Genomic DNA, 121,896 nt, shown 5'->3' on the forward strand with positions numbered 1-121,896 from the left:
ATGGGTCTCTTTCAGCGTGCTCATTAGAATCCATTAGAAACAAAGTAGAGCCAGATAAATAACCAACACCTGTTTGCTGTTTGCCGTTTGCCATTTGCCGTTTGCCATTCGGTTAGCTGCTGCATTGTCCGTGTGGCATGCAACGCTTGGTGGCATATTCTCTGGCCACGAACCGCGCTTTGTGGCAGGCGGCTACGTGAGATAACTGCAGCGGATGTTTCTATTAGTCCAGCCGGCGCTGTAAATGTGGCAGAACACGCGTTATTTATGCGTCGCGCTGCGATGTCTAATTTATGTTGCAGCTTGGCTGCAATTTGTGGCTGGGTTATTATAACAATTATGAGTAGCTCCGCAATATGCTAATAACTGGAGTCGACGATTGGCATTAAAGCCGGGCTAAATTAGTTGGAGACACGGAAGACAGATAGAGGCGAGAGGACTCGCATGGCTTATTTAACTTAAACGCAAGTTAAACAAGCAGCACACAGTCGGCAAAGTCGACGGCAAAGTAAACGATTAAAATATGCACAACACGAGTAAACATATTTTCAAGAAGTAAATATCCTTGAGGAACAGCAGCAGGAGCTGGAGCAGAGGCGGCAACCGAAACTCAGGAGCGCATGAAATGTATTTAAAATATGCCAAGTGGCAGACGTTTTGACGCACCCATCGGAGTTGGATTTGGTCTGAGTCTGGGTCTGTTTCTGCACGTAGCTACAGCGACGACAGCAGCAGCCAAAGGCGAAGCCGAAGACGTTGCACGTGGGCACAAAAGGCGCAAGGTAAATAAATATTGTAGCACAAAATGCGACCAGGAAACAGGACGAAGACGTAGCAGTGAAGCCGAAGACGCTGCTCCTGCCAGCTGAGTTGAAAGGCAACCGTACTGTTGGCACGCCCCTTGCCCCACGTCCCGCCTGCACGCGCACACTCAAGTTAAGATACTTACAAGGATTAAAGAGTCACTCAAGTTAAATGCATTGAAAATGAAGTAAAAGAAGCGTAAAAATTGTACCGAAAGTTGAACAAGTCCTAGTTGGAATGGCACAGCCGAGAGTTGGACGGAGGTGTGTGTGTGTGTGTGTAGGTGTATGTGTGGGTGTTTGCTTTTGCCTCTGTTACTTTTAATTTTACTCGCAGTTTATTTAATTTTGTGCTTTTTATTCCAGCAACGTCTGCTCGCTGCTGTGGCTCAATATAAAGTGGCAGTTGTTGATTTAGCGGTATTTAAATTGAAGCAACTTAGTTGGATTACGTACAAGCTGCTTGCGGCTAACCAGATGAAGAGATGCCACTCAATCTTGATAGCCCCACATATACCCAGCAGTGCGCGAGAATGACTAAAGCTGACTTGAGAGGTAGTTGGATTGAGTAAGCATTTCATAGGCATTCAAGATCCAGAGATGTATATAGATATGAAGATACTGATTCAAATATATATATATAAACACAAAATTGTTAGTCTTACACTGACTGATCATAGCTAGCATGGAAATAGACTGAGAATTAGATTGAACTGCATTGAGTAAACTTTTGGTTTTGAAATTTATGCTCTATGGAATCAAAGCTGTCTCGTTGCATAGGAATATTTATGAATCTAATTTTCATTTCTCATTTAAAGCGGAACAGACTCATAGGAATAAACTCTTGCTTTCTCTAATACTAATAATATCTCTGATATTAGAAGTGTTGCGTTATGGAAAAGCTAAGTCTAAGTCTGGGTCTTTCAGATGCTTGCTCTCTGTGTCACACCTTAAAAGCCCAACATTTAATAAGCTAAGCATCTTGCCTTTAACTTGCTATTGAACATCTCTTTTACACATACGTTAAGCACAATCTATTTAAATTATTTGAGTCTAAACAAAGCACCTGCCCAGCTAAAACAGGTAACTCTGCCATGAAGAGATAAAGCACGTGACTTTCAGGTCGTCAGATATTTTTAAACTTTTTATGGCGGTTCCCTTTAGCGCTTAAGTAGTCGCAATTAAATATGGCCCTTTCCTATTGCCAATGCCATTGTTGTGTCTGTAGCTGTTGTTGTTGCTGCTGCTGTTGATAAAGGATAGCACAGTGTTTACATACACACACACAGAGAGAGAGGCACACACACTCCCACTCGACTGCCACACCGTTGCACTCGCTGTTGCAACATTTTCACAGTATGTAATGCAAATTGCGGCCGATGCGGTAATTGCCGCTCATTATGGTCAGGCAAATGTGCCGATGGGCAGCAGGAGTATCGGCTGGCAATGCCAATGCCATTGCCAATGCCAATGTAGCCTGCTGATAAGACAAATGCATGCCGCTGTTGCCCGGCCGAAATCGCCAGGCCACGCCCACCTAGCGCACTTTGCCAGCCCTTTTAATGCAATTTTTACATGGGCCCCCAGAGCGAACGTATTCCAATTGCAATGCGAGTGCCACTTGGAGTCAGAGCCGGAGCTGGAGCCGCAGCCGGAGCCGCGCCATCACATAAGTCACTTTAATGGGCTTTCAATGAGGTGTGCCAAAAAAAGGAGGCAGAGAGGCGTGGCTATGGAGGCGGCTGAATATTACACACAACATTACGCAAATGCATTAATGGCATTTTAATGTTGAGGTATTTTACAGAGCTCGGTCTGGCGCTGGAGTCCGAGCCAGGTACCGGGCCAAGGGCCCAATGCCAATGGCATTTCAACAATGCAAATTAAAAGCGAAAACTATAAACGAGCAATGCAAAATATACAAATAAAAAACTTTAAATTACTAAAAACAGTTGACAAAACTTTAAACCACCAACCGCCAGCCAGTGGATGGGCGGGTGGTTGCAAAAAGGTAGCAGCAAATGTGGTGACAAGTCAACGTGCCACTTGGTGGGTTAGACGTTGTTAAGAGCGGGGGTATTCCAGTGTCAAGTCTGACAACAGCCGGCTACACACACACACGCACACCCAAGTGAATTTTCACACAAAATTCAAAGTGAAAATGATAAATTATTTTCGGGGCGCATTCAGAGGCAACCAAAAGGCAACGCCGCAAGAATTTTGCTTGCCAAGCTGAAAGTTAAGAAAGCAGTTGGGCCAAGGGATTATGGAACTATACACATACCTCTACACACACATAGTGTGTGTGTCTCGAGTGAAAGTACAAAATTTTAAATCGTTTTTCGTGAGATTTATTGTGGCTCTGGTTAACCGCGCCCCCGCCCCACCACTCAGCCCATCCATTGCCAAATTTATGCGCCTGCGTTAGTCATCTCACAGTTCGCATCTCGCAGGCATTTCAACAATTTACACCTCAGAAATATTTATGTCGCCAGGCCAGGCATGGCTTAAAGGTCCGGCGGGCCACGCATCAAACTTAATTTGCTGGAAAATTTTAGCAATTAAACAAACGTTTGCCACCGAGCGCATAACACACTCGGACTTCAGCACATATGGACAAGGACATGGACATGGAAATTAATTTGGACACGTCAAGGGCCGGGGGCGCCAGGGCGATTCGATATGAACTTTGACACCTCATGCAACAATTTTGCGGTTGACAATGAGCCCGAATAGCTCCGAGCCAAAAAAAAAAACCAAAAAAGAAGGGAGCAGAACCCAGCTCAGCTGGCTTACACACGTTTACACCTAGCCAGAGCTGGGCTGTTTGTCTCCTGCTATTTTTTAGTCTTTCACATTTAATGAGCCCAGACCGATGTCGGCATCAACATTATTATTTCAAATAAAAGCGCATTATGCCGGGATTATCAACTGGACTTTGGCCAAAGCACACACAAAATGGAAAAAAAGGTGGAAAATGCGAAAACTTAATTTTCAGCTGGTATGCCATGTATGCCGCATTTCGGACAGGGGACACACGACACGGGATACTTGACCACTCCAGCCCAGCTCAGTGCCGTCCCTTCCTCTTAACCCCAGCCAAGGGAAACCCGCTCAAGGGTTGCTTAATGAATGTGGCATCCTTCTGCAGCTGGAACCCTTATGTGGACATGTCCGACGACCGCCTTGCAATTAAATGTGAAATGTTGAAAATAATTTGCATTACGTATGCGCCCCGTCTAACGGCTTATCTCATGCAATTAAGGTAGTTGCCAAAAGTTGACGCTTTATTTGCCGGCATTTGCATAGAGTTTTTGGGAAATTTAATTAGTGCATGGATTTAATTATGTCATCCCTGGACGCAGTTCACTCTAGCAAGAGGCTGGCCTGCTGCTCTCCTCGCTGCTGCTCGCCTCTGCTCCTGCTGTCACCTAGTTCGTCCGCCCAATTGTTCAATAAGTCAATGCATTTTCATTTGCATTTCGCTGCCAATTTGTTGCTGTTCGAACTTTATTACGCATCCACGCATTCGCAGTGCCGCCAAGGACAAAGGACTCAAACGCCATCTGCACTCAATTTACCTGCATTGTTCGCCAGCCAAGTCCTTTTTTACTTTTTCCATATATATTTTTACACTTGAGATTTTTGGGTTTTTGTGTTATTTTAAATGCAAAAGCGTCGCTGACAATAAGCGGAAATGAATTATGTTTGCGTGGGGTGGAAGGGAGACTCCAGTGATGCTGCTGCTGCTGCTGCTGGTGCTGATGCTGATGCTGATGCTGATGCTACTGCTGCTGGTGCTGGTGCTAATGGAGGCAGCACTCTGAACCCACCGCTGAGGTAGTGCAACTGCCTGTGGCGGTGCCGCTGCCGCTGCCGGTGCCCACTTTGTGCATTGTGCGAGTGCATTTCGCGTTCAGTTTATTGTGTGTTGGCCACGCAGCAGACAAATAAATCAATGACAGCCCGACTTTATTGTTTTGGTCACAAAAATATTGCTTTTATATTATTAAATAGCGCTTCTTCGCCTGCGCACGGCCTATGCCGTCGATCGTGCCGCCCTGATATGTAATAAAAACAAATACCTATAGGGACTGCCACCAGTAGCTGGAGTAGGCCTGGCGTGAAGCAAGTGCCACGTCCACTGGCTTATACCTATACAAACATATGCACATACATAAATATATATATATATATATATTAAATGTGCTGCGGTCTCTATTGACAAATTTTTGAATGATGCATTGCTCGTTGCGGTGGAAGTGCAATAAAAACGCGTTAATTGTTGTTGCTGCTGCTGGCCAGGACTGAGATTGCAGCGCGGTAGCGAGGGTCTGCAGAAACCATAAATTGTTTGGATTAGCATACATCATATATATACATATATATATATAAATATATTCATATAAATGGTATACAGAAGAGAATTAATCATGCTTGGCGAAGTGAATGATTGACAGACTTTGTTGAATACATTGATTGACTCCGTTTAAAACTGATTGATTCAATGATTGCTTGACTAACAATCAATTGCCTAAATAAGCCTGATTGACTGGTTGTATGATTGATTGATTGAGATGGAGACTGACCAACTAAATATGTGATTGACTGATTGTCAGATTAAGTGACTGCCACTGACTGATTCACACATTGATTGACTGACTTTAAAACAGTCTTATAGATTGATTGACTGATTAGTTCACAAACAATCCGATTGACACTGTTTGATTGACTGACATGCAGAGCGGATTGACAAATAATCAGGTAAGGCAACTGCCACTGACTTATTCACTCATTGATTGACTGACTGAACTAAAGGCGAACACTATTTGACTCTTGAATGACTGATTGAATGAATGCTTAAATCAGTTCCTAACTAACTATTGAAAGAATTGATGGCTGATTGATGGATTGATTGACTGATTAACTGATTAATCGACTAAATGATTGGCTGACTAAACGATACATTCACTGGCTTATTAAGTGATTGACTGATGACTGACTTCAGATTGACATGATTGACTGTTTAACTGATTGACTGATTGACTGCCTTACGAAATAATACTTAGACGAATGAACGTTTCGTTAATTGGCATAAGTCTGATTTGAATCAGAATAAGTGAATGACTGACTGATTGATTGATTGATTGACAGACTATGGACTGACTCTCAGACTTATTATCTAATTCACAAATTATTCAAATTGTCTTTTAATAGCATTTACTGATTGATTACTTAAGGAATGGCTGATTGAGTGACTGAGGTCTGGACTAAGGCAGAAATTAATTAATAATCTATATGACCTAATTCTGATTTGCTAAAAGAGACCAAAGAATCGTTAAATATCATTCTAATCGAACTCTAATACAAGTAATTGAACTGCAAATAAAAAGAGCGAGATATTGAGCTTTAATTTACTAAATATAGTTTGATATTTGATTAAGTTTCAATGCAAGAACAAGAACTTTAGCTGCTTTTTAAGACACCTTCAGTTGCTCGGCTGCGGAAATGGCAACATCTCGGCAGAAGTTGAAGCCCAAAGTCATAGCAGAGACGAAGAGGAAGAGGCGCACAAAGCCCTGAAACTAGTTGGCACAAGTTTATGGCTAAACAAATTCGAGAGCCCGAAAACTGAAACTCAATTTTTGCACAACAATGCGCCCATAATTACTGTGGATAGTCAACAGGCAAACGAAATCGAATCAAATCAGAAACTTTAAATCTTCGGGGCTAAGTCGGACAGCAGCTGCAACTAAACAGTGCTCGGCCCCCACTTAATCGTCTCGTTGGCGGACACGGGCTCAGTCAATCGTCAGTTCCAGCAATTACACGCATTTTGCGCAATTTAAACCAAATGCTAACGACAGCTAACAACCAGCCGGCAACCGACAACCGACAACCGACAACCAACAAGCAACAGCCAACAACCTTTGCGCTGCACCTTCGACCAGCTGAAGGAAACAGCCGAGCAGGAGTTGGGTCAGCAGCAGCAGCAGCAGGCAGGACCAGCCAGGCGTTTGATGAACAAAAAGTAGCATACTGTAAATCAAAAAGTAACTTGCCGTACGGATGTCATTCGTTGCAGATCGTTCGAGCGCAAAATTTAACAATGACAAACACAAACTTTGGCCCAGCACCAGCAACAGCATTGGGCTCGAAAGCTGCGTAGAACATGATGATATACATACACACGCACACACAAGAGATAATACCTTATAGCACACACCTACAACATACGCAGAGTTGGGCATTGACTTTGGCTCTTGGCATAGGGGCTAAAGTTGCTCATGCAGAAGCTGTCATGTCCAGCACTCAAATTTCTAATGCTGGCCTAAAGGGCTGTGCGGGCGACTGTGTGTGTGTGTGCGGTGCGTGTGTTCAGGCAACACTTAAAAGTCACACGGGCGTGGCAAGTTAAATGAAATGCACATTGATGTGGCATTTGTGTATCGTTTTGGCAGCCGCTGCAAGTGACAGAGTCAAGGAGCAGGGCAGGCTGCGAATGTATCCTTGTGGCAGGCAGACAGGTAGATCACTGCCAGTGACGCCAAGTGAGATAAATGCAAGCTAAGTCAACAAAAAACAAGTAAGAAAGTAGAAGCGGGCATAATGGACTGGCAAACACACGCTCATAGGCCGCAAGATACAAGAGAAACCTCTAGCAGAGGTAATGTTAAGCACAAGTTAAGTTTCAACTCTCTTGGAAATCGAATATACTCTAAATCACACTGTAAGCGAGCATGAACAGCGCGCAACCTGTGGCAGCAAATGGCAGCTGCAGCTGGTGTCTGGTCTCTGGCAAGCAAAGACACGGCCACAAGCAACTTCCACAAAAAAATGTCAATCAATAACCGTAACGATAGCATTGAACATTGTCAGCACAAGCATACAATAAACTAGAAGCTAAGGGAAATCATATCAAGCTGAACCCTGTAGACGCTAACTGAAATGTGAAAAGGCATTCAGCCAAATATCTGCAAAAGATCTTGGACTGTTTGGAAATCATAAATAAATAAATTCATAATAAAATAAATAAATTTAAAATCACAATTTAAATGTATTCAAAATAGCTAATAATATTTGCTAAATCTGTCAATTGCTTTAGAAAAAGTCATTAAAAAAGACTTTGACATCAAATTATATGAGAAAGACTCCATTCTCAAGATCTACACGACCAGGTCTTGACTTTAAATTGATCAAATATACCCTTAAATCTTCCCTGTGTTAGTTAGAACCTATAACTCTATCTCCTCCCCCAAGCAACGTCTTCTATGCTCGCTAACGTGCATAGCCTTAAGAAAGTATATTAATTAAATACTGTATAGATTGGGCTGCCTCAAGAGTAGTCGAACACTAAACTGTAATTACTATATAAAAAAATTATAGAAAAAATTTTAAATACTATTTATATAATTATATTTATTATGATTTGAAATCTATTCAAGTCAAAGCGTACAATTGAAGACCAATTACCCATAAAATATATGAGCTTAAGCTCGTAATACCTCAGTCTGGCATATCTAACGGCTTTGTTGCAATACCCAAACAGAAAGAGTAACAAAATGTTGCAACTCTTTGGCGCGCAATTTCAATAAATTGTGCTGCCTGTTGACAAGCCGCAAAGTATGCTTTAAAAATGGCTTAGCTACCGTCTCGCTCACTCTGCACGTGTGTGTGTGTGTGTGGCAGACGAGGACAAGGCAAGGCAAACGCGATTTTTATCGCAATTCAATAGAGTTTCCGTAACATTAGGCCACGGGCTTTGTCTTGGTGCGGAACTAACAGCGCCATATTTGTATCCGTTCGACGTGTCAACGTGTATTGCTTCCGTTTGTTGTTTGTTATTGGTTTCGTCTGTGCAACAACAGCAACAGCAGCCGGTGCACCTTGCCAAGCATTCCAGACAGACACTTACATACACACACATACAGCTACAGCATGGTGACAAGCATTTGGGTTAAAGCGTTATTGAAATTTTATGTTGTCTGCGATTTGTGGAGTGGATTTGCGTATTTGCAGCTGATTTATGGCCTGTCGTTTGTGGCGCGAGTTCACTTTAAGCGGCGCTTTAAAGAGTTCGCAGCTAATTACGCACCACAAATAATATTTTCGTTATTTTGCCAACCCTCTCTGAGGGGTGCTGAAGCGCCGTCAAAGGGTTGGTTTATCTTTGGTCTGGCATTAAAAACTTTTCACTGGTTTTATTTTTCTTTGAGCTCAGAAATTGAATTAACGTGCGCGCTTTGCTGAGATGTCAATTTGGCTGGCAGTGGCCGATAGGTAAAGGCATCTGGCATTCACCTTGAGACAGCTCATTAGAATTCCGTTTTGACTTGGAAGTTGTTTGTCGTTTGTTTACCTTGAAATTAAAAATGCAAAAAATCAACCGCTCGCAGCATCTGGGAGCAGACGTAAAGCAGATGCTGCGCTGGTGCTCCGGCATTTTGGGGGCAGCTCTCGAAGATGCAACGTTAAGTGTCTGTCAGGAAGCTGAATTATTTATGGCACTTGCCGCAGCGCAACAGCAGCAGCAACAGCAACAGATTACAAGATTAAATTATTGTAACAAGCGCATTACGTAACTGCTTTGCATAATTTACCGTCAGAGCCCACAGGTTGGCAAGAGTGCAGAAGGAAAGAAAGGAAAAACAACATTCATCTTGAGCTTAAACAGCATTGGGAGCTTGCAAGAGTCGCAAGCCAAGGCATACAAGAGGCAATAGGTAAGTCGTGGCCGACCTCGCCGTAGGTGACGCTGATAAAGTCACGGGGTCGTCCCACCGGGCGTATGCGCAACATTTTTGTTTACCACAATTTGTCACTGTGCCTGCATCGGTGTCTTGTCTGTCTCTCACGACTGTCTAATTTGCATTTTAATTTAATTTTTTCCATACCGCAAAATGTCAACAAAACGCCGCAGACGCTCGCCGAGTCAGTTGCAGACGTTGCCAACTTCTTGCAACGCAGCTCATCAGCCAAAAAAGGGGGCTGCTAGGTCTTGTGTTTGTTTGTCTACAGTTTTTCTGGGCGCACTTTTAATTGAGTCTTGCATATGCATGAGCAGCACCAGCAGCAGCAACTCAATTAAAGCGATTGCCGCGCCCGGACTTCAACTTCAACTTCAACTTTAACCTCGACATCCGTCTTTGATGGCCTGAACCTTGAGCCGCTGACAAAATCAATGCGAACGCGACATTGAGCTGAATGCGAATCGTAAAACTTTCATCGATTGCTCGAACATAAAATGACGATATTGTCTGCGGCATAAAATCATGACAGCCAACCGCGAGCAAGCCTGGCATACTCGACTGGAAAATCATCTGTAAATTGGAGTAAAAGGTTCTCCTTATCAAATATATTTAATCCTCCTTTGTGTTTGCTTACCTTGTGGAAGGAAGAGATCTAGGGAAGAGCTTATAATAGAATCCCTATTGGAATATAAGTCTGCAAATGCAAAGCCTCTAAATGGGGAGTCTATAGATGGGGCTAGACTCCCTTATGTGAAGCCTATATATAAGATTAGATAAGATAATATAAAGATAGAAAGTCGATAGATGGTAGGCCCAGAGAAGGAAAGTCGATAGATGGCGAGTCTATAGATGAGAAGTCTAAAGATAGAAAGCCTGTAGTTGAAAAAAGTAGGATCTATATGTGTTTTCCTTACACAGCGACAATTCTAATAGTCAAGCATACCCCCTTATTGAGCACTTACAGAGCATTAGCACTTTGAATTGCCATAAAATGCCATGCGGTAGACAAAAGAAATGCGACGACCTTTGAGTAAATATTATACAAAAACCAAATTTATGAGGACAACTTGTGGCAAGCCGCACCACCAGGGCGCACCGCAACTGAGCGCTATGTAATGTTAAAGGTGGGCAACATGAAAGTGCTGAGCCAGCTACCAGCTTATAAATTCTAAAAGAAAAACTGTCAGGCTAACCAATCGTGCAACCGTTATTACCTGTTGGCTGCTCGGGCATTCTGGCCATGGCCATGGCGTTGCAATGAACGCGCTTCCGCTTTGGAGTCGCAACGTTACGGCTCATAATTCCCTGAATTTATGAACTGTAACCGAGCGTCTACTCCTGACAAAGAGCAGCCAGCAGACAGCTGAAAGGTTAAGTGTGGATATCAAATGAATATGCATGCAAATATATACATTGAAATGCGATTGCAGGTTTGAAGTCTGACTAAGCAGCAGACAGATTAGACTTATCGATATTTGGGACACATCACTAGCTGTTTGATGCTGTCAGATATATATCCCACATCACACAGATCGAATGCTAGCTGATAGACTCTTATAATGATTAATTAAATTTGTACTTATCAAACATTAGTCAGGCAGAGCCAAAGAGTAACAGGCAGACATTCTTTTCAACGGTTTTCAAAGGTAAGTCAATCCAATCAAGGTAAGTACAGCTCTCCTCGCACAGATTTGCTGACTTTATTGTTATGTTAATTTCTTTTTTTCGTGAATAACAAAGTTCGCAGCGTGGCACGTACTTTGTTTGAGTTCACGTCGCCCCATGGCAACGCCTTACCTAATTTGCAGACAAGAACAAGTTAATCTGCACAATGAGATAAATACCTTTTGTGGCCGCCCCACCTGCCTCTTGGCGAATGGCTGTTAACTGTTATCGAGGCACTTGGCACGCTCCCGAATTGCCACTTCAAGCAAATTGCTGAGACGAGGCGAAAGCCTTGGCAAACTGAGTTAACGACAATGGGCTTTATTACCTGACAGCCGCCCTCTCGCCCACCCGCCCACTCGCCCAACAGTTAATGTATTAATTTGAATTATTTTTCATTCCGCCTGCCTTCTGGCTGCAAATATGTTTGACATGCCAAATTTAGTGGAAAATTGTCGCATGTCATTGGGCAAATATGCAAGTGAAATGCTACGTGACTCCATTGCCAAAATACAAATAGAAAATTCGGCAGGTCCTGCCAGTTGCCAGTTGCCAGTTGCCAGCCACCGGGAGGGGTGGACAATGCGACAAATTGGCCAGTAGCAGTGCCCCCTTTACCTCAGCTTGAATTCTCTGCCCTGCCCTGCCCTGCCCTGCCCTTCACATCCCTTCCACCTTCCCCTGCCATATACACCGTTGCGTTTTTCATTTTTCTTTCAAGGCTGCAGAAATTTAAAAAACAAATCACACACCTACAAGCACTCCAGCCCGCAAGACAAATTTCCGACATATACGCTTTGGGTCGGAAGTGCACAGAACGTTGGCTGCGTCTCAAAGGACAGCACACAGCGGCACATATAGAGCGAAGGAAGGCGAGAGAGTGAGTAAGAGTGAGGGAGATGGGGAGATGGGGGAGAGTGAGTGAGTGGCCGCCGGTAATGGAGTGGACTTTATTTGTGTTGTTGTTGCTGCAACGCATCAGTGGACCGCTGCTGCCGGCTGGCACCTTGTGGCACGCTTCAGCAACGCCGACGACCGTCACATTTGTCAGCCTGTACAGTGTGTCCTGCCATGTGCAGTGCATACCAATGCGAGTGTTTTAGTTAACAATGGAATGTTCACATACCCTGTAAAGATTAAGAGTGCATAAGACAGACAGAGTATACCAGATAGACGCAGAGTCTGCATCTACTCTGAGCTGCAGCTTCAATTTAAATATAAATTGAGAGATATTAGTAAAAAGTGGTAGTTAGTGGGTATCTAGAGAATAAGCCTAGTGTTTTCCGTAAACAAAGTCACTTTATTTAGTTATCAAATGATTTTAAACTTACGCTCGTCAGAAAAAATTCACAAAATCCAAGTAAACATTTTCTGGCTAGGCAATTGGCAATCGAACGGACTTACTATGGAGTACATATTGGAAATAGCCGAGGCGGTTGATCAGCAATCGAAGGAGGAACAGGAAGAAATCAATCGGTTCAAGTCCGTCTACACAATCAATGGCAAGGCCATATTGTCGCCCCTGGTAAGTGCTGAAAGCTGTTTCATTGTCTTGAAGCTCATTGCGTCTATGCAGATGACGCCTGAGCGTCGCCAGGAGATGCAGAGTCTTCGCCGCGCTGCCATGGCCATAGAGGATCAGGTGGAACAGCGGGCCCAGGCGCCAAGCGAGACCAAGAGGTACACTCTGAAGCACAAGCACGTAGCAGTCGGCAGCGGTTGCAGCCTTATGGATGCGAGTACCAACACCGAGGGTGGATCGGAGCTGAAGCAGCAGCCGCTGACTGTCGTTGGCCGCATCAAGCAGCAGCTACAGCTTTCGGAGACGCTGATCTATGACAACAAATGCAATGCCATTATCAAGTTCATCAAACCGACGAAATCAACGGTCAAACAGCAAATGATGTGCGAGGAATACTTGCAGCTCAAGCCACAACAGGCACTCCTTATAGAAGTGGGGCCCAAGTATGGCGCCATGTTAAGCACCACACTGGCAGCGGCCGAGTCTTTGCCTAAACAAGTGCCAAGTCTGCCGTGCCTTCCTTTGCAATCTCAGGAGCTGGCAACGACTATGTCCGAGCCCAACCAAGACGGCATTGATAAGCTGAATCAGGACGGCAAACTATCAAACAGAATGCAGACCATGAGGCAACTGCTGAGCGTCGCTCAGATGCTGAAGCTGTCGATTAACAGGCGAGAACGCGAGCTGCTGCACCGCGCGATCACGAGTCCTGCGCTGCGCCCGAGAGCTGATAATGTGACGCCCTGCGACCACGACACTTATCGCAGCGAGCGACTGCATCCGCAGCTGTGGAAGCGCTATCACTCCTACTCACTTAACTATGAGTTGGGTGCACAGGAGAAGGAGGTGGCGGCCTCGGCGGCGGCGGCGGCGGCGGCGGCTGAGCCGGCGGTGGTGGTGCCCCGTACGCCGACCAGTGCTGCAACAAAGACGTCGAATCTGAATGTGTCAAGTGTTGCTCCATCGCCCAGCAAGATACAGGTGAAGCAGCAGCACTCGACACCGGACCAGCGGACCAATAAGTCTGTCCTGTCCGCGCTGCCCAAGCGCTCGAGCAATAGCAAAAGCGGCAAGCGGACGCCGCGCGCTCGCAGCACTGTCAGCTATGCGGCGCATGCCTCCTCGCATGCCAACGCCGTGCAGCAGGGCGCCAACGATAGCAGCACGAGGATCAGCAGCACGCAGCGTCGGCTCAGCTATGATCCACGTGCCACAATCAAGCGTGCCGCGGCGCTGAGGAAGGCCGAATCAAGCAGCAGCTGCGGCAGGCTGCCCACAGCCACGAAATCGCCATCGAACAGCAATGTCGTTCAGGCGGCGGCGACAGCTCCCAGTGCTGAGTGCAGCACATCGGAGCTGATTAGGCGCAAGCTGCTGGACGACATGGAAGAGCAGCATCGGCAACGGTTCCAGCATTTGGTCTCGCAGCAGGCAGAGGAGCAGCAACGCATGCAGGCCGAGTTCCAGTCACAGCAGCAGCAGTTGATGGACCAAATGATCTGTGACCTGAGCACAATGACCTACGACAAGGACGAACAGACTGATCAGGCCAACTCGGAGTCCAGTTCGATCAACTCGCTGCCTCAGAGCCGCCTCGACCTGGAGCTAGACGAACCGGAGACAGCGGACTCATAAAATCACGTTTGTATTAAATCCCCGCGTCTGTATTCTGAGTGTTTGCGTGTATTAATACAAAATAAAAATCAGAATTCGCTTGCGTAACGTAGCCGCTAATTCACACATCATAAATGCGATTAATCGCAAATGCTGGCGGCAACGAATGCCAAATTTAGCGACCAGCAGCAGCAGCAGCCGCAGCAGCGCGTTGGCGCACCGTCTCTAATTATGCTCGGCGTAGCCGTCTGCTGGCATGCCACACAAGTTGCCACCAAGCAGACGGAGCTGCCTTCACTTGCGCTCCTCTTGCTTCACCTGCGCTGGCCACTCACGTTGATGTCTCTATACGTGGCTGCGGCTGCAGCCATCAGAGCATTTGCTGGCCCATAACTCGGCGTGTTATTAAGTGTAAGAAATTAAAATTTCATAAATTGTTACGCTTTATTTAGAGCTCCTCCAGTCTCTCCTGCCCGCTCGCTCTTAATTGCCCGCCCCACCCAGCTGACGGATGCAGTGCGTCGTGGTCGAGGCAGCCGTAGCGTGATTTGCGTATTTCGGAAACTTGCAATATTTGGTTTAAAGTGAACGTGGACATAATTAAAAGCACTTAAGTTGTCCGCTTTCGCTTTCGCCTTTGCTCGCTTGTGACGCTGGTGGTGCCAGTGGTGCTGGTGGCTCTATTGGAGCACCGCCAAATTGGCAGATGCACTTCTAGATGGTTTTGGTCATTTGAATGCTTGAATCTTGCGTGCGGTCCGATTGTGATCAAGCCAATTGGCCTGAAGAGCTGCTGCTGAATAAATTTCATTTAAAATTATATTAAGTTATTTTTTTTTTTCATTTTAGAAATTATTATTAATTGTAACTGAAGCTTTTTCTTTAAACACTCCTATTCGCTTGGAAATGCTCAAGCTGAGAATTGCGTCTCACCTCAGCAAGATATTCACATAGTTTGCATGAACTAATGAAGTTGTAAATAGTTTTGCCTAATCTCATGTTTTTTCACTTGGCTAATCACAGAAAAGTTCTGAGAGCAATGATTGTGAGGCGAAAATTCAGTGAAAATAATTTCGCGCTTCGTCTACGAGTTTATTAAATGAACGAGAAGTGCACAAGTAACTCACTGGCATTAGGATTTCATGACTAAAATAAACATAATCAAAGTAATAACTGAGCAGCCGAAGTCGGCCCCTTGGCCCACAGTCGAACCGTGCACATGTGAAATTAATCTTGTTTATGCTGCCAGGAGAAGGCTCCAAGGACTCGTGTCGAAAGTTGGCTGCCTTCTGCAAAAGTTTCGCTCGACAAAGTTATTTGAGTAAAAATAAATAAAATCGACTGAGTTCACATTTGGCATGGGCATAGATATTGCTAGGTATACAAGCTACATGAACATATATATGAGTGGATATATAGATAGTTCTGATGATTTAATGCGTGCTCCTTGAGCTGTGCATGTGAACACTTAATTGAAATATTTTCAAGCACTCACAAAAAAAAAAAACACGGGAAACGCGAGCTGTGTACAGAGTGTATGAGTGTATGTGTGTGTGAGTGTGTGTGCGAGTGTGTATGTGAGTGCGTGCTGTAGGTGTTCAATAGACAAGGCGCAACCCTTGTTCGCTTATCCTGCCGAGCAGCGTCGCCAGCGCCGTCATCACATAATCTGCTTATTTTGCAACATAAGTGAAAAGTTCTGTCAACAAAATCAAAATCACGAAAAATTTGTTTGCCATTTAAATTCGATTTTGATCCTATTTATCCTGTAAATTGCAGCAATTGAAAGGATTTACTGTGAGACGGCAAATCGACGACGATAGCTGCCACTTCTACAGACTTTCTTCTTTTTTTTTTTTTTTTTGGGGCAAGTGTTTGATTTTCAAATTACCTTTTATTGGAACTGCGTGTGAGTGTGTGTGTTAAGGGAGTGTGTGTCTGTGAGGGGGCGTGACGTATGACGTGTGCTGCTGTGACGGTGTGTAAACAGCTCTAACGGTATTAGCATGCACAGCATATTATTCAAGCGAGGATATGGATATGGCCGCAGCTTTAAACAAAGCGCTGACCCCGCTGAGCCAGCCAGAGGATATTGAAATTCAATAGCTGCACAGAAAGAACATAAGAAGAAGAAACAAAGCAAAAGGAAATCACTTCATAGACGTCGCGTCCTAGACAAAGTAGCAAATGCAAAAGGAAACATGAAATGGAAATTGGCGACTGCGACAAATGGAAATCCCCAAGTGCGGGTCAAAGAAAATAAAACTTTATGCAAATGCGCCACTTTGGCCGTAAAATGAAATAGTCCCTGGCCAAATTATACCTGATGCCTGATGAGCTGACTTGCAATCGCCGTGAATTGAAACAAAAGGGACCCAGCACCCAGCAGCCAGGCCAGCCCCACTCCCCTCGCAGCTCGTAAACTTTTGCTTCAACTACAACTGGGGCTTTTGGGAACCAGCGCAGGTGACTTTAAGTTGCAAACTTTTGCATTATACCTACTTTCCGTTCATTTACATAGTGCCCAGGTTGGCACAGTGCGTCACATTCGCCACGGAAGTTGTAACGAACACGTTTTGTCGCTGCGGATGTGTTGCCTTCACTTCTTTTTTTTCGGTCACGACTCTCATTATGATTGTTATTAAAGTTAGCTGCGCCACGGGTATTTCAGCTCTCTGACACAACATGTAACGTTTGGCAAGGGAAATAGGTAACAAGAGTCGCTTTGATATAGGTATTATCCTTGATATGTAAATTTGATGTTGAAGGCGATTCCGAAGCCAAGTTTAGCATTCAAATCAAATTTATGAAATTTTTCCTCTTAGTTTAAGTTTTTTCAAGAGTTCCAATTTTCTTATCTCTTTCAAGACTAGGATGTTTTCATTAAAGATATTTTTGTGATATATTTTTGATATTTATATAAATATCATTTTATATTTCTAATAATATTTTTGCCTCAGAGTCAAATCAGTTCTTGAGCTTAAGCTTCGCTTTATATATGCATTTGAAATTGATATTATAATAATATATTATATAATACACAAAAATCATACAATAATTTATTATATATTCCATATATCATATAATATATATGCTAATAAACTTGCAGCGTAATCCGTGTTCGAGCTGCACTTATATTTTATTATTATTATTTTAGCTGAAGTTGCGTACATTTTGTCGCTCACTTTTGAACGGAAACGGAAGCCTGTTATTAATTTGCATGTCCGGCGGCGACGATGACCACGACTAGCACGACCATTGGGCAGTTCCACCTAAGCAGGTGGATAGTCACATTCTCTTTCTTCTCACACACACCACTCCCTCACTCTCACTCTCTCTCTCTCTCTGGTTCTGTGTGTGGAATGTAGCTAATTAAATTTCGCATGCCCTTGCCATGGCTACTCTGCTATGCTCTTTCTTGATGCCTTCGCTGTCTTAATTGTGTTTGTGCTGCTCTATTTCAGCAGCGCACTCAAAGACAGCTTCGCATTTCTTTACTCGGCTGCCACGCCCACCATAAGACCAAAGCATTTATGTCTTTGCCCGAGTTTCGCTCTGCTCTGGTCCTGAGCGCAGCGTCTTAGGTGCTGTTTGCGCTAAAATAATTGAATTAATAATTGCTGCGTGTGGTTTTCATGCTTTTCCAGCTAAGAAAAGCGTACCCCATAAGCCTGAGCCCCGGCCGCAGTCTGAGTAAGTCGTGTGAAACTTTTATCTTTGCCTGCGGCAGCCACTAATCCAGGCAGCCAGTCCGCCCACTCTCCCTCCCCTGCTGCATGCCTTTACTTACACACTGATTTAATAAATTAACGTTAATTAGCTGTTGTGGTCGATGAAAAGGGGCAAGGGGGGAGGGGCGGGCGAATGCTGCTGCTGATACTCGTGCTGTCTTAGCTTAAAGGACAATAATGCTAAAATCCAACACGCAACGTGGCAACTTTTCCGTTGGTACGTGATTTCCGGCGTTCGTTCAAGATTTGCCCGTTCGATATATGAATTATGAGCTTACGAAGGCAGCTAGGGAAACATCCGCAGCTGAGCAGCTGAGCAGCTACACTGAACGGTAGTATCTCATTCTCCGCCGATAATTCACTAATTGACTCTGCATTATTCCTCTTCTTATTTGTGTGTTTGCCATGTATGGAAAAGTGTGTTGGCGCTTGTTTGTTCATACCATTTTAATTAGCCAAATGAGCAGCTACTGGCAACTGGATTAAAGCGGTTATTTAGAGCTGCGATACTAGGAAATTATGGTAAATAAATGAATTTCTGGCATGCAAAAAATACCCAAGCTCGAGTCAAGCAATTTTTTCCAATCGAGTATATATTTTGAAACATGGAATATTTGTGAGCACACATCAATACTCCGAATCAATACACTGCTATAATATTATTAGATCGGTGGCCAACCTGGCAATATTGTCGATCTTCTTGGAAATCAAAAAATATATTTGATTCTGAAATATCCGAGCTAGAGTCTTGCAAAGTTCAAGATCTCTTGACTTCGGCTTCAAAGAAAGGAACTCTTAATTTTTTTATTTAGTTCAATTTGTTGCAGCTTAATGTCTTAGACTCGTAAGCTCAACTAGTGAGTGGACCTGTCGCCCAGCATTAACATATCCAATCAATTATCAATTATATTCTAAAATAATTGAGGCTCATAAAATCCCTCTGCACTCCAGAGAATTTAAGCTTTGCAGCCTTCGTCTGTTAGCATATTTAAATTTGAACTAGATATCTATCTATATATTTCTATGAAAGGGTTTCTAAATGTATAAAAGAATCTCTTAAAGAGAACTGTGGGCAAAAATACACTAATAGATAGAGCTAAACTAAGCAAGGCTTATGGGTAAAGAGGAGCCAAGTTAAACTTCACTTTATTACACATAAAAGATATTTTAGAAGTCAACGAATAACAATTGCTGCCTGCATGCTGTTTATAATTAAATGCTATACTCAATTATGTATGAGTGAATGGATTCATTTGAAGTTATCAAAGTATGACTACGACTGGCCGCTGGGCCTGCGGAGCTTGTGCAGAGAGAATCTAATTAAAGTGCGCATCGAGAGGCGGAAATGCAGTGCAGCAAGGCGACTAGCAGCCTTTGCGGTCAAAGGTTAGCTCACTGACCGAAAGTGGCCGCAGGCTGTTTACCAGTTGAACAGTAGAGCAGTTGAGCAGTTGAGCAGTTGCCGCTCCTTGAGACATCTGCTGGCCAAACGAGCAGAAAGCAACAAAGAAGCAAGGCAAAGCGCTTGCAGCTGAGGACGTCGTATGTGACAATCGGACACAAGGAGCTACACAGCAGGGCTGGCAAGCATTTAAATTGAAATTAACATCCTGTTGGTCTGCAGCTGCATGGCCTGCAGGAAGCACTTCAGCAATATGCTTCAATCCAGAAAGAAACGCTGCTCCAATTATGGCCTCAAAAAGTCAACTCAAAGCCGTAGCCCAAGTCGATGAAAAACTTGCCCAACAAGTGGCGCGAGTGGCAAAGCAAAAGTGTCAGGCAAACATCAGACTGTTGGCGCCCTAGACAAACACTCACAACACCCACACACACACACACACACACTGACTAACAGACAGACAAAGTAAGAGACACACACGTAATTAAGAGGCCATTGTTGTTTCGCTGACAAAAGTGAAAGATGTCTTGATGGATAACGTGGTTGCGTTTTCCCATTCCAATACTCCGTTGACACTTCAAAGTGTGAATGAGTCTCTATCTCTCTGTGTGTTGGGTGTGTGTGTGTCTCTTGTGAGCTTGGCTTTTGATGTAATCTGCTTGCAGCTTGCTCTCCCATACAGCACTCAGCACTCAGCCTGACACATTATCCCCAATCTTGCAATTATTCTTACCTCAGCCTTTGAAGACAGCAATTAAAACACTCACACACATATGCAAACACACAAACGCGACAGACAGCTAATTCATTGAGTGTGTGTGTGCGTGTGTGTGTGTGTGTATCTCTGTGCTGATGTATGCATAAATATATAATGTGTTTGCCTTGTTAGTGGCTGGCGGTATCACTTTATTTTGCGGAAGGATTAAATTAATGCCAAACGTGTGCTCCGTTTTGTTGTTTTAGGCAACACACAGATACACACACACACACAGACACGAGGGAATGGCTGCTATAGACAAACAACGTGTGGAAACCGCTACTTACACTAGTTAGCTAATAAAATTAGTTTTATTAACACGTACTACGACAAGTGCCAACAGCAGCTAAACACACGCACACACACACCCACACTCTACATCTGTCTGTGTGTGCCAATTGGCTTTAAGTGTTAATTGCATGTAAAACTATTAAATGCTCAATGACTACGAAGTACTCGCACAATGTGTTTAAAGACACGGCAAATATTCGAGCAGACGAAATTCGTTGCCTACTTTTGAGCGCCATTGAAATCACAAGAATTTCAGCTGGAATTGTTGGCAAACAAGACTGAAGATGAAGAAGACTTTGAGTATATCAATTACTTTGACAATTGTATGAGGTAAAGCAGTACTGGCATTAGTGATATTTTAAGCAAATCCGAGTGCGAATGCCTGACTAGAAAATACTCTAAGCTCCATGGTGAAGACTCAAAAAGATAGATTTTGAACCAATTTGGGAGAAATTATAAATGCTGTCTTTGACTTAAAACAAACTTCATTGGTGTCTGATCTAACATATCGAATGTGTGAGATTTCAAGCGAGCTTCATACATGCGGAGAGATATACAGAAGGAAGACAAGCGAACACTTTCTATACTATACCTAGTTTTGTATTTTGTGTTAGATAAAGGAAAATAACTCTGAGTCAGTCATAAGTGTGGAAGCTGCTTTCACCTTTCCACTGACCAAGGCTTATGAGGCCAGCTATAGGCGATATCGTATATCATCATGTATTCCATGAGCCATACAAATTGCCAGTTAATTGGAGCGCTGACATCAGCAAAGCCAACCAGATAGCCGGATGAAATTTGACGACAATGGGCCAGTTAGATGACGGCGTCTGCAATTACCACACGCACACTGACCAACATAATTAATGTTAATAAATAATAAATTTACATATATAAAACTGAGCGGGCGACTGTGCACCCCAGCCGCAAAAGCGTGTAATACAAGACAAGTTTCGGGCCGAAAGTGAAAGGCATACAAATCTGTGTAATTAAAAGCAGCATTCAGCGACTGAACGAGCGGAGGGGCGGCAAATAGTGGGAGGAGTGGCACGATGCCAACGAAGAGATAACATGCAAAAACTTTTGCCCGGAAACGTTTAATTAACTTGTTTGTTTCGTCTGGCCACAATTCATATGCGAAACGTATCGCGCAATTAAAAATCTTGGCCAAAAGGAAATTGAAAGTAGCCATGGCAAGGCCAGCAAAGCAGCATCTAATGTGTGGCATGCGTATGCGTGGGCTATCCGAGATCACTAGATACTTGGCAGGCAGATTGCATTAACCAGAGTACATAGAGAGTAGCCATGCTGAAGTCTTAGTCTCTTCGACCGCAGCTGTAAACTTGGCAGCAAGTTCCATTTGGCACTCGGCGAAAACTTTCAAGAAAATTAACCGCATTTCGAATGCAGCAACAACAGCAGCAGCAATCTTTTGTAACTTGACAAAACATATCTAGTTACATTTATTGAATTGTTTCATGTGTGTTTGATAACTATTCGACAGAGTCTCTGTGTGCGTGTATGAGTGTGTGTATGTCAGTTTGTATTTGAGTTTTGGCAATTTGCACTTATTCAGTTGCTTCAGTTTTACTTTGGCAACATTGCAGCTCCAAAGTTTTTCAATTAGACATGCCAAGACCCAAAAGCATCGCAACGATGCGGAAGTGTGCCCGGCATTAGTGTCCAGCCAGCTCAAAGGGTTGCTGTCTGTCAGCTTCCTTCAGTTGGACTGCTCAGCACCCAGCTTCCATCAGCCGTAATCAATCGAAATGCCGCGCGCAGCTCACGTCAAGCGTAAAGATAAGAAGCAGCCGCCGCTCAGCTTAAAATAACAAATTAATTAGCATTCATTGCCGCCCAATTGAGCTTGTAAATATTTAATTAATCGCCGATTTGTGCAAGCGGCCAAAATGCCGAAGGCAGCAACGACACGAAGCGCTGGCAATCAATTAAAGCCGTTGATGAATGGGCCTAGCTGACATGAGAATCGCGTAGAGGGGCAAAAGAAGAAACAAAAGACATCTATGAAGTGCTTAAAGTCGAGCTTTTCTCTTTTATCTTTTAGATATTAATATATTTTAGTATATATTAATATATATTAGTATTTATTAACACTAAGACTCGAATGTCTAATCAATCTGTGCAGACAATAATTTACTGGCCGATCATTGAAATCTTTCGACTAGCCACGCCCACAACGGGCCTGCAACTGCTGCTGACCTTGATATGCTTACACCACATACAAGCCTATTATTAAAGCTCAAAAAGGTTCGCACAGACAAAATTGTCGCAATTTGATGATATGCCCAAGCTATGCTGGCTGAGAATCACCGAGAGGGGCTTCAAAAATGTTTGCAAACATAACGTAGAATGCTCCCAAGGCAGCTTGTGTGCTGGCAAACGTCAACATTCAGCTAGCTGCTACAATGCCCCAAGGACTTTTGCTAAAACAAACAAGCACACACACACACACACACAGAGAAGGAGAGAGAGTATCTCGCACACACATGAGTCAAGTTTTAATTTGCTCGCTCTCTCATATGTGAAAACAAAGTCACTTCGACACTCCACAACAAAAGATGCCAATTTAATCTAGTTCTAGTGCCTGCTGGCCACATGGGACACTTAAAACCACTGGACAGCAGGGCAGCCAGACTCTGCACAGGAAATGACTTCAGTGCCGGCCCAGCTGCTGCTGCTGCTGCTGCTGCTGCTCTGTAAGTGTGTGTTAGAGTGAGGCTGGCGCCAGCAGGTAACTTCCGGCATAGTCAAATTGAAAATGGCATGGCATACCACAGGGCGCCCAACCACTTGACCAGCTGCTCCACTTTTTGTGGCTAAAGTGTAAAGCTGTGAAGCTCAGAGACTTGAACAGGAGCTGCAGACCTAGAGGGGGAGATGGAGCAAAAGTTGGGCACTCGTAAAGTGTGACAAATTGAATTAATGCCGCTGCAAATGGCAAAGTCTTTGCGAGCTGGTCACCGTAATTGTTTAATACGCATTCTTAATTAAGGCGCAGCTGAGCTTGGCCTCAACCTGAACCCGATGCGAATGGAAGCTCCGTGAACTGCGACCAGCACTTGACTTATGGCACAAAAGCGCAGACACAAATCTTTATGATGTGGTCTCTGCTGCGTATGTGTGGCACGGTTAAGTAAGAAAAACTACAGTTTCCACTTAAGGCCGTAAGCCACGTGCGACACACACAGACACTTGGCCACTTGGCAGCAAGTCCAGTCCAGTTGAGTTCAGTCTAGTCGAGGCGCTGCAAGTGGCAACCGTAGAGTGGACATTGACAAAAACGCAGTGTGGCTGCTGGCACTGCAGAGCGCGTCCAACTGACGCATTGTTGGTGCCCATAACTCAGGGGCTCTGGTGACAAAAACCTGTGCAAAACGTAACTGTGTGTGTGTGGAAAGAATCTTAAAGATAAATAAGCAGTCCAAGCGTAGACGTGGCTGAACTTTGACCCCAAAAAATAAAAACCGCAAGCGCAAAGGGCAAAAAACGCTACGAAAATAAAAGACGACAGCGATTATGACGCTGCCCGAGCTCAACGAAGCGCAACTGATGAAGCCCACTTAGACGAGGTGTCCCCAACTGGACAGCGGTCAGCGCGATGCGCTGGCAACATTTGCCGTTGACAGAGCACAAGCCAAAGAATGAAAGAAGCCACGCACACAAAGGACAGCAGCTGTGTGTGTGTGTGTGTGGACTACTTGGGGTCGTCTGGACAAACATTGCGGGGCGACGACGACGATGATGACGACCGGACATGACCAAATGAAAATGTGTAGCCCGGCCTCAGGCCCCGCGGCGCTGCTGACGCCGTCTTCGGCCCGGGACTGGGTCTGCCTTTGCCTTTACCAAACTGGGACTGCACAATTATTACTTGAAGTTTTCATTTGCTTTTGTTGCGGCCATGTCTGGAGGTGCACCAAGGATATCAGGAAGCCGCCGCTGCTGGCGCGGAGTTTGTAATTTCGCTTCCTGCGTCTCATTTTTCATATTTGGCGCACTTTGAGTGCCATTTGGCAACGGCAACTGCAATGCCAACCAGCCAAAGCCCAACAAGGTAAACAGACAATTTCTCAAGCGACTAATGCTCTGAGTTATTGTTCAAGCACAGAGAAGAGAAACACACAGAGAGGTAGAGACAGAGAGAGAGAGAGAGCGGGGCAGCTGAGTGGCAATTGGGAGTGGGTTAAGTGCGCTATTAGAGACTCTCAGCCATGCCTTGTCGAAACTCTGAGCAACATTTCCCAGAACTACTTATATGATTTATGACTCTAGTCTAGATTTCAAGGCTGAAAAGTTAAAGTCTAAAGAATAGAATTGAAGCTTCAATGCAGATGACTCTCGTGTGAGAGTAAATATTTCAGATTTTATGAAAATTAATGTGATTTATGTGAAAATTAATATTTATAAGAAAATAGAGAGTGTTCTTACAGGTAAGATTTACGAATTGTTTGTTAATTATTACTTAAAACATTTTCTTCTTTTGCTTGCTAAAGTCATTGTTAACTAACTCATGTATTGATGATCAAAGCTACCAAGAGAGAGCAATAAAGCTAATACTTTAGTTGGCTTATATGATGGAGCGACGCTCGAAGAATGATTTCTTTGTAGGAAAATTCTAAAAAATGCTGTAAGCTTTCATGGAGAAGCAGTTAAATAAAAGTTTTTATCTGTCAATTAATATACTTTTAACTAATTGTCGAAACTTTATAAAAACATTAAGCTTGAGCCTGTCTTACTTGTTTTAGATAGTTAATTCTCTTGGAAAAGAGTCAGTGCTTGCATGGCCGAAAGATTTATATTCACTTTTGAGTCGTTATAAATGTGACTTTGCTATTTTAAGAGTTTAATACAAGATCGAGTTCAGTTATAATTTCGTAAAATTATAAAATATGAAACATCAGTTTTAGATCAACAACAGGAATAAGTTCAATCACTTCAAGTTCACGCATTTCTTTTTAAATGCAAGCAAAATACCTATTCTTGGCATCTAAATATTCTGATTGTTGCACCTGCTCATCTCGCACTTCTGGGGTTTCGACTAATCACAAAAGATATTGAAGATGTTTTGCCATAAAACACAGATATGCTGGAGGCATTTACCTATATCTATTGAATCCCTACTCAGCTCGTATATTTTTCAATCTAGCTTAAAGTTTTACATCTATGGATCAACCACAAAAACAAATTAAAAACTCAAACCAAATGAGCAGATTTGAAGAGATTAGCTCTAGGATCGGCAGACTCTGCTGTCAACTTTGCTAATCATCTTAAGCTAAAACCATTTGATAGGCATAGTCACAGTAATTGAAACTAATGTTTTCTATCTAAGAAACTAAATAAATGTATATAGTAATGAATATATAAGAGAAGTAAAAGAGATGTTTTTTTAGAAAATTATTAGAAAATGTTTTTGACTTCAAATTCTGAATTAATTATACAGTATTGTATTACAATATAGTACATAGATTTAGTATTAAATACTGCACTATCTAATGTCAAATATCTCATTCAATTTAGCTTTATAAATATATAAAAATAAATATCTAAGCAACCAACCTTCCTTTACTTTAATAATAATAATCACAATCAGAAAATGATTTTTGTACAAATATTTGTTAGAATTTGGAAAATTCTCAGAAATATATTGAACAAACAATAATTTAATTACTATTTATTTCACTTCAATTGAAGTTGGATTCAGTTTTCTTATGAACTCAATCAACCGATGCTAAAATCTGATTCAACAAAATTGTTTGCCTCGAATTGGGAAACTTTTCGAATTGTGCAAATGTATGAAGAAGAGTTCATTGACAGTCTCGCATGTCAAGCTCAATGTCAAATTGCTGACCTTAGCAAAGTGCAAGGCAAAAGTTAAATATCGCCCATTTGACGACCTGTTGAGAAGCGAGTGTAAAACTTCTTGCCCGACGCCAAACGTCAGCAATGCAAGCCAAATAGCGCCACAAAAACCGCCTACAAAGATGACCAAATAAGAAAAACAAAAGAAAATTCAACGAAAATAAATACATTCAATATATATATGTTTATGTATATGCTTCTGCGTCTGTATGCGAGTATCTATGCCATGAAGGTCATATTAAATTGCTATAAAATGCTATCGATTTTATTTGCAACAAAAGAAATGCGCTGCGCACAAGCAAGAACCGCCTAACGAGGACACTGACACCACAGCAACAATAGCAACAAGAAGAAGACGAAAAAGAAGAAAGGCAAAAGCGAACAGTGAAGCCAGCTGGCAACGTCCGAGGCGCACAGTCCAAGCGAGAAACTGCGAAGCTGAGAAACTGTGAAACTGCGAAACTGAGGCCCACAAAAAATCCATAAAGAGGCGAAACTTTTTTGCCGCCTATTTCATACAGTCTGTGGCTCTTCCTTTTCTTTGCCAACTCGCAACGTTGGCTAATTAGAAAAGTTTCCTCAGGGCGGGGTGGCGGAGATGACGGAGGTGGGCGAGCTCGACGCTCATAGGTGCGTGCGTCGCCATTTTTAAGCGCACGTGGCAGAAGGTGAACGCCGCAGTGCTTTGTTAGCCGAATAGCCAACTAACGGTCGTGGCTTAATGTCACACCTACCTCTCAGGCGGCAGAGACGCAACCATTGGCTGGCATAAATCACGTCCCCGTCGCGCACCTACAGCGCTGAGAGCAACAGCCGCACACAGAGACACACCTTCCAGGCAGCCACTGGCTGGCTGGCTGGCTGGCTGGCCGGGTTAGCCAAAGCAGCGCACCTGCTGCTCTCCGCTCTCTGTCTCGGCAGCTGCCACTGAGGTGGAGCCACTCGGCAGCGGTCTCATTTGTATTTACCTAAAGACGTGCAGCAGCAGACGTCGCAGCAGCAGCAGCAGCAGCAGCAAAAGTAAAAAAACGCAAAGGAAAGGCATAGATATACACGAGAACTAACGAACGACACGAAGCTGTGCCTCTATCTGTGTGTGTGTGTGTGCGTGTGAGCACCTAACTGCGCTCAAAAAACTTGCACACCAAAGCAGTCACGGCGAGAGCATGTCCTCACACACACACGCATACACCGAAAGCTAAGAGCAAGGTGTATTCCGAAAATGAGACGATGACGAGGACGATGACGACTACGCGAATGAGAACGAAAATATTGCCGTGACGTTGATGAAAGGCCAGGCCAAGCCAAGCCAAGCCAAGCCAAGCCAAGCCACTCGTCTAGCAGGAGCGCATGTGCTGCTGAAAAAAAAATATATTTTAAATATTTGCATCAGGCAGCACTTCTTATGTGTCAACAATTGGGCGCACATGGCGTATGCGTGTTAATATTATGCATGCGACCCGTTTGCTAGTCATAAATCAAATTCAGTTGCCTTACGATGCGCTGCCGTCGGTAAAAAGAAAAGGGAAAAAGCTCCACGGTCCACGCTCAGCGCACAGAGCTTGGCTGCTCAGTGAGCAAGCGAACAAGGTGCTTGGCTTTGGTTGGCTGCCAACATTCTGCACACCTTAACGGTAACGGTAAGTGTGCGAGCGAGCCAGCAAGCAACAACCTGTCTGTGATGCTATACGTGTGAGTGAGTCTGTGTGTGTGAGGAGAGAGCGAGAACGCAAACGCACGACGCCACAGCGAATGAGCAACGGAGGCGCCAAGGCCCATAACGACTATGGTGGGGACCAGCGCCTGGGCTACGTACACGGGTGCAAATAAACGCAAAACAACTGCCACTTGCGGTTAGGTACCAGTCAGTAGCAGCAGTAGTAGCAGTAGCAGCAGCAGCAGCAGCAGCAGCAGCAGCAGCAGCAGCAGCAGCAGCAGCAGCGGCAGAGGCAACAGCAGAAACGCAGCTGTTAAATATAGCCAAGACTAAAACACTGAAGCTGACTCTGACTGATGGGCAGCAGCAGCAGAAACAGCTATTGTAGGTGCTGGAGAGGGGCAGCACACGGCAGGTGGCGCTGCTTAGCAGCTGCCAGAGCGAAAGAGAGACAGAGGCAATAGCCGAGAGTGAGAAAGAGAGAGTGAGATAAAGCCAATGGCACCTAGAAAGGCATTTCGTACTGCTCTCACTAAAACGATGCTACGATGCCAAAGACGATGCTGACGAAGACCAACACCTAGAGCAGGTACACACACACACTTGCAGAGAGAGTCACGGCTGTACATAGGTTTATGTATGGTTAGCTGGTTGAGGCACGTTGGGGTGAGCGGCATTTCTTTGCGCAGGTAGATTGGTGGATGCGTAAGGTACATTATATACGCCAAAACACACACACACACATACACGACACGTGTCTAGCAGCAGCAGAGGTGTGAGGCAAGCACATGCGCAATGCCAAACGAGCGCTAACTTCGCCGAGAGAGCATTAACAGGCTGTCAGTCTAGCAGTGCTGCTAGTTAACATAGCAATGTTAAGACTTAACATATTACTGTAATGTTAAGGCTAAGGGGAAATCTCGACTGTTAAGCGGCAATGTTAAAGCTGCATTCAGCAGCTGCTGTTGCGCTCCATTAAAACGTTTAATCATAAATATTGTGGAGTGTGGACAATGGAAATACAACTTCAGAGAGCTGCAGATATATTTCTATATATATATAGTTGATATATATATTTACAAGTCCTTTCCAAGTCAGCTGAACCAGACATTGACCCATAAACGAATTAACATAATTGTTGAGTCTTGCATTTTATTCCTTTGTGCGAGTTGCTGCAAATTCGCATCGATGGAATGCGAGACGAAAGTGAAAATCGTGGGCAAAAATGTAATTGAATTCAATATTTAAAGAGATGGAAGCTGTAAAGAAAAGTAAAATGGAACTATCGAACAACGAACAGGATTATATAAAATTCTATTTAAATAACAATAATTTAAATAATAATAACAAATTATATTCTAAATATAATACGAAAATCTTTTAATTTATGAAAAATCTTTTAGTATATGAAAATCTTTTAGTTTTTGGATTGCTAACATAACTTCCGTCTCTCGGAGAATAAGGCCAACGGTTTGCCAACACAGGCCAATGTGCAACGCCATTAAGCCACCATTAGCCAAAACTTAATCTTCGCATTACCTTTATATTAACCAAATGACATTTTACAGTTAAATTTAATATGAAGACTTTGCTAGACTTAAATAGTGCTCAGCAGCATAGAAACTCTGGCTGCTTCTCAATTGTTAACTAGCCAAGATTGTGAAATCGAAGCCAAATCTCAGCCATTAGATTGCCTCACTCAGCTCAAATGCCTTTAAAACGCTTAAAACCAGTTGAAGATAACTTAAAACCTGGTTGGCTTTCATTAAAAGATCATAATGTGCTAATAAGATTAGCAAATCAAGAAAAACCATGAAGTAAATTAAACTTCAGCTGAAAAAGAAAACAGAGGAAAATGACAAAAGCTGCACAAAACAGGCAAAAAAAACGTAAATGATTTAAGAGCTTATCAGACAACAAGGAAGAGAGAAAGAGAGAGAGACGACAAACGAATGAAGCTTAAGGAAAATGCTTGTAGGTGATTATGCAGCATAATTTATGCAGGGGCAGGCAGCAAAGGGAGGACAAGGGGAACAGGACAGGAGCAGAACCTGCGCAACTGAAACTGATTTAATTAAGCAGGTGATTAAAGTTGATGCCGGTTATTTGTAGCAGCCACGGCAAGGACTCGTGCTCCTGTTGCGGAAGGAAGTCAGCGTGTAAAGTGCGCGAAAAGTTTTTGGCATCGGACAGCAGCCTGCAAATGGCTCTGTGACCAGGCGAGCCAAGCGACCGGGCCAAGTGCCTGCGGGTGCAACTTTTGCACTTTTTTATTTGCATATTTTGCTGTTAATTGAATGTTGTTTGTTGTCTCTCGAAAAAGGTCGAAAAGCAGAAATCAACGGTAATTAAAATTCAATTAGAACACAAACAACAACAGCAACAGCTGCGGGCTATAACTAACACACATATATATGCAGGAAAACTAAATAGCTGCGATATATTTGTATCCCTGACTCGCACTCCTCGAGCTCCACACAAAAAAAACCAATTACAATTGGCCTCACTTAATTGGTAGAGCCTCCGAGTTTGCCGTGTTAATGTAATGGCCCACCATTTACGTCAACTTAATGCCCATTTGCTGACTGTGTGTGCGTGTGTGTGTGTGTGGTTTGCTTCATTTACTGCTACATTTCTCGCACTATTTTCGCCTAGGTAAGATTTATGTTATAGTGGCCAGTGGGCGGAGGGCGGGCCACTGTGTCAATCGCTGCGAGCGGCCTCAAGTGTGCAACGCAATTTAGTGAAAATATCAAATTTCCCACTCACACACACCACAAATTCTAACACACGCAAACACACTTCATTCACTTCGTTCTTTCCTTCTTCTTCTTTTTTTTTTGGCTGGACGTAGAAAAGTAAACAGAAGGTTAATGGATTTGACACACGGTCCAACATCAGGGGCAACATCTACGGCACTTGTGCGTGAAATGGATATGCTTTCAGGCCATACACACACACGTAACGGTAAAAGCTGCAGCATTGAAGCTGAGCCACATTTGCCGCTCAGGTTTCAACTTAACAGATTTTTGCTTTGTGGCATTCGAAAACACTTTAACGCCGACTACAAATGGCTAGCCAAAGTTAACAAAACGTTAAGGCCTTATCTAATATGTAGAAATATAATAGAGCTTATGTGACCAATCAAAGAGCACAGCCAACCTAGACATAACTTCATTTATTATATTTAACTTGATTTTCGAAAAGTTGACAGCGGCTTTAACTTGCTGTTAACACATGATTATTAGAGTATGTTATGCTGCCATATGCTTATCTGCCTTAAGTGTGCAACGATTAGGCTTCCTTAGTGTTATCGATCTAGCCATCTCTATCTGTTAGTCTGTTGCAACACGAGCTGCAAAAGGCCTGCTTCTTATCAATTATTAATCAAGTTTTTATATCGGCTAACAGAGTTTGAATCAGTTGATCGATTATATTTTTAAATTATTTAAAAACCCAATTAATATTAATACTGAAAGCTGCGACAAATCATCGCTCAATTATACAATTTGTTATAAATCGATAACTATCGATATCAGATTTAATGAATGCTAGAGTAAACTAGCGCGTCGGCTTTTGTCTTAGGATATCTTCTAGTCGCAACTGCCTTCATGAGCATTTAGATTTACCTGAAAAGGAAATCTTTAACCAATATACCCTTAATGAAATCATATTTCTATAATTCGAATAAAACTGTTACTATTATGAATAGTGGGGGTAAACACATATCCAGTAAATTTTCCAAAATCTGTTTCACAATTAAGTTAAAACATATTTTTCATTAATTTTTCACTTTCTGCATAAAATATAACTTTTTATCATAATTCATTTTTAGAGCTCTCTGAATTGATCTACGCATGGCATCAGCATTCAGTCAATTAGTCAATCAATCAGTTCGCTCTGTCTGCTATTCAGCTACAGAGAGTCAAAGTCTTAGTCACAGCTAGTTGTGTGGCAGAGCAACCCCTGTGCGAGAATCAAGGTACGTGTGGGCATCTTTGCGCTTTTTATTTAAACTTTCACGGCACGTTCCAACTGGCAATGGCAAAGGCCAGAAAGCAAAGCCAAGTTCCAATCAGACACGCAAGGCGTCTCGACTCTGACTGACAATTGGCCACCGGCTGTGGCTCTGAGTCTGACTCTGAGGAGTCTGAGTGTAAGCAAACTGCAACTGTTTACAAAATTTGTGCGCAGTTTTTACGCCAATTTCTCGACGCCCGTAGCGCTGCGTGGCTCATGGATGCTGCACTGCATCATCACCGTTGGGGCAGATAAATCATGTGTGAAGGTGTTCTACCACCTACCGCAGGCAATCTGCGCCACTGACAGTTTTAATGCCGCATGAACTCCTGGCTGCTGGCTCTGACTCTGACTCTGACTTCTGTTTGCAGCGAAACTTTTATGATTTCCTACTCCAACAACAGCACCAACTCCGACTCCAGCTCCTGCTCGTGCCGCTGCTGATGCCGATGCTACGTGCGCGGCTCGCACTTGTGGCATATGTGTGACGTTTCAATATCCTGTTGCGTGATTTTTATTTTCATATTTCTTTTTTCTCACTTTTTTATGTTGATTTTGCAAGCGCGTGTTGGCTTTTGCCGGCGCTTGGTGTGAACGGGGGGCGGCTGCCCACGCCCACAGCTACGTGAAGAGTCGCAAGTCACAAATCAAATGCCTGCCCATTGTTTGTTTGTCGTTGTTGTTGTTGCCGCTCCTGTTTGGCTACGTTTAGGCCTCTGAGCTGTCTACTTAGCTCCAGCCTAGCTGGGCCCAGCGCATGGAGCTTGGGCTTGAGCCTCGACAGCAGCCAATAAATCAAAATATGTTTTTGGTTTCGTTCGTTTTGGTCATAACTTGATTTTTATCCTATTGCGTGGTAGTTGTTGATTTTGTAATTTATGTCACGGTGTCTTCTTCAACAACAACAAAACACACACACAAACTGGCAACAGTTTCAGCCACGTTTGGGGTACCTCATTCTTTTATGCTTAGAGTTGTAAAGTCCTAAGGAGAGCGAAGTAAAATTTGTATAATATTTAATATATAAAATGTCATTTGTATTTTAATCGAAAATTGAATTATCAATCGTCGGCTTATGACTTAACCTGGTATATATAACTAATTGGGGGACTGTTCTGGGTTGATCATATCAGAAGATTCTGATTGGCTTCATCTTAGTGATGATGCTGATCAGGCGCTCTCACGCTTTTTAGTTTTAGGCAACTCTTGCTTTAATGTTTACGAAAATTACCAAGCTACATATGAGGTGTTCGACTATATACAGACTATTAATAGACTATATATACACATAAGTTAAGCCGACCTTAAGTGGCCAGAATCTCCAAACAGACGTGGCCAGGAAGAACGCGACTGAGTTGAATAAAGTCCAGATGCTTCAATCCGGCCTCAGACGAGGCAGATTTTACAACTAAATATTATTTAATTATTGAATATTATGTAAATTACTTCATTTCACAGAACGCTAATTGTATTTGCTCGAAAGTGCGCTTGACCTAAGTAGCTTTAAGCTTTATTACTGAAATCATCTAAAGATATATCATTAATGCAGACTATAGAACTATAGAGAATTACCTGTGGAAGATATCCATAGTGTGCCGACTGCAGAAGATTATAAACTCAGCTCTAAACTGTGCAAGATATTTGTATTCTCAGCTTGCCAATCAATAAATTTTTGATTAATCTTAGATTAATCTGTGTCAATGGAGAAAGTGTATAGACTCAACTCAAATTGTGGCATTCTAGCTGCAGCAGCTGCCGAGCATATAGTTATAATTCCTAGTATCTAGCTTTAAGAGTCATAACAACTCGAAAACATCTAAATAAAAAAGCAGTCAACTATGTGTCGTTGACTGACTGATGAAATGCTTTGCATTCATAGCGACGAGCATTGTAGAAAACCAATATGCCCCTCTTTCACTCCCCAAAGAAGCTTCAACGCGATAAATTGCTTAATCTTGCCAGCTCGATCTTAAGTACTTAAATGAATTAGCCGAGTTACGACCACATGCTCGTGTTGGTTGACTTTTGAGTAACTATTCCATGTCTTGCAGCACGGTGTTGTCAATATTTTAATATCCATTTGGTGTAGCTGCTGCAAAAGTTTTCCAATACCATTTACCATAATTCCACTTTGCACATTGACACCTAACCAGAAGAAGTCATTCACAAAGAAGGCAAGACAAGAGCTGTTACCAGCTGAGAAGCTGCTGCTTGCCCTGGCGCTGAGTAATAGCTAGTAAAAGAAGAAGAGCAGAAAACGAAATGTAAAAAGCACTCGAATGTTGAACAACACTTTTCGACATGGACACTTAACTGACAATGTCTGACCTTTTCAACAAACTGGACAGGCAGCAAAGCCAACGACGACGAAAAGTAAAAGCAAAATTTTTGACAATAAAAAATAGGAAATAAAAAATGTAACTATATATACATATGTATAAACATGCATATATATATATTCATATATCTAAAGTAAAGCATAAAATAGCAAGAAATAACCAAAAATTGATGCATGCACAACTCTGGCTGTTGTTGGGGGAAGCGGGGCTAGAAGGTAGCTGAAAACCCGCATCTAGAGAAATGCTTACGTGATATTTGAAGTTGTCAGAGTGTGAGTGTGTGTGTGTGTGTGTGTGTGAAGGTCGCAGTGAGGGCAGCAACAGAGACACAGCCAGAGACAAGTCAAGTCAGCGCAGTGCTGCATACAAAAAAGGGGACACGGGACACGGAACAAAGTCTTTCGTTTCCTTTTGTGTCGCCAGAGTTGCCAGAGACTTTTCGAGGGTGTCAAACTTTAAACTGTCAAAAGTTGTGCTGGGCATAGCCAGACTGCCTGGCCCATCTACGTGAGCCTGTGCGTTGCTGTCAACAGCTGCATAGACACGCGCCGGTTCAATATTGATGGCAAGTTTTGAGCCAGCGCCAGGCACAAAGTCAGCGATTAAAAGCGCATTTAAAGGCAACAGTGGCAGCTAGAGCAGGGTGCACCAGAACCGCAAGCTGCAGCACAGCCAGCAGCAGCAGCAACAGCAGTTGACTGCGCCCCAAACCACTGTTCGGCGCACAAATTGCCCCCAAATGAGCCGCCAGCCACGTTCAGCCTGAAAGTATGCTACAATAAACTGCAGCAGCCCAAGTCTGTGTGTGTACATGTGTGTGTGTGTGTGTGTATGTGTATACACCGGTTGTTGCGTGTTTACGCAACGTAACCAAAGTCAAAACCTCGATTAGGATTCAATCTGCTGCGGGCCACACGCGCAAACTCCCTGTTTGTCCTTGTAGTCCTTGTTGCCATTGTTGTTGTTGTTGCTGCTGCTGCTGCTGCTGCTGTTGTTGCGCCGCAGGTCAGCAGCAAAGTCAAACCGATTAAAAGGCACACATGCACAGCGCAATGCTTTTGTGTCCGACTAGGTACAATGTGAGGCGTATTCTTCAAGGGGCAATTAACTGCGACGCGCTCGAAAGTATGCAGCAAAAAACTGAGTGTCGCAAAAAAATAGTAGCTATGCGTGTGTGTGTGTATGTGTGTGTTAGTGTGTGTGGCTAGCATAGATTAGATTTTTGCCCCCTCCAAACCAGTAACAAAATATTTAGCACTGGCAGCTGCTGCTGCTGCTGCCGCTGCCGCTGAAAAGGGACCGCAACGTTTGCCCATAAAACAGCCATTAACGCCAGGAGTCCTGCCCAGAGCAAAGTTGGTTTTTTTTCTGCTCGCTTAAAGCGCTTAAATTTTTGAAAGATTTTGCTTTAGTCGCTGCTGTCAGCAACATGCGCATCCAATTGCAATTAGCCAAGGTGCAAGAAAAAAGGCAACGCCAGCCACAAGTGGGCGATGCGAACACGAAACCAATTTAGAGCAGCAGCAGTAAAAAAAAAAAACAAAAAGCAAAAAGCAACAGCGAAAGAGGAAAAAATAATAATAATATACTCAAGGCGTCGACGTGAAGGTCTTGGCGGTCGGGCCACGCCCAGCTGCTTGAGTGCGCCGCGTCTGCAGCAAATTAATTTTGCCGAGTGTCTTCTGCAGCAGCCCGCGGACATGGCCAAGAAGTCCTTGGCAGCCCAGACGACAACGACAACAGAGCTGAAGGTAAGCCAGCGGTTAGAAGCTCGCCTCTCAGCTACGTCCAGGCATCTGCGTAGCCACAAGTGTTCGGCATCTCGGCATTACAATTTCAATCTGTAGCGCAAACAATTCATTTAGCGCTACTTTTGCACAAGTCTCAATCTCGGCCATCATATTCCTGTTTAAACACAAATTGCGGTGCGGCAGTAAATCGTTTGTGGCAAATAAAATAAATATGAGAACGAACAAAAAAAAGCGAGTATAAAAAGATTGTAAGCCGCAGCATATCAAATTACCCAAGCAGAGCCAGGCAGATGACAAAGTGCGTGGCATGCGGCATGTGGCATGAGGCATGCGGCATGTGGCAAGGTGTAGTCGGCAAAGTAAGTCAGCTACTTGATAAGTGCCTGCCCTGCCCTGCGCGGCGAGGGTTGCCTTCACGGTGTGCGGTTGACAGTCAACGCATTTGATGCGATGCTGAAAAATTGTTGCTAATTTTTTATAGCACTGACAGCCCGAAGAAGTTATCCGGGCCGGGACTATCGCATTGCACGGAGGCTTAAGTGAAAATGGTTGGCATTTTCATTTTATTAGAGCGATGTTGAAGTAGGTAAACTGGGGCACGGATCATGTTGAAAGCCCAACGCAACGCAACACATACAAATAAATGATTGTCAAACAAATCTGTGAACTCAAAGAGACTTAAGCCGATGGAGTTTCTATGATTTGAAATATGTGCTGTGCTGTGTGCGCTTTAAATTGTTTTAAATTGTTACGGCATAGAGGACAAAGGAACGTATGTGTATCTTCAATATAGCAAAAGTGTTTTCTTTTCAGAAAAAATTTCAATTTTAAATGTCAAATATTATTTGACATGTATGAGAAGGACAACCGATCACTCGTAAAGCGTTCACAAGCTAAATTACCAGTTCACTCTCTCAGAGACTCTGAATATTCAACTAAGATAACGGGATAAAACTTATTACGACCAATCGCGTGCAAGCAAACGACTTACAATGCTCTCGCTCTCTGAGCACACACGGTGATCACATAGGTCATTCAAAGAGAAAAGGTTAGACAGAGAGCAACAGATGAATTGTATGCGCTGCACTCTTTGCGCTTAGCGTAAACTAAACATGCATAAGCTATGCCTGCTTCCACTCAAGCAAGCATACGCAAGCAGACTGGCGTGCATTAAATCACAATAAAAGCACCACGCACACATAAATAGAAAAGCTAGGCCTATTGCGAACATAACTGTAAATGTTGAGCACTTGTATTTAATTCTCTTTATTGTGCTTCCTTTGCCTTAGTTTGTATTTACATATCTTTACCTCATTTGTCGCAACCAATAGGCCACAAATTTACGCACACACACACTCACTCACCTTTTGAACTCACAATCATTGTTATTGTTGTTGCTGCTGCTGCAGAAGCAACAACTGTTCATTGTCTTGTAAAAGCAGCCGCAACAGCTGCCCAGGCCGCCCAACCACAGTGCCGCAGTGCAATTTGAGCAGCCACAGAAAAATGTTGCCAACATACATACTTTGCACAGTGTTTTCTTGCGCACACCCACAACCACACGCACACACACACATACATATGCAGCTACGGTCGGCAACAGACAAGGCAGATGAACGACTTGAGGGATTTTGCTGAAATGACATTTGGCTCCACATGTGACAGGCAGCCAGCCAGGGCAACAACAACAAATAGCTGCAGCCGTTGGCATTGAAAAAAGCAATTTAAGTCAAGTACAGAAATACACACACAACAAGCACACACACACACACTGGCAGTCTCAGCAGTACACCTACACATAGACACAGAGACATGCAATCACGCACACACGCATGCCAATTGCTTTTGTTGGCTGCGCTGCGTGCTCTTCCTCTGTCTCTCCTTCCATTCACCACACTCATTCCGTTTGCAAATTTTGATAAATTGCCGCAGTTACCTTTCGTGGAATGGCAGAGTAAAAGAGAGCGAGCCAAAGTTGCCAGATGTTGTCTGTTGCCTATTGTCTGTTGCCTTGCTCAATGTGACTCAATTTGTATCGAGGTGAAAGCAAGGTAAATGCACTCACTAAAACCAGCTTAAAGTGATCTTTAAATAGATAAACAAATTTAAGGCCACAATACATATATGTATATATCTCTATCTCTGTTCCACACAGCAATCACATAAGCAGATGTCTGATTGCTTGATTTATTAAAATAGAATCAATATCAATCGCGATCAGTCGTTCGACCTGTAAAGACGTGAATTCGAACAGCCTTCGCTTAAGCTCTACTGCTGCAGAGTTCTAAAAATAGAACTTTGCGGTGCATTCTTCAACGCAACAGCAACAAAAACCGCACACGCAGCGTTTTCTTATCGCTTGCTTCCGCGTAACTCAATTGCTTTAATTGCAATTTACGAAATTTCGTCGCTTGGCGCGAGTGCGCCTGCACTCAAAAGCACAATCCGCGATGACATCTAATGTCAATAACCTCGCTACAGCTGTAAAGGTAAATGCAGAAATGCAAGCCCAGCTTAACGTTGTGATGGCAAATAGGCAAGCCTCCATCATGCCAATAAACTCAAAAATAGATATCGCCTCCGTGCAAGGCATCACTAACAACAAAAACACGAAACGTAAACAGCCAAATTCACCAAAAACCATCAAGAAAAGGCTCATCTTCGACGAACCAAGCACCAGCAATGCAGCATTAATATCAGAAAATCGATTTTCACTGCTCGTAGAAGAAGATGAAGACTACAGCGAATCACCTGTAGCTCCAGAAGCCCCAGTATTGACCGACCAGCAAACTACACCGAAACCTCGTCCGCCCCCCATATGGTGTCCAAACATCAAGTCTGTGGCCCTACTTCAACAGATAATAGATAAAGTAATTGATGCTAAATCATACGTAATTAAGCCAAAGAAGAATAACATAGGTGTATTAACCCAATGCAGTGAGGACTATCGCAGAGTTATAGACCACTTTACTAAGCTGGAATTGGAGTTCCACTGCTACCAGCTTAAGGAGGACAAACCATATAGAGTCGTGTTCAAAGGGCTTCACTCCAGCACTGATACAACACTAATTAAAAAGGAATTGGAAACCAAAGGCCACACAATTACAAATGTGCACAACCCACTGAGCCGTATGGACAAAACACCGCTAAATATATTTTTTGTTGACGTGGCTCAGGCCCCCAACAACAAAGAAATTTTGGACATTCGAGTTGTCTGCAGGCAACGCTGCACAGTGGAACTGCCAAGAAGATACAACGACCTGACACAATGCCATCGCTGTCAAGAATTTGGACACACACAACGCTACTGCCACAAAGCTCCCAGATGTGTGCGTTGCGCCGGGAAACACGCATCCAAAGACTGCACCCGCGAAAAGGACCAGGCACCAACTTGTGTGCACTGTGAGTTACAGCACCCAGCCAACTATAAGGGCTGCCAAGTATACAAGCGGTTGCGCAAATTGCAATCCCCAGCACAAAAAAGGAGTCCCACACAAACACCGTCTACGGGTCCGAGTACTGCTTCCGAAATTACAAGGCCCCGGAGCATTACCCAAGCCACGAGCTTTGCAACGCCTATTAGTGGTGTTTCTTACGCACAGGCCGCTAGAGGTGGACCGTCAAATAAGAATACCACAAGTGACACTTTGTTCACTGAAATGCTTCAGCAACAACAACGTCAGTTTGACGCAATTAATGCCGAGCTCAAAGCGATGCGAGAAGTACAATCCCAACAAGCAACCATGCTAAACAGTTTAATGGCCATCATAACCAAGCTTGCCTACAAATAATGGCTTTACGTGTGGGTATCTGGAACGCCAATGGCCTGAGAAACAAGACTCAGGAACTGGCTGCGTTTCTCTCACAAGAAAACATAGATATAATGTTAATAACAGAAACTCATGAGTGCCCCACTACACAAATTTTCGGATACGAACACTATCAGGCTCATGGTGAAGGAGCAAACTGCTTTGGTGGATCCTCAATCCTCATACGAGCAACAATACCGCATACACCTTTACTGCCAATTTGCAACGCAACAATGCAGGTCTCAGCCATCACCCTGCCTACGTCTATTGGAGCGATCGAAGTTGCGTCAATTTATCTTCCGCCAAACACTGGTCTGTGTGATCATCACATGGAACAGGTTCTAGGCCAAAGGTTGAATAAGACCCTCATCGGCGGCGACTGGAATGGATGGCACCCATTTTGGGGAAGCAATAGTGCGAATCGTCGCGGAGAAGTCATATTTGAGGCGATTCAAAACTTACAATTCAGCATATTGGCGACTGGAGCCCCCACCCGTTACCCAATTAATGGACACAGGCCCTCGGCAATCGACTTCGCTGTCTACAAAGGCATCTGTGACCGGCAATTGACCATTGAAGAATCCTTGGACCTATCCTCTGACCACCTGCCACTAATAGTCACAATCCACGCGCAGCCACAGCCCTTGCCCATTAGGAAACAACTACTGCCAGCAGGATCAGATTTAGGAGTCTTTAGGCGCGAGCTCCATTACTCTTTGCACATAGAAATGGAACTTAACACTCCTGAAGACGTGGACTACGCAGCAAACAAACTGCAGGAAGAAATAGTCAAAGCTGCGCACCAAGCCGCCCCACCATCTTGCCAAACAAGACAACAGTCTCCGTACAACATCCCCCTCACCTTGGAGGCCCAACACCTACTAATACACAAAAGATGGGCCAGGAGACGCTGGTTAAGATTACGCACGCCTGATGCCAAATCCATGTACAACGAAGCCACGAGGCATCTTAAAGCTGCTCTCGCCCTGCTTCAAAAGAGGTGTATCAGCGATGCGCTGGTACGAGCTGAATCGCCCACTGACGCAGAGTTTCAATTATGGAAATTTACAAGAAAGCTCAAACGGCAGCCAATACGACGTCATCCCATTCGGAGCATTTCTGGTTCCTGGCACATTGGAGACGAAGCTCAAGCTGAGGCTTTTGCAAACCACCTTCAAGACCAATTCACGCCGGTGATTACCGCAGAGGCCTCAGAAATCGAAGCAACAGAAGACATCGTTCTCTCGCCCCTCCCAGCTGAAGACCAGATAACTGGATGTACAAAAGAAGAGGTTCTTGAACACATCAGAAGAGTGAAGGCAAAAAAATCCCCTGGATATGATCTAATAAACGGCAGAGTCCTTAGAGCACTGCCTGACTCCACCATAGACTACATAACTATGGTGTACAACGCCATGCTCCGCATCCGGCACTTTCCAGCCTGCTGGAAGCGCGCCGTGATTGTGATGATTCCTAAGCCTGGCAAACCCGTGGGAGAAATTGAGTCGTACAGACCAATTAGCCTGTTGCCAGTACTCTCCAAAATATTCGAAAGAATATTTCTGGAACGAGTACTGACACATCTGGGACGCCAGGAGGCCATTCCAAACCATCAGTTTGGCTTCAGGAGACAGCATGGAACACCGGAACAGGTTCACAGAGTTGTGCACCATATCCTTGGAGCCTTTGAAGAAAAGATGTACTGCTCTGCCGTCTTTTTAGACATCAAACAGGCGTTTGATCGAGTTTGGCACCTGGGACTGCTGCAGAAAGTGAGGACCACCCTTCCAGCCCCATTTTTCGCGTTGCTATCCTCATACCTTATTGGAAGAACCTTCCAAGTGTCAAGGGGGCAAACAGTATCCTTGACTAGACCAATTATGGCTGGAGTACCACAGGGTAGTGTTCTAGGCCCAACACTTTATACTTTATTCACAGGAGATATGCCAACTCCCGAGCCAAATATAGGAAGTACAGATGCAGTACTCATAGCGACCTATGCAGATGACACCGCCATCTTATCACGTCACGTATCTGCGCAAGAAGCTTCAGACTCACTACAAAAATATCTGGACTCTTTCGGACGCTGGGCAAAACGGTGGTGTATCACCATTAATGCACAAAAGTCTGTACATACTACCTTCGCCACTAGAAGAGGAGATTGCCCAAGCGTTGCATTGGGGCCCACTATTCCCAAAGCCTCAAAAGTAAAGTACCTTGGTATCACTCTTGACAGAAGGCTGACTTTTAAAGCGCACATAAGTCAAGTAACCTCAAAATGCAAAAGCAAGCTAAAAACCCTCGACTGGATGCTGAGAGCTTCAAGCAAGTTGTCTTACAGCAGCAAGGCCGCCATCTACAAGGCAATAGTTGTCCCAACCTTCGTATATGGTATCTCTCTATGGGGCTCCTCGGCGAAGACTACAAGGAACAAAATTCAGACCCTGCAGAATAAAGCACTACGCAGATGGACTGGAGCCAGCTGGTTTGTAAGAAACTCAGTCTTACATAGGGATTTAGCAATTCCCACAGTTGCTGAACTCATTGGGCGACACAGTTCAAGATACGCGGACAGACTTGCAGCGCATCCTAACCATCTCGCAAGCAACCTGGCTATAAACAACAATAGGCGAAGACTGAAGAGATTGCATCCTCTAGACAATATTAGAACTAATTAAGATAGTAGCTACAAGTGCAGAATAATTGGCATATCTGCCCTCCCATTAGTTAAGGTTTAGAGCTAAATGCGCTATAGAGTCTAAGACAATAAGCTGCAACAAAATAAAGAAATAAAAACGAAAAAAAAAAAAAAAAAAAAGAATCAATATCGATAACATCGCAGATTGGAACTGGGAGCGCGAACTAGCTATTTCAAAAGCTTACTTGTATGAACTATCGTTAGTTGAGTTAAATAACTTTTAGATTATCTTGTTTTTCAATCAGACATACTTAAGTCAATTTAAAGCTCTATGCAGGTAATTTGATTGCAACTTTATTACAACAAACGATTGCAATCAATCCAAATTGAAATTAAAATCATAATCCGAATCCAAATCGAAGCCAAGAACTTTGCAGCTTGGCAAACTTTATCGGCCAAGTCAAAATGCCAGCCAAACAATAAATCTATGAAATTATTAGCAACGCCCGAGGAAATCAAAGTGAATAGTTCGAGGAGCTGCAACAGGAGCAGCAGCAGCAGCTCGAGTCCTGATAAATGGTCTGCCAGAAGCTGAGTGTGTGCGGGGCTAATTGAATTTAATTGCCCACTTAATGGTGCAGTGAGCTGAATGCAAGCGCACAGAAAGAAAGTAAAGAAAGTAAATCTTGTGCAAACTACGTTTTCCCATTTCGATAAACGAGGCTGCAAGGACAACATAAGGCTATTTTTTTGGTAAGTGGGTCTTCGGGTCAAATCGATGACCTGCCTGATGTCTTTTTAAATATTGTCCTATTTAATTTTCATTTTTTTCTATATCTCTAGCTGTATATATCTCTGTCTCTCCTTCTCTATCTCTGTCTCTCCTTCTCTATCTCACTATCTCCCTCTCACAAACTCTATCTTTCTGTTCTCCCTTATCTCTCTCTTTTATGTCCAACTTTGTCTCTCTATAGCTGTCTCTCTCGCTCTATGAACCTCTTCTGCGTCTCTTTATCCACGCGACTTACGGCTTAGTGGCGGCTGCAAGCAGGGCTTAACAAACATTTGGTCCTGCTCGTGGATCCACCGAGCTAGAGCTAAAATAAAAGGAGCCATGAAAACCTATATTTTTCAAACGATGTCCTTACCGATCTTTCGACCGATCAGAACGGGGCAAGCACCGTGATAAGAGCGCGTCTCAAAGTCGAATGAGCTGGGATTCATGTTGTACCAATGGAGAACTTTGCCCTTTTCGGGATGCACCGCCAGCTTGATGTCGGAAAAGACTGTGGCACCGCCCCGAGTGACATCATTGAGCTGAGTAACAAGCAGCAGTTAAGAGATTGTTTGCATATGGAACCATCGGCGGCTACATAAATTAGGAAGGTGGCAACGCGATCGTCAGAGGAGTGATCGGTGTCATTCAAGTAGTCATGATGGAAGGTGTAGTGGCCCCCAAAGTCATATTTCAGATATTCAAAGCTTGCATGGCCAAGCCGCAGTTCGGTCAGATCCCTCAACCTCTGGTAGATGCGCTTCACCAATTGCGCATCCTTCGGGGATAGTTCGTCGCTATCTAGAAAGACGTCGTTCGCAGTTCGCACCTTGAACACAGTTTCCGTTCCATCTTCCTCAACAATTAAGGAGCGGCTCAACGAGGGCTCAGACATGCGCCTCAAACTTTCAATCTCCTCGTCGTAGAGCACATCGTGGAAGACCACCATGTAAGGATCCTCAGACAGCAGCTCCATTTTAAAAGGAGCCAGATGCAAAAACTTCGATGGATTCGTTTTGTAGGAACAAACAAGTCGAGTTGGTCTGGGCGTGTACGATGAGTCGCAAAGTTCAATAAAATCGTCGTCCGTGTCTTCTATATAAGGATGGTCTTCACTAGGGGCAGCTTCATGATTGCGATAAGCCAACAGCAGCTGCTCTGCCTGAGCCCTCAAACTAGGCTCCTCTAGTAAAGCAGCTCGTGCTAGTTCCAAGTGACCTAAGTGAATGGAAATGATGTGAAATTTAGCGGGTGTTGCGGGAGAAGTAACACACCTGCTGCCATTTCGGATCTAGCCAGGAGTGAGGATATATTACTACGTGAGACGGTTAACAGTTCTTCAGCTGCAGTCAGGGACTGGTCCCACAGTTCTCTAGCCACGATCAACCAACTAGCTGCATCAGAAAACTGCGAGGCTTCGAACAAGTTCGCTCCCATCTCATAACAGTCGGAGATCGAGAGCTTTGCACTGTGGAATGAGGGTAAACGGGATTGATCATTCGATTAGTCCGTTGCTTACACACTTCAGCTGCACCTCATCTAGCAAGCCGTTAGCTACATCAGCTGGCTCCAGTTGGTAGACTTGCTGCACTCGATTCATAGCTGCCGTTGCCTCCATGACATCCTGAAGTCGAGGAAGCTCACTGCGCATTTGCTTGGCAAAATCAATTTGCTCTACAGAGTATAGATAGCACTGGGTGGGCATAGATCACTGAGTGGAAACTCACCTAGACCCACGCTCTGCTCCATGAGTTTCTCCACATGCGGCCAATCGAAGTGCATTTGCCGCACGAGCGAATAGCTGAGCAGAGGATTGGAGAGAACCTCCGACTCGGGATCCTCGACTCGCAGCAAAGGACCTTCCAATTCCAGAGCTAGCCTGCAAGTCGTAGCCTTAGTATACGTATCTAGGTACGACTCGTTGAATACCTTCGCAGCGTGTCCAGCTTCTGATGTAGCCTATTTACATATTCATTCAGATTCTCCATGAGCTGTCTGTTCACCTTCAGCATGTGCAGCTTGTCCAGCAAGGACGTTAGCTCGTCTGTGCCTTGAGTGGGATTTATAGACTGAATTAACATGCCCAATACAGCGAAGCCAACTACATTTGATAGCTTCCAACATGCTCTAAGCTGCATTGTCTCTAAAATATAAATGTACTTCAGTTTGGTATGTCTTGACTTGATTAAACTGTGACGATTTTGATGAAATCAAACTTAGAACTATTATTAAAGTAGTCTCTTAATTTGAAACTATTCAAGTAACTCAAGAGTAACTAAGATTGGAATGAAAACTTTGAGTTACCAATTGACTCCAGTTTCTATGCCAAAGAAACTTTAGCTTAACCAGACTTAGGCTTCATAAAGAGCTTAGTTACACGTAGTTCCGAAATTGAAATACTTCTTGAGTTGGAAAAAAATGTATATTTATTGATAGCTGAGAATTTGTGAAGAACGCAGCTCATTCCACGCTGGCTAGGAACTTGATGAGAACTGCAGCAAGAGAAAGAGAGAGTTTGATAAGATAAGGCTAAGGAATCACTGGAGCCAAAGACTCACCCAGTCTGTTGCCCACCATATTGGGGCAGAGCGTGATCCGAAAGTCGTCTTCGTGAACGAATATCAACGCATCGCCTCGACTTGGAGAGACGGCTAGATCATAGTTAGCTATGGTAATGGTTCCACCCAGATCCATATCATTCAACTAGCAAACGAGAGTTCATTTAGTGGCGCTACCTAAGAGACGGACAGCTGAGTGACTTACAAACACAATGGCCGTGGCATCAATATCTTTCTCTTGTACCTTTAGAAACTAGAACGACAAAGGAAGAGGAGTTGAAGGAGTTTTCTCGCGGTTCACAAGCTGCTTTGCCTTACCTTGTATAAATTGAGCAGACTGAATGGATCCCGGGGACTATACTCGAGCATAAAGAACTGTTTCGAGTGCAGCTGGAATCCCGACATGTCCGTCAAGCGCTCCATCAATGCGATTGATGTCATGCTGAATATGTCCGAAATGGAGCAGATTTTCATGCCGGGGATTCTCGTCAGCAGCGCGTTCGGTGGACAGTGCTCGAAGGCTTTCGTCAGGTGCGTGATCACGCGCTCATTTGCGCCGTTTCTATAGAGCATGACAATGGGATCGTACGACACCTCCTCCATCTGCAGCGGCGCCAGCTGCAGAAAGGGCGAAAAATCGCTAATGAGTTCGCAAACCAATTGCAAGTCCCTGGTGAAGTTTCCTCTGCATTGACGCTGCAGTTCGGTGGGCAATTCGTTAGGTGCCGATGGAGAACGGCCCACGGTCAGCAGCTCCAACTCCTGGTCCCATGTCAAAGTTGCATTTGCTGTCAACAATTCACTTGCATCAGTCCACCTTGCCCTAACCCTACGCCCTTCCTTAACTTACTTTCCTTTCTTTGCTCCGCCAGCACCTGACTCTGTATTTCGAATATCCTCTCTGCTTTGGCGCCCAGCAACACGCCATGGGGCGATGAGGTGTAGTTGACTCGTGCCACGTCCAACCACTGCATTGCCTCATGATACTTGCGCTGTCGGTACAGCTCCCGACCCATGTGATAGTAGTCCCATGGCTTCAACCTATTTGGCCGTACAAGTTTACAGGGTATTCAGTTGGCTAAGCAACCCACACCAGAGCTCACCTCAAGTGTTGCTTGCTGTGCATCAGGAAGGTAGCCGGCGCATAGTCGTAGAACCTGAACAGCGTCAGCAGATTCTCTGCCGCCTGCTTGTGGGCCTGGGCCTTGGGTATCAGCGAGAGAAAACGATGCTGCAGCTCAATCTGCTCGGCGCCCAGCGGTTCCAGCATCTGCAACTGCCAAGAGCGCCAATCGTAGCACATGTGATTCAGCAGTCGGAAGGCAAATATCGGATTCGACATATACAAATCGGGTTGTTTATCGACGTACTTGAGAAGGCGGCTATACTCGGCAATAGCTCTGATGGGAGAGAGAGAGAGAGAGTGATAAGAGAAGAGGGAGACAAGGAGGGGGAACGGAAAAGAGACGTGAAAGAGAAGAGAGAAGTGGCAGAAAGAAAAGGTGTGAGAAGATCGGAATTTCGGAGAAAAAAATATAGAGAAAAAGAGGGAGTGAGAGAGGGGTAGAAAGGGGCAAGAGAAAAAAATGTGAAAGGAAAGAGATAGAAAATGACAGAAAATATATGGTAAGGGAAGAGAAATGGGATGAAAGAGAAAAGGTAACAGATGAAACGAAGGGGAAGGTGATACGAATGAAAGCAGAAGAGAAGAATGAAGAAAAGAGAAGAGCGAAAGAGAAGATATGCGAATGTGATATGGGAGAAGAGTGAATGAGGAATAAAGAGGATGAGCAATAAAGTAAAGTATAAGAAAAGGAAAAGATGATACCATATGAAAATTGTATAGGAATGGAAAAAACAAGAAAGTAAGAGAAGTAAGTGAAAAAAGAAGAGAAGAGTTGAAGAAGATAAGAAAAGAGAAGTAAATTGAAATGGAAGGGAAGAAGAGAAAATAAAACAACAGATGAGATAAGAGAAAGTGAGAGAGAGAGAGAGAGAGAAAGAAGGATACAAAGAGGGAGAGTAAGAGAGAGAGATAGATAGAGAGAGACAAAGACAAAGAGACAGTAAGAAAATTGAATTAAGAAATGGAACAGAAAAGTAAAGTGTACTGCGTGTTTGATTGCACCATTCCGTAAAGGAATCACAATGATCTTGATATTTACCCATTCATAATGCGAACTCTCTCCTCGATCCGTTTCACATATTCGCTAAAGTTATGCAACAATTCGCGTTCCAGTTTCACGACCTTTTGCAGGTCAGCGTGAACGTGAATGTCTTCACTATGTGCTGCGGCAACTAGCAGTGGGAGCAGGTACAGAATAGCAACCATTATAGCTGACGCGTACCTCAAGAATGGACCCAAGCCAAGCGCACCTGACTTCGGCTTGACTAATTGCACTAGGAAGTGGAGTACAGCTCAACAACCACAGCCAATTCAATTATGCAGCAGAGTGGACCCGACAAACAAATAGTAAATGCATTTTTACTAAAACAATCGATTCCATTAAAACTTTTCGTTTTCATTAAAATAACTTAAATATTACAGTTTTGGTAGCCTTGCCTGTTACAGTTTTAAAAGAACTGCATTTAAGCAAGCAGTCGAAACGAAGCAGTGCACTGCTTGCCTTTAATTTTACTTATATCGATATAATTTACTCGATATTTTAAAGCTCCAACATTGTCAAACTATCGTTAAATTTAAATATAAATTATTTGCTTCAATACTAAATAATATATATAAGCTTATTGTCATGGTAAATAGTAATACAATTAACAAATTGTGCTTGCTATTTCGTCCCGTAACAATGTTCCAGTCTCATCGTCTTCATACTCAATGCCGCCATCAAACTCAACTAGCTGTTCGTGCAGCATTTCATTCTCATTAATTGGCGTCTTACGTCTGCAGCAGATGTTGTGCAGGGCGCAACACACGTTGACAACATTTACCACAAACTTAGCGTCATACATCAGAGCGCGTTGCAGGCAGGCAAAGCGACTCTTGAGCAGGTTGATCGACCGCTGAGCCACAGCTCGAGCTGCTGCATGTCTCTCATTGAAGCGCTGCTCAACTGAACCAGGCTTTGGATTACTATAGGGCGTCAGCACATTATGCTCCAGTGCGTAAGACGAGTCGGCCAGAACATAATGGCATTTAATGTGCTTCGACAAATACTGCCTCTCCTGGCTATTACTCCAAATGAAATGGTCACTGCATGAGCCGGGATGAGTGGCATCAATCGCCATAATCTCCATGTTGAAGTTGAGCAACTGCAGAGTAAAGGTTAGTTGGGGATGCATTAGTGCACGCTGCTTACACACACCAGCATGGCATTGAGGCTGTAGTATTCCTTTTCGTTAAAGTAAACTGTTTCATCCCGCACTGGCTTCAATATGCGAACTTGGAATCCGTCCACACAGGCGACGACTCGAGGCAGTTGAAAGTTTTCGTAGAAGTAGTCGCACGACTGTTTTATCTGCTGCTGCGACATCCGCAGACTGATCGCTGCCTCGCAGAGCGCCGCCTCCATTAGCGGAATAATGTTGTGCAGTATCCGGCTGAAGGTGGTTCTGCCAATGTTTACGGGACGATCCTCTGCCACAGACAGCTGGTAGGAGCCCGTGGCCAAGAAGTGAAGCACTGCAGCCAACTGCAGTGCTGCCGTTAAGTGCGATACTGTAAAGTCTGGTCGAATTTGACGTAAGATCCATCGGAATGTATCCTTGTCCACACGAAATAGTTTTATAAAGCTACAAACATGATTTTTCAGAGAAAGCTCAGAAAACTAACCATACAACTACAGCATCCTACCGCGTGTCTGTAAGACTAAGTACAGATATATCTGATTTTGAATTTCCTTTTTTATTCAGTTTATGTGCTTTTTGCTTTCTTCTCGACTCGGAACAAGCGAGTGCAAAAACAAAAGTCATTTTAATTTATTTCTTTCATTTGTTTACAAGCAGCTGTCTTAGAGATGTAAGTTTGACTTTCGATTGATATGCAGCACTCTAATCAGTGTGAGTGCTGCCACTTTGTGCTGACGGAGTTGCCTGATTGTGAACTGAAAAGCTCTTGGACTTACATACACATATAAAAGCTTTTAATATAAAAAAGCTAACAGAACTGTATCGGTTAAATTTGTAGAGGCTTTCCGCTAATTATTAGAATTTAATTTACATCGTTAAAAACAAAAAATGTGCAGTTGATTTTTTCTTATACAATAAAAAATAGCAAATTTTAGAGTTATTTAACAGAATAATTTGATGTATAAATTATACTAAAAGACTGGCCAAATAATTTTGGATATCGATAACAGCACATTTAGACTATCTCTCCTAACAGCTTCAGAGCGGGCAAAGAGAAATACACACAAATAAATTGAACTCTATACTTGATGCTCCATATGAGAAAAAAATTGCAAATTATTGTCTGATTTGCTCAAGTTTTCTCAGTTGCATTTGTGCTCTTAGTTGCAGCGGTTGTGCATTCACCCATCGTAGAGTAAATGTCTACTTAAAATTGCAACTAATTGTGTATAAAACGATCAATAATTCTGCAGGGCGGACGCAACGCGCTCTTAAGTGTGGTATATGTGTTTGCAATAAATAATTATTAACGTTTTTGACAGCAAGAAGACCTCAAACAACGACATGCTACTGCAGAGAAACAAGTAAAAAGCGGAATATGGTTTCCTTAGTTTCGTTTTGTCTCGTTTGTGCTTACGTTTGTGTTACCCTTATAATTTAATTAGTGTCTCGCTATATGTATTTTTTCTGTTTCTGACAATTATTCACATAGCATTCGCTCCCACTTCATTTCGGCTTGTCTGCACTCCAGTTTATTTGCGTTTCAGTTATGTCTGTTGACATATGCTTGCTTGAATGTGTGTGTGTGGTTGGTTATATGTTTATATGTGTTTGCGTTGCTGATTACTTCATCTGTTCATTTTGGTTTATTTTGGCTTTTGTTTTGTTCATCACATTCTTCTGGCGTTGCCAGTACTGGTCAAGTTGGCCAGCTGTTTGAATTTGGTTGCATAGCAACAATACAACACCGCAATAACAGCATTATTATTTAAATCGTTGTACAATAATTGTGCTTTCTAGGCTAATTTTTGTTCGATACTTTATTTTATTATAATTGTTATCAATTTAATTGGCTGAGTTGGCCTCTATGGGGGCAGTCTGGCAACGCTGCCTGTTCGCTCGCACGGCCGCTCTCGGAGTTGCTTTAGCTCTTGTGCTCCATTTATTTATTCTATTCGCTTTTATTTATACAAAACGATAAAGTGTCTTTTATTGATTTCGAGCCTTCGAACGTGTACACAGCAACCGTCGGATTTATTAATTGAAGGCGTTAATCAATCAACGCTTAAGTGTCTGTTGCCCGTTGCCCACTGTTTCGTTGTGTTATCACAAAAATCGCGCGTGTTTTCGTTAAATAAAATACTTGAGCGCATTTCTTAACAGGTATCTTCTTGTTTATAAATATGTACTCTCTCCAAAGTAACTGTGTGTCCATGCTATATACAAATTGTAAAGTCAACGCGATAAGATAAGTGCCACCCGGCTAGATTTGTGGCTTTGCTTAATTACATGCCACAACCCACGCACATTCGCACTCACGTGCATTTCGCTTAGGTTGAAATGTCAAGAGATTGCGACACTTTGAAATGAGGCGCCATTAGAAAAACTTACAAGTTTCGCATGTTCGTGTGAGTTTACGGTTTGTTGTTTTTGTCTGTGTCAGTTAACTGAGATTTGTATATATTTGCCGCAATATACTCGCATTACACTTGTAGACGCCAATTTGGCGCATGGGCTCATGAGCTGTTGATAGGTGTGTTGGACGAAGGGGCAGGAGGAGAGAGAGAGCTTTGTGTGAGCTGTGTCTCTGTCTGGCATCAGGCCAATAAAGCAATGCGCAACAATAGACCGCAATTGCCATTCGCTTTACATATAAACATATAAATGTGTGTGTGGGATTTGGGTACAGCAAACGCTCCCTTGAGAGGACATTTCCTGTAGCTTGGGTAAATTTGAAAATACAGAAACATTTTATATTTGAACTATTCCTACATGGACGAAAAAATAATATGGTTAACCAAACTAAACACACATTTATGTTTTAATTAAAATTACAAATACATTAACTAAATAGAAAAAATAATAATAATTTTTTTAATTCAATTTATCAGTAACTCAAAAATTGGTTCAAACTTATAAATATATATTAGTAAAATATTTTAGCTACTCATTCGTCTCATCTTCAATGCACACCACCCTTTAGATATTCGTTCAAGGCAGCCCTCACTGTACCAGCGATATGTCAGAGAATTTACTCAATGTGAGCGTCAACTTGTTGCCTGAAGCAAAAAGGTCTCGATTAGATATAACTGTTTATTTGGGGAAACGACTGCAACAAGCGTTAAGCATATAAAATCAATTAGAGTCACAAATTAACTTCAACCTAGCGTCGATCGTCGGCATCGAAACTGCTCGCCTTCAGCTTAAGGCTGCCACGAGTCAGCTGATTCAGGTCGATAATGGACAGGTACGGCTTGGGCGGCACAGGCACCGTCAATGGCACCTCAATGGAGGGTGCGACAGCGGCGGCGGCAGCGCGTCGCTTATGGCGACTGCCTGCGCCCGGCTCGCTAACGCCAAGGGAATACTGATCATGGTGGCCACAACTGGCAGTTACGGCGCGCCGATAATTGCGATAGCCGCTGAAGCAGCTGCTGCTGGGCGCAATGGGCATGGGACGCGTCGGTGAAAAGCCGCCCTCGTCAGAGGAGACCCCGCCAACTCCGCCGCCGCCGCCGCCGCCAGTTGAGTCGTAGCAAATGCTTAGATTGGTGTAGGCAATGGGCGCATGGCATCGTGTCGTCTTTGGCCGCGGCTTCACCTCGTAACGTGTCCTGGAGCGTGAGCGCGAATGATGTGTACGCGGCCTGCCACGTCGCTTGCCCTGCTGCCGCAACTCCGATACCAGCGGCACGGCCAGCACATTGATGAAGCGATAGTATTGAAGCAGAGTCCTCGCCAGATTGCGCCCAACTCGATGATCTGCGTGTTCGGTTGATTAGACGGGTTAGAGAAGAGTCGGACATACTTACAGCCATCCTCGTTGTACAGCGCAATGGTCTTGCCATCGCGCAGATAGTGACCTGCCATGGACACCTCCAGCGTGTAGGCATTCACCGTGTCGCTGAGACGCTCGCAGCAATAGCGTCGGACGCTGCCCATCTTACGCTCATCCGCATTGAACATTGTGTGCTCGGCAATGTAATCTTTGGCATTGTTGGCAAAGAGTCGTGGAAAGACGAGATGCCGCTCATACCGATAGACGTCCTCGTACGTATTGCCATAGATGAAGCAGCCGTGCATGCTATTGTTCGCGTGCAGATCAATCACAAAGTCAATCTGATAGGTCTGTCGACAAGTAAAGGATGTTACAGTAAACGGTATCCGTAGTCTACCTAGTGTCACTCACATCTGAATTATCCAACTCTTTTAGCACATTCCGGATGGCATGCAACTCCGGCTGGGTATACTCGGACGCCACATGCCAGTTGCGATTCATGTCCTGGCCCATTAAATTGCAGCGATTGTTGCCAAGAAAGACACCATCCGGATTGACCATTGGCACTATTTTGAATACAAAATTCTCGCGCAGCACTTGCGCAATGGGATGATTGCCCACTAGAAACTCGATAAAGCCCTGGCACACATGAGACGCGGGCGCTTCGCTCGAATGCGTTCTACACAATATGACGATGACCCGTATAAAGCTACGCTCGAGCCGGTTCGTCGACCGCTGGTTGTGCGTCACCTGATCAATTGTAAGCAGATCCACATTGCGATTTTGCTGTGTAAATACGTGTACAAAATTTAAATGGAACTAAATTGGATGCTGTGCGATATACATACCAAAGATTTGACCAGAACGCAACGTGTGAAACGCTTGTCGTTGCCCTGGCGTGCATCGATCACATTTAAATAGGATTGCAAGCGGGAGTAGCTGTATGGCATGGCCAGGGCAAACATATACACATCCTCCTCCTTGTCGAAGTTGAAGCCAAAGCTGAGCACATAGTGTCCCTGGTGCATGGCGGAGCGATAGAAGAAGACCTGACGCTTGGGCAGACGCTGCCATTTTGGCCGGCTGGACGACTTGACGAGCGGCGTCAGACCGGAGTTGAACAGATTGCGGCTCTTACTGATGTTCACAATGTTGAAGAGCACGCGTTGATCCTGTTTCACATTGTCGACTGTGAAATTGAACCAGAAGCGAAAGCGCGGATTGCAGGTGTCTGGCCGCAGAAACAAATCATACTCGAACTCGCCCACCAGCTCCGCCTTGCCCAGATTGCCGGTCTCAAAGGCCGCATCGAAGCACAAGTGGCCACGTTTGGCCTTGCCGCTCTGCCCGGGCGGACGGATTATCACTCGGGAGACATTGCCCAGTCCGCCCTCACCATCGCTGTCCTCGCTATCTGGAATTGTAAATGAATAGAACGATAGAGTGGAGATCGGATTGAGCTGTTACTGAAGTGATGTGGAATCTATTGACCAAATACCATCTGAGCCGCGATCATACATGCTCGTATGCTGCAACGGATCGCAGGCTATGCCCAACATTTTGGCAAATCTCCGTGAAAGCTGCTAGTGTCTAAGACTCTTCTAAGGCAACTAATGCAACTTTCTAATCCTGCAGCAAAGCTGTCATAAGTTTCAACAGCAACGCCTTACCATATCGTAAAAGGTTAATCCTGCCGGGGTTCTATCTTTAAACTCGACAGCAGGCAATCGAGAGGGCACATGTATGCGTGTCTTGGTTATCGCAACTGGTGCAACTTTTTGTAGCTGCAACTGCCACGAAACTGCCGCCTCAAACGTCAAATTGAATAGTCGCGGTTGCGTTGCCTCCCCGTTGCACCACAAAAAAAAAGAAGAAGCGAAGAAGGGAGCAGCAGCAGCCAGCTCAAGGCATCTGCCACACTCACCTGAATCGCCCATGCCGCTTGCAACTTGATTGGATTACAGCTGCTACTGCTGCTGATGACGCGTCTCCTTCGATGACTCCAGCTGCCAGCGCATTGACCCGCTTTGCTCGCAAATTAAAAATAGAATTTCAATTAACGCCCATACATTGGCCGCCCACTTTTTGGATTTATGTCTTGGCAGACGGCTTTCTTTTCTTTCTTTTTTTTTTTTTTTTTTGATTTATCCACTTGGGCCTTTCACTTTCGCCAATTCGCGTGCGATGTCTTGGCTAGAACTTATAGATTCCAATCAGCGTGAAGACTATGCGTCGCCCTATCGCCCAGGTATTAACTGGCCGTTTGCCCTGAGTTGGGCTGAATGAGTGGCACACAGCCACGTTGACGATAGCTGCCGCTAACCTGTCTAATGTATTGCTTGGCACTTTTGACGTTGCCATACACACACACAGTCACACACACCTCAACTGGCGCTGGCAAAGGTTCACATGTGCGACTGTTTGATCGATAAAAACGCGCGCAGTTGGCATTGCGGTTTTGGCCAGGATTCACACAGTGAAATTGCGTCACGGCAGTCTTTAACTTTTGGCAACGCAAACTTCGCATAACTCGCATTAAACAAAAGAGGAAGACACAAAACTGGGCAACGACGTTGTCAAAGTTGCAGACTTAATTGCCTGCAGCGCGTTGCAGCAACAACACATAAATAACACCAGTCACAGCCAGCTGAAACTAGTTCACGGGGCTAATCAATAAAAAGAAGAAATAAGCGAATAAGTTAAAGACAAACGTGTGGGGCAACGCGTTGTTATATTTATGACAGCCACTGTCGCCGCACTCGCACCGTACATATTTCACATCTATAACTAGAAAGCCCATAGCATGTCCAAACGCAGGTAGCTTTTAATACACCCAACCCCCCCCCCACCGTCCACTGTTCATTAAATTATTGTTTTTATTATTATTTTTGTGCTCGTCTTATTATGTTGTTGTCTTTTGTTGTAATTCTTGGCTAATCTGAATGCTTATTTTCCAGGTTAGGCAGCGTGCGCCCACCGAAGCGTTGCAGGAGCGACATGGACAATACATCCACCTCGGACATTGTCATCATCAATGGCAACTCGCATCCGGATCTGGCCAACATGGTGGCCGAGCGCATGGGCCTCAAGAATGGCGGCTGCTCGGTCTTTCACAAATCGAACCGCGAGACCATTGTTGAAATAAGCGATTCGGTGCGTGGAAAGGACATATACATCATACAAACTGGCACCAAGTAAGTCGCAAATATTGCACCAACTACAAAGTATAGGAAAAATCATTTTATTGATTCCATTTAGAGATGCTAACAACAACATTATGGAGCTGCTCATCATGGCCTATGCTTGCAAGACATCTTCGGCTCGCTCCATAGTCGGCGTCATACCCTATTTGCCGTACTCGAAGCAGTGTAAAATGCGCAAACGTGGCTGCATTGTGTCTAAGCTGCTGGCCAAAATGATGTGCACCTCGGGTCTGACGCATATAATTACCATGGATCTGCATCAGAAGGAAATCCAAGGCTTCTTCGACATACCCGTTGACAACTTGCGCGCCTCGCCCTTCTTGCTTCAGTACATTCAGGAGAGCGTGAGTGGTAGTTGAGGCAGTTGTGCCTTTTTTTATATTGTAATACGATTTGGCCTGACTCTTCAATGTAGATACCTGACTATCGCAACTCGGTGATTGTAGCGCGCAATCCGGGCGTTGCCAAAAAGGCCAATTCGTATGCGGAACGCTTGCGCCTTGGCTTGGCTGTCATACACGGCGAGCAGAAGGAGGCTGAGAGCGACGAGGTTGACGGCAGATACTCGCCACCACCCACCAGGTAAGTCTCCACGCTAAACCAACCGTTTGGTCTGATCACACGCCAGCCGCGCCTCGCCTCTGTATGTATTCTCTTTGGATGTTGATACTCTTCCCACGACCGAAGCCACTTTTTGTTTATGTCTTGCAAATGTACATTATACAAATAATTTGCCAAATCTTTTCATTTGTATATAGTATTCGATCCGCTCCATTATTCCTTCAACGAATTTTATTTATGCTAAGCAGTTAATTGTTTGTTTATACTCGGTTGTAGCTAAAAGCACGTTCAGTTATATGTTTATTGTTTTAATTTGTTTCTCAGCGTAAAAGCTGTGTCTTCATTTCACGCTTGAGCTGCCCTTGGCTGCGGCTGTTGTAGACCCATTGTACACGTTATTATCCTAAGCTAAGTAAACAGTTGAAACATTTCCGCGTTAAGGGATCTATCATGATTAAAACACGATTTGCTTTATAAGTTTTGACATTAGAGAAGCTACACATAATAATAGCAATTGTAAAATAGAGTTGACAGTTCATATCTAAGTTCATGCATTAAAAACATTCTTTCTGCTTTGAGAAAAGACGTCTAAAACAATTTGTTTACTGCAATCATAATGTTGGTGTCTTTCGCCTAACCCTGAAACTGTCTGCATTAGTTTTGTATATACTTCATTAAATAGACTTGTGAAGCTGCATATATGTATGTGCCATTAACTGACCCATTGACATTGCTATCAAGCACGAACCATGTAGTTTGAACCATGGCCTCCATGAACTCTTGTAGCTGTTGTTCTCTTGTACTTCTCGACAACAGCTGCATACTTGGGTGCAAGTACGTACGTTCAGTCCGCTTTAGCTCATCTTCTTTCTTAATTATCGCTGCACGCATCTGGGCGATTTATTTGCCGTGGTTTGCGAATTCCACAGCGTTTGGCATTGAGCGAAAACGAAAACAGAAAAAAAAACAAAACACTTCTCTCTTTATTTATGCAGGGCGTATAGCAATATATTAGGAACTTCTGTTGAAATGTGCATACCAACGGCGTCTAGGTTTGTATTCTATATGCGAAATATATGAATATATGTGTGCATTTATATATTCTTGATAACTTGTTTGGTTTATAATGAACTGTGAATTGCTTATGTATCGTCATTTTTATTATTCTTTATTTTTTGGTTACTACAACGAACTACACCATTACCTCAACAACAACAACAACAATGCACCACTCTAAATACATCTGCACATGTTTATTATTCGACAACAACAACAACACCACCACCACCACCACCACTCCACACAACCACTCTGCACATTAAATGCTCAATATGCTCAACTACGCGACACTAATCACAAGAAACTCTACTCCGCAACATGCACCCAGTAGCAGCCGTCAGCGCACCACCTCCGTGTCGGTGGGTGTGCCGGAGCATCCAGTGAAAGTGAAGCCTCCGCTGACCATAGTGGGCGATGTGAATGGACGCATAGCTATCATGGTGGTATGTGTTACCATATATATTCGAGTCAAAAATATAGTAAGTTGATTCTTGTTACTCTACCTACAGGACGATCTGATCGATGATGTGCAGGCATTTGTGGCCGCCGCCGAAATGCTCAAGGATAATGGTGCCTGCAGAATCTATGTGTTGGCCACCCACGGTCTGCTTAGCTCGGATGCGCCGCGCCTGCTGGAGGAATCAGTTATCGATGAGGTGCGTTCTAGCATATCTTGCTGTTAATCCTTTTTATAATAACAACTTTACTTTTAGATTGTTGTGACCAATACCATTCCACATGAAATTCAGAAGCTGCAATGCAACAAGATAAAGACTATCGATATATCTATACTGATCGCCGAGGCCATACGCCGCATTCACAACAAGGAGTCAATGTCATATCTGTTTCGCAATGTCACGCTAGAGGATTAGAGATATACCTGTTTTACCAACTGCATGCCACACTCACCCATATACACATGCACACACATGCATCACAGGAACTGTGTCACAAATTGTAACTAGCCCAGTGAAGTAGCTTCATGGAAGTTGCATCTTCTTAATATTTTTTGTTTTCCAACGCCTTCCCCCGACTTCCTTACCCCTTTAATTTTATTAAATAAATACTATTATAAAACTCGCTCTGCGTATGGCTGCTCAAATAAAACAAATCGTCTGCTTTGCAAATTGGCAAAATATATTTTAATTGACATACGAATAAATGTAAACGATATTTTGTAAACTCTTCTTTGTTGCATACTTTTTGGCTGCACAGAAACAAAACGAAAAAGTTCTCACACTTGTGAAAATGAATAAAGCCTACGTCATTTATGACCATCTTAGCCAATATGAAAGACAAACAGAACCAATTTTATATATGTGCCAACTGCTGAGGCAAACAAGCAAAGTACACGGCAACCTCTTGAATGCAAATTGCGAGTACTTGAAAAGTTTATCAGCATTTTGCTAGCTGAAGTCAATAACAATAAAAAATACTAATAGGGCAATTTGAGCAGTTAGCCAGTTCGTCCGTTCGTCAGTTAGCCAGTTCGTCAATTAGGGCCATTTTGGCGGAAACACGACACTTAAGCCCCATTAAACATTAAATATTTATTAACTGACGGCTAATCGCAGCTAATCCGTCGCATTGTTCTTTTCATTTTTTTTTTTGCTCAAATTTATAATAATCATAAAGCGTACAACAGGTACTATAGAAATAAATAATTGTAGTAGTTTTTGTTGTGCCGCGACCATTATAGCCCATTAAGTTTTTCTAAATAGTACAATCTTAAAAATTAAAATTAAAAAAAAAAGAGAAAATAATTTATTGTTGCCCGACAAATAAATCAATTTGTTACAAAAAAATTTCCAGCTTTTGTAAATTTCCAATTAGTATTTTTTACCCTTTTTTCTATTTAGTATTCAAGCAAATTTGTCTCCTTTTTTTGGATATGCATAATAAATTATTGTCGCGACTGACAGAATGCTTCACATAAGATATTTCAGCAAATATTTATTTACCTGTTGCATTGTATTTTATTTGAAGAGCGTTGCGGGAACGAGCCTGAGAACTTATAAGATAAGATTACAGAGCATCGCCGAGACTTCTGATTCCCGCCACACTGAGGTTCATGACGAGTTGGCTGCCTGTCGCATTTGATGCATGTGCCAATTAAAATAACAAACATTGCGCTTGATCACGACTTATAAGTGAAACATGAGCCCAACTTAAGGGCTGCCCATGCATCGTGACAGCAAACAAATTGAGTGTTTAAATATGCTAATGGCGGAATAAAATGGCGTAAAGATCTGCCTGAATTTCCATAAGCAGCTTCAGCTGTTTGCTTATCCAATTGCGTCTAACGTCTGCTGCCTGGCTCAACATGTAATCTAGAAATTTATTGGTTTTGTTTGGCTTACAAATTAATGTAAATGGAAAATAAACCATCGCATTTTTTTATATGATCACATCACTTTCTTAAGCATTAGGTAAAGCATAAACCTGATTTAAACAATTCGTTCTTTACAAAAAACTTGTTTCCAGTACTACGTACAGTATAATAAGTAGATATTATATGCCATTAAAGGCTGCATTAATGAGTTAGAAACACCAACTGAACGAGAATCAGCTTGTTATGGCTTGAATTCCTGGCTTAGTATGTGGACGTTGCGTTGATATCTTAGCCGAAGGCCTTAGCAGCCAATTAAAAGTTTTTTAATTTCAACTCAATGCTAATATATAATAAATAAAATAATAAATAATTATTAAAGAATAGTTTTTGCGACTTACGAGATATTTCAAACTTATTTTAATTCTAGTCTCTGAGTAGAGTTCATATATCCTTTGTTTAACTTTAACCATTTGAGTTCCAGAGTAAAATGAAGTCCAGCTAAGTTATGTTATGTTCAGTCCAAACCAGCTAAAATACCTCAGACTTAAGGCAGCAATTAGCTTAGTCTAATTTTACTTTGGCTTAAGCTTCTCAAATATAATCAAAAGCCAATGCTTAAAAGCCTTAAAGTAATCAAATTATAATACTATTCATGTGCTCCAATTGTTGCTCGACTGCAGCACTTGCCAAGATCTAAGATCTTAAATCTCAAAATATCTAATATAATATAATAATATATCTTGGCGCATATTTGCTTAGTAGGAGGTCAAGCGTTATTTGCTCTACAACTTACCAAAAATCATACAATAGTTGAAAAAATGCGTCAGTTGATGCTACACACATTATCTGGAAGAAGCTTTTACGGCAAGATTGCTGAGTTTGTCTGCAAAATATTTGCTTAGCAGATGCCTTTAAGGCCAGTCATATAATGTCTAAGGTCTGATAAGTGTAGCATCTGGCACACTTTGTTTTGAACAGCTCAAGACTCCGCTGGAGGAATTAAGTACAATTGAAATCAGCTTTTTCTACAGCGCAATTGATAATGCTAATGGGAAGTCTTAAACCTTTGTACTTCTAGCCAGCGGCAGTACCTTGGGTCATTTAACAATTGTGAAACGCAACGCATAAATTTCATAGTGTTAGCCAAGTCCCAGTCTCACGTGAGCGTCACGCAATCAAGAATATTTAACAAACGAATAAATTGCTGTAGGTCATATTACGCATACGCCCCGTCGACCCGTCGGTCCGTTGCTGTGGCGTGCATTGAACCTCCATTTGGCAGCGTTCAATGTAATTTCCGTAAGCTATATATGAACTGCATAGCGTTTAGCATATTAATTAACTGGCCCAACACACATCGCACAGCAGTTAATAGCCCAATTGTCATATCAAAAATATTTTATCGTCTCCTCTATCTTTTTATCAGCTCGCACGCTCACTAATGGCTCAGAGCAATGTTGGCAGCTGTCGGTGCTTTTGTTTTTCGCTTTCTGTTTGTTTTTTTTTTTTGTCTCGTTTATCTATCACTCAAAATCGATTTGCTAATTCATGTTGCTTGTTGGCAATTCATTAGCACGCCGATTGGTTGAAGGGGCGCGGTTTAGCGCCACTTAGCGGTCGAGCCGGGGTGCTAAAACTTCCCATTCAATTACCCACATCGAACTAACTGCCTAATTTCACCAAAAATAAACATAAATTATTGCCCTTGCTGCGCTTGACTTTATTGCTTTCTCACATTTAATATCATCAACAAAATATGTTTAACAATTTGCAATCACAAACCAAAAACAAAAACAAAACAAAAACATTTCTCGTTTAGGCTCCATTACGGTTTCTTTTTGGGTGTTGTTATTGATGTTTTGTTTGTTTATTTTCGTGCACAGATTACGTTTTAATGGTTACTGCGAAAGGAGGCTTACATTTGCTAGGGGTATTCAGTGTTCGAGAAAAATACAGATCGCACAGCTGCCGTCGGCTGACAAAGAGAATTCGCCTCGGTTCAATGAACCCAAATCTGAGTTTGTCGCAAACTTGTTAAGGAAATCATCCAATTGGCGAATGCTGCACTCATTTATCAATGAGATTCAGCATCATACGCCATGGCTAATATATGTTTATGTAGATATGTCAGTTAGTTCATATGCGCATATCCAGTTTATGCACAGTGGTTCAGCGAAACTCGTTCATGAAGCTAAAAGTTATGGGATTCAGGAAATGTCTGTCTTACTATGTCTGTCTTACTATAGCCTCTTCAGATAAAGACTTTATATGGATACGCCTATTAGAGAGCGCAACAAATTAAGAATTTGTTTTTTCTGTGCCTATTATAATATAAATGCTATTAGTTAAGGCGCTATTGTAGCTAAAGAATTGTTATTCAATTTAAATACTTTTTGATACGAGTGTTAGATAAAAATATGAAGTTTCTTTAGCTAAGCCTTTGAGAGACAAATCGGATAAAGTATCTATATCATAGTATTCCAGCTAGAATTACTAAAGGCTGCAGATTGATCAAATAGACAAATTGATGATATAACTTAAGAACTCTTGAAGAAGAGAGACTTGAACTTTGAAACATTTCTTTATACATAGTTTCAGAGATCTTAAGTTAGCCTTTATGAGGTTAACACTCCCTAACTTATTCCACAGCTTTACATCCAACTTTTCCCAGACGATCCCTCTCGATAAGAGTCTACCTCGAAGTTATATTATATATAAGTATTATGCAATCGCACACAGCTGACAGCACACAAAATTCTGCCTTGTTTTTGTTTTGATCGAACAGCTAATTTGAATTTGTCAGAAAAAAATGAACAATGTTAAGTAAAATATTAGTCAAAACGCAGCAGACGAACGCAACCGGAACAGCTTTCAAAGTTCGTCTCGGCTTTGGCTAATATATCACATTCAGTTATTTCGCTGGCATTGAACTTGGTCAAGCCGTAGACCTTGACATGCATTTCGGGCCTTAAATAATGTAAGAGGTAACACTGTTGAGTCGCATATGGAGTGTGGAGTGTGGAGCGTGGAGCGTGGAGTTACTCTATAAGTCGAACTGCACCGCATGCGCGTTGCATAAGCGACCATCGAATGTATTTAATCTGTGTTAAATTGTATAAATCCGATATGGTTATATGGACATCAAGTGAGTCACGTGAAGCCTCGCGACAACTAATTTACATGCCTCAATGCATTCCACTGCGCACGAGCGATTGACTGCTGCTGCTGCTGTTGCTGCTGCTGCCAGCATTGCGTAATCTGTAATCTGTAGGCCTAGTTGATGCCATTGTGATAGTTGTTGTTGCTGTTGCTCTTGCTGTTGTCACTTATGCATGTTGATTGTGTGCAATTAACTGCCAGGGAAATTAACAGTTGTATTTGCCTCGCAAACTAACTCGTAATTCATCATGTTCATCGTTGGCGTTGATCAGCTGACTAACTCTGGGTTGGCACAATTGTTTGCCTGTTCGTTTGTTTGTTTGTTTGCTTATTTGCCGAAGTTACAGTTACTTACGTGCGCATTATAAATAATACGTAAATATGCAGCTGAAGTGCATACAAATCGTCAAGCCTTTTATCACTGATTCTATAAAAACCGAACACGGTTCAAACTCCGACCACTGAGAGAGCCTTGAGGCTTGGCCCTGTGTGTACACAGATCTGTTATCTGCTTAAGCAAACCCTAGTTAACTATCGAAAACTATAAATCTCCTACAATTTGCTCACTCCCTTAGGAAGAGTCAGCTAATATCTGTGTGAATTTTGTTTAACGATATTCAATTTTCATCTGCTGCTAAGCATGAGAAATGTACGCCAACTGTAATTAAATGTAGTTTTCGTATACAGTTAAGTACTGACATTTAATTGTTTTTCAATATATATCTAAATCTATAATTTGTGCCACTCACTCAATTATCTTCGCTGCGAGCAACGTGTCGTATGAGCAACACAGTTTGACCGCACGAAAGTTGCACGTAAAAACTAACAGAAAACAAACCGACGCAGCTTAAATACACTCAAGTCTTATATATGTTGAGCTGATCAAGATGTAAGAGAGTCAGAGAGTAAGTAAAGAGTACGATGCAAGATATCCTGCACTTTGTAGCATGATTTCGAGGCATTAGCGTTATCAGGTTTTATGAAGATTGTTGTCTTTATCCATAACACAAATTTAGTAAATGTAATTCTTAACATATGCTCAAATAACTGAAGTTTAATATTGATGTTAATCGATTTTTTATGGAAAAGGCAATATTTATTTAATGGAAGAAACTAACTTTAAATATCTGGCTCTTCTACTACACGAGATACAGATGGACGGGGGACAGCCCGATAGGCCTTAATTCTTTCGGATATTAATACTGATTATGAGTATATATACTTTATAGATTCATCCAGGCTACCAGCCGCTGGGTGTATTCATCTAAGCAATGCTATGGCTCCCATGACTTCTACTTCAATGACTTACCAAATTCAATGGGTATAAAACAGCGCGGCATGCCTCACTTATCTACCGATTCGGTCATGATTTATATAACAAAAATTCATGACAGCATTTATATTGTTGATAATATTAATATTTAGTAATAAATAAATTAGTTTTATATCAATAAATTTCAATTTTCCCCGAATAATCATTTGATATAGTAACTGATGAATCTGATTCCGAGAGTTGTATTGCTCTTTTTCATCGAAACATAATCGTGCTGATTCACAATTAGTGAAAAAACAATATGATACCCTCGGTAAGTGTATAGAGAGCTAATAATTAAGTCAATGCGGCTGTGATTGTAAGTACTCGTAAGGTTAAAGCACACCTTTCTAGAGAGCCACATGATGCATATTCATGTTCGTACATTCATTAAATTGTATTAGCGAACTGAAAGTATTCGAAAAGTATTTCAGCAATGTCATTATACGGGTTAATAACTTGAGAAGCTGTTAACAATGATTCGCATCATTCAATCTGCCTAAATTGCTAGTTATGTAACTTATATTTTTTTCTCTTTTGACATATACAAATCTTAACTGGTTTCCTATCGAAGCCAATTTTTGTACGTCAAATTTGTGCATTAGACAGAGCTACCTGTTTATCTTGTTCTAAAGAGATTTCCCTTTGCATACCCTATAGACGCTTAAGGTGAATGGAATGATCTACTGCTTTGACGTCAGTGAAAATGTTATTAAGTTTCGAATTGTTAGAGCTATCTCCTTCCGGAAAGAAGTGCTTCAGGGCAGGCATGAAATGCTCTGATAGAGCTTTAAATCATTAATAATATTAATAATAAACAGAAATATAAATTCATTAAGGCGATTCTCACAACATCTATAAATACAAGTTTTTAGTTGTCTCCTGAGCGGAAGTTAGAGTTTTGTCCCTGGGTACAGGGTAACTAGTAGTCGATCACTTTCGACCTTTATCAGTTAATTTATGAATTATTTTTTATTCAAAACGTTGTTTGCTTTGATTCATTTCCATATTATATCGACATTTGAGCCGTAAGCTTACAAATTCCCTGATATGGCATTATTATTAGAGAAAAGCGTATTTTAAATTCGGCATGATATAATCAGATATGTTTTGTTATTTGTTTATATGCGTTTTTGTTTTGTGTCTGTCATTCGTGTGGAAAGATTTCTCATCTCTTGGTGGAGCACAAATCTTTTATCAGGCGCTCAACACGTGTTTTTGTAAAGCTTCTCTTCAGTGCTTGTGTTTGTGTGTAAGTGTGTGGGTGTGTGTATCTGCGTGCTGCGTGTTTTATTTATTATTATTATATACACTTGATTGATTGCCTGCTTGAGGCTATTTAGTTGAAATAATTGTACGCTACAATTTCGCGTATTTTTCCATCAATAATTATGTCAGAGTGAAGTCAGAATTCGAAGAAAGATTCTTAACAGATTTTTCCCTGACCACATTTAGTGATAGGCTAAGCTATACAAGAACTGCATAAGTAATAAGGCTTGGCATTCAGGAAAACCCCATGGTGAAGCCCCCGTTTCCAGTTTCTATATAAGCAGCTCTTGATTTCTGCAAACTGATAAATCTTGGCATTTAAATGAAATGAACCAAATTCAGTTAAATACGGAAGACTCAAGTTAACGCTCCAAAAACATCACGTAAAAATCTTTAACTAGCTAACTAATTAATACAAACGTATGTATTCAAATATGAAAACTAAATTAAAAACACTTCCTGGCTCTGCTGATAGACAGGGTTAGATATATATATAAATATATATACAAATATACATTTATATGTATTAAGTGGCTTCTGATTAATTTTTCTAAACTCAAATTGTCTTTATCTAAACCAATATTCATAACTGATTTATTGTGGACGCACTTCAAAGCTGATTTATTTACGATTGCAATGCTTTTTTTATTGTTTTATTTTTTTATTACGTCGTCACCGGCGCCGCCACCGTTCTGCTGATTAATTTCCCCTTGTGGTAGTCGTTCTTTTCCAGTGCTGTAAAACGTGTCAAGTGGTATTTTAATTGGGCATTTATTAAAGGCCCATTTACGGCAAGTAAGTAAGTAAGTTCGCGCGCCTAGGGACATTTAACTACAAATATCCCACTTTACAGTGATAAGCGTAAAAGTTCTATATTGTTAATTTGCCATTTGTTTGGCATTTTAACTTTCAAATAAAAATAAACAATTGGGCAAATTCAATTTCAATACAAATATTCCCATGCTAAATAAATAATTTCACTTGCTGACTTAACGTGACAGCGGAATTTTTTAGTTGAAAAAGGAGCTCATTATAGTTGACATAAATGCTCGAATTACTCAAGCTTTCGTAAAAATCGAAAAAAGTCATCTTACGTATTCACTTCACTGTCATTCTATACGAACATTCCACAGGCAAGCTTACACTAATAGAACGACAGTAAAATACAGTTAAAGAATGCCAAGAGTCCAATATGAAAGCTTATTATTATTTATTTTTTATTTTTATTTATTTATTTTTTTTTTGTATTTTAATTATGTGGGGAATTAAGCGTAGCCAACAGACGAGTCATGTGACTGGTGTGAAATTCGCTTTCAATGCGATCGGAATAAAATATATTCAATAAGATTTGCATTGTGGTTGCGTATGCTTGCTGCTGTTGTTGTTGTTGTTGCTTTTAGCACGTGCATGTAAGAAACTTGAAAAGCCTGAATTTCCCTAAAAGTGCAAGCAGTAGGAGTTAACCTGCAGCTGCTGCTGCTGGGAACTCCATGCGCTTACAAGGCAGGCAAGAAGAGGCTGCACAATTAACATTTCTTTTGGTTCGACTAGATGTGTTACACGATACTCGAGACACCCAGAGACCACAGACACAAGCCGGTTTATTTATTTTTTTTTATTTTCGTGTTGCTCTAACGAAAGCCGGCGCTGAGTCTCGAACGTCGGCGCTGCCTCTGCTGCTGCTGCTGCTGCTGGGCGGCGTTTGCCGTGTGACACGAGCGGATTGCCACTCGCGACTCGCACCTATTTATAATCAGTTCCCAGCCATTCGGCTACAGTTGAGCGCTGCTTCTGCTTCTGCTGCTGCTGCTGCTGCTGCTGCTGCTGCTGTTACCTCTGCTTCTGGCTCGATCTCGAATTCGTTTCATTCCCGCATTTGACGCGCTCGCGAATAGTTTGGCTTTCGGATTTAGTTTTGCTTTGACGCGCGGCATGAAGTGAAGTGAAGTGAAGTGAAGTGATTGCGACTTGCCCCTGTGACAGTGAGATGAAGCCGTAGATGAAGCCAACGCCAACGCCATCGCTGACAAAAGCAAATTGGACAAAAACAAAAAGCGCAATAAGTACCACAGACGTGAGCTTTCAACGCGACACAAGTACAAGTAGAGAGTACATATAGAGCTGTGTGTGTCATTGTGTGTCGACGACGTCATTTGAGATGACTGCCAAAGATACGGGGCATGTGAATAGCGCCTTTAATGGCGCTGATGTATCAGTGGATATACCGACGAACACGCTGTATCACACGTCGCGTGACTGCATCGTACAGCAGGAGGAGGAGCCGGTGATGTCCGGCTGGAAGGACTGCTGCCGCAGCACCTGGGCGAACATCTTTCGTCGCAAGACCCTGGAGAAACGCTTCCCCATACTCGTCTGGCTGCCGCAGTATAAAAAGGATTACATCTTTGGCGACATCGTGGCCGGCATTTCGGTGGCTCTGACTGTGATACCGCAGGCTCTGGCCTACGCCGGCATTGCTGGACTCGATCTGCAGTATGGACTGTATGCGTGCTTTCTGGGCTGCTTCATTTACATATTCATCGGCTCCAGCAAGGATGTGCCCATCGGACCGACGGCCATTTCGGCTTTGCTCTCGTTTCAAATTGCCGGCGGCAGCTGGCAGATGGCCACGCTGCTGACCTTCCTCAGCGGCATCATTGAGATACTGATGGGCATGTTCCAGCTGGGCTTTCTGATTGACTTTGTGTCGGGACCGGTGGGTGCGGGCTTCACCAGCGCCGTCTCGTTGATCATCTTCAGCTCCCAGATGAAGGACCTGCTGGGCATACAGACCAGCGGCAACACCTTCCTCCAAGTATGGATTAGCATTGTCAACAACATACAAAACATCAGCTGGCCGGACTTTGGACTTGGCATCACCTGCATCGTTGTGCTGCTCAGCCTGCGCGCCTTGGCTAGCTGCAGTCTGGGGCCCAAGCAGGGCAAATCCTCCTGCCAGCGGCTATTCACAGGCATCTTCTGGACGGTGGGCACTGCACGTAATGCTCTGCTGGTCTGTGCCACCGCTGCGCTGGGCTACTGGCTGTCCATCAGTGGCAACGAGCAGCTGGTGCGCACCGTTGGATTTGTGCCCAAAGGATTGCCTGAGTTCCGGCCGCCGCCCTTCCACATGGATGCCATTGTGAATGAGACGACGGGCGAGCTGCTGCAGCAGGCGCAAAGCTTCTGGGACATGGTCAGCACACTTGGCTCCGGCCTGATTGTGGTGCCACTGATAGCGCTCCTAGAGACTATGGCCGTGGTGCAGGCATTCGGTAAGTTTTTGTACACTCACTTCAGTTGTTATATAACAATAAAAAAATAATAATCTGTAAATTCCCTTTCATAGCCGACGGCAAGCCAACAGATGCCACCCAAGAGCTGATTGCTTCAGGCATTTGCAATGTCGCCAACTCCTTTGTGCAGGGTCTGCGCAGCAATGGAGGCCTGGCCCGCGGCGCCATCCTGAACGCCAGCGGCGTGCGCACGCAGCTGTCTAATTTGTATACGAGCGTCATCGTGATCATTGCGCTGCTCTACCTCACGCCCTGTTTCTACTATATTCCTAAGGCGGCCCTGGCGGCCATTATCATTGCCGCGGTGATCTTCATGGTCCAGTATCGCGTCATCAAGCCCATGTGGCACAGCAAGAGTAAGTGGGAAGACTGGCAGAGGGATTGTAGCCAGAGCTTGACATTTCGCTTTTCACAGAAACGGATTTGATACCCGGATTGGGCGCGTTCTTTGCGTGTCTGGTGATGCCGCTGCAGCTGGGCATTCTGGTGGGCATCGGCATCAATGTGATCTTCATTCTATACCAGGCGGCGCGCCCCAAGCTGCGCATCGAAACACTGAGCGTAAGTGGCAAATGTTATGTCATGCTCGAGCTCGGCTCTAAGCGAATTCTTTTCATTTGCAGTCGCCGAATGGCCAGCGTTATTTGATGCTGACGCCAGATCGCTGTCTCATCTTCCCCTCGATGGAGTTTGTGCGCAAGGTGATCAATAAACAGGGCGTCAAGTCGACGCTGCCGGTCGTCATAGATTGCACGCACATTTATGGAGCTGATTTCACAGCTGCCAAGGTGATATCGACAATGGTCACGGATTTTGCACAGCGACAGCAGCCGCTGTTCTTCTACAATCTGCAGCCGCGTGTGGCGCAGGTATTTGAGGGCCTCAACAAAGATCTGGTGGCGATCTACGACATTAGCCAACTACATACCAAGCTGGGCGACAAGACGACCTAACCTCGTTTAATGATAGATTAATTTAAAACTCTTTTATTTATTTCAACATACACAAGCTCAAAACTCAGCTAGATCAATTTGAATGCTCTGGCGAGGCCAGCGACTAGTTTCGTTCAAAGAAAACGAAAACAAACATTCAAATTAAAATGAAAAGATCGAACGAAACCCACGCAACGTCACCAACGATCATTACCACCAACAACAACAAGAAAACAGTCCAACCAAATAGTCAAATATTATTTTCCGTAATTTAATTAGCATTTAAGTTGAAGCAATCTTTCATTATTTATTCGCTGCTGAATGATTTGATTTTTGGCAAAATGCTGCGACTTTTGCTAAACAAAATCCAAATAACTTTGCACCTCATTGTTGTCTATCGGATTGCTACGCATAGTATTATAAATATCTATATATATTGATATACCTAAACGTAAATACCAAGCATTCAGTGCTGACTAGTACTTAAATAAACAATCTATAAAAATATTGCATAGCTTTGCTGTGTTATTCGAGCTTCAAATCAATCAAAATGCGTCAACTGCTGCTGTTGCTGTTGCCATATTTAAACAGCGACTCTAATATCTAATCAATAATAGCCACAGATTTAAGACTTTCCCAATAATAATTGACGCGACGTGATTTCGCACTGATTCACGCAATAGAAAATTTATAGGCGAACTAGAATCAGATAATGCACACATGCATATCGTATCGTATCGGTGGTTATGTGAAAGTAATTAAATTAAAAAGTAATTTCTAGCTGTTAAGGCATGAAAATTAAGGCAAGTCTAGACAAACCCAACGTGAATTCGTGTCTTGTTAAAGCCAAAGATATCAGAATCTATTAATTTATTGTCAACGACTGCTGCTTGTCCCGATTTCAACACTTAAAGCCGTTAAACTATCATTTTAAATAACTGTTTCTTAAATTTAACACCATTTTGCACATTTGCTCGCCATTTGAAGCTGGCTTGGCAAAAACTATAGCATACTTTGAGGCTGTTAAATAAAATCGCTGCTGAGCCATGTATGCAGCTTACCAGCTTTACTGCAAGCAAAATCATACAAATATTTTTAAACACTTGTTTGTTAACTGCCAAGCGAATATACTTAAAATACTACTGTTTGCAAATAATACCTTGCATTTAGTATTTCCCTTTCATACAAAAAAAATCCTTGTTTAAAAAGTAGCAATTTTTAGTACAAATTTGGGGATTAAAGGAATCACACAGTGCACACGTTTTACAACACTGTTATTCAAAACTGCCATCTCATATAAACAAAAAAATTGTAAAGCATAAAAGCGTCAACAATCGGCTGGTGTACAGGGTTTTTATATTCGTTTTGAGAAAATTTAAATAAATAACATTTTATCGGTGTGTAGTTAAAAGAATCTGAATGAATTATAACAACCAACTCGATATAATATTCCCGTTTAGATGCAAATGGATGATCCCAAAGAGCCGCCTAAAGACAAAGACAGCACCGGTCTCACCTCGTTCTTTGAGCAAAAGATAGCTGAATTGCAGTTCATTGTTTCGGAGAAGCAGCGCAATCTGCAGCGCCTTGAAGCTCAGCGCAATGAGCTCAACTCAAAAGGTAAGCAATAAGAGGAGAGATACAATAGCCAACAGCTACTTGCCAACTTCCCATATATCCCCTACTGCTGCAGTGCGTATGCTGCGCGAGGAACTGCAGCTGTTGCAGGAACAAGGCAGCTATGTGGGTGAAGTGGTCAAGCCCATTGATAAGAAAAAGGTATTGGTCAAGGTGCATCACGATGGGAAATACGTTGTCGATGTGGAAAAGAATATCGATATCAATGATGTGACCACCAATAGCCGTGTGGCACTCCGACATGATAGCTATACACTGCACAAGATTTTGCCGAACAAGGTCGATCCGCTTGTCTCGTTGATGTTGGTCGAAAAAGTGCCGGACTCAACCTACGAAATGGTGGGCGGCTTGTCCAAGCAAATCACCGAGATCAAGGAGGTTATCGAGCTGCCCATCAAACATCCTGAGCTGTTCGATGCCCTTGGCATTGCCCAGCCCAAGGGTGTGCTGCTTTATGGACCACCTGGCACTGGCAAAACACTGCTGGCTCGCGCTGTCGCTCATCACACGGAATGCACATTCATTCGCGTCTCTGGCTCGGAGCTGGTGCAGAAGTACATTGGCGAGGGATCACGCATGGTGCGCGAGCTGTTTGTCATGGCTCGGGAGCATGCGCCATCTATCATATTCATGGATGAGATCGATTCAATTGGCTCGGCACGTCTGGAGTCGGGCCGAGGCGCCGACTCGGAGGTGCAGCGCACAATGCTGGAACTGCTGAACCAACTGGACGGCTTTGAGGCATCCAAGAACATCAAGGTAATTATGGCCACCAATCGTATCGATGTGCTCGACCAGGCACTGCTGCGTCCCGGCCGCATCGATCGTAAAATTGAATTCCCACCACCTAGCGAAGAGGCACGCGTCGACATCCTACACATTCATTCGCGCAAAATGAATCTGACGCGCGGCATCAATCTGCGCAAGATTGCCGAGCTGATGCCAGGTGCATCTGGCGCTGAGGTCAAGGGCGTATGCACAGAGGCTGGCATGTACGCGCTGCGCGAGCGCCGTGTCCACGTCACCCAGGAGGACTTCGAGATGGCCGTCTCCAAGGTCATGCAAAAGGACTCCGAGCGCAATATGTCCATGAAGAAGTTCTGGAAATAATTTTCGATTAAATCAAATCAACATTATTATTAAGTTTTTTTCTTATAAACCATATTGAGTAATTGTTTTACGAACAAGAGAACAATCTAGTATCTGCCTCGTTTCGAACCTCCTCTTAGGCTTAGGCTTGCCCAGCAAGATATACTTTATATAAAAATCGAAGTCTATTTCAGATTCTAATCATATGAGAGAATGGAACAATACTTATATAAATGAATATTGTAAGGAGCACATTAATAACAAATATAATATAAAATATAGCTTTAATTTTACATATGTTATATAAATATATAATATTGAGTGTATTTTAATAAATATGTGCATAACTAGCTGATCCAGCAATTTGACCTAATCTTTTGGCTGGTTAACTAGTTCTTTTCTTTAACGCTTTTGCTTAAGTAACAATTTGCTTATGGACGTTTCTATTTTTGTGGTTTTGGCTTTGGTATCAGCACTCGGACGACAGATATTGTCAAACGTCCATTTCGGCATCTGCTATTAAGTGGGTTTTCCCAATTTAAAATGTTGACTTAGTTATTTGAAGCTCCTTTGAAACACCTACAATATAAAATACAATATAAAAATTACAATATAATAATTTTTCTGAACAAATTGGATATCAATTTCTAAATTTAAATTTTATTAATATTTTATGTTGCAAATTTAGTATGAATTAATTTTGTTATAGTTCTCACATACCATTTGTAAAAACTTAATCGATTTTCTATCATATTCTGTATGGATCAATTCAAAGCTTATTATTAATACAATTTTACAAAAATATAAAAAATTTTTTTTACATTTTTAAAAGAAGCTTTTCATCGATTATTCGATGTTTGTTTCTTTGCAAATTATTTCGATTCGATGTTGACTTAAAAGAATTTTTTGATGATTTTCCTACCATGAGATGCTCGGGAATTCAATAATTTCTTGTAGATCTTAGTGCTTATCGTATAGTATATATCGTAGCTTTATTTTAACTTGTTTTTCAGTACATATAATATAAAGTATTTGAACTTATGGTCATGCTCTACTGTCTCTCTCTCTCTCGACCCAGCAGGTCTCTAACTCCCTTGTATGAAGAGTTTCCCTCAGTAACGTATAGAAAATATGGGTATATCTATATGCTAAAGTAATTTCGGGGCTATTTCCTAGTCTACGGGGTAATATCTGGCAATTGTCATATTTAATTTGGAGTTTGGGGCTGGTGTTTAAATCGTCGCAAAGCAATTAAGGAATTCGCTGGCATCATCACGCTAGCAGCTTCAAATTACCCAATGGTCCAGCAAGGAAGCAATGACCCGGCCACTTTGTTATTGTTGCAGCTGCAGTTGCTTTTTTAGTTGTTGTTCGCTTACAAAGCGGAGCAATTTGCGTTGCATTGCAAACTCATAAAGTAAACGTTCAACGGGTTTGCACTTTCATTGCTCACGAGTCGAGCGGGTCGCCGCGGTGCTGGAGGCGCGCCCAAACCCATTCGACGAACCACTTGGCTTATAAATGCCAGCCGCATCCAGGCGCTCGCTGCCAATTGACAACGTATGCTTACCGGATTTACAAGCATTTCCGTTGCATGCAGCACGAAAGTAAAAGCGTTTTCCAACGAACCCGCCTAGCGACTTGCAGCCAAAACAATCGCTGACCGCGCATTAGATACGTTTCGCCTGTGCACCACGCAGGACGTCCTCTTCGGTTAACGCGTAGCCGCCGTCGTGTAAGTGTCTGTAGCAGGGCACCGAGCCACTGAAAATTGTGCCTATCTGTCAAATTGAGTGATTACTGTCTTTTCGAATGTTGCCACTGTCCAGTTTTAACTACCTGTGTGTGCGTGTGTGTGTGTGAGTGAGTGTTGCAAGGTGGTTGCAGTGGTGCTGGCCTTAAGAGTAAACTGGTTCTGCTCTCTCAAACGCTGCCAAAGCTGACTGACACAGTTTATTAGCCAAGATGAAATTCTACAATTTCTCTGGTTACAAATAAGGCAAAGTTCACTTGAAGTTGCCCTGCCCACCTTCTTCTTTTGCTAACTGTTGCTTAAGGCATTTAATTGCCAATGGAGCACTCAACTATTATTAAGCTTATAGCTAATTTCTGGAGACTCAAATAAGTTGTAGTAAAGGAAATTCTAAGATCAAAGTTCTGAAAATGTATCTGGCAGGCAGAAAGTGGTCATAAATGAAAAGAAGTCCTTCCATTCGAAGCTACGTATGAACGCGTATAGACATATATATATTTTAATTATCCTTTATAATTAACCTTAATCGTTGTTATAAAATCGATAAGGAACTGAATGTAAAATAACAACTATTTATGAGCTAAAATCAGCAGATGTATATAGTTTCTTCAAGATTATACAATTATAAAATAATTTGACCTTCTATATCCCTATGGTCGGGAACAACTTTGTTGTTATAGTGTAGATTAAGACGATTTAGCTCAGGTTCACATATTGACGACATGCTTGATAAAATGTTTAGAATAGACATTTTATTGAAATAAATATTTATAAATTAATATATTCAATATTGATGACAATCACGACATTTGCGTGCCTGTTTACGAGTGTGAAAGTTATGAAGAGCTAAAAGCTGGAATTTTCGAGAAAACTGCATCAATATATTTCCTAGCGAGACATTGCCTACTGCTTGAGATACGATAGCTAGTGTTGCACTAAATCTAATCAGACTTCATAGATCTATTGCCTGATATCCCACGGAGCATAGGGCTTGAAGTTGGGCATAGTCCTGACTGCTCTCGCACTATCCGCTTGACGGTGAGGGAGAGGAGGTGGCCATTCATGCTTGAACACTTATTGTAATATATATATTTGTAGATCATAGATTATCATAGACTTTTGTTTTTATACAAAATCTGCGATAATTTTGTATAAGCAGCGTCTCTTGTTTATTTGCAAATCACTTCATACCAAGAGGAATGCATTTCACATTAGGATAGTCCCTTATTTAAATTTATCTCTTATTCAAATTTAAAATATTTACTCAGGGTCCCCGAATCATATTTAAAATTTCTACTTCCTCGGTAGCAAAATTGCCATTCAAATCCCAAAATATTGTATAAATAAAGTGTTTATCCAGCAGGCTAATATAGCTAGTGCTAATAATACTATAACTAAAAATTATAACACCAATAAAAACTGTTGTAAGCAACACCTCTCCTAGCCGAGCACCAGTCGAGGCACTCTCATATTCGCATAAATAATTTGCAAGATAATATGTTGATCTCAAGGCTCAGCAGCAGATGTTATGAAACTGTGCAGCGACTTCGTGACGTTGGCTTATTGTGCTTAAATCAAAGGCTTAACTTCGTTCGTTTGTTTGTTTGTGTTTGTTGGGGCCGCCAATATGTCCACAGTTTACAGTTAGCCGAACCGGTTGCAGTAGTTGGGAAGTCTTTTAAGACGCCTTGAGGCTGTCTCCGACCAAAGTCTTTGTCCTCAGCCAGATTGATCAGCCGCAGGAATGAGCGCGCACCTGCAGCGCCCACAGCTTCCTGTCTGCCTTGCGATTATGTAAAGACTTTTGTTTCATATATTCACAGCCGCAACGTTGCATAAACACAAAAGCTCCCAAGATGTCACTGATGTTGCATTTATTGTTGCTGATGCTGCTGTTTGGTAAGTTGGGGCCGTACTTTCTTTAAATGCAGCTGCTTAACTTCCGGCTAACCAGGTGAGGCGCCAGCATTTGGACGTAAGGTAAAACGTAAGGATGCTCATTATCATCTGAATGTGCCGCCGCCACCACAGCCACAAAAGACTTCGGCATCGACACACACTGTGGTTGTTGAGCACGATTTGCCACCGTACAGCTTCGAGGCCGTCAACCACGATGAGTTTGCGGCGCCAAGTCAACCCCAATACGAGAGTCCCCACTATGCGAGCTCCGACTATGCCCCACACAGCAGTCATGGCAGCAGCAGCAGTGGCGGTTATCTGGTGGACAATGGCTTGCGCAGCATTGCCAAGGGGTCAGCGGATCAGGCCATCTCGGCTGTGGCCAGTCAGAATGCGGCTGGCAAGCAAGCCTCGTATGTGGCCAAGAGCACATTGGCGCAAGCTGCTGCTCAGGCAGCGGGCACTGCAGTCGCCGTGCTCAAGGGCAAGGAGGTGCTTCTGCACAGGCTGGAGGAGCAGAGCGTCGAGGCACACAAGTCCGTCGAACGAGAGCTCACCCAACTGCAGCAGGCCAAACGGTCGGCCAAGGCAGCCCAGTATGCCGCACAGCAGGCCATTAACCATGTGAGCGTTCTGACCGCAGCGCTGAACAATGCCCAATCCGCATCTGAGCTGGCACAGAAGGCTGCCGCTGAGGCAGCGGCTGAGCTGTCGTCACAAATCGATATGGTGGCCCAGGCCAAGGGCAAACTGGAGCAGACCGAGTCGCAGGCCTATGCAGCGCGTTTGGACTACGAGGAAACGCGCGAGGCGGCAGAGAAGGCAACACTCTCCGCCCAGGAGGCGCAACTCAATGCCAACGATGCGGCGCTGCACGCTAACGTCGAGCTCAGTGAAGCGGTTCATCTGCATGACAAAAGCGATCGCAATGCGGAGCAGTCGCCGAGCGCAACCGGTCATAGGACACGCCCCTACCAGACCGCATAACGGGCATTGGCCACTTAGCTTAAGTTGCACTTAAATATTTATTGTCTTTGTGTGAAGCTTGGACTTGGACAGTTACTCAATAAAAGCTGCGAGCACTCTTTCTAGGTAATGTCATGAGCTTTATGAATTTTTTTATTTTTTTTGGAGTTGAATTATGTGAGATTTGATGAATGTGCGAACTATTGTAGAAGTTACTTACCCTAGCTACCTTTATTTTTGGGTAAAAATATTATTTGTTTTGAGTGCCATTTGTGCCAAAATATTTAGCTCATAGAAGATGTAGTAAATGGTAAGAAATCATTTGAGATGCCAGTTTGGAAAGTGAAGAGCTTTCTACTCTACATTATCTTTAAGAAACTCTTAAATATAGATATCTATATGAAAATTTTGCAGGAAATTGAATTTATCTCACTTAAAGTTCAAATGTCTTTTTAAACTTCCTTTTCAATAGTTACCATATTGAAAACTTCTCATAAGCTTTAAGCTCATATTTTATATTTTAAATTTGCAATCTATCATTTATTGGATTTTATATACCACAAAATATTAATCTGCTTTAAAGTTAGTATATGACTTTAGGGCTTTTTAAAGTTCTTGCAGAATATTATAAAATATTATAAAAGCATTCGAATATTATAAAAGCACTTAGTTTAGCCATGGGTTCTAGAAAATTGCCTATTATTGTATAGGTTTCAATTACTTCAGCTAAAGGTTTACTTCTGCTTCAAAAGTTGATCGCATTCCAATTTATTTTGCTATTAAAATAAATCAATAAACTTCAAAGCTTTCATTTGCTCGCAAAGTTCTCCGCAAAAGCTTTTTCATGTACTTCAAGTTAATTAATCTAAAAGCTTAAGGCTTCATAGCTGCTTTGTTATACATAAAACACAAACGAAACATAGGGAACACAATTTATTGATCTTAACTTTACCGTGACCTCTCTTCACCAGTTAAATATTTCATACAAGCTAAGCTAAGCTAAGCGTTAGAGTAGCATAGTTCCTTTGATTGACGGGAATAACGAGCTTTGTGTTTTATTTCGTCGAAATATATAATAAATAAATAAGTAATGTAGAACGTAAAGCTAACCGCACTAGATTACGTAGATTTAAACTAGAGATGATCCACTTAATGATAGATAGCTATAGAGTAGAGTCTACAGCTAGGACCGCGCCTTTGCCCCGGCGCTGCCATAGGAAGTGATGATTAATGATTGGCCAGAGACTACAGACAACCCCGTTGGCTTTCGCAAGACATTGACTATGTACGGCAAATCGACCAGAGACGCTCGATCTTGAACTTTAACTTAACCTAGATCTCAGATAGCAACTAAATATGGTCTTAGCTGGGTCTAGTTGGCCAACTGCTGTTGGCTCTCGCCCTCGGGCACAACATGCTCGTGTTCGGCCTTCGGCTGCGCCGGCTGTTGCGCCTCCTCCAGCTGGGTCTGGGCGTTCTTCGCCTGCTCCAGGCGGCGAGAGACGCTATCCATAGAATCGCGCAGCGTATCAATGTCCACAGCATTATCATCTTTGTCGCCTTCCTGCTCCGTCTTCTGGTTGTTGTACTTGGAGAAGTAGGTGAGCGACTTCATTAGCTGGTAGCTCTTCGAGATGGGTATATTGGAATCGTAGACGCTGGTGCTAGAGCTGCAGTCCACATAGAACCACCAATTGCACTTGAGTATTGTCTGATCGAAGAGCGTGTTCTCCGGGCACAGGAAGGACTTGCGCACCATGCCGTCGTCCGTGAGTGCGCACACATGAAAGACCTGGCAGGGAAAGGGGCCAAATGAAGAGTGTGCCAGGATGGATCAGCAATAACTCACCATGCAGCCCAGATCCGTGTCAGCGTAGAGGCCCGGAAAATGCTTTTGCCTGGCGCAGGAGAAGCTCGTGGGCGGCAAGTCCACTTTGGACTTGAAATTGTCATCGAAGTTCTTATCATAGCCCACCGGGTAGTACTCCTTGGGCGCATTCATCACCTGTCAATAGATTTATTAGTGGCGGCATCAGTTAAGCTCACCTACCTCAACGTACCTTGGATACCTTGTGTTCAGCCAGTTGCCTGGGCTTCTCTGTTGTCGTTGAGGTCGTCGTTGTTGTCTTCACTGTAGAAGTGCGTATAAATTCCTCTCGCAGCTTGGCAGCCAGCATTGCACGATGCTCCGCCTTCAGCTGCTGCTCACGCACGTAGATGGCATGTTTGATGGTGTCGACGGTGACATTTGCTGCCGCTGCCAGTTCCTCAACGGTCACATCTTTCAGATCAAACTTGGGCTCCTCAAACTGCAAATAGTTGGGATGCTTGGCCAGCGCGCTGCGCTGCTCCGGTCGTGCCACCTCCGACTTGGCTGCACTGGCAATGCGTGCAATGGACTCGGGCATGGCCTGGAAGACAGGCACAGCCACGGGTTGTGAAATAATTGGCTGCACGACCATGGCATTGTCCGCATGGAATGTACGATTGGAGTGCTGCACGGGAGCAAAGGTTAAGGTGGCTTGCGAGCTAAAGTTGACTATTTCACTTACCGGTTTCGCATTGCTATCCACCAGCTTGTTGTTGACGCTGACGCGCGGCTGTGTCGTGTCCACGGCAATGCGCCGCTGTGCGATGGCCTCGTTGGCCGCGGGTTTCTGTGGTATGGGCCGAAAGGCGGGCACGCCCAAGGGCAGGGGGCGAGCCTCTGTCATGAGCTGTGCCTGCTGCTGCCGTTGCTGTAGCTGTAGCTGTAGCTGCTGTTGCTGTAACTGCTGCTGTTGCAGCTGCTGCAGTTGCTGCTGTGCTTGATTCTTGACCGCCGCCTGCTGCAGCAATTGCAGATTGTAGGGACCCGGTGCCGTGGAGCGTGAACTAATGCGTTTGTCCGGCAGACTGTGCTGCTGGGGTGCAGTGGCCTGCAACGAAGGTGGTTACAGTTAGCAGTTGCTTTGACTGCGTTTAACATCACTCACCTCCTGCTGTCGCGCCGAGGGCAGCACGCCCACCAGCTCCGGCGCACCGTTCCTATAGCTGATGGCGCGTCTGCGATCGCTCTCCACATTGCTCAGCGATTCCTTGAAGCCCAGCTCGTCGCCCACACTGAGACCTGCAAGCACAACACGGATTAGGCTAGACTCGACCAAACACTCCCGTGACACTTCATCAATCAAAGCCAAAACAAGTTAATAATTAATCGCTTTTGTTCGACTCTTCTTTTGTCTTTAGACCCATAACTATTGTGTGCATTGTATGTACAGGTAAAAGGTGTAGCTAATCAACAGATCAACTGATCAACTGATCAACTGGTCAACTGGTCAATGCTAATGCTACGGATATTGAACCGCGGCTACACTCTAAACGCAGCTCTACTCGGCATTGGCATTGGCATTGGCATTAATTCATTGATGACTTAAATGCTGCAAATTATTTTTATTTTCATTTTATTGTTGTTTTTTTTTTTTTAATATGAATTCTGTTCGCTCTACTTGAGTTAAATCTATATACAGTTTAACTGGTATATATACAGCTTACTTTTAAACCAGCAGATATAGTTAAAGGTTGGTTAAGGATTTCTTCAAGTAGAAAAATTGTTTTTTTTTTTTTTTTTGTGGATTTACCTAAACCGAAATGCGCCTTGACGCCACCCAAGTTTCGTACACGAAACAGTCCAGACTTTTTGAAGTTACAATCGAGTGTGAAACCGAAATCGGACATAAAAACGCACGTCCCGCAAGCCAATCCTATAAATAAATAGAAAAAGCAAACACAGAATAGGAAAGTTCTTCAATATGATACAAAAGGTACTAGGTTAGTATATAAAGCGAGGGATTAGCATGTAAATGGGATATGTTCAATGAAATCAACTTGAAATATATATATATAAATGTTACGTATAAATGTTAAATGTTATTTAATTTGTGTAAATACGAAGAGTCCATTATTTCACATTAGTTTTAGCTATTTTGTTGCGTAGGGAAACGTGCCTCTGGCCTGCCTTAAAATAGTTTTGCTTTTTGGGTTGGGTTATCCCATTACAAAGATCTTGGCATAGGCCGTGACTGCCCGTGGCACAGTTTTTTGCAAAGGCTTATATATATAGATATGGTAATATAACTTAAAAGTATTACAAAAGATGCCCCGCATCTAATTCAAAGTGCGTTGGCTTCAAACTTTTGATTGATGCTTTCACAGATATCAAAGGGTAAAAACCCACAGCAGCTGCTCTCATGTATATCAATTATATTTAAATTGAACAAAGGCTTTTAAACACTTAAACGTTTGTACGCATTGAAGCGGAAACCTTTTAAATGTTTTTTTTTTCATAATTGCCATTAGAGAGAGCTTAAGGTATAAAGATCAAATGCCAATGGGTCAGAGCTTAGCTAATGATGCCGTGACCAAGGCAATTTCGACATGAATCCATAAGAATTTAAGATATATGTTTGTAAACCACTTCCTTATGGAGCGCAGACCTCAAATATCTCGAAACAGCAAACAGCAAAAGAGAGGAAAAATAATAAAACAGCAACAAAAGCAAGTCAAAGCTTAAACACTTTTGTGCTATAAGTAGGCACTTAACAGATTATGTGTGCGTATTGTCTGTTAGCTAATCTACATAAACAACAATAACAAGCCAAATTGCAACGTCTTGAGTTCAAATTAAATTGTTAGCATGTCAAGTGGGACATGAAATATGTATATGCTCTGAGCCCTGTAAGTGGGTTCTTACCAAATGCCAATCATAACATGCCCAGCACATGACATATGCAGATAGAGTAGAGTTCAGTTCGGTAGAGTAGAGAAGAGTGGAGACTAGAGAAGAGATGCGTAGACTAATAGTAAACTAAGATATAGTTATGTAGAGTAGTGTAGAGTAGTGTAGAGTAGTGTAGAGTAGTGTAGAGTAGTGTAGAGTAGTGTAGAGTAGTGTAGAGTAGTGTAGAGTAGTGTAGAGTAGTGTAGAGTAGTGTAGAGTAGTGTAGAGTAGTGTAGAGTAGTGTAGAGTAGTGTAGAGTAGTGTAGAGTAGTGTAGAGTAGTGTAGAGTAGTGTAGAGTAGTGTAGAGTAGTGTAGAGTAGTGTAGAGTAGTGTAGAGTAGTGTAGAGTAGTGTAGAGTAGTGTAGAGTAGTGTAGAGTAGTGTAGAGTAGTGTAGAGTAGTGTAGAGTAGTGTAGTGTGAAGTATAGTAGAGAAGAGGAGATCAGGTAGAGTAGAGTAGAGTAGATTGCAGTAATTTCATGCATATCTTATATGCGCACTTGAAGCTCAAACTAATTGCCCGAACATCGATCACTTATACGATATGAGTACATGGCATACATTTAATGCAACCACAGGCCAATTAATTGGCTTTTGCTCTTGTGTTAATAGCTAAGCTCATTCAGTCAGTCAGTCGAGCTTTGGTTCAAGGAAAATGGAGCGTGTTTTAATAACAATGCGGACTTTGGCATCAGCGAGGCCCAATTTTTCGTTTAGATGAACGTCTCTTTGCGGTTCACTCGGGGTTAGAGACTGCAGCTTGGTGCCATTAATGGATCGTAAACCACCAAATGGGCAGTCGCCATGAGAAATCAGCATTAACATCTTCCCATATTTTCATTAGACCTAGAATAACGAACATTCATAAAGCAATGTCTAGCAAGCAATTATAAGTTTTTAGTTCAAATATAATGAGACTGAAACTTCAAGTTTTCTTAATGAATTATTAATTGAATTCCTTTCAAAGCTGACTTATTGTATTTTTAGAATAATTTATAGATAAGGTATATAACATAATATATATCTATGCTAGATACTTCAATGTTTAAGATATTGTAAACTCTATTAGCGCGCCTATGTTAATAGACTTTATTGGCCACATAGTTATATAGAAAGTTATTTTTCGTTACTATTGGATATGCATAATTAAAAAATATGAGTTGAGACTCATATATAAAATATATATGTTTATGTATGCCGAATGCTGAGCTTCTAAGATTTATACTTAATATCTGAAATACAAATAGACTTTGTTCATAGGAAATCCAAATGGAAGTCATAATAAATATCTTTAAGCATGATATATATTCCTTATAGAATTCTTGGCATATCACATTCTCCTTACATTTTATATTTAATAAATTTAAAACAAATTTATCATTTATAATTAATACTAATTGTCCACAAATCAAAGTTGTCTGCATTTGCTACATTTATTATCATAGTCTTAAGTTTAGCCTCGCTCCCAATAAGCAAACCTTAAAATATTGAGAAATATCTGTGGACGAGGTCAGCAGAGATCCTAGCTCCAAATCATTGGAAGATGCGCATCTAAGAGGCATATACTTTTTAACTATGGCTAACGTCAGCAGTAACTCAGTGGCAAAATGTTGGCTTTCTACCTGTAAGCAAGTAAAAGGTAAATTTTCTGTCTGATTTATAGATTTTTAAACTAGACATTGTTGGCCAAATACATACATATATATCAAATTTCACTTTAGCAAAAGCGTTAACATTATGAAATATATAGTTATTTCGGGCATGCCACGCCTCTACCTAACATCTTCAAACTATCGTACAAGGGTAAATACGAGATAATACTATAAATTTCAAGCCTCTGCTTTAAGTTCATACGGACAGACTGACAGTTGGATAGACAGATATAATCTTCAAATACCAGCTTAAGCTCGAATTACACAAGTTTACTCCACAGACAACATCTGTATGTATGTATACATGAATATATATATATATATATATATATATATATATATATATATACATTATAGTTAGATAAATACAGGTATATCGCTCTGTAAGTATTTCTTATCAAGCATAGCAAATAAAATTAATCCCTTAAGACTCCTTTTTAGGCACACGAAAATATTCCAAAGCCAATCATATTTAGAAAACTTTCATACCAGCCGACTCACCCAAATTTAATATTAAATAGATTTTTGTCAAACTTAATTGCACTTTTACCCATTTACCCATTTGCATTAGGCATTCGCCGCGTGGGCCACGCTGCGAAGCGAGTAGCAATTTTAATGACCCACCAGAAATGGGCAGACAAATTTGTTAATAGAGACATTAAAATAGATTGAGGCTCAGGGCGAAATTCACAGCCAGACACAAATAAATAGGCAAAAGGCAGGCAGAACAATTAGCCACGGCCAACAAAATAAATGTTTGTATTTGCAATTGGTATGCAAGAAAACGGCAAAGCAAATTTGTGCAGCGCTTCAAAAGGTTTATACAGGCGAAGAGCAACAGCCGGCAAATAGACCGGTGCACTGTCAGAGACAACAACAGGCAAAGCAACAGCAACTAAACTTACAACAAATACAACCATAAGTTAGTCAGAGGCCGCTTTCACTCGTCATCATCTCGCGCGCGTCTGCATGAAATGTTTGCTCGAGCTGCAAGCTTTATGACTTGTCGCTGGAGTCGCACGGCGAGCAAATAGAAATAGAAATTGAAATTGAAACTGGGCAAATAATGAGGCATAAATATGCAGTCGATAATGCCGGTCGGTTAGCATATGCCATTGACCGATGCGACGCACGAGCCACAACTTAGGCGTAGCTAAGTCTTACTTTCCGTTTCGATGACGGCGCGGCGTTGTGTACTTTTCCTCAGCAGGAGAAGATCTCCACAGCTGCCAGCCACATCCAGTTAGCACCTCGCCGCGAAAGTGGGTCAGCAGTCAGCAGTCAGCAGATACAAACAATATAACAACAGTAACAACAACAAGCATTGATATTAATTGCTGTTGCTTTGCGGAATGTTTTGCTGTTGTTTCTTGACATTAATTCAATTTGACGATCGCTCGGCCCCAGAGCTAAATGCAAATATCTTGTATAAATTATGGCCCATCACTTGATTATCTGCGCCCAAGCATTTTAGTTCAGCCAAAAAAAAATTAATAATTAAAAACTTTGGTAAGTGTTTCTCTCTCTCTATAAAGCCTTAACCTCTAAGTCGGAGCTGCGAGTTTATAACAAGCAAATACGAATTCCAATTTGGTTTAGGTTTCGGTGTGTAAACTTGGTTCAAAATACTCGGCAGAAATGTCCAGGTAATGCTTAAAAGACCATGTTTTAAGTTATACTTAATCTCTGAGCAAGAGCTTTGCTTGCCTTAAGCCAACAGCTGAAGCCAAAGATATCATAAGAGTTGCAGCTTAAACGTTTTCTATTAGCAGCTCCAATATGTAGTTAACAATAAATAAACATTTTAGGCTCGAACCGTTTCTTTTTCAACCGGTTTTTTGCAGCCTTCGTTTGCTCGTTTTCCTTTTGGCGAACACTTTTTATCATATATAAAGTATTTTTGTCTTTTATATAGTCAAACATATTTTTTTCCGCGCCCAGCATCTGTGTTCATGTTGGCTAGCTTTTATGTTCAATATTTGTTGTTGTTCATTGTCAAGCGCAGCGCATTGTTCAAATCGGAATCTAAAGAGCGTATAGCCCAGAAATACTAAAGTGTTAATGCTCAAAGAAACAAACGAATATAAAAGGAAACAGCTTGAATTGAATTAAACGATTTGCATTTAGCATAACTCTGGGAGTTCCTTTCCCTTTCAGGTCTAGACAAAATATTATGGCCAAAACATCAAAGCTTGACCTCGCCAACTTATGAGATTCAAATTTCCCACGAGAGATGCCTTAAGACGCTTAGCCAAATGAATTGCTGATCATTTTCACGGCATGATTGAAAACGCTGAGATCTGACGATCTATGTAGAAGATAGTGTTGCCAAGTTGACCTTGTGAGCCAGACATAGTTCGACCGTTGGACCTACGCGTGAGTGGTATCTCAGTCAAGTGTCAAAAGGGAAACCAGCCCAAAACACTGGGCAGCAATAGCGGCCCAGCATCTGCGTAAAGTGTTTGCTGCCAATCCGCATGCTAATTCGTTTTGTCAGTTAATTATGTTAATTGAACGATGGTCTTGACAGTGAGTGATAGGGCTCCAAAACAAAACACCCATCAGACAACGTTGCGGCTCCACTTCAAGATCTTTCAAAAATGTCGAATTAAATTGCAATTTGAGAGCCATTTGTTGCATGTCTAGTGTGTGTTGTTGACTGACTGTGTATAGATGTGTGTGAGTGTGTGGCCTATGTATGGTCACAAAACAATAACAAACCAGAGCTAAATATTTATTTTGACATGCCGAAGCTCTAATGCGCTTTCACCTGCAATAAATCGATAATGTTTAATGTAAATATTTGTTAAATAAATATTTAAGCAAATACAACTTTAGTTTAAATGAAAAAAATGTTTAAAAAAATTAAACTTGGGAATCTTAATGAAATTTTTAATAAATAAAATTAAATTTTTTATAAAATATTTAAGCAAATAAAACTTTAGTTTAACGGAAAAAATGTTGAAAAAATTAAATTTAATAAAAAATCTTAACAAAATGGTAATAAAAAAAAATTATTTTTAAAAAAAAAATATTTAAGGAAATGCTATTTTAGTTTAACTTGAAAAACTAAGAAAAAAATTTAAATGAATTAAAAATTAAATTAAATAAAGAAAATATTTCATTTATTAATATTTAAGCAAATGGAATTTTACTTTAAATTCCAAAAAAGTAAACAAATTTTCTAAAATTTGTATACATAAAAAAATATGTATGAAAAAATGAGGTTTTAGTAGTGGAGCGAAACTACTTTCAAATACTTTCAAAGATAAAATATCTCGATAGACATATTTTATGAGTTATTTTCAAGTTCATATTGAGCACGTCACAAAACCTTTAGTGAAATAAATTCTGATTTTAGGCTATAAAGATGCCTGTGTAAAAAATTCATTAATAAAGTCATAAAATCATAAAATAAGTCAAAAGTAATCAAATATTTTGATTGATATATTGATCTAAGCAGAGCTGATTATTTATTTATATTTGAAAGACAACAAATGTTAAGAGCAACAGGCTTAGCTCTAAAGTTAGGGCAATACAAATGCGAAGCGACACTAACAAATGGTAACAAAGACGCCCAGAAGCGCTGCAGCCCGGGGTGAACAAAATGACTCTGGTAGTTGGAGATTAAAGTGGAGATGGGAGATGCGAGATGTAGATGAAGTCACAGTTGGAGTCATAGTCGCGTGCGTGACCTTTGAAGGTCTTACGTGAGCGAACGGATTGCGTGAGCGAGCCCAAATAGCCGCCAGCCTACGAGAGACGCCACTAATACAGTAAACTATGGCACTATTTGCAGCCAGACAATAGACCCCACATGCTCAGGCCTACAAATTATGTGGCTGTGGACCAATTGTGCTATGGTTGCTGCTTGCATGCGCGACTGCTGAAGATGCGATAATTATGCTATAATTCATTGTTAATTGTGTACAAAGTGAGACGCTTGGCGGAAAGCTTTGATTAGGTCACGCCGAGCGAAAAGACGCCAGGAATTCGCAAGTGAAATCAAATAATGAAGCAATCAAGAGCTCACTTACAGCTGCATGTATTACACATTAAAACAAAACACAAGATAAGGTATATACAGGGACGCATCTGTTGATTGCCATGTGCCAGCAGAGGTGGCTACGGGCGCGCCTTTCACTTTGCAAATTGTTCACTTAGTCACTTAGGGCAGCATATTTTTTACTATAGTGCTAAGATCCATCAATATGACAATGCAATTTGTAGGTTTCTTTTGTCTGCTTCTTATGTTTTGATGTGTTAATTAAGTAGAAACCTAAATGCTAATTGCTATTTGAAAGTCATTTGAAATACGCGCGTCACACGGGGCGTATGCGCATTGTAGGTTACTTAGACAGCGGCAGCAACAGCTTCAATTACAATATTATCAACTACAGCTAGCCCTTAAGAAGTTGCATAAATCACACTGCCAAAATATGGGTTATATAAAACATAGCAGACAGAGTGAGAGAGAGAGAGAGAGAGAGAGCGCGAGACCAAGAGAGAGAAGCGATGCTAAAGCGCTGCGTCATTGACCACAAAACAAAAGTCTGCGACGCGCAGCAAAGCATAAAGCAGCAAAAAGGGGAAACCAACTTGATGCGGCTGCAGACGCATCTCAATGAGCTGATTGGCTTGGAACTGATGAATCACTATGCTCGATTGCCCAAGTTGAGCTGAAGCTGCGACTCTGTCTGAGCTTCAGGCCACACACACACACACATGAAGCCGCTAGCCGTCGGAGTTGATTGTGCAATCAGGGCGTAGTTTCGCCGCATTTCTAGCCAAATATGATTCAGCGCTGTCAAAAACTGAGCCAAGCTGCAGTCTTCGCATTCCATTCCAAACAGTTTCAACAAAAACAAAAAAAAACAAACCAAGTCATATTCAAATGAAGCCTGATGCTTATGCAGATTTATCAACGCTTCTCTTTCCGTTTCAAACGATGCCGCTTGGCAGTTAACGCCGCATGGTGTTCGGCTTGGTCTGATTGCCCATCTTCAAGCTGAACTTGACCGATTTTTTGTGTTAAGTTGGGCGTGTGCGTGCTAGCCAGAATGTCCATCCGTCAATGTCGAGGCAATGTCCAACTTGAATCAAACGTTACACTTCACTCAAAGTTGCTTATGCCAAATTGCAGTGCGAAGGTTATATCAAATTAATTTGCATGCGAATTGATTTATATGACCAAGCGAAGCCAAACGATCACACCTGCCAAATTGCGGCCATGGATGCAAATAATGACTAACTGCCTAACTAAGGAGGGGCGGAGGGTCACTGCTTCACTTCAGCCAAGTTCAACTCTAGAACTAAATGTGTGCGCCTTTTAATGAGACACACTCGAGTCCGGAGGGAGCTGCATCTACTGAATCTATCAATTGCAATCGCTCGATAATCAACACACAGAACAAAAAGACTTTTAGTACGCTTCACATTTTGTGGCAAGTCATTGTTTATAGCTCCAAACGAAAAACACATATCAAGTTGTTTTTGTTTCGTTCAAGTTACATTAGCAAGGCTTTAAATGCTCGAGCTCGTTTGCATTGAGAAACCGCCGAGCTGAAATATTAAACATACCCAAAAACCACAGAAGCTAGCCAAATAATCGAGCGGTAAACCAGAAAAAAGACTGCAAACCCAAAACACAATGCAAAAACGAAACCATGAAGTCAAGGGTGCACGAATGAGTAATACCCTATAAAAGAGTGCGCTTTGAGCTAGCTCGAGCTGCCGTTCAGGATAAAATTTTGCATTTCTTGTGAATGATATTTGATTAAGGGAAATAAGAATGTTGCCTGAAATACAATTCAATCTGAAATTATTTAATTATATTTTTGAAAATCCTCATTGGACTTTTTTATATATCTTTATATCTGCTCCAATTTCCTACCCAATCCAATATGCTTAAGAAAATATTCGCTTTTCATCCCTTTATAATTTGATGCTCTATAGCTAGATCCTACTCATTATATTTCCAGTTCAAGCCAGACCCTTATTTAGTAAAAGTAACTCAATTCATAGCAAAAATACGCCTTAAATAAAAGTCCCAACTGCTTCCGCTCAAACTGCATGCTACCCAATGAAAATAGCCACAGGGTGTAACAGGGTAAAAACTTATCGAAAAACTGCAACAAGAGTATTAAAGCGCGCTGCAATCAAATGGTTTTATGCGCTCGTTGTTGTTGTTTTTCTTGTCTTTCGAATCTTGTTGAGCGCAGCTTTATGAGCACTGCCCACCTGCATAGAACAGGTGACTTAACTTAATTGAATTTGCTGCTCATCTCAATTGCATCCAAACTGAAACGCAAATCACTTGAAATTTAGACCATGCATAACCTGTTGTGAGAGCAGCTCTTCTCTAAGCCATTCTCAGCCGGTCTTCTATGTAACGTGTACAACACTTAACTATGATGCAAAAGAATATTTGGGTTAACAGCCGATGCGGTAAGAAGCTTTATCACTTCTTTTGAGAAGGTAGCGGAAACGAAAGACTTAGGACGCAAACTTGATTTCAAATATACGAAATTATTAATAAAATGAAACGTAATATCTACGATAAAAGGCTGTAAAGAAACAGAAGACTTAGAGCACAAACTTAAAATATTATTAAAACGATTTAAGGAAAATTACATAATTGGCTGAAAAAAATATGCAACAATTGACGAAAAATGACTGTGATTAATATAGACAATAAATAATATGGACAATAATAAATGAGACAAAAATAAATAAATGACTTAAGCCACAAACTTGATTTACTACACAAATTAGAAAGAAATACTAGATGAATGCATTAAAAAACTATATTACATGCCAATATTGACAAGAGATAAAACGAAAGACATAAGAGACAAACTTGTTTTGATATGAAGAAATTTAATAATAAAAAAAATAAAAACAAACCACAGAAAAAATACTCTACAAATGAACATTGAATTAAGTAGTTCGACCAACACCGCATGAAAAGAGCCCATTCAGAGTTTGTTAGGAAAAATACGATTTACTCACTTGCCGCCTGCATGATCAGAAATCCAATAACGAAAAAATTCATTTTGTTTTCTTCAGCTATATTTAATATTTATTTTGATTAATTGTGATTCGGAAGGGGGAAATGTCGCGTCGTTTTTTTTTTGTTAGTTTGGTTAACTTCGTATCAATTTTTGGCTGCCAACTTCCTAGTGGAACGAACAAACACTCACGCACTCGCACACACTGAATAACTTTACTGAAAAGCTGTAAGCAGAAGTAATTGTAATTTTAAGTTTTTTTTATTTGTGCTTTTTAATGCGCTTAAGAAAATGGAAAATAAAACGCTTATTACGATATGGGCACGAGCATATTATAAAATGGCTTTATGCACGACTCGTGCTGCCGCAGATGGGCAATGCGAGTCGGAAGTGGCTGCTTTAATTAAATTTAATGAAGCTATTACAATCCTCTCTCTCTCTCTCTCTATACATATTATATATGCGTATATTACTTATTTGAAAGCCTGCTGAGAAAACAAAGTTAGATATCAGATAAACAATTGCCGCTGTTGAAAAATTGAACAAAAAACCGGTAAACAGAAACGCAAATGAGCTGGACAAACACTCTCTCTTTCCGTTTAAAGTAAAAGTGAAGAGCCACAGCCTCTGTGGTCGACTAATAAAAACAACGCGGCGTGGGCTGAAAATGTTTTGCATTTCCATTAATAAATAGTTTTTATAAATATAATTTTCATATATACACAAGCAAATATGACTCTACGCGCAGACAGGTGTAGTTGATATTTAGCTAAAAGGCCAGTTTTTATCTGTTTATTTTTTCTTTTATTTTTTTTCCGTTTAGCGTAGCGGACCGAACACTTTCCAATCAGTTAGTCGGGCCGCTTGGTTGATTTTTTGGCTCTCGCGCCATAATTTTTTTCTTTGGTTTTGTAGCTGTCGCATGTTGTTTGTCGTTGCCACGCCCCCCTAAAAACAAAAAATGTCAGCACGTTCAACCGCCTACTGGTACAACAACATCACCAACAACAACAACAGCAATAGCATAGCAAAAGCAATAGTTAACGTGCTTCGGTTCTGCGTTTAAAGCTTGTAAAGAGATACAAATCACAGGTAAAAGTTGTTTGCGTTACGCTTTTATTAAATTCGTTTGTCTGCTTAATTGTGTTAGCATATTTTTCGGTTTCATTTAAATTAGCACACTTTGGGCTGTTGCTTTAATAAGTTAACAAATTCACACATAAACATAAATAATTGTTAATCTATTGATAAACTGGCAACGACCTCGCCTCAGCTAATAGACGCGAATATGTATTTCACTTTTTCACATTCTCGCCATTTGTTGTTGTTATTAAATTGAATATATATCTTAATATATATTTATATATGTACACATATATGTATTTGTGTTTGTATTTGTGTTATTGTAATTGTCTCCTTTACCGATCTGCGTTTACGAAAACACTTCGAAACGTGCTCGAATGCGCGCTATATAAAACTAGTTGCTTCAACGAGCGGCCAACGACTGAAAACTCTGAATATGATTCAGAAATTGTGGCCACAGTAGGCCAGCGCCGAGCTCTGTTGGCCTCTTTGGTCTTTTGGCTCGGTTTCGAAAGCGACGACAGCTTCGCGCATGCGTGCCCGTCTCTGAGCATGTCTCTCTCCACATATGGACATGTCTGCCCGCCACTTTCCAACACTGGCTAACTGACAGCGAACTTCAAATGCCAAAAATCAAAACTGATAAGAGATTAAATTATAAATAATTATTAAATTATAAAAATAATATAAAAATACGGATACGAGAGCAGGCTAAATAGTTAGTGGATAATATTAAAATAAATAACCATAAACTCTATTTAAATTTATGCTACTACTAGTTCTACTAAGTAGTTCTATCCTATCAACCTTAGCGTATTCTATCCCACAGCTAATTAAGTCATGGAAAATTACAATTGCATGGCTAATTTTCCAAAACAAAACGTTTTAGTATACCTATCTAATAAGTAAACCAATTAATCGCTGAAAACAAATCTCTTCCTAGAAATAAAATGAAGTTAATAAAAATAATCCTCATCTCAATATTCTTAAGAATTAGTGCCATGAAGAATCTTGTAAAAGAAAAATCGTATGCAGCATCAACAGAAGTGCTAAAGGTCCTCTTGAACTATGAAGAGATGCTGGAAGACAACTTGCATGACTATGTGATGGAGCTTAAGACTAAACTTGACCTAACGCAACAGTTAGTAATTTCTATTCAAAAACTTTTTGTATATATTTTTATGATTATGTTCCCCAGAGCCGTGGAAAATTTTCGTAATGAAGCGAGCAGAATGAGCGCAGATTTTGAGACATTTCGAAGCAATCCGCTTAGCAGTTTCGCTCTCATACGACATCAGCAGAAGGATTGGCATAAATGGGCTTTGTTTATGAAGCAAAAGATTGGAGAGGGTAGTATCATGATATATATATATATTATATGTGAACTTTACGCATTTTTCTTATGCCTATAGCACATATTGCTTATGCGCAGCACCTGCGCTCGAAATTGCCCACAGCTGTCGATCTGCAGGATGCGAATCGCAATATCGAGCTGCTGATAAAGTATTATCAACTGAGCCCCAAAGAGCTGGCAGAAGGTACTCTCTTACAATATTCACAGCCAGAGTATGTCTGATAATACCTATCAAATGAACTGCTATACTATATCTATCTTATTATCATTCTTGTTTCCATTCTCAGCTCTGCTCTCTCCTCTTTGGATTGTTATGCACTGGGAATGTTTAACTATGTTCAAAAGGAGTATTTAAAGTCTGAAGTGTGGTTCAATATCTCGCTATCGCTATACGATACAAGTCAAAAGGATAAATACAATGTTTATAATTTCAGTGAAAAGAACCTACACAAGTGGCTAGGTGTACTTCTTGTAAGGCGCAGGGAGCACACGCTTGGAATGTGGCACTTAAATCAGGCACTGGATATAATAGACTACGATGATGAGATGGTATCAATGGCAATCATTAGGGAACACTGCTCGGCTGGCTTCCGACGACCCACACACCTGCATTGTCGCTATAACAATTTTATGACGCCCTTTCTACGCATTGCACCACTCAAAATGGAGGAGCTCAGCCTGGATCCACTCATTTTGCTTTATCACAAGGCGATCTACAACAGCGAAATTGAATCTTTGCTAAACAGAAGCTTAAATTTAAACCCACCATTGGCACATGAGGAGCAACTATCCCCACTGCGTGACTTAGATCAGACTATAAAAGAGAGAGTGGTAGATATGTCTGGCCTTAACATGGATCACTCTGAAGTGTTCCACTTAAACAACGACGACATTGGCGTAGGTTTTCATCTAGAAGAGGATGAGTTGCTTGAAACGGTAAATAAACACATATATTCTATATAGTTCCGTATAGATTAGCCAGCCTAACTTTTTCAGGCAGATCGACCTAGGAATCGCATAGCTGGTGTATTATTTTATGTAAGAATCTTTAGCTTCTGAAATAAGCATGATGAATATGTCCTTTCTCTGATAGTTGGAAGCTGTTGAACTGGTCGGTGCTACAATATTTCCTAAGCTGAATCTAACCATCAGGCCCGAGAAAGGAACTGCACTGCTGTGGCACAATTTACAAAGCTGTGGTGCAAGGCATCCAAATGCACTTCATGCCACGTGTCCTGTCATTGGTGGCTCTACATATGGTAAGACCCGAGCATTTTGTATTGACTCGAAAATGAGATTGACTTTATTTGAAGTGCTGACAAAATGGATTTATAACCTGGACCAGATGTTTAATAAGCCATGCCAGGCGAACTGTACAAACAGTTGAAGCAATGCTGCAACAGTTAGTCGCCTTTACAATAAAAATGCGAATTTCATTTAATATCACGTTAACTGTTCGCTTAAAGTCGCTTTAATACGACTACTAACTAGGGCTGACGCCGGCCTTGGCGATGCGATACTTTTGCACTGCAAAGAGAGCACCCTCTTCCGAGGTTAGCTGAGCGATAAATTTATCGTCTAGGAATCTGTTAGTCTTTGCATTTAGTTTCTCCTGAACGAATAGAAAGTGCAATACGGCATTCGGCACACAATTGAGCTCAAGCAGAGTCTCGTTCGAAGGCAAGATCTTCTTTGGCGGTATGGTGAATAGCTGAAACTGTTCGCTGGGGGTCGCCAGAAATCCGCGTACAAACTCTGCCACCTTCTCAAGCGTTTCATGTGGCTTAAAGATGCCCTGGAGCACATGGCGATCGGGGAATTGAATGCGTAGCACGCAGTCCTTGTATTGATTCAGCTTTGCCAGCATCGCCTTTTGGCGTTCCAATTCGCGTAGATTGGACGTTAACAAAGGCGCATCCTCATTGCCAGAGGCTGTACGCTTCAGATCCCGCAGCACCATTTTCAAATCGTTGACAGTCAAATCGAAGAACGAATCGGGCAAATCATCGTTGTGTCTGTTGGCAGCATCCAGTGAAAACACTATAGCGTTTCGTGGACCAATTATATGTACAACTGGAGCCTTCTTTGTGAAATGTTCATCCACATCATCCGTATAGTGCGACTCGTCATTGCGATTGTGTAGTTGATAGCCCGAGCCACTGCCCCAGTCATATTTCGGTTGCTCGGGTTCACTTTTTTGTGCCTTTGTTTCGGCAGAAGCTGCAGTTTCAGCTGCCGTGGACGAGCTTTCATCGGGAGCAGTGCGCTTGAGCGATTTCAACATATCATTGGTAACTGCAAAGCCACCGCCACCAGTCCCAGAGGCGCCCATGGCTGAGCGCGAGGTGCTGGGCTCGTCGTCCTTTGATTTTGGTTTCACCGCGGCCGGTTTGTACACGTTAGCTTGCCTTTTAAGGTCTTCCGGTTTCTTGTCGATTAATCGCATCATGGCGCGTCCTTCGATTATGCCCAGTGACTTCAATGTGGTCTGACGCATGTTATCTGCGCCAATAACCTCACTACGCATATAAATGATAACCGGACTTTCGTAAGACTCTGATTGCACACTGAAAAGCTGCTGCACCACACTCCAGACGTTATTGCTCGGCACAAACTCTCCTTGCTTGCGTGACCCATCGTTCAGCTGAATGCATACGACAACGTTGCTCACCGGCCGCCGTTTGTCCGTCGGCTCCATTTCCAGGACACAGTTGTTGGGCAGACCGCTAAAACGGAATTGCTGTGTCAGACTGACATCCTTGTTGTGGAATTTGAGGCAATGTTCTTCGCTGTCGAAGCCATGCTTTGCACTTGCCGTCTCCAGGATCTCCAGTAATGTCATGTCGGCCTTCACGTTGACATTTTGCCGACGACCATTGGGCATCAGGACAGTGACGCGCTTGTCCATGCTTCAATCCCGCTTTCAATGAAGCCCTATTATGAACGACATGTGAAATAAGTTTTTCAAAATAAACAAATAAGGACAGCTACTTGACTTTAATGATAGCCTACAAATTCACCTTAAAACTCCACAACTTCTTAGGGGCCTTCAATTCGTAAAATCCTATTGTAAGTTTTTAGCCAAATTTTCGCCGGTCACCATTGGGTTTGCATCGAATCGTTCCGCTTTGATTCGATAACTAAACTGTGTTATCGAACTAAGTTCTTGAGTAATCGTTCCACTAGCTCTCACTATAAATGTCTAGTTGATTTCCAGTGTTTACTTTAAAATAAACGTAATATTTAAAACTAATAAAATAAAAAGTTGTTTTATATGTACGTTTAAAGCTATATAAAAATGCGGCATTAATTTAAATTTTGGAGCTGCCAACTGCCTTACAACTATTTCTAAATCACAACAAAACAATGCCCAGCTGTTTGAGCTATCGATAAAAATTTATTGACTATCGATGTATCGTCGTACATGTGTTACGAACCGCAACAACAAGTGTTGATCGCATTGATCGTGTGCGAAGCGATTGTGATAACACGGCTGGCAATAAAATAATTTAATTTATTAATTATTTACATTAGTTAGCAGCAAGATGTACACACGACTTTTGCAAAATTTCGGCAACAGCGTCAGGTAATGCAGGCCAAGGAAGACAACATTTAGAAAACTAAGCGTCTTTTTGTGTAGGTAATTGTTACATAAACACTTTATCTTCTGCAGGTGCATGGCCACAAAAGCCACACCAAAGGTAAAGCCGATCAACAAAATTTTAATATCAAATCGAGGCGAAATAGCATGTCGCGTCATCAGAACTGCTCGCAAACTGGGTGTGCGAACTGTGGCTGTCTATTCCGATCCCGATGAGCACAGCCTGCACACTGAGTTGGCCGACGAAGCATATCGCGTTGGCGAGGCAGCGTCTTATTTGCGTGGCGAACGAATTCTGGAGATCGCCAAACAGTCAGGTGCGCAAGCAATACATCCCGGATATGGCTTTCTCTCCGAGTCAGTAGAGTTTGCTGAGCTGTGTCAGAAAGAAGGTGTCATATTCATGGGCCCACCCAGCTCAGCCATACGCGATATGGGCATAAAAAGCACCAGCAAGGCCATTATGGCAGCTGCAGGAGTGCCCATTATTAATGGATACCATGGCGATGACCAGTCGGACGCATGTTTACAAGCCGAGGCTGCCATAATTGGCTTTCCCCTAATGATCAAGGCGGTGCGTGGTGGAGGCGGTAAGGGTATGAGAATTGCAGAGAAACCCGAAGATTTTCTTACTGCTTTGAACTCGGCGCGCACTGAATCCTTGAAGGCTTTTGGCGATAGTTCAGTGCTGCTCGAGCGCTACGTGCGCTCACCCCGACACGTGGAGGTGCAAGTATTTGCTGATCAATATGGTGATGCTGTTTATCTATGGGAACGCGATTGCTCAGTGCAGCGTCGTCATCAAAAAATCATTGAAGAGGCCCCAGCGGTGAGTTAACATCTTGATATTAAGCTAAAATAATTAATCTGAATTCTTTGCCTAATGTGTAGCCTGGTCTAACTGAAGAATTGCGTCGTGAGCTGGGCGAAGCTGCCGTACGCGCAGCTAAGGCCGTGGGCTATGTAGGTGCGGGCACTGTTGAGTTTATACTGGACAAAGAGGACTTGTCTTTTCACTTTATGGAAATGAATACGCGTCTGCAAGTCGAACATCCCATATCAGAGATGATTACCGGCACCGATCTCGTGGAATGGCAGATTCGCATTGCCGCTGGCGAACCGCTGCCGCTGACGCAGGCCCAGATCACACGCCGCGGGCATGCCTTTGAGGCACGCATATATGCAGAGAATCCTCGCGGTGGCTTTTTGCCTGGCGCCGGACCATTGCGCTATCTGAACACCCCAAAGCCAAGTGCTGAGGTGCGTGTGGAGACAGGCGTACGAGAAGGCGATGAGGTATCTGTACACTACGATCCCATGATTGCCAAATTGGTCGTTTGGGGCGAGAATCGCACCCAGGCACTAAACTCGCTGATTGCGCGCTTGGGCGAATATCATGTGAGTAGTCCATTTGACTGTATATGAATGCCTTTGCTTAATCCAATGCCACTTTTAGATTTCTGGTCTCGAAACAAACATCAATTTTCTCATTGACTTAGCCTCGCACCCGGAGTTCCAGCTAGCCAATGTGCACACAGGCTTCATTGAAGAACACTTTGATACACTCTTTCCGCCCATAGTCGTTGAACAGCAGCAACTGAGCCAAGCCGCTCTGTCGCTGATCTTCAATGAGCTACAGGCTGCGAGCACCAATGCCAGCTGTCGGCAGGATCCTTTTGCTGCAGCAGCAAATATACGTCTCAATTACGCACTAATTCGCAGCTATAACTTGAAGGCACATGACAAAGGTATACCAACATCTTATTAATAGTCAAATTCTACTTCTAAGCTTCGTTTTTATTTATCTTGTAGTTTATGCCGTGGATGTAAAGTATGATAATGGGAACATCGATATCCGCGTCGATGGCGGCGCTTGGCAAGTCATTAAAGCCGAGCGCGTTCAGGATAATGGACGCTTGAAAATACGCGCTAACATTGATAGCAACATATCAACCTACAGTGCCAACATCGATGGCGCACATGTAACGCTATTCTTGGAGGTAAGAAAGTTCGAAAAAAATATCTTGCTCAACTCAACGTATTGATTTTGGTTTTGTAAAAAGAATGGCAAATTGGACTTTGAGCTGGTGCAGCCCAAATTCCTGAGCGCTCAAGCTGATCAGCTAGGTAGTGGCGGCTCCCGTGTGGTGGCTCCTATGCCTGGCGTCTTGGAAAAAATCTTGGTCAAGCCCGGAGATATAGTCAAGAAGGGTGACAGTCTAGCTGTGCTAATCGGTGAGCTAAACATAAATTATTTTCTATAAATAAACTTTCTAAGTTCTACTCAAATTATCAGCTATGAAAATGGAGCATATTTTGAAAGCACCAAAGGATGCTACAATCAAATCGATTGGCGGAGCTGTTGGTGACAATATGGCCAAGGGTGCGGCAGTCATAACATTCGTTGACGACGATGTCAACAACTAAGGAATCAGCTGTGATTCAACCGAAACTTGTTGCATTTATTATGTACAGAACTTTACTTGTTGCATTTATTTCTGTGCCCCGAAATTGATCGGATCAATTTTAAGCTAAACCACGTGCATTTATTAGACTTAAGCGTAGATATTTCCATTTAATGGAACTTTGTTATAACTTGTCTCGAGGCAATAAATAATACTGGGTGTAATTATTTTATATTGTATAAGCCATGGTTTTCATCTGACTTAGCCAATGCTGCCATACAAAAAACTTGTTAATTAGCAAAAAAATTTAGTTTTCATTTATTCTTTTTCGTTAGGTTTTCTCTTTTTGTTCGTTTAATTCATGCGTTATGTGTGTGTTTTATTGCTTAATTGCACACACACTTCACAGGCATACATATGTAAAATATGTAAATTATAAAATACAGTAACAATTTTATATTTCATTGTGTATATCGAATTGTTCTATTGCTTTGCGTTTTGCATTTTGCTTTGCTATGGCTCGTGAAACAACCAAAAACATATGGAAAAAGTAATTGAAGCATTGTTTGCTTACATTTCGCGTTTATTTTGCAACTTAAAACATAATAATTTAATAAATGTTTAACAAATTTCACTTAATACAAAAAACACTAAATAATTAAAAATATATTTATATATACTTAGTATAAACATAATCAAGTTTATTTTACGCTCTCTTTTCTTAAATTTTTTCCTTTCTCTCTTAGTCCACATTTGTCTATAAACTCGGGCGCTTTTATACTGTAATTTATTTTCGTTTTGATTTCGCATTCAAATTTTCTGGTTGAAAATTGAATTTGGTTTTGAAACGCTTTTCGCGACACTTGTGGCTTGATGAGTACTGAAGATGCAATTTGGTTTTGCTTGCCTTAATTGAAATATTTACGCATTTCAGCCGAATTAATTATTTTTTGTTTTTGTTTCCTAAGTATGTATTTATGTTTGCATGTATGTATGTATGTATGTATGTTCGTATGTACGCAGTTGTTCTCATTTAGTTGGTTTTATTTGATTCAGTTAATGTTTAGATTGCTCGCTTGCAATGCGTAATACATCATTTATATATACTATATATAAATACAATTTTCTCGTACTATTAACGTGCAACTTAAACCATTGTAGGGTGTGTGTGTGTTTAGGCGTGTGTATTTTTGTTGGGGTGTGTAAGTGTGTAGTAATGTATACGCATGTATGCAATTTGTTTAGGTAAATGTAAAGTTCAATAACTATTTAAACGCCTTCTCTTGGTACATACCCTTGCTTAATGTTTACTATTCTTGCCCTCCTCTCGCATCTGACGTCTGCTAAATATCGCTTTTCGTATTCTTGTTCTTGTTTTTGCCTATGTTTCATTTGTTAATTCATTTGTTAATAACTACTAGCGTTTAAGTCTCGTTTTAGTGTTATCTTTTTGTTAGTTTTCTATTTTTGTTTCTTTTCTTTTTATTTTTGTTTAATTTTTTTTTTGTTACAACGGTCTGTCCCCACACTGAAACCACCCAAACAATTTACAATGTCAATTGATGGATGCTCTCAAGTTGTTTAGTATTGTAGTTGTATTATTATTATTATTATTATTATTATTATTATTATTATTATTATTATTATTATTTTTATTATTATTATTGTTATTATTGTTGCGATTAATAATTTTTATTGAAACACTATTCGTTTCGTTCCTATGTATTTTAAATTAAGTTCTTCTCCATTATTGAATTGAGTTCAGCCGCTCCCGTTGTTGTGGTTGTTGTTGGTGTTGGTGTCGTTGTTGTTGGGGTTGTGGTTGTTGTGGTTGCAGTTGTTACAGTTGGGTTTGCCGGTGTTGTTAAGATAGTTTCCGTTGTGTCAGCTATTATAATCGATGTTGACTCACTGCCTGTAGCTGCTGTTGTTGTGGCTGGTGTTGTGCCATCTATAGCTTTGGCCGCGGTTACAATTTCACTAGACGCTGTTGTTGCTATTGCGGGCGTTGGCGTAGTGGTTGCCTCTGTTGCTGTTATTTCCTCGCATTCCTCCGCATTTCCAAACACATTCTTTTTTTTCAATGCCCTTCTTCGCTCTCTCCTGTGCGCCGACTGCTGCGAATGCATAAGAATCAAAATAAACAATAATATTAATTATGGATACAAAAGAACTAATTGTCGGAGAACTAAATATGGAAACGAGACGCGTGGAACACTTTGTGGATGCTTTGAGCGTCAGCATATCAATAAAGCAGAAAGAACTGAGTGCGCAAAAATGTATGAATTAAAATGTATATACAGAATGTGTGTGCGTATGTGTATGTGCCTATATCAAGAAAGCGACGGCTTCAAAAGAAAAGGATAACAGCCGGGAAAGTCATCAATGGGAATGACAATCGTGCCTATAGTAAAAGCTCGATATGAAGCACTTTTGGCTTTTTCGATGAACAACAAAATGTTTAAACAATAACAATAACGCATGTGGGTCGGATCAGAGAATTAAATGAACAACTCTAACTAACTTGGCGCAAATCAAATTAAGCGGCTGGTGGAACTGTTGCTAATATCACCACGTTGTTGTTGTTGTTGTTGCTGCTGCTGCTGTTGCTGTTGTTGTTGTTGTTGCTGCAGTTGTTGTTGCTGCTTTGGTTGTAGCTGTAGCTGTAGTTGATGTTTTTGCTGATGAGACTGCTGTTGTTGTTGCTGTTTAAGTTGTTGTTGCTGTAGTTGTTGCAGCGGCGGCATTAGCAGCTCCGCTGCCGGCGGCAATTTACCTCCTCGGTTGGCACGATTTCGGTTTGCCTGCGCACAGTTTAACAAAAAGGTAGAAGGGAAGAGGACAACAAAACAAAACAGCGAAAAATCGAAAGAAGGTACATTGGATAATTTGAAACAGAGAAAGAATTAGAACAAAGTTACCATGTTGTGAAGTGTAGTGTAGATTGGTATGTTATATGTGTGTTTATATACATATATATACACATATAAACATATTTATATACTTTTTTATATTTGTGTGGCAAGGCGGAACCTGAACCAGGTGGACTACTTCAGTAACAGATGCAGCTCAATAAGCCGCATTGTTATGCTACTTAGTTACCTTTTCCATTGCAATTTTAATGTGATCCAAACTGTTAGTGAGGCCGTTTATGTTGGAGTCGATGTTGCCCGTTTCTTGAGCGGTGCTCTCGGTCTCACTGTTAGCGCCACTGCCGCTGCCTCCACCACCACCGACAGACGGAGCAGCAGAGGAAACGACTCCCATTGAAGTGTAGGCACTAAACAGCTGACGTGACAGACGCGGTATACCATTGCCATCGATTGATCCTGAGTTTGGTGCAAGTGCAGATGTCGGTGTTGAGCTCGGAGCAGGGCCGGGCCATCCGCCAATGGTGGGGATTGTTGTTAATTGTGGATGGTTTGCAGATTTGTTGTCAGGCTGTTGTTGCTGCTGCTGTTGTTGTTGCTGTTGATCATTACCCACTATTCCATCTGCCACAGGCGGCTGCTGTGTTTGCGACACTTGTTGATCCTGCTTGTTGTCATCGTTCGACTCCAAATCAGATTCATTGTTTTCTTCCTGGTCCTGCTATTAAAAAAGATTGTTCATTAGTACAGGAGATTTTGTAGATTGCTTTGCATATAAGCACCGTGGTAGGTTTCTCGCTCACCTCCTCCGGGCACAGTTCATAAGCCATAGACCAGGTGTTCTTTGCTGATTGTGAACGCTCTAGCATATAACCATTTGTATTGTCATTGCTCTGTGCCGGCGGAGACCATGAATATGAATTATACTGACAGCCAATGCCGCGCTGGCGTTCTAGCTCATCCTGTAACCACTCAACAGCAATGCTCCAATGGCGGCTAATAGTGGGATTGGTGTTAAGCATTTGGAGCGCAATAGGCGATTTGTGAAAAAGCTGCGTTAAGCATTTGATTATTTGGTAGGCGCGCTTCTGGTAGTGCGTCTTAGCTCGTTGTATTGTCTCTAAAAGACCTTCACGTTCCTCGGCTACACCGTTGAGCGCATTGTGTATGCGATGATGTTGCCAAGAGTCCTCAATCAATAATATGTTCAGCAGCAAGTCTGTGTGATGGCGCATATCATGACAATAAGCGAAGCCACATTGCCACAGCAGCTCAGTAAGCACAGCACGCGAAAAATGAGGATTTTCCCAGCTGCAATACTGGAGTAGTTTTAAGCCCTCTTCACCCACATTCGTATCCTCGATGACCTTTTTAATATAGCTGTAATAAAAGACTGTTAATACCTATTGTAATTCTACATTGGTCAAATGATTTACCCGGTCCGATTGAAGAGAATATCCATACACTCACTGGACAGTGGCGTCAGCTCCTCGTGGGAAATACTGGAATCCTTATAAGGATTGGGCAAAGGTCGCGCATTTTGATTGGAGCTCTGACATTTATCGCTTACATCGCTGCAGCGCACCAAATGCGAAACTACTTGATGAAGTTTGCTGAATTCCGGATACTGATACTTAATCGACGGCCCTGATCCATCGTCCATGGCCACCTGCATAAACTGCACTGGCACATTCAGCTAAAAAAAAGCATTCTTTCAGCAAAAGAATTGCAATATTATCTGAGCTCTAAGTAATTACCTTAAGTAACTGTTGCTTTTCTCGCGTGCCCAGACCCACATACATGCTGAATAGACTGAAGTAGTGCGGTAAATGCTTGCCATAATCAGCAGCTTCGGATTTGAGCAGACGTAGCACACTAATAAGGACCTGCTCGCAGAGATTGCTCCCCTCATATCCAACAAGCGGCTCATCGTTAATAGCAAAATGGCAAAAGAACACAACCAGTTTGACGAACACGGTGCGTACCTCCGGCGAGGGCGCCATCAATATATACTCGCCCAGGCGTGAAGGTGGCGAGAGGAGCGCATGATTTGCAAACCACTTGCGCACCAATGACGAGGAACGTATGTGATGTGAGAGGGTGTCATACCTGAAAGAACGGATTATATAAGTTGATTTCCAGCAATCACCAATCCTCCTTCACTCACCATTCGATAACTGGGCCACGGAGCGATTTCTTTGTGCGAAATCCTGTGTGGAACAGAAATTGTGATGCCAACTGCACGCCAAGCAGCGAAAGTTCTTCCGCAGCGGGTGTCTGAATGGAATATAATTAAAAAGTCAGTATTTCATAGAAATTCTTCTTTATGACACCTACTATTTTATCACTGCGTGTCGAAGGAATACTGCAGCTGACCAGCTTTTTAATAAAATTAAAAAACTCGACCGAGAAAATACTGCGTGAATGCAGAAAACGAATATTTTGATGTCTGAAATTGATATAAAGTACTGATTATGTATTGTTTACACAAATATTAAACAGTGGACGTACCTGACACTGCGCTCAATCGGCTTTGGCAGTGGCAAGACCACATTCCGGCTTTCTGTTAGCGACAGCTGCTCCACACTCGAATCAAAGTGTGTGGGATTTTGATCACAACGCGTGTAGAAAAGCATATAGGCATTCCACCAGCGCTTTTGACGGCGATATTGCATTCGCTTTAGATTGTTATCATAGATTTCGCCCAAATAGTCACCGCCAAAGCATTGCACTTTCATTTCCTCATCTTCGTGCATTTTACATTCAGTTACCTCTCCATCATCAAACTTGTACCATTGGCACTTGCCATTCGCTGGATTTCTGCACGAATACGATTTAATTACATGTTGAAGATTATATGTTATGGCAACTTACTTGGATACTATGTAGCTGAAGTAATGACCACCGGATGCCTGCCCGCTGTGCACCACAATACCGGTCAGTTCGTATTTTGTTGTTTCAACACTTGTTTGACAATTATCACCAACTTCCACAACTTCGCCCTCTAGCTTAGCTAGGCCAGAAACTGTATAAAATAAAAGCAGTTTAAAAATATATACAAATATAATAAAGTTTCGTGTGATCTCACCTGTGTAGGGCTCCATATCGAGTATACGCGGAAATTCAAAATAATCATTAAACTTAATTGCGCAAACGCGCTCGTAGTCGTATTCAAAGCGCTTCAATTGTATGGCTAACACGGGCGGCAGCTTCTTGACACATAGCCGCTTAATGGTAACTACCTGAAAGGATTAAACAAGTATACATAGTTTAAATTATATAGTTGTTGTGGTGATTGACTTACTTTTTTATCACATTTATCACAATGGTATGCATCAGCTCCCTCGAGCAGTTCTCCTTTGACATACTGCTCCAGAGATTCAGTTAATGAGCTATGATTCCTAATATCAACACTAAATACGCTAAATGGTTCCTCTTTGGAGTAGCGATGTGGGCACTCTTGGCAAATCTTCTGGTCGCTAAACGAGCCACCCAACGTTGCATTCATCAGCTGCGTGTAGCCAAGTGCCTTCAGTCCCTCATCGAGACTCTCAAACAGTGACATAAAGAACTCAACTGCGTCCTGTTGCTCGCGAAGATTCACCGGCTCGCCTTGCAATCTGTTGGCAATCGTTTTATAAATTAATATACTCAACATCATTATCTTTTTCTAGTACTCACTTAAAGTGCGTCCATAGACCGCGAGGCACATAAAATTGCAACGCACTATGACCCAGATGAGCGAATATAGCCTGAACATGCTTCAGTATGATCACATGGTAGTTCTTTCGTACATCAGTACCATCATCTGAGCCCATGGTTGCGGTTACTGATGACGACGAGAGTGTGGGTATTGCTGAAGGGCCAAAAAAGGAAGGTCCAAGACTACCACTAGTCAGATCGGAATCACCGCTAAAGTCTTCGTTGTCATTGGTAGCGGCGCCATGGGCCTTGAGGATGCCCACACGCACAGCTGGTACCATGTAAAGCTGCTGTAGCACTGAATTCATGTAGCAAGTGGCACCAGCGTTTTTTAAGCCACAGAAACCTTTAACTGGTCGAGCACCCACCGGCGGCAGATAATCCCATTCGCGCAATGGATCGGTATCTAAATTTAAAAACAATATCAGTAACAAAGATCAGCTGGATTTCATTTCCCAGAAGACTTACCAGTGCAAACGAAATCAATAAGTGTATTGGTGAGTAGCTTCATATTAGGAACACAGAGCTGGCACAAAGCAATAAGAAGATCACAAGCAGCAGCAATTGTATGCGGACTGCGGCACACTGGTGGTGGAACCGTGTCCATGCGTAGGCTGCCATGCTTGCGTAAATGCAGATACTCCCGTGATGCCGTAAACAAAAAGTCATCGATGAGTTCGTGAATTAGCTCGTTCAGCTGCGCCTTCGAGTCGGGCATCAGAAAGAACATTAGCTCCTTGGCCAGACATAGATGGCCTTCAAGCAGTTCCTCATGCACCTGTGTATCACTAGAAACCTTGACGTTTTCGCGTATTTTCCGCAGCCACTTGATTTCATCGCCCAGAAGACCCTCTCCTATCTGCAGTGGCCAGTTGTAGATACAGCCGTAGGAAAGCGTTCGACATAGGACCGAAAAGAACTCCGCGCAGGTGGCCTCATATTGGGGCACCAACGTTTTTAGTGCGCTCACTAGCAGATTGACCATGTAGACAAAAGGACGACGATCGCCGGCGCAGTAAGTGGACGCCAGGAACAGCTGCTCAGATGCCACTTGACGAACATGTCGCAAAGGATTCTTCAGCACGATTGAGGTAATAAATTTGGGCCAATTGGTGTCGTTGCTCAACGCCTCGTTGGCGCTGGGATTGAGTATAAAAGAGATCGTTAATACCTCGAGTGCTTCCTTGCACATACTAAAGTCTTGGCCATCGGGAATAATGGCATCATCTTCGAAATCGTTGGTACTGCCCAGAGCTTGCAGATTACCGCACGACGAAGCCCAGGCTAGCTGCACAACAGCCTTAATCGTCGTTATATCTGGACAGGACCATTGCAACGTAGAACTAAAGAGCGCACGGCAACGTTCGCCTTCATGACTTGCCGACAGCATCTCAGTGGCCAGTATCTCAGCAAGCTTGGCCGAGATCGCGCGCAGCGTGCCCTGGGCATTATTGGGCATCGTCGAGAAGTTCTGCTTAAGTATGTCCACCTGGGAGCGAGCACCATTGTCATAGTCACAGATCATTGGTTCATCGCCCACGCGGGACAATACGCTACCCACTATGTACAGGAACAGTTTAGCCAAGCGCAGAACACACTGGAAGGAGGCTCGGTTTGTGTGCATGTCAGCACTGGGCAAAAAGTTGTTCTTCGTGAGCAGCTCTAGCACGAAATGAGCACATCCCGAATGCATCCAGGCGGACTGCACCTGCAGCGCTGACTCGCCCAGCGGATCTAGCGCGGGTATTAATAGTCCGTGAAGAACACTCAGATTGTACAGCACCTGAGCTGGTGCCGGATGCAGAAACATCTGCTCTGGTGTGCAGTCCTCGGCATTTAGCTGAAAATAGATAAGTTATTTTTACAATTTAATTCACAATATTTGAGGGGATAAAACCCTACCACATCGCTAGTTGTCTGACTTTGACCACTACCAGACAAGGTATCCTCCTCTTTGGGGCCATCGCCAGCAGGTGATTTTGGGATACGGCACATGAGCTGCAACATGCGCATTGTGTGACGATCACAGGGCAATAGATGAAGCAGTACCTTAGCACTATCACGTAGACGGCCATGCTCTAGGTCACTGCCCAATTGATATAGCTTTAAAAAGAACTCAGTGTACTGATAGTGCTGTGATATAATCACACCGGGCAGCGTGCTCTCAGATTCGACGCGCTGCATATCCGGACAAGGCCTTGGCGGTGAACCGGTACTAGAATCGCTGGAGGAGTCAGGACTGCTGGCCAGGCCAATGCCCACCGGCATTAGCTTAGCCGTTAATATCATTTTGTCACGTATGGTATACTGGTACAGTGGATTGATCTCATCAGAAACCTCGATTGGCTCGCCATTGGTATAGAAGAGATCCACCTTTATGTTAGTGTTAGATGTGGAGTTGCCTTTGATGCGCTTTAGCAGGTTCCGTTTGAAGGCCGCCATTGTCTCGTTACTGTGCGTAACAATCTCAATGTCATCAATGGGTCGTCCAGGCGTTTGGAAACGTATATATAGACTAGTATTCTTGCCGCGCGTGACGCGACTCAGGGGTAGATGGGTTCGATCGCCGCTAAAGGAGCGATCACATTCTTTAATATACTCTTGCAGCACTTTGATGATGCGGCACATCTTCTCCGCCTCGATGAATCGCATTTTTGTATCCTTCGAATTGTCATTGTTAGCATCCTGATTATCGGCATCGTCCAACATAGTTTTTCCCAGTATGAGAATATTGCTGTAGTGCGTGCGCAAACGCGAACAGCACTCACCAATGAACATCTCGTGGAACTCAGTGATGTGTTCCTGCAATCGTGGCCCAAGAGCTGTTGAAACCTCCTTTAGTAGATCAATGGCCTTATTGGCAATCTCTTCGCCCCCGGTGGTTATCACGCGCCACAGATAATCTTTTCCAATGAGATCCTCATTGTCGAGTATGTAGCCTCGATGTATGGCCTTCAGTTTGTCCTCCTTCGAATTGACAGCTTTAAAGAAGCGCTCAAAGCACTTTATACCGCTTTCCGTAAGCAGGTGCGGATCCAATTGCAGTATATTATTCTCAAAGAAGTCCTTGTTAATGCCAGGATCAAGATCAGGCTCTTCGCCCATTAGTTTACCGAACCAGCGGAAACATTCCTCGCGATCAGCCGTAAAAACGGCATTCACAGCCAGACAATGCCAGATTTGCTTTGCCTGCGCCGGAAATAACAATGATTTCTACATAAGCCAATAAGCAATCAATATGGAAAGGAATGAAAATACACACCTGATCAGCACAAAGCCAAAGCTGGCCATCCTTCAGCAAGAACTTCAGAAACTCCAACCGCTCAGCTATCTGAGCATGATGTGGAAATCGTCCGTCTACCAAAATGGTAGCCGCATCCAGACTGGGCGTCTCGTTAACCATAGCACGCACTTTCTCCATGTACGCAGTCAAACTGTTCGTGACCAGGATAACAAGCGAATAATCGTTTTGCAGACGTTCAATAACCTGAAGCCGATTAGTGCCTGTTTGCGTGCGTGGCGCATGATTAGGCGTGGTGTCATATAAACAACAGATGTCCCTAATGAGGCGCAAAGCGGGTAATACCCACGAATCACCGGATTTCAGCTCGCCTACGCACTTATCTAGCCAAATGGTCTTTTGGGCATCCCGCTCCTGCGAGCAGCTATAGTCGAGTATTTTAACGTGCGCACCCAACGCCTGATCAAGGACCTCGGGTGGCACCTCTTGACTATGCGCCAGTGTCCAAAAGAGCTTTAACACCTTCTGTGCCATAACGCCATTCTTATCGTCTTCAGCCAAGCGCCTTATTAGCTCCAGCAAACGCTCCCGTTGACGTTTATTGGCGGTCGTCATACTAGCCTGGAAGTAGTCATTGGAAAATAAGAATATCGCCTAGCCGTCTATACTACGTTGGACTCACCTGAAACGCTTCGAATAGATGGTCCAGTTGTTCGGGTGTAAAGTCCCAAGCTAGTTTGGCCAGCAAATCGTGCATGTTCTTAACAATCGCTTCGTGTTTTCCTGCCTGAGCACGCCATACGGCGTCCAGATCGTCGAGCGTTAATGCCTGCTCTTTTATTAGAAAGCGTATTATCTTCTCCAGCTTTTCCACATACTGGGGCTGATGCAATGAGTCCTTCAGCACAATGCCCAGTACATCGGATGATTTAATCCATTGGGCCATGCGCTCTGCCGTTAGCCAGTCCATCTCATCCTCAGGCAAACAGTGAGGCAGCGGTTGAGAGCGATGCGAGTAATATGCCACCGATGAGAGTACCTTGTTGATCTCGTTAAGGGCATTCATCTTGCCATTAAAGCTGGATACCTGCAGCAGGCGCAATATCATTTTAAGGCGAAACATCTCAAGATCACGTATTAGCTCCTCCTGGCCGGTCAAACGGCTGGCCAGGGAACGGGCCGATTTCACAATACCATTAATATAGTCATTACGACCCTCCGGCTTCACCTCGCGCTTTAGCTCATCATCTGTGAAACTATCAAGTAGATCCAGCACTACATTCCAAGTGGGCATAAAGTACTTGGCAATGGTTGCCGGCGTCAGCAGCTCGTAGCATTGACCAAATGGTCGAAGCAGGCTGTGTATGAGCAACAGCGTCAGTCGATTGTCTTGCCCGGTAGCTTCCACGCCCACACTCTCATTGGATGCGATGCACTTGGCTGCTCCACTCTTTGTGTTTTGATTGCGTTTTAACAATTCCAGGCCGCTGTTAAAGCGCTCGAGCAGATTATCAAATCCACCCAACTGCCCAAAGCGATTAATGAGATCGACTAGCCAACCACGTGGGTTCTTCGGCTCTGGCGGTGGTTTCGCATACATCTTATTACTGTCCAGCACACCCCAAATGCATTCAGGTGCCGCAAAACATTCCGGCTGCCGTGCCGCATTGAACGTGTTGAACTTATTTTCCGGATCAAAAACAATGGCCAGCAAATCGAGGAGGTAAGGATTGTCGCGCTGCATGTGTATCGCAATTAAATTCAACAGCTTGCCACACGACACCAAAATGCAGTGATGTATATTATATTTCCACGAATTGACCGCCTCATCGGTTAGGATTTTAGCAAAAGATGTGGTCAAGCCATTGCGATAAAACTCAACGCACGGCTCACAGTCATGATCCGCACCTGAACGAAAGGAAAGAAGGAACATCATTTAGATCTACAATTATATGAAGAACAATTCTATTCTTACCAGCCTGGGCCAGTTCTATAGCGGCATTTAGAAGCACTTCCAGTTCCTGTTCGGGCAGCACGGGCACCACCCATCGTGGATTGGAAATCTTCTGTGTTAGGGAGCGCAGCTTTGCGGTTGGAAATGACGCTATCAGTTTTTCCGGCGACCTACACACATGATGCAAAATACAAAAATTGACTTCAATTCCGATTTCCATTCTATTTGCGATGCCTATTATCGGAGCGCATGAGTCATTGCCTGGCCCCGTAAGTAGATAAGCGATAATTGTTCTTTGTTTTGTTATTATCGTCGCCTTTCGTGTTTATTATTTAGATTGCCCATCTCGCCCGACGTACACACACATATATGATGTATGTAGCTAAAGCAGGCACGCACAAACAAAATATGCGTTTGTATATATACGTCTCAAAACTCGTGATTTGAATAGCTTTGCTCTAATGAGACAAATAAGTACCAAAGGGCAACTGGCCAGCTGCTCAATACAAATTGACTAATAGTCAAATCAATTTATGACAAACTGTAAAGAATTCACTTGAAAAATTGACCGCACAAAACTAAACTGTTTATTTGCATACAATATATTTTTAACGTTCAACTACGGTTGCAGTCTTTTTGTTATGGTTAGGAAGACGTCAGACAAAATGTGTAAATAAAAGGTCGAAATGATTGTAAGAAAACTTATTGATGTTCGTACTTAAAAATAGCTTATTATTTTGCGTCATCTTACTATATGACCAATTATAGATACTTTGCTTTTCACCATCAGATGGATAAGAAAATGTTGCCCTAAGGCAAAACTATTTTTCTTTGCATTCAAATTGCGAATATTTTAGGTAGTCTAGCTCCATTAACTACGCAGTTGAAATTATATTGCTATGAATAACAACAAATGGCTAAAATATTTAGTACTCACATTACTGTAGCGGCACTCTCTGAAGTATTAACACCTGCTGCTGTCGGTGCATCCGTCACTTGGTTCGCATCCTGACTGCTCGTATTGCTATTGTTTGTATCGCCACCGCTGCTGGACATATTCGATGTTGTGACCGATGTTGTGCCTGTACCCGTACCCGTTCCCGTTCCCGTGCCCGTAACAGAGCCAGCGTCTTGAGCTGTGCTCGTTACGCCCGCGGTGGCGGTGGTGGTGGTGCTGTTGGTGGTAGTAGTGGTATTGGTTGTGGAGGCGCTGCTGCTGCTGTTGTTGGTCGTGGCTTGGCCAGTTCCTGTGCCCTGCCGGCGCGTATCGAATGTCATTTTTGCGCCCTGTGGCTGCACCAACGTCACAAATGCTAAGCGCCGTCGTCGTTTGTTCTATTATGTTGGCTGCTTATCAGGTGTGACTGTTGAAGTGTGTGTCGGTCGGTCTGTGTGTGTTGGTGTAGGTGTGTACTGTGTGTATCGTATCGTAATTCTACAGAAGTCTACGCTGGGCGGCTTTGGCTTTGACTATTGACTATGACTATGGCAGTCCTGGTTCCGGAGAGACAGAGACGGGCACAATTCTGTTTACACCGTTGCTCCTTATTATTGTTTATGGGTTTGGGGGTAAGTAAGTAATCAAATGAATGAACAATGTTTGTAACCAATGTACATAGGCACTGTTGGTCGGCGTCGGCGTCTGAGTTGCCTGTGTTGTTTGACGACGTATGAAAACTTTTCAATTAAGTTTCTTCTTGGCTTCTGTTTTTGTCTTCTTCTTATTATTGTCCCAATAAGAAATAATTCGTTCTGTTGTTATTGTTGGTGTTATTCCTATTGTTGTTGTTGCTGTTGTTGTTATTTTTGCATGCACTGCTGCTGTTTGCGGCGCGCTGCATTTAGTTTACATATTTCTGCTCAACGGACACAATTGCAAAAATCTATAAACTGCAACGAAGTAAGAGAAAAAAGAAGAAATAGCAAAATGAATACGAGCGCACAAAGGAGACCAAAAAACACACTTGCACACACACTCATACACAAGCACACGCGTATAAATACATACACACACAGGCGCACGCAACGAACGAAAAGAGCGAGCGTAGATTGTGGCATAGGCGTGTGTTGAGAGTGGGTTGGAATATGAAAAATCAATATTATTTAATAGACGGGGGTCAGGCGAACGGTGGCATGGGGAGCCGAACACTGGCCAAATATATGTGAGCATATGAGCACTGACTCACATATACACACGCACAACAAACACTCTCTCGCACACACTTACATACACAGCGACAGTGTGAATTTAATTTAATGTTGTTGTTGCCGTTTTACGTTGTTCTTTTCCTGCTTATATTTATTTATTTGTTTTTTTTTTTTTTTTGTAGCCAAACAAAGAAGATTTTTGCTTTTCCCAAAAATTACATCACTGCCTTGAACGTTGGGAATCCGTGGAACGGGTACACCAATCCCCCATCCGGCACAAGCGCCGAGGACCATAAGAACAATTGCTTGAAGAGCAACCACTTTACTACCAAAGGCGACGAAACTTGTCTTGTATTTTTTCTTTCTCGCCTGCTCCTAGTTGTGCTTCTTCTTTCTTTTTAGAAGTTCAAAACTTTTATTTTTAATAATTTGACAACTGACATGCAAACTTAGCATTTGAGCGACGAATTGTTCGTTGTCAACACTGCATACATATGTACTTATTATGTACATACATAGATATACATTCGTACATGCACAATGGCAATGCAGCACAGATTGGTGGAGCTGGGGGAGGGCAATAGACCCGCACAAGTGCAGCACGGCAAACAAATATCAAAGTCTTTGAAATATATGTTATCAAAATGACTGTGGCGCTGTGCAGTGACATATTTATATTTTGCTTAAATCTGATATATTTGCCATTTCCTATCCAAATTGCAGGACGTTTTCCTACATTTTTCACATCTAACTCACACACACGTACACACGTATATTCGCGCATCTACACACACGCACACAAATGTAGTCACTAAATCGCTTTGCTTTTGCACAACTCACCATTTTGTGCATCCGCCCTAAAAAACACTGTGCGTTTTCCTTAATATACGGATTAATTTACACTGTCGCACTAATTCGCCACGATACTTGCGCGCAGATTTGTTTAGGGCTTGGCTGTTAAAATTTCATAGTTGCTGCACAAAATATTAAAAACTATTTATGTATTTTATTTTTTTTGCAAATTTTGCTGGCTGGCTCTCCTAAGCTTTACAAATCAGCCGGCCGATAGCCAAAATGGCGTCTCTGTTGGTGATGGCCAATATTTGCAATTGTTTATGTTTGTATTTTTATAACTTGCTGGCGTATTGCCTATTTAATTTATATAAATTGTTTAAGTTAACTGTCCTATTTCCAACACTTATTTTAGAGTTAATTATTATTTTTTTGTGTAGACGGCCGATAGATTACAGTTGCCGGCCGAATGTGGACCTGCCTAAATTAATCATCGACGGCACAAAAACACCTTACATCCCTGGCCATTATCGGCAAACCGCCACATTTCATATTGCGAGACATAATACTACGCAATTTTCAACGATAAGAATAGTTGAAAACAATTCTAATTATGGATGGTTTCTTAAATCGGCAATTCTTCGCTTTATTTAAGCTTCCATGTATAAGCATTACCACAGTCCTTTCCAACACTTTGCTTAGCTGTAACGACAAAATCGATAGAAAATCGTTAGCGACAGCTGTTCAGTTTTAGCTCTGGAATCTTTTAATTCATAAAGACGGTTATTTTGTACCGGTTGACTGCGAAATCCAATTTCAAGCTTTATTCACTGTTTTTATAAGTAACTCGTGGACATATTGAAAATTGTTTAATATCGAACAGTAAATTTAGCGATTTTAAATAAAATGGCATATAAATTACTTGAATTGCGAAGATATTTTAAAATCTATCAACCCTTGATTTTCCACAATCAAAACTCGCGCTGTTGATAACATTTCTGCAAATGTTAAAATTCTTAGGTGCCCACATATCGCTATGTTATTGTTTGGTGAGAAGAAAAAAATACATTACTCCTAACCGAACAAAAAGAAAACAACAATAATTCATCGCGTTTGGTGTTAAGATGTATAATTATTTAGATCGTTGTCCCGGCCTTTATTGTGGTAGGTCGCTGCAAGAAAATGGAACTTGGAGCAGTTGTGGAGTTTGTCCCAGAGGAACACGGGTAATTTAGCTTTGTTTGTTTGTTTTGATTTGCAACATTGTTGTTTTGTTCTACTCATTTGTTTAAGGTGAATGCAAGCTTCGCTTGTACGCCATGTCGAGACGAATTAACTCCCTACTCGTGGCTTTATCTATGCTTTATGTCAATGTTACCCTTCATGATGCACTGTTTCTTTATTGACATGGACGCCAAAGATCGAAAATTTTCACGCAAACAGCTAATCCTAACGGCCAGCGCCTTTGTCGAGGTGGCACTCTCGGCTCTAATGGCCACCCTGTTCATGGAGCCAATGTGGGAAATGAGTTTGTATGCGTGCGAGGTGCGCAAGCTAACAGACTGGTATACATTGTTCTACAATCCCAATCCCAACTATGAGACGACGTATCATTGCACCCAGGAGGCTGTTTATCCTTTGTATGTAGTATGAATTCAAATTTGCATACAACTGTCTTCTAAGCAGTTTCCTTTTCTATTTTTTTTTTGTAGGCAAACAATTGTGTTGGTGTATTACTTTTTGTGTTTACTGAATATGTTTCTTATACGAACTGTTGTCAGCTCGATGTTCGATGTTCGAAGCAAAGCGCCCATTTATTCAGCTCTCTACTTTATGCCATTGCTGACCTTAATTCATGGCACCTGCTGTGGACTTATTTGTAAATGAAACGCTTTAGCTCTCTGAATTATACTAATGCCCACTTTTCTTTCAGATTATTCGTTTCCATATCTAAGCATAGCCATGTCTATGGTAGCCAATGCTATACACTACTCTTTAAAGCTGGATCAAACCCAGAAGGCTTTACTTTTATCATCTGTGTGGGATGTGAAGAATGCTGTAATCATTAGTAAGGCAATAACTTCAACTTTGAAATATGGAGTGTAAATAATATTGTCTTTTAGCTGTGCACTGGCTGCTGCTTGCATTTGGCATCTGTTCGCTGAACTATCATTATGCTTTGCTGTGTTTGGTGCCGTTTCCATCTATGTTCTATATAATGACTGTTCACTTTACTGACCCCGGCGAGTTTCGGGAAATGGAGTCGCGTATTTGATCCGGAAATGTGCAAATGCAAATCTTCCACACGACAAGCACAAGACGGTCCACAGTTGTTATCTATGTGTAATTAATATGTTTAAATTACTTGTAATTAGTTCATATGTACGTTTAAAGCATCAACAATTCATGTCGTCTTTTCGTTTTAGTTATATTTCACATTAATTATACACATATAATAATTATTAATTATAAATCATCAGTTTCCCCTTTTCTAAATTAGTTGTTTTTCTTTTTTTTTTTTACACAATATATATATATCATCAAAGTCAAAGGAATTTTGGAAAGATAAAGGATCAATGTAATATAAGCTAAAATCAATATCCATTCATAGAATACACATCGAGTTGCTAGATGCACGTGTGAGAGCAAGGTGGGCGTTAAAGGCTGTTGCGCTGCTGCTGCTGCTGCTGATTACATTCAGTTCAAATTCTAATCTGCTTTGTCGCTAGTAGTTGGTGATTTGTTGCGTTCCTCCAGAAATTTCAATCGTCGCTTTCGGAGCTCGCTCAGCTCGGAGCTGTCCTCGCTATCAACATCAAGAGAAGCTTCATCATTGGACGGTACAATATCCTCCTCAGCGCCCAAATCTTCAATAGTAACTTTTTCTGAGGCATTTACCACAGTGTTACTTGTAGTAACGCTGTTCTGATGCCCCTCGTGCGATTTAACCTCCACTGCCGATGCTCTTGATGTGCTTGGCTTATCACAAACTGGTGCTGATGTTAATGTTGTTGCTGGCCCAACTGCTGTTGCTGCATCTGTTGCCACTGGTACGCTTTGAGCTGCCACAGTTGGGTTTGGTGGCAATACGTGTACAGGCGGCGGTAGCCTCGCAATTATCCCCTGATATTGTTGCATTAAAATATTAGCCGAATCCACCATTAGCGAAATATTTCGTAGCATCTAGAAATTGTTACATGCATATAAATGAGTCTCTAAACTGAATGTAGTTTATATATTTACCTTAATGCGTTCCTCAATGTGTTTTCGTAGGTTGCCCTCCATAGAGAGCAACTCTTCCTCATTGAACGCATTGAGATCCTGCGGCATCGGTGGTGGCGGTACTATTGGAGGTGTAAAGTAGGCAAAAGGCGGCTGCATCATAAACGGAGAAAGCATAGGAGGCGGCGGTATACCAGCTAGGTTTGGTATTCCATTTCCCAAGTTATCTATGCGGTAGTCAAAATAAGTTAGTAAAATATTTGCACAGCTTAAGCAAATTGAGTAGCAACTCACTAGTTTCGGCGAAGATATCTGCAAAATTGGGTACTGCGGGATTCCGCATCGCTGTGCCATTTGGATGTGGCTGAGCGGTCTCATGTGTTGCTGCTGCTGTTGGATTAATTATTGCAGCATTCGCGCCAGCTCCTGGTGGGCCAGCAGCAGGAGCTGCTGCTGCTGCATTCGCTGGCTCGTCAGCTGGCCGGGGAATGGCCGTAGAATTCACTGTGGGTGTACGCAGTATATTGAGGCGACAAGTGGGACAAGTTTGCTGGCGTTGGAACCAGGAGCGTAGGCAGGTTGTATGGAAGATGTGACCGCACGGCAACTTCTTTGAGTGATTAACCATGTCTTCGCGACAAATGATGCAAATATTGTCTGACTGTCGCAGTTCTTCGGGCGTAGCATCCGGATACAAGGTGTTCATGTTACGAATTGCTCGTCGAGACATGATAACGTCGTTGAGAGCCTTGCGGAAATTGCGTATGGTAAAGAACATTGGCCGGAAGACGAACATGGGTAGTGCATAAATCTTTGCCATAATAACAACGAAGAGCAGGTACAATACCACCTTGATCAATCCAATAACAAGTTCCGTATACAAAAGAAATACGGCCTTATTCTCCCAGGGCGTATCGGTACGCATCTCTGCAGCATGTAGCACATATTTTATGGCCGTGCTGGCAATTACCGTTAACAGAATCGCATACTCAAAGCCGAACACTAGCTGCACAGTCGGCCCACGCACAAGCGTTGAGTTGTAGGCATGCATTAGCAACACATAATCAAGGATGCCCAGCATTGTTAACAGACTGCCGACGCGTATATGGAACAACCAGCCCAGCACTGGAGAACGCTCCATCTGCAAAGCGCAAGCACAAAATCAATAAATAATATGTAAACATAAATTACACGTGCACCTACAAAGTCAACGCGTTCCTCGGCAAGCCAATGGAATGATTTGAGAAATAGTAGCACTGTAAAAAGCGCCACAAATCGAGGATTGAAGTCGTCTCGAAATACGGTAAATGCCAAGCATGTCTCTGTCAATGCATACCAAAAACGTTCAAGCAGATGCTCAAATTCGGCAGCACGCAACGTGCCCAGGAATATCTGCAATAAAGCAAATTTGCTTTAACGTTGAACTAAACTGATATAAGAAAATTAATTTTACCTTGCGCAAGAGTTTGCCGAACATAAAGACTATCACAAAAAATTGTATGTAGATTACCTATAATCGAAAAACGTTTCAGTTATATATGTTTGTACATATATATATATACATATTTATATACGTATATATATATATATATATACATATATGTGTGTGTATGTACGTACACATATAGTAAATGTATTTTATGAAGAGTTTATTACTTACCGCCATGGATGCATTGGATTTGGTGATATACACAACTGCCGGATAGAACTGCTGTTTCTGGTAGTAGGCGTTGCCAATTACGGCGCTGGTCAGCGCCATGCAAACACTTGAAATTAGCAGCTGCATGTTGTTGCAGTTGGTTGCAAAGCCAGCCAATTGGCTGATAGTCTCGAGAAAGATGTTAATGTTGATTGTTTCGCTGGTCTATTTCCGTGAACGTTAGCTATTTTGTTATTTCTAGTTTATTTGCGTTTTATGTTTTATCGTTCGACATCGACACAGTTAATTTTGACTGTTCTCTCTCTGTACCTCACATATATTTTCCTTTTTTCCCCTGTTTTTATTGTACACGTACACGACTCGTCAGCACGTAACGTAATGGCGTCTGACCATTCACACGTTTGTTCACAGTCAGCTGTTGTAAAGAAAAGTGTGACCGACACCCGCAAAGTAATGTTTGAATTTGACTTGAGCTATCGTACTGTTTGGGGCTTTTTGCGAATAAATTAAAAAGCCAAGTTGCTTTGTTCATCTAAAAGTTTACGAACTGATTTCATGAGAGAGTTTAAACATTTTAAATTGCAACATTTCGCAGCGGTTAGCTTGCGCTGTAACAATGCCTAAAAGTATGCAGTATTAGCAATAAATTTCAGACCTTAATTTAAAAACGATTAACTAAAACAATTTTTCTTAAAATTTTAACTTTAAATTTATAATTTTATTATATCTTATACATTTATTTTTGCCCCTTAATGAACTAACTTATAATTATACTATTTGTGAGAAAGCGTAAAAAAGCATTTAGCTAATTGAGGCTCGTTTCGTCTCTCTTTGACCATGATTAGTCGATGAGCCGGCCAAATTCAGTCATAATTAACGCTATGTAAATTCATACTACGACTGAGCTGGTGCAACAACATTCACGCTGGGTGCCCAGCAGGGTGTCCGTATTGGCAAACAATTAGTGACTTGTGATTCACCTGCCTGAAGTAACTTTTACTTTCCGTCTGCCGCCTTGAGAATCTGCACTGACCATATGGCTATGAGCCTCGCTTGGAAGCAATCGCATTGCGTAAATGCAAGTCCCGCGGTTGAGGCGCAGCTGGTATCTTTGCATAAGCCGATCAAATGCTAGACACCCAAAGGCTAAAGTTTGTGCGCAGAACTAGCAATGCGATAGCTGTGGCGGTCGCGAGTGGAGATGTCGTTGGCAACTCCAGTTGTTACCCAAGCCGGAGCCCGATTCCAGTCAATTCAGACAAGGCAAAAACGTGTCGCAGCAATTTCCCAAACAATTTCAGCATTTCTATGCACGTTTGTTTTTCACAGCATCTTTTATATTTTAGCTTAGCTTCAATTCGCATTGCATATGCAATTTCACTTGCTTAGCCTGACCCCACTCCCTCCCTGCTTACATTTTCTGGTTGCATGGACAACTCATCTGCCTGCATGCCGGTTGCCGTTGTCTTTAGCTGCTGTTGCTGTGGCTGCGACTGCGACTGTCGCGGATTGTATCGGTCTCCACGCTTGACTTACATAAAAGCTAGGAGCACGGTTCGGACAAATAAAACTTGTTTTGTCTTTTTGAGGAAACGAAAGAAGACGTCGAGGTTGTTGCTACTGCCACTGACTGCCTTGCCTACAAGAGCTCGAGGGGCTCTTCTGCGTTGGCGCCTTATGTAACTGCTAGCCAGCTATACATACAGCTACATTCATACGTCTACGTGTAGCTGAAACTGCATTTACCTTGTGGATACACTTTTTAGCGCATTCATCTTCATCAGCAGCAATTACATCTTGCGATATTCTCGGCATTTGTCACTGGTTTTTCTTCCTCTCTGTCATTTATACGCTTGAATAATCAGTTTTTACACACATGATTCGCCAGTTTAGAGACATTAAAAAAAATTGGTTTCTCCTTACAATTTATCATAGACTTCGAGAAGATGCCATACAGCTGCACAAATTTCGGTAACGACTTGCAGCAAGTTTCAACAGTCATTAAATTAAAAGATAATCTACCGAAGACATAAGATTACAATACCATCACTTCGTACAATTACGCATTATATGCTAATTAATCTGTGAAAATTACAATTGCTTTATTTCGGCAATATTTATATTTAAAAAATCCTTTTTCACTTGCATTTCAATTGTGAGTATTTGTGTGGCAGTCTGGCCACATTGAATAGATTAAGTTAGCCGCGCATGATTAATTGATTTTCTTCTTATTTAAAATATCGGCAATATTCATTAAAAGAATTTTAATTATAGGAAAGAGCTTACCTGAACCGTGTCGATGGAGCAAACATATAGTTTCAATGTCATTTTTGTATTTCTTTTGAGCCGCGTAAAAATCAATTTGAAGTTTGGCATTAACTGTTCCCATTTGCTGATGAGTGCATTGCTCTAAAAAAACACATATAAATAAACATATACATATACATACGTATCTAAATGGCTATATAAATTTTGCAACAAAAGCCTTATCGAATTATCCATCAATTGGCAAAGACGAGCGACGATTTAATAATTTCAGCGCGTCTGCAGTCAATTTGCCAACTTTGTTGCTATTGTGTATTTTCTAGCCGCTATTTGGCCTAATTAAATTGTCATAACAATTACCAACGCACTCTCTCACACACACGCGCAACTTTGCACTGATATTGGACATCTACTTAGGCCGGTATTAAGCTGAGAAAACAAAAAAAAAACAAAAATTGTAGCAAATGTAAGTCATGCAACGGCGACGTCGACTTTGACTACGCTGACCTAGTGGACGTGTTAATGATGGATTTGACCAGATACACACAATCGCATGTACATAAACATATTGTTGCATGCAATAAAGCGTCTCATTTGAGTTGCAAAAAAAACCTTTAAAGACAAAGCAGACGATGAAAACTACGCACCAAAAGCGGCAACTAAAAAA

At 42.3% G+C, this 121,896-nt stretch overlaps 16 protein-coding genes and 1 long non-coding RNA gene across 36 annotated transcripts; 8 read left to right on the plus strand and 9 right to left on the minus strand.

Moving 5' to 3' along the window:
• The first annotated feature begins 11,126 nt into the window (after positions 1-11,126).
• Positions 11,127-14,465, plus strand: LOC111601989. Its single transcript, XM_023318878.2, has 3 exons — positions 11,127-11,199; positions 12,598-12,743; positions 12,795-14,465. The coding sequence occupies exons 2-3, from the start codon at positions 12,624-12,626 to the stop codon at positions 14,373-14,375; spliced, it is 1,701 nt and encodes a 566-aa protein (XP_023174646.2). The 5' UTR covers positions 11,127-11,199; positions 12,598-12,623; the 3' UTR covers positions 14,376-14,465.
• Positions 14,466-43,512: 29,047 nt separating this feature from the next.
• Positions 43,513-45,656, minus strand: LOC111597397 (prolyl 4-hydroxylase subunit alpha-2-like). Its single transcript, XM_023312074.2, has 7 exons — positions 45,331-45,656; positions 45,129-45,280; positions 44,925-45,075; positions 44,676-44,869; positions 44,000-44,619; positions 43,775-43,943; positions 43,513-43,723 (listed from the first exon to the last, which is right to left on the minus strand). The coding sequence occupies exons 1-7, from the start codon at positions 45,537-45,539 to the stop codon at positions 43,638-43,640; spliced, it is 1,581 nt and encodes a 526-aa protein (XP_023167842.2). The 5' UTR covers positions 45,540-45,656; the 3' UTR covers positions 43,513-43,637.
• Positions 45,657-45,809: 153 nt separating this feature from the next.
• LOC111597402 (prolyl 4-hydroxylase subunit alpha-2) lies at positions 45,810-48,325 on the minus strand. The gene is made up of 7 exons (XM_023312081.2): positions 48,125-48,325; positions 47,063-47,359; positions 46,810-47,000; positions 46,278-46,747; positions 46,165-46,212; positions 45,960-46,104; positions 45,810-45,893 (listed from the first exon to the last, which is right to left on the minus strand). Exons 1-7 carry the CDS (start codon positions 48,289-48,291, stop codon positions 45,862-45,864), a joined length of 1,350 nt encoding a protein of 449 aa, XP_023167849.2. The 5' UTR covers positions 48,292-48,325; the 3' UTR covers positions 45,810-45,861.
• Positions 48,326-48,521: 196 nt separating this feature from the next.
• LOC111597401 (putative nuclease HARBI1) lies at positions 48,522-50,042 on the minus strand. The gene is made up of 3 exons (XM_023312080.2): positions 49,771-50,042; positions 49,283-49,709; positions 48,522-49,229 (listed from the first exon to the last, which is right to left on the minus strand). The coding sequence occupies exons 1-3, from the start codon at positions 49,887-49,889 to the stop codon at positions 48,732-48,734; spliced, it is 1,044 nt and encodes a 347-aa protein (XP_023167848.2). The 5' UTR covers positions 49,890-50,042; the 3' UTR covers positions 48,522-48,731.
• A 357-nt stretch (positions 50,043-50,399) lies between these two features.
• LOC111597393 (phosphoribosyl pyrophosphate synthase-associated protein 2) lies at positions 50,400-59,026 on the plus strand. Of its 9 annotated transcripts, none has more exons than XM_023312068.2 (8): positions 50,400-50,545; positions 56,001-56,237; positions 56,302-56,590; positions 56,662-56,828; positions 57,803-57,859; positions 58,198-58,309; positions 58,376-58,522; positions 58,580-59,023. In XM_023312068.2, the coding sequence occupies exons 2-8, from the start codon at positions 56,041-56,043 to the stop codon at positions 58,736-58,738; spliced, it is 1,128 nt and encodes a 375-aa protein (XP_023167836.1). In that variant the 5' UTR covers positions 50,400-50,545; positions 56,001-56,040; the 3' UTR covers positions 58,739-59,023. The 9 variants fall into 9 exon arrangements, with proteins under 9 accessions (XP_023167836.1, XP_023167827.1, XP_023167833.1 ...); XM_023312059.2 differs by having other exon boundaries at positions 50,401-50,629; positions 58,580-59,022; XM_023312067.2 differs by lacking the exon at positions 50,400-50,545 and adding an exon at positions 51,148-51,428.
• On the minus strand, positions 52,333-55,618 carry LOC111597392 (cytosolic carboxypeptidase 6). Of its 2 annotated transcripts, none has more exons than XM_023312056.2 (5): positions 54,968-55,618; positions 53,892-54,457; positions 53,455-53,829; positions 53,078-53,393; positions 52,333-53,027 (listed from the first exon to the last, which is right to left on the minus strand). In XM_023312056.2, exons 1-5 carry the CDS (start codon positions 54,978-54,980, stop codon positions 52,429-52,431), a joined length of 1,869 nt encoding a protein of 622 aa, XP_023167824.2. In that variant the 5' UTR covers positions 54,981-55,618; the 3' UTR covers positions 52,333-52,428. The 2 variants fall into 2 exon arrangements, with proteins under 2 accessions (XP_023167824.2, XP_023167825.2); XM_023312057.2 differs by having other exon boundaries at positions 54,542-55,618.
• An 8,681-nt stretch (positions 59,027-67,707) lies between the features above and the next one.
• LOC111597394 (sodium-independent sulfate anion transporter) lies at positions 67,708-70,443 on the plus strand. The gene is made up of 4 exons (XM_023312070.2): positions 67,708-69,213; positions 69,288-69,590; positions 69,650-69,795; positions 69,858-70,443. Exons 1-4 carry the CDS (start codon positions 68,097-68,099, stop codon positions 70,185-70,187), a joined length of 1,896 nt encoding a protein of 631 aa, XP_023167838.2. The 5' UTR covers positions 67,708-68,096; the 3' UTR covers positions 70,188-70,443.
• Positions 70,444-71,379: 936 nt separating this feature from the next.
• On the plus strand, positions 71,380-73,141 carry LOC111597395 (26S proteasome regulatory subunit 8). Its single transcript, XM_023312071.2, has 3 exons — positions 71,380-71,563; positions 71,627-71,786; positions 71,860-73,141. The coding sequence occupies exons 2-3, from the start codon at positions 71,627-71,629 to the stop codon at positions 72,912-72,914; spliced, it is 1,215 nt and encodes a 404-aa protein (XP_023167839.1). The 5' UTR covers positions 71,380-71,563; the 3' UTR covers positions 72,915-73,141.
• A 3,361-nt stretch (positions 73,142-76,502) lies between these two features.
• LOC111597404 lies at positions 76,503-77,532 on the plus strand. The gene is made up of 2 exons (XM_023312083.2): positions 76,503-76,545; positions 76,601-77,532. The coding sequence occupies exons 1-2, from the start codon at positions 76,503-76,505 to the stop codon at positions 77,530-77,532; spliced, it is 975 nt and encodes a 324-aa protein (XP_023167851.2).
• Positions 77,533-78,883: 1,351 nt separating this feature from the next.
• On the minus strand, positions 78,884-91,011 carry LOC111597403. Its single transcript, XM_023312082.2, has 7 exons — positions 90,934-91,011; positions 81,132-81,254; positions 80,487-80,620; positions 80,064-80,429; positions 79,572-80,006; positions 79,361-79,516; positions 78,884-79,303 (listed from the first exon to the last, which is right to left on the minus strand). Exons 1-7 carry the CDS (start codon positions 90,974-90,976, stop codon positions 78,884-78,886), a joined length of 1,677 nt encoding a protein of 558 aa, XP_023167850.2. The 5' UTR covers positions 90,977-91,011.
• A 1,968-nt stretch (positions 91,012-92,979) lies between these two features.
• On the plus strand, positions 92,980-94,579 carry LOC111597399 (prolyl 4-hydroxylase subunit alpha-2-like). 2 transcript variants are annotated; one of them, XM_030224881.1, is made up of 5 exons: positions 92,980-93,156; positions 93,214-93,365; positions 93,428-93,581; positions 93,657-94,305; positions 94,366-94,579. In XM_030224881.1, the coding sequence occupies exons 1-5, from the start codon at positions 93,017-93,019 to the stop codon at positions 94,426-94,428; spliced, it is 1,158 nt and encodes a 385-aa protein (XP_030080741.1). In that variant the 5' UTR covers positions 92,980-93,016; the 3' UTR covers positions 94,429-94,579. The 2 variants fall into 2 exon arrangements, with proteins under 2 accessions (XP_030080741.1, XP_023167846.2); XM_023312078.2 differs by lacking the exon at positions 94,366-94,579 and having other exon boundaries at positions 93,657-93,732; positions 93,804-93,867.
• Positions 94,580-94,756: 177 nt separating this feature from the next.
• LOC111597400 (tether containing UBX domain for GLUT4) lies at positions 94,757-96,659 on the minus strand. Its single transcript, XM_023312079.2, has 2 exons — positions 96,390-96,659; positions 94,757-96,303 (listed from the first exon to the last, which is right to left on the minus strand). The coding sequence occupies exon 2, from the start codon at positions 96,275-96,277 to the stop codon at positions 94,853-94,855; it is 1,425 nt and encodes a 474-aa protein (XP_023167847.2). The 5' UTR covers positions 96,278-96,303; positions 96,390-96,659; the 3' UTR covers positions 94,757-94,852.
• A 107-nt stretch (positions 96,660-96,766) lies between these two features.
• On the plus strand, positions 96,767-99,609 carry LOC111597112 (methylcrotonoyl-CoA carboxylase subunit alpha, mitochondrial). The gene is made up of 7 exons (XM_023312075.2): positions 96,767-96,955; positions 97,043-97,799; positions 97,862-98,368; positions 98,427-98,718; positions 98,783-98,970; positions 99,034-99,205; positions 99,267-99,609. Exons 1-7 carry the CDS (start codon positions 96,915-96,917, stop codon positions 99,395-99,397), a joined length of 2,088 nt encoding a protein of 695 aa, XP_023167843.2. The 5' UTR covers positions 96,767-96,914; the 3' UTR covers positions 99,398-99,609.
• Positions 99,610-101,047: 1,438 nt separating this feature from the next.
• LOC111597232 (probable ubiquitin carboxyl-terminal hydrolase FAF) lies at positions 101,048-114,588 on the minus strand. Of its 10 annotated transcripts, none has more exons than XM_023311891.2 (20): positions 114,131-114,588; positions 112,080-113,032; positions 111,164-111,312; positions 109,871-111,096; positions 109,210-109,809; positions 107,850-109,136; positions 106,416-107,787; positions 105,927-106,353; positions 105,550-105,865; positions 105,334-105,487; positions 105,120-105,270; positions 104,757-105,065; positions 104,583-104,694; positions 104,413-104,522; positions 104,003-104,354; positions 103,682-103,941; positions 103,028-103,625; positions 102,478-102,966; positions 101,900-102,179; positions 101,414-101,492 (listed from the first exon to the last, which is right to left on the minus strand). In XM_023311891.2, the coding sequence occupies exons 2-19, from the start codon at positions 112,418-112,420 to the stop codon at positions 101,910-101,912; spliced, it is 8,523 nt and encodes a 2,840-aa protein (XP_023167659.2). In that variant the 5' UTR covers positions 112,421-113,032; positions 114,131-114,588; the 3' UTR covers positions 101,414-101,492; positions 101,900-101,909. The 10 variants fall into 10 exon arrangements, with proteins under 10 accessions (XP_023167635.2, XP_023167620.2, XP_023167611.2 ...); XM_023311876.2 differs by having other exon boundaries at positions 107,850-109,160; XM_023311883.2 differs by having other exon boundaries at positions 101,445-101,489; positions 107,850-109,160.
• Positions 114,589-115,097: 509 nt separating this feature from the next.
• LOC111597054 (JNK1/MAPK8-associated membrane protein) lies at positions 115,098-116,609 on the plus strand. The gene is made up of 5 exons (XM_023311576.2): positions 115,098-115,308; positions 115,376-115,722; positions 115,795-115,961; positions 116,016-116,150; positions 116,206-116,609. The coding sequence occupies exons 1-5, from the start codon at positions 115,207-115,209 to the stop codon at positions 116,355-116,357; spliced, it is 903 nt and encodes a 300-aa protein (XP_023167344.2). The 5' UTR covers positions 115,098-115,206; the 3' UTR covers positions 116,358-116,609.
• Positions 116,610-116,626: 17 nt separating this feature from the next.
• On the minus strand, positions 116,627-119,473 carry LOC111597045 (E3 ubiquitin-protein ligase HRD1). Its single transcript, XM_023311564.2, has 6 exons — positions 118,965-119,473; positions 118,758-118,814; positions 118,508-118,696; positions 117,599-118,445; positions 117,326-117,531; positions 116,627-117,265 (listed from the first exon to the last, which is right to left on the minus strand). Exons 1-6 carry the CDS (start codon positions 119,088-119,090, stop codon positions 116,792-116,794), a joined length of 1,899 nt encoding a protein of 632 aa, XP_023167332.1. The 5' UTR covers positions 119,091-119,473; the 3' UTR covers positions 116,627-116,791.
• Positions 119,474-121,119: 1,646 nt separating this feature from the next.
• Positions 121,120-121,642, minus strand: LOC111597059. Its single transcript, XR_002751282.2, has 3 exons — positions 121,590-121,642; positions 121,251-121,373; positions 121,120-121,188 (listed from the first exon to the last, which is right to left on the minus strand). It is a non-coding gene; the product is annotated as an uncharacterized LOC111597059 (long non-coding RNA).
• Positions 121,643-121,896: the final 254 nt, after the last annotated feature.

Source organism: Drosophila hydei, unplaced genomic scaffold (genome assembly GCF_003285905.1).
Source record: "Drosophila hydei strain 15085-1641.00,03,60 unplaced genomic scaffold, DhydRS2 tig00008119-arrow-pilon, whole genome shotgun sequence".
NCBI classification, from domain to species: domain Eukaryota; kingdom Metazoa; phylum Arthropoda; class Insecta; order Diptera; family Drosophilidae; genus Drosophila; species Drosophila hydei.

What these genes read in the sequence shown, in the direction of transcription:
- LOC111597400 (XM_023312079.2), bottom strand. Translation starts at nt 96,277, where the DNA reads ATGGACAAGCGCGTCACTGTCCTGATGCCCAATGGTCGTCGGCAAAAT.
- LOC111597402 (XM_023312081.2), bottom strand. Translation starts at nt 48,291, where the DNA reads ATGGTTGCTATTCTGTACCTGCTCCCACTGCTAGTTGCCGCAGCACAT. An exon ending in CACAGCAAGCAACACTTGAG is followed by an intron (nt 47,001 to 47,062) that starts GTGAGCTCTGGT and finishes ACGGCCAAATAG; the next exon opens with GTTGAAGCCATGGGACTACT. An exon ending in ATGCCACGGCCATTGTGTTT is followed by an intron (nt 46,105 to 46,164) that starts GTAAGTCACTCA and finishes CTCGTTTGCTAG; the next exon opens with TTGAATGATATGGATCTGGG.
- LOC111597394 (XM_023312070.2), top strand. Translation starts at nt 68,097, where the DNA reads ATGACTGCCAAAGATACGGGGCATGTGAATAGCGCCTTTAATGGCGCT. An exon ending in GGCCGTGGTGCAGGCATTCG is followed by an intron (nt 69,214 to 69,287) that starts GTAAGTTTTTGT and finishes TCCCTTTCATAG; the next exon opens with CCGACGGCAAGCCAACAGAT. An exon ending in TGCGCATCGAAACACTGAGC is followed by an intron (nt 69,796 to 69,857) that starts GTAAGTGGCAAA and finishes TTTCATTTGCAG; the next exon opens with TCGCCGAATGGCCAGCGTTA.
- LOC111597232 (XM_023311827.2), bottom strand. Translation starts at nt 112,420, where the DNA reads ATGACATTCGATACGCGCCGGCAGGGCACAGGAACTGGCCAAGCCACG. An exon ending in TATTGATTTCGTTTGCACTG is followed by an intron (nt 106,354 to 106,415) that starts GTAAGTCTTCTG and finishes TTTTAAATTTAG; the next exon opens with ATACCGATCCATTGCGCGAA. An exon ending in CGTGGCCCAGTTATCGAATG is followed by an intron (nt 104,355 to 104,412) that starts GTGAGTGAAGGA and finishes CCGTTCTTTCAG; the next exon opens with GTATGACACCCTCTCACATC.
- LOC111597054 (XM_023311576.2), top strand. Translation starts at nt 115,207, where the DNA reads ATGTATAATTATTTAGATCGTTGTCCCGGCCTTTATTGTGGTAGGTCG. An exon ending in TTTGTCCCAGAGGAACACGG is followed by an intron (nt 115,309 to 115,375) that starts GTAATTTAGCTT and finishes CATTTGTTTAAG; the next exon opens with GTGAATGCAAGCTTCGCTTG. An exon ending in CACCTGCTGTGGACTTATTT is followed by an intron (nt 115,962 to 116,015) that starts GTAAATGAAACG and finishes CTTTTCTTTCAG; the next exon opens with ATTATTCGTTTCCATATCTA.
- LOC111597045 (XM_023311564.2), bottom strand. Translation starts at nt 119,090, where the DNA reads ATGCAGCTGCTAATTTCAAGTGTTTGCATGGCGCTGACCAGCGCCGTA. An exon ending in AATCCAATGCATCCATGGCG is followed by an intron (nt 118,815 to 118,964) that starts GTAAGTAATAAA and finishes TTTCGATTATAG; the next exon opens with GTAATCTACATACAATTTTT. An exon ending in CCGAGGAACGCGTTGACTTT is followed by an intron (nt 118,446 to 118,507) that starts GTAGGTGCACGT and finishes TGCGCTTTGCAG; the next exon opens with ATGGAGCGTTCTCCAGTGCT.
- LOC111597112 (XM_023312075.2), top strand. Translation starts at nt 96,915, where the DNA reads ATGTACACACGACTTTTGCAAAATTTCGGCAACAGCGTCAG. An exon ending in ATGTAACGCTATTCTTGGAG is followed by an intron (nt 98,971 to 99,033) that starts GTAAGAAAGTTC and finishes TTTTGTAAAAAG; the next exon opens with AATGGCAAATTGGACTTTGA. An exon ending in CAGTCTAGCTGTGCTAATCG is followed by an intron (nt 99,206 to 99,266) that starts GTGAGCTAAACA and finishes TCAAATTATCAG; the next exon opens with CTATGAAAATGGAGCATATT.
- LOC111601989 (XM_023318878.2), top strand. Translation starts at nt 12,624, where the DNA reads ATGGAGTACATATTGGAAATAGCCGAGGCGGTTGATCAGCAATCGAAG. An exon ending in AGGCCATATTGTCGCCCCTG is followed by an intron (nt 12,744 to 12,794) that starts GTAAGTGCTGAA and finishes GCGTCTATGCAG; the next exon opens with ATGACGCCTGAGCGTCGCCA.
- LOC111597399 (XM_030224881.1), top strand. Translation starts at nt 93,017, where the DNA reads ATGAAGAATCTTGTAAAAGAAAAATCGTATGCAGCATCAACAGAAGTG. An exon ending in AAACTTGACCTAACGCAACA is followed by an intron (nt 93,157 to 93,213) that starts GTTAGTAATTTC and finishes TATGTTCCCCAG; the next exon opens with AGCCGTGGAAAATTTTCGTA. An exon ending in TTACAATATTCACAGCCAGA is followed by an intron (nt 93,582 to 93,656) that starts GTATGTCTGATA and finishes TTCCATTCTCAG; the next exon opens with CTCTGCTCTCTCCTCTTTGG.
- LOC111597401 (XM_023312080.2), bottom strand. Translation starts at nt 49,889, where the DNA reads ATGACTTTTGTTTTTGCACTCGCTTGTTCCGAGTCGAGAAGAAAGCAA. An exon ending in CTTAGTCTTACAGACACGCG is followed by an intron (nt 49,710 to 49,770) that starts GTAGGATGCTGT and finishes TCATGTTTGTAG; the next exon opens with CTTTATAAAACTATTTCGTG. An exon ending in ACAGCCTCAATGCCATGCTG is followed by an intron (nt 49,230 to 49,282) that starts GTGTGTGTAAGC and finishes TTTACTCTGCAG; the next exon opens with TTGCTCAACTTCAACATGGA.
- LOC111597404 (XM_023312083.2), top strand. Translation starts at nt 76,503, where the DNA reads ATGTCACTGATGTTGCATTTATTGTTGCTGATGCTGCTGTTTG. An exon ending in GTTGCTGATGCTGCTGTTTG is followed by an intron (nt 76,546 to 76,600) that starts GTAAGTTGGGGC and finishes CCGGCTAACCAG; the next exon opens with GTGAGGCGCCAGCATTTGGA.
- LOC111597393 (XM_023312059.2), top strand. Translation starts at nt 50,610, where the DNA reads ATGCTACTGCAGAGAAACAA. An exon ending in ATGCTACTGCAGAGAAACAA is followed by an intron (nt 50,630 to 56,000) that starts GTAAAAAGCGGA and finishes CTTATTTTCCAG; the next exon opens with GTTAGGCAGCGTGCGCCCAC. An exon ending in AGGAATCAGTTATCGATGAG is followed by an intron (nt 58,523 to 58,579) that starts GTGCGTTCTAGC and finishes CTTTACTTTTAG; the next exon opens with ATTGTTGTGACCAATACCAT.
- LOC111597392 (XM_023312057.2), bottom strand. Translation starts at nt 54,602, where the DNA reads ATGTTGGGCATAGCCTGCGATCCGTTGCAGCATACGAGCATGTATGAT. An exon ending in GTATGATCGCGGCTCAGATG is followed by an intron (nt 54,458 to 54,541) that starts GTATTTGGTCAA and finishes TTACAATTCCAG; the next exon opens with ATAGCGAGGACAGCGATGGT. An exon ending in GCGTTCTGGTCAAATCTTTG is followed by an intron (nt 53,830 to 53,891) that starts GTATGTATATCG and finishes GTATTTACACAG; the next exon opens with CAAAATCGCAATGTGGATCT.
- LOC111597397 (XM_023312074.2), bottom strand. Translation starts at nt 45,539, where the DNA reads ATGCAGCTTAGAGCATGTTGGAAGCTATCAAATGTAGTTGGCTTCGCT. An exon ending in CTAGATGAGGTGCAGCTGAA is followed by an intron (nt 44,870 to 44,924) that starts GTGTGTAAGCAA and finishes CTCATTCCACAG; the next exon opens with TGCAAAGCTCTCGATCTCCG. An exon ending in TTGCCACCTTCCTAATTTAT is followed by an intron (nt 43,944 to 43,999) that starts GTAGCCGCCGAT and finishes CTTGTTACTCAG; the next exon opens with CTCAATGATGTCACTCGGGG.
- LOC111597403 (XM_023312082.2), bottom strand. Translation starts at nt 90,976, where the DNA reads ATGAATTTTTTCGTTATTGGATTTCTGATCATGCAGGCGGCAA. An exon ending in CAAGGCGCATTTCGGTTTAG is followed by an intron (nt 80,621 to 81,131) that starts GTAAATCCACAA and finishes TTGTGCTTGCAG; the next exon opens with GTCTCAGTGTGGGCGACGAG. An exon ending in ACACGGATCTGGGCTGCATG is followed by an intron (nt 79,304 to 79,360) that starts GTGAGTTATTGC and finishes TTTCCCTGCCAG; the next exon opens with GTCTTTCATGTGTGCGCACT.
- LOC111597395 (XM_023312071.2), top strand. Translation starts at nt 71,627, where the DNA reads ATGCAAATGGATGATCCCAAAGAGCCGCCTAAAGACAAAGACAGCACC. An exon ending in CAATGAGCTCAACTCAAAAG is followed by an intron (nt 71,787 to 71,859) that starts GTAAGCAATAAG and finishes CTACTGCTGCAG; the next exon opens with TGCGTATGCTGCGCGAGGAA.